The following is a 144,179-nucleotide window of genomic DNA, read 5'->3' as shown; positions in this document are numbered from 1 at the left end:
TTGGCCGTGCACAATGGGTGTTGCCTGCAGGACCTGCGGCCAACCACACTAACCACCCAACCCCATCCCTGCACATGGCCTTTGGCCATGAATAGCAGAAGCTGGCCCCCAGGGCTTGACTCTCTGGGTGTGGGAATAGGTGTGAGAGTATGTCACTGGGTGTGAGAGCAGCTATGAGTGTGTAGTATGTAAGAGTAGGTGTGAGAGCGTCTCTGTGGGTGTGAGAGTGGGTGCGAGAGGGTCTGATTGTGTTCCAGCAGATGAAAGATGCATCAACCACCACAATGGATTTCAGACTGTTTTTTAATATGTAAATGCTGAGGAAGCACACATGCTTTGCCTTCTACCAAGCCCAGGAGTTAGGATCATTTGTCCTTTCTATAAGGGGCACTTCAACTGGGACACCTGCTATGTTTATATTTGTAAGTGCTTCCTGTTGAGGTTTAATTTCTGCGAAATAAGCAGCATGGCCAGAACTGAAGCTCACCTGCTCATTTATCCAACAAGAGGCCACAATTTTGCACAAAATGTCTATCCAACAGGGGCACTTTCTACTGCTTATGTAATAAGTACTACCTCATTGGTTAAATGTCCATTCTGGGGGAGAGGGGCTGGGCGGCCCTCCTCCCCCGGCTGATTTTGGCCTCAGGGACCTGGCCCACCCAGGAGCAGGAGACCGCCCTTTTTTGAAAAAAATGTTGGGAAAATCCACAGATCAGATTCCACAGATTTTGCTTACATTTGAAAACAAATGCTTTTTAACCCTGGCAGGTCAGTAGGGGGCCGGTAGACCAGGTCTAGGGGCTCAGAGTGACCCTACCCTGGCCTTTTTTCTTTTTTTCATTTTTTTTTCTGGGACCCGGCTTCAGTTGAGTCCCAAGACAGCTGCCAACACTTCCTTGTTGAAGTGTTGGTAGCCAATCAGATATCAGCATGGGGGCAGTTGGATCTGCAGTGGATCCATGTCACCAGATATCTATATTTTTGAATCTTTAATATCTCCAAAACTGGTAAATGGATTTACACCAAATTACAAAAAGTACAAGTTGGGCAACAATTTCTACCTTCCTGCCAAGTTTGGTGTAATTCCATTCAACACTTTGGGTTGTAGACATGCCTAAAGATCCCCATGAAAAAGCACTCTTCCTCTGGAAACTAGGCCCTAACTATAACTATCTACTGGCGACAACCAGTATGTAGTTAGGACTATGGGCCTCATTTTAACCCTGGCGGTCACCGACCGCCAAGGTTAAAGTGGCGTTCGTACCGACAAAAGGCTGGCGGTACGAAATGCCACATTTTGACCACGGCAGCCAGGACCGGCGGTATACCGCCATGGCGGTCCCGGCAGTCGCAATCCACCAGGGCAGCACTGCAAGCAGTGCTATTCTGGGGATTTTGACTCCCCTTCCTGCCAGCCTGACCTAGGTGGTAGACACCACCATGGAAAGGCTGGAGGTAAGGGGACTCAGGGGGCCCGAGGCACTCAGGCACAGCCCCATTGCGAAAGCGCGAAGGGTGCTGCTAAAGCCCCCGTACCACCACATTATCGCCGGCTCCATTAGGAGCCGGCGGCAATGTTACAGCCCACATCCCTGCTGGTTGAAATGCGTCCGGTGGGTTAGTGGCCGCATAGGCAGCCGTTTGGTGGTTCAACATTGGCGGGCGGCCTCCGCCACCCACCAAGGTTGAAATGAGGGCCTATGTTTCCAGACAAATACCATTTTTTGATTTGCTAATATCTTTGGCACAATTTGACGAATCTTCACAAATTGTGGTGATTCTAGTTGTGCACGGAAAGTTTGGGAGTGATCTGTCAAGCGGGGGTGAGAAAAAGGCCTGAAACACTGGACGGAATTACACCAAATTTGTCAGAAAGCTAGTTTTTGGCACACAGATTAAGTTTTTGCTTATTTGGTGTAAATAAATCCAGTAGGTTTTGAGAAATTAAAGGGAGAATAAATTTGCATATCTCTGGCTGCGATGACTTGGCAAATAATGATGATGTGGTGCGGGGAGATGCACATCTCTGATAGTCTGCCAACACTTCAAATCAGGAAGTGTTGGCAGCCATCTTGGCTTCAACCAAGTCCCAAAAAAAGGTCAAAAATAAAAAGACAAGGGGCCAGGGTAGAGTTAATTTGACCCCTTAGCTCTGGTGCTGGTGCCCCAGAGGCCAAACCCACCCAAGACTAAAAAAAACATTTTAAAAATGTTTTGCCGCGATTTTGCAACAACGTTGCAAATGCAGGGGAAAAAAAGCAAGCATGGGCTCTGTGCTTGTTTTTTATAAGCCTCCGAGTGGGCCACGTCTTGGGGGAATTCCTATCGTGAAAGCAGGGGGGGGCCGTGTCTGACCCCCCCGTAGCCCTGGGGACTATCACCTCCCAGGGGGCCTTAATCTGAAATAGAGGCAGGGGGCCGGGCGACCCTCCTGCAGCCCTAGGGACCGTGACCTCTTCGGGGCACTTGTTATAATGGATGCAGGGTTTGCCTGGCCTGATCGCAGCCCTGAGGACAGCCACATCCCCGGGGCTCTTTTCAAATTCAGTGTGGGGGGGGCACAGCAGGCTCACAGCCCCGGGGACTGCTACCTCCCTAGAGCACTTTCGAAATGCAGTGTGGGAGTACTAAGTGGACCCCACAGCCCCAGGGACAGCCATCTCCTCTGGACACTTTTCAAATTTAGTGCTGGGGGCCGTGTGCCCCCCCCCAGCCCTGGGGACTGCCGAGGTGGCCGAGATGCTCACCTCCTCTCCAAAAAAAAAATGTTTAGGCCAGACCCCAGGGGATGGAATCCCTAGGGCGAACATCAGTCTGGAGGCGGCCATGTGGCACCCCCTATACAGAAAAAGTTTATATTTATGCTGGGCCCTGGCCAATGGGGTCTCTGGGGATGAGATCAGCCTGTGGAGGTTGTTATAGGGGTTTGTGACAGGTCCTGGCTGCAGGCCAGGCCCTGCGGCCAACCCCTGCTGCATACGGCCAAAGGATGAACCACAGGAGTAACTAAATTATTTTGTGCATTACTCTCTGGTAGTTTGGCACCCAACAATCAGATATGATCTAGGATGAATGTGAAAACTAAGAAAGCAGCACACAAACAATCATAAAGTGGAAAGATAACACAAGTAAAATTCTGAATCAAAAAAAAAAGTTGGGTCATTTCTAATAAATAAAATGACATCAAAACAGCTATCTAGTCAATTTAGACTGAGCAAAAGTCACACATTCAGGCCGATGGTGATGAAGCGTGAGTCAGATACAGGGACCAGGTTAGTTCCCCTGAGGTGTTGCCTTCCCAAGTCCAGCAAAGGGTTCTGTTCATGATGGTGGAGGCAGAGAGAGGAGGCTTTCAGCGTGGAGAGCAGGTAGAGCATCACAGATGGTATTGTGGTAGCTCAAAGAGCCATTCACTGTTGGAACTTTGGGTTGGTTGATAATCATGTTTGGTCACTTTTGGTCACTTTTGGGGTGCAGGTCTTGCATTGCAGGTCATCGTGAATGGTCTCTGTTGGCACGAACAGCAGGTCCCGCTGGTGCATTGCATTTGTCGTCATTGCAGGCGGTCGATTTGTGGTGAGAAGAGGTCACTTCATGGTCCAGAGGAGCTGAAAACATCTGGAACTACACCTTTTCTTCAGGAGGAGTTCTCATTGAAGCTAGCCAAGGGTCCTGGATCTGTGGGGCACCTCTTGGAGATCAGGAACCAGTCTAACAGAGGCCAGCAGCAGGTCTCAGGCAGTTTCGGGCAGGTCCAGTTGGTGCTGGTCAGCTTGGATTTTGCAGAGAGGTATCTGGAAACTGATGGTTTCCCTGTAGCTCACAGAGGTCAGACAACTAACCCTTGGAGTCGCTCTGGGTCTCCTGGGTTCAGGGCAAGGAGGTTCAGTCCTCTTTCTGTCAGCAGGGCAGTCCATCTTCCTCAGACTGCAAGGCAGTCTCTCTTCTGAACCATCCAAAGGTCCAGCAGTGTTCTCATGAGAGGTTATGTAGGTACTATCGTCATGCATGGTGTCAGCCATGTGTGGGAATCTCCTAATTTACCTCAAAAACTGCTTCTGTTCAACTCTTCCTCTTGAACTGACTCCAGACTTTCTAGGGTGACAAAGGTAAGGGCTGGAATGGTGTCAGGTTCCTCTTTGTGTGCTGCAGGAGGTGCCTTTTGAGGTTTAATCATGGCAAAACTATAGATCCACCCCAGCCATCCTGCCAGGAATACCCTTTCCCCTCATATCCATGCTTCCTTCACCTCACTGTTTGGAAGCAATATGCTGTCAGGAATCCCCAAGGTGCCTCCTGCATTATCGGTCAGCATCCCCAGGGATTAGGGTTAAATCATATCTCTGTTCTTGGTTAAACCTTCATGTTTCTTAGTAAACATAATGTGCTATGTTACACAATTGGTTTTATCAATGCTTGTTTCACCTATGCTTGTTTGCTAATGTGAGCAGGTATAGACATGTGCTTCTAATTGAGTGTGGTGTAGACATGTGCACCTAATTGGGTGTGGTGACTCATCCGCATGTGGAAACTCAACTGCTTTCCTGATTGGCTATAAATAGCAGAGTAAAGCATGCCTCCCTGCTTGGCTTTGTTTTGCTTCCTGATCTCAGCATCTGATTTGGCAGTCCAGCCCCTGCTGTCATCCTCGTATTCAGGACTTTTGAGGCAATTATTTTCTTTGTTCCTGTACTAGATGACACCACGCATTCCTCCAGCACTCCGGAAAAGATTGCAGCTAAGTGACTAGTATTCTTCAGGGAGTTTGTTCTTTGAGAACCGCACTTTCCTAGAACAGCTGGTGTATTTCAGACCTCGTATTTTGTCAGAGTGCTTATCTTGAAGAGACAAATGCATTTCTGAACATTCTACATTATTATTGTAGTTACTTGCCTAAATGTGCTTCAGGAAATCTGCTTGAGCTCAAGTACTACAAAAAGTGAGAGTGCAATTTTAAAAGAGCATTTATGTGACTTTTCTTTCTCTAATAGCATAACTCTTGGATTTAAATTGTGTCATTCATACCTGTGTTTCAGGTTTGAGGAATTTGTTTTTGAAGGGTTTTTCACATACACAGTGAAACCAAACCAAACTGTGCCACCCTAACTGTTTAAACCCAGAGTGAACATTTGTATTTCTTGGATTGTTTTTGTTCCTTTTACTTTAATCCTATGCATGCAGGAAAGTTATACATGATAAAATGAATGCCGTTGTTTGGCTTTCTTGTGCATGATAAGTGCAACCACAGTTCTAATTGTAGTGTGCAACAGTGAATCCCTGTGAAGCCAGCCTTTGTGTCGCAGTACTTATTGTTATGGTACTAGTTTGGGGTTTTGGTAATGCAGTGTTCGTAATTGTGCCAACAGTTATTATTATCCAAGAAAAGTGCTGGAGCATTCCGGTGTTCTTCTACCACTCCCGTGCCCATATCAGAAAGAGAGATTCATTTTCAAGGAAGTTGAGTGCACTAACTCTACTATCACTCTGTCAACAATGTCCTGCCCCCCAAAGATACAGGGTGACTGGCTGGACCGGCAAGATGTGGCAGTGTTTTGTCTCTTTCTCTTCCACTCCCCCTTTCCTTTTGGGACACCTGCTGGGGTTTCTGTGTCCACCACAAAGTGCCGAGAGGTGTTCCAGGAGGTCGGGGGCATACTTTTGCCCTTGCAGACATCCTGCTTTTCAGGTGAGTGGCCCCGCCTTGAATATACAGCCTTCAACAACAGAGCAATTCACATTCATCAGACCCAGGACACTAGCTGAATGGCAGGTTTGTTTGGGCAGCAAAATGGCAACTTTCTAATAGTGAAATTTTGAACAATGTAAATTTAAATTCTCCATTATCATTAAAAAGGATTTCAAATCACAATCTATTTGAGTGTAAAAGTAATTCTTCTATCTGTTCCAAATCTGAGGTTGGCACTTATTAAGTGTAATAAGGCAACCTGGTGTTAATCTATGGCGGAGATAGTCTGTTCAACAGTGAAAAATGACTTAAGGAGTTTTTCACCCCAGGACATGTTGAATGAGCCTTTAGGGCCTTCTTTAGGGGTGGCTAATAAGAATTAAAACATGAGAAAAGATTCTTGTGCAAAGTTAAAATGGCAGTCTAAAATGGCACTACAGTTTACAGTGGCAGGCCAAAGACATGTTTAAAAGTCTACTTTAGTGGGTGGCACAATAAGTGCTTCCCACTATTGGCATTTAATTTATAGTCCCTGGGTACAAGGGTTGTACCCTTTACTAAGGACTTTACCTCTAGTATGGGGAACACCATGCCAAGAATGTCAAGTTTCACATATATGTATATTTGTTTTTTATTTTTCTGCTACTGTTTTATATTTTCCACTCATGACTCCTATGCTTCTCCATCTCTAAACCTTAAAATCCTCACTACCACATTTCCTTACCAATCTCCTAACCCCCAAAAAAACATTGTGTACCTTTACGAATCTCTAAACACATACAACTAAATTCTACACATGAATTTACAAATATATACATAAGTTAAAAGGCAGATTGAAAATACCTTAGATTACATTGTAACTCATATTTGTCCCCTAAATGATCAAAGCGTATCATGGGGAGTGAGTGGGGTGCTTTATGTCCATTCCTATGCTCGGGGTCCAGGGATTGGGTTCCCGGTGCACCTTTCGGTTTACTTTGCATCTGCCCCTAGGGCATTTAGGGCCACCAGGGGCAAGGTGTGAAATGGGGAGAGCCCCCACGTATTACCGCTCATTCCATGTAAATAATTAATTAAATCTTGTCATGACCCCTGTGACATTTTCAGACTCAGGGATCATTTTTGTAAAATCAGGGCCCAGTGTGTTGGTTTCAAGGTTCTTTGGCTCATTTGACTCTATTGGCAACCTCTTGCCACCAGGAGAAGTTTTTGTAGACCTTCTCTCCTCCAAGGTGGGGTACCTTGCACCTCGAACATAAACATGAATCAGCCTGAGGTCCAGAGGATATAAAGTTTCAATATATGCACCATTTAAAACATTCTTGCATCATCATGGATATCCTGGAGCCAAACAAAGGGATCCACTGCAATTTTCTCGCTCAGAAAATGCTAGCAGCCCTACAACTCTTTGCAAGTGTTTCCTGGAACCAAATAATGAACAGTAGGATTGGTAAATGGCATTTTCCAGCCATCTTTCAGCAAGATAATCAAACAAATTATTAACACTTAATTTATGGTGAGGATTTACTTATTTCCTAGGGTAAATTCACTGCACTCATGTACACCGAATGGCCTCACGTTACAAGGAAGAAGTGTGCTGCAACCGTGAAATTAAATAAATCACTATGGTTAAATGATGTGTGATGTGTGCCTGTATATACTGATTTGTTATGCTAGGTATCCTTGAACAAACCACAATGCCATGATCCTGCAGAGGAACAACAATGGTCATAATATGGTGACACATCTCCCTCAATGTTCTTGGTTTCCTGGTGAGAAGCAGTCATATAATTTCTTCATCATCAGGTTTACAATGTATTAAATTGTTGTAGTACAATCGCAGTAGATCTGTACCATAGGAGTTGTTATCCTTTATGGCACCAAATACATGGATCAATGTAGATGTGTGTAACCAAATTAAATTGGTCAATTATGATGCTTTTCAGGCAATTCAAATTTTATCAATCACATGTACTTCCATTTCAACTCTCATGTCCCTTTCCTTTGACTTCTCTGATATCAACACCTTTATTAATGTCTTCCACTCCTACAAGCTGAGGATGGTCATAATGTTTTATTCACAACTGAGGTAGAGCTGGGGTGTAGAACCACCACCAGCTGACATTCTTGTGTGCATGCACTTAGTGTTTTCTTTATTTATCTAGCTTTTCATGGTTTGTGGCCTATTTATGACATTCTCAACTTCATGTCAATATGTGGACAAGGCATTGATTTTGCCCAACAACCCTTCCACAGGCACGTTCCAGTTTTGATGGAATCTTCAGCATGAGATAGCACATTAGACAGTCAAGATTAATTGCCACCTCCTAGGCCATGACCTCCAGATCAGGATCCATAAATGTGTACTTGATAGAAGAGTTTGCCAGGTTTCTGTTTGTAATTACTAAGTGATGTCAGAGGATGGCAAGGAACTCTGTTGGTCTTGTGTTAAAGTTATTTGGCCCACAATATGACTGTCTGTTGCTCTCATAGAAGAAAACACAGTGGCGTGCTTGGTTTAGCCTGAAGTTTTATGTGCTTTTTTGGCCTTTTCTGATCTCAAGGAATCATTTTCTCACTCCAGAAATTTCAACTGTGTGAAAATGGGCACCTCCTGATGTTTTTGAATGCATTATTTATTGGATAAATATATCAGATGTGGCATTTTCCACATGTGATAAATAATGATTCCACACAACAGAGTAAAATATCAGAATTAGTAGTTTTTAGCTCACATGTTATTTACAAAATGTACGAGGCATTTTGTATGTATGCGTGACAAGATCTGTTGGTATCACAAGTATTAAGGAAAAGTAGCTTGTTAGTGACAGATGCATTAATGACTGCTGTTGAAGTGAAGAAATATAAAAACAGCTAAAATAGAGATTTTGCAACTAGAGATATAGAACTATAGATCAGTAACAGTGTATTATAGGGATGTTTTTTTCTGAGGGTTCCTAAATGAAACTAAACAGACAACAGTGAAGCTCGAGTTGTGAATGTGACTTAGCACCCCAAGGCGAAAAGATACATGTAATTAGTTTTAGCATTATCATTAATTATTTTATTTGATTTGTTGCTAGTTAATTTAATCCTCAGTAGATATTTCCTTTGTTCAGGGGACATGTGTCACTGTTGAAGTTTTTTTTATTGTTAAGAAATGGATGGTGAGTTCTGTCCCAGCAGTGAGTTTTAGAGAATATATTTCTCTGTGAACCTCTATGAAAAAGATGTCAAGACATTCTAAACAATCAGAGGTGCTGGCAGGAATTCTTCTTCTTTTGGCCTGGCTCTTATTGGAAGCAATAAGAGAAGGCCAACCTCCTTTGCGCATGACATTTGGCCATGCACAGCAGGTTTGGCCAGAGGGCCTTGCTGAAGGAGGTTGGATGCAGGTCCGTAGCTGAACTGACATTGCTGTGGCAAAGCTCAGCAGGAACTGCATGGCCTTGCCTTCAGCCAGATTCTAAATCCTACAATTTTGACTCCCCCTTATGGCTCTAAGGGTCATACTGTGCTTCCCCTGCCCCTCATACATGATCTCTTTTGTCAGGAAACAGAAACTACACCACATGTTCCATAATTGGGGCCTCAAAATACATTGTCCTATCTGTCGGTGAGCTTGCATTCCAGAAACCTCAATGAATATAGCTTCCTCCTCCAGTGAGATTCCTTTAGGGGCATATTTAAGAGACACTTATTGCCACCGGAGCATCACTTTTAGTGACGCTCCAGTGGCGCTATGCCCTGCGCCGTATTTACAAGGTGGAGTTAAGCCACTGTTCGTGGCTTAACGTCACCTGGTAAATATGGCCCCTTCACACACAGCACTTTGCTTGGAAGGGACATGCAATGGGTGTTGCTGTGAGCATGCCACAGCAACACCCATTGCATTTTGATGCTGACTCAGACTTATGAGATTTTGTTAACTTGAGGCAGTGCCAAAATCTAATGCCACCCCAGGCCCAGAGTGGCACAACGTGTTGAAATTCAGCACACACAGAAAGCACAAATCACTATTTAAGATTGGTTTTGCCCAGCACAAAAACATTCTCCCCCTCAACGCAGCCATCCTTGCACCATGGCGCAAGAATGGCTGCGTTGGAGCTTGGCAGCAAACTTAGCGGTGGCACAGTGGAAAACACAGGGATGCACTTGAATTTTGAAAAGGTGCGCAACGCTGCCAGATTTGGGGCAGCCCCATGCTCCATCATTTTCTGTAAAATATGGCACTCAGTTTTTCAAAATTTGGATTTGCAACAGTCTACATACTTGGGTTTGTGAACTGTCCATTAAATTATGGTCAAGATACTAGACTCCACTTTGTAACACTTATTTATCAAAAACCTACTAAATGCATTTACACCAAACCAAGGAAAGGCATACCTTTAGGTGGATTTCTCTATGCCAGACAGATGTACCCAAAAATAAAATTATATCTGAGAATTTCTAGGGCCCATCACAAGTTCCAGCTTGTTTTCCAAGCCTTTTTTAAGTAAAATAAGGTCAAATTGGGTAGATCATGACTGGGGTAAAAATGTACTTTCATTACTAGGGCATGCAGTAGGCAGCAAAAATCCATATGTTCTGCCCCATTGAAATGCTTAAATACTATGCCCCATAAATCCTTCACCCCAGTGCATTTGTACTTATTGAGTCAGATAAATATTTCATGCCCCTTCACCCCACTTCTGATCAGGACCTAGATTTTAAGCTTCAACAATGGAAAGGAGCATGGCAGCAACTGTCACTGCAATTCTTTGGAAAGTTTAGCATTGAGACATCATACTCTAGTCATTTTCCATCTGTTATTTCTGACCTTTAGGAAAACCCTCATTGACACTCACCTGGCAATTTTTTCTTTTATATGTTACTGCATAGATTGTTACTTGCTGGCACTGTATCGTGAGATCCTCTTAGAATTAGAGCTGACACCTGGAGCCCGATTAAGAGTTTGGAGGTCAAAAGACTGACAGACTCGCAGGGGAGGTCAGACCTCCCTGGATGTGGTGGTCTGACCGCCATGTTGCAAGATTTGAGTTTGGTGCCACCAAAAGACTGCAGTCTCTGATGCCGACCGTATGACAGCGGTCTAGGTTGTAATCAGCCCTGATGGCACTGAAGTCAGCGCCACCATGCTGGTTACAGCATGTTCTCTGCCAGCCTTTTAATGGTACCTCAACTACCATGAAAAGGCTGGCTTAGGACAAGTGCAGGATTTCAATTCTTGTCTGTTGACATTTAGAATCAGTACACGTGACTCATGCACCCAACTGAGTCATGTTGCTAGGCAACCTACAAGGATCTAATCACTAGGCCAAGTGCGTGACTGCTGGCAGGCTGCTCCTATAAATAGTCACGCCCATCCCTTTCTGGTGCTTGGCTTTGTCTCTGGTTCCTAAACAGCCTCTCTCCTCTGTTCACCAATTTTGTGGAATGTGGTGACTCATCGGATTTTAGATGGCTTCGGGACTCGGATGTCTCTTGGAAGACAGTGCCCAGATCAAGATTAAAAATGGGTTTCCAACCCCTTTCCAGGGAGCAGCTATGTTGTTGCACTTGCTGAGAATCTCTAAGAAACTTGAACTAGAGTACGCTGTGCCCTAGTTCATTTTGTGGATTTGGCGCATGCTACTACCTGACATTAACTATTCTTTTGAACTGAATGCAGTGTCTATCACCATGTCAATCTTTTATTAGATTCCCTGGTACTGTTGAACATGAGTACAAAGCTTTTGGAGGTGCCTTCTTCGTGCCACGACCCTTGTGTCCTGTGAAACCTTCTGTGCTCAAACTTTCACCAATAATCCTTCTTGTGTTATGTTTTAGGCACACTGTGCTTCCATTTCATGTACCATTGTCTAATATTCATTTTCTCTGTGTGTAATGTATGTACTAGTGCTGTTCACTGGTCAGTGTAATACAGCTGATCACCCCTTTATTCACCATTGTGTGTATTAGTGATCAAAATCACTTTGGATGACATATTAGAGAGCATAGGATGAAGTGACTTCTCATCGCTTATCCTTCATGTGTATATTCTATGGATATTGACCCCTGGTCCTGTGTGTCAGTCATCCTTATTTACAGATGTAACTGAGAACTGCCACAAGAGGAGTAGATTCTGTGGTGTCCTGTCAGAGTCAAGATGATTTAACTCCTAGTTTACATACTTTTGTTTTAGCCTTCTCTTAGCGCTAGGGTTTTCCCAGTACGAGCAATACTAATTGTGTCTCTCTTCTCTTCTCCAAGACACCATCCCTAATGGAACATTGACCATACCCGTATGCCCCCAAGAAAGAGTGCCCCGCTGGACCAGGCAGTGAAAACATACCAGTGTTGTTTTTTTCTCCTCTCTTACCAATTCCCTTTCCATTTCAGGACAGCTGCTGAGAGACCTGTGATTCTCTAGTAGTGTCTAGAGGTGTTCTGGGAAGTCAGAGGAGCATTCATCACCCCTGCAGATGTCCTGCCCTTCAGGTAAGTGCCCCAGACAAGATGTGAGGTAAAGTTATTAAAACGCTGTAGCCCAGAAAAAAGAGTATGCTGGCCATAGCGGAGGAACATACATTGTTGTGATGCATTGTGTGCTCCTTGTAGATGCCATTCCTTAGCAGACTCATTAGGATTACTCAGGATGTGATCCTCTTAGCCTAGTCAATGGTTTGTGGGAGCAGGTTTCTACATAAAGTCATTTAGTGGGTCTCCTTTGTCTCCACTAGGATTCTTCTCTCAATTTCTGTCTCCATTTTGTCCTCCAGGCTTTCACCTGGATTTCACTGAAAGAGGAGTAAGACTGCATTTCCCTGGAGGTCATTCAATGGGGAGATAGCACTTTTTCAGCTATTCTCTTGGCTTGTCCTGTAGCCCACTAAATGAAATGTCTTTGGAGTGTGTCACAATGAGATATAGTTTTGCACCATCTGCACTTGTTCACAAGGTTTTGATACTAGCTACTGTTTTTCTATCATTACTATAGGTTTTTTATGATTATGCTCACCCCTGGCACACTGTTTGCATATGCATCTATGGTAGTAGACAGAGGACCTATTTTTAAACAATTCTGTTGAAGGCATCATTACTGCTATTGTGATGTACAATGTGAATATGTGGGTTTCCCTTTGCAGTTGAATGAGGCTACATAGTTCCTACATGTTACAATTTTGTATTCCTATTCATCTGGCCTGTTCATGTGAGATTTCTCATGTGAATGACCATGTTCAGAATATGCTTTCCTACATACCTTTCCCTCTGGATACCCACAAATTATAAAGCATTTGGCACTGCTATTCATAGTTAGGATTCAGTTGGGTGAACTGCCTCTTGCATAGTGTCTGAACAATTGCTTAATCTTGTCCCAACTAACTGTCAAAATAATCTGTCTACCTAAGCTCTTCAAAAATGCAGCCAAAATTTCAAGCATGGAAGTTTGTGAGGGTTTCCTGACACATTGACTGTCAACCAATATTTTAGCTAGAGGAATGGTACTGGGAATCTTCCTTTGACCAACAATCTGAAAGATGTTTAGATAAATCTATTATGACTGGCCTTTCTCAAGGATATTCTGTTCAGTTTAGTGCAAGGATACTCCCTTTTGCGGTATTAGCATTATAAAAGTGCCTTCAGAACACATGCCATTACCATGCATGCATGTATCACACATTTGATTTTTTTTAAAAAGCACTATTTACATATACACTGAAAATTAAGGACCCACTTTGAATATCATTGTGAAAATAGCGAGAAATTGCAATTTTAAAAAGTGATTTTTCAATGTTACTAAATGTGTCACCACTAGGATGGCAGCCATTACATCCAGATAAGCTTACATTTTTTTCTCAAACACTGACTTGTCTCTAAAGGTATTTGTTCTGTCATGTTTTTAAAGAACAAAATAAAACAATTCCGAAACACATTTTGGAATAAATTGCAGTTATACCTCAAAAGTAGTATATATGTTGCCACCCATTTTTTTGCAATCACTGGGACACTGCTATCTGCAGTGACCAGATGTATTGGCAAGAAGACTGTCACAGTGAGTTACCCTTCTAAACACTGCCGCCTACTTTTACAAGTGAGTAATGCTAGCATAAATATGATATATTGCCAGTGGTAGGTGGGATTAATTACTTTTAAATAATTTCTTTTAATTTTAATTTCATTTCACAAAATTTCCCAGATTTTATTATGAAAATTGAGAAGTCAAAAAAGTTCCTCTAGTAAAAGCAATTCAGAATTTAGTACTGGTTACACATTGTTATAAATACTAGTAGTTAAAAAAAAAATATATACTTCTTTTTATTAAAAAAATGATTTAGGGCCTGATTTAGATCTGGGTGGATAGAATACTCCATCACAAATGTGACAGATATCACATCTGCTGTATTATGAGCTTCGTAGGATAATATGATATCATAATACAGCAAGCAAGCTATCCATCACGATTGTGACGGAGTATTCCCACCCATCAAGATCTAAATCAGGCCCTTAGTTGCAAACAAAAACAGAACAGATTTCCCACTGTTTTTTTACTTAAACTCTGCTGGACTCTGAGGGCAGAGTGGATATAGTAATCTGACTCCAATCAGGCCTTACCACAAAGGAACAATGGGAGAGGTTGATTTCTTTATCCAGTTCCAGTCAGCATTTAGCTCAGGGAAGGTGCTGGACATTGAGAGGGGCACATTTACTATGATAACTCCTATCAAGGGTTACTTCAGATGCCAGGATGGGGCAGATTTAGACCCTGATTCTGAAATTTGTCACCCAACGCAGCACTGCAGCCAAAATTTACATAGAAATGTTACTCTTCCTCCTCTCCCTAGCGCTGTTGCTGATTTCAGCTTCTGTGCAGCATGCGCACACCTTAGCGCCATAGTGTTGTGAAGTGTGCTTGAGTCTGGCATAGGTTTTGTGCAGGAAGGTATCCTTCCTGTACAAAATACTCTGCCTAAACCAGTGAAAACGCTTTTCCTACTTTGTATGTGTGGTGTACAGTGCAGCCGAAATGCAAATTAGGAAAAGCACAGAGAAATTAAAACTTTTCTCCGTTTAATATCTCCTTTTCAGCAGCATACATTTTTGGCACTAAACCCTTTCTGTTGATGTTTGAGAATAGGGTTTAGTGTCAAAAAGCATGGGTGGTAGCACAGGTACGTGCATATACCACCTATGTAATACCCCCTTGACACAAAGTAACGCAAAACAGAAATTTGCGCTTCTTTGCCTTATGTTTCCATACAAACCAATGCAAATACCAATATGCGTTGGCTTGTGAATCCCAAAAAAGTTTAGCGTCAGTTTAGCATTCCTAAAGGAATGCTAACCTGACGCTAAACCGTTTAGAATCCGGACCTTAGGCCCTCATCACAACCCTGGTGGTAAATGCCGCCTGCCGCAGTGCCGACGGCCGCCAAGATACTGTGACCACGGCGGTAATCTGCCACGGGTATTATGACCCACACAGAGAATCCCGCCACAATACAGACACCAACACAAGTCCGCCACACCAAAGGTCAGTGATAAACTGGTGACAGCAAAACCCACACCGTTGTGCCAACAGGAATATACCCACAGTATCAGAACCCACGAATCAACACGGCGGTCACTCAACCGTGGTAATCCATTGGCGGTACACACTGACGCGCTCAAAATACACACACAATTACAAAACCACACCACGTTGGACAATTCAAAATACACACACCTAACACACATACACACACCACACCCTCACACCCATACCACTATTAAACACATACCCACATTAGCCACAACCCCTTACAATGAAAAAAAGAGACCAAGCACCGAGAGACAAGCAAAGAGCACCCACTCAATCAGAGGCACAGGACACCATGAGCCATACACCATCCACGCACATCACAGTATACACCCCAACAGATCACCCCTCACATCAGCTCACACATCCTCACACATATCACTCACACCACATCTATGGCACCCCAAAGACACCCCAGGTTTTCAGAGGAGGAGCTAAAGGTCATGGTAGAGGAAATCATCTGGATAGAGCCACAGCTATTTGGATCGCAGGTGCAGCAGACCTCCATTGCAAGGAAGATGGAGTTATGGCTGAGAATCGTGGACAGGGTCAACGCCGTGGGACAACACCCAAGAACAAGGGATGACATCAGGAAGAGGTGGAACAACCTACTAGGGAAGGTACGTTGCGTGGTTTCAAGACACAAGATTGCTGTACAGAGGACGGGCGGTGGACCCCCACCTCCTCCCCACAACTAACAACATGGGAGGAGCAAGTATTGGCAATAATGCAGCTTGAGGGCCTTGCAGGAGTAGCAGGAGGACTGGACTCTGGTAGGTCAAATCTTTATTACTTTATCCCCCACCCTACCTGCATGCTATCTCAAACTCCTACTCCTTACCTTCACACCCATTGTTCCATCACCTCAAATATACCCCACTATCACAACTCACCCATCCCAATACCAAGCCCTGCACGCCACACCAATCCATGGACCCCCATCACAGACCTGCATGGACACCCATCACCCCAGCATGCCAAATAGAGAGACTCACCCATCCCACAAAATCACCACTCAGACAAGGCCAAGCCGACAGGGGAAGCACAATCATGGCACACACAGATACATGAACAACTCATTTGCATCCCAACAGGACCCTTACCTAACATCACCAGAGAGGAGGTGCCAGCTACTTCCAGCCCCCCTCCCACAGAAGAGGCCCACAGTGATGACAGCAGCTCTGCATGCCTGGATCTGGATGACCAACCTGGCACTTCAGGGACCTCTGGACAGTCGGTTACCCTGCCACACTCCCAGACAGCCAGAGAGCCTCGCCCCCCCAGGAAACACCAGCACAGCACCCACCCAGCAGGCCCATTCCTCTGTTCCCAGAACACGTCAATCAGCAGTGTGTCCACCACTACAGGGACCCCAGGCAACCCCACAAACACAGGCGATCAGGGACCTGGGGTCAGTGGCAGGGCTCAACTATTAGCCACACCAGGTGCCTCTGGAGTTGCCCCATCATATAAGGGATGCTGCTATTCCTCAAGATATAGGCATCATGCACTGAGCCAGGATATTTGGCATTCACATGGGAGATGTACTGGTCCGCCAAGCACACCATTTGCACATTGCACAGTGATAGCTTTTTCTATTCCTGTAGACCTGTTCATTTCTGCGTGGGGGGACAAATGCCACATGTGTACCATCAATGGCACCTATGATGTTGGGGATATGTGGCAGGGCATAGAAGTCAGCTTTCACTGTGGCCAAATCCTCCACCTGGGGGAAAACGATGTCGCTACATATGTGCTTCAGTAGGGCAGACAACACTCTGGTCAACACGTTGGAGAACGTTGGCTGAGACATCCCTGATGCCACGGCCACTGTAGTTTGAAAGGAACCACTTGCCAGAAAATGGAGCACTGACAGAACCTGCACTAGAGGGGTTACTCCTGTGGGCTGACGGATAGCTGACATCAGGTCAGCCTCCAATTGTGCACACAGTTCTTGGATCTCCATTGTCGACAGGTCCACCAGGGATCTGTACACTGGAGGATGCTGCCATCTCATCATCTGCCTCAGCGGTTGTAGCCTATGGAGGAGAACGGTGAGCAGAAGGTCATTTTCCACATAGATGGCACAACTGTTTTTGAATTAATGTCACAGAAGCAGTGTGTGAATTCGAGAGTCAGTAGATGTACCAATATGTGCTGTGACGCAGCTAGGTGCCATGCCATGTGCCCCCCTGAAATGGCGACTACCTGACCTGTGAGGAGGGACAAGGGGAAATGAGGTAACTGCACTGGCGTTGTGCTGCCGCGCAACTCAGCCTTGGTTATCATTGGGCCCTATGGGTCCCAGGAGCCAATGGCGATGTATGCCGGCGGTGACGGTTCTTCACTGCCGTGGACGTCACCACGCCGTGGACGTCACCACCATTTTCTAGCTATTCACTCACTTGCTACCTGACCATCAACAGGAGAGGTTTTACATTGCAAGTGATGCTGTGACCTGAGTCTGGAAGCGACAATGGCTAGAGTGTCTGGGGAAAGGGCCCCTGCCTTCACTGTGGAGGAGTTGGAGAAACTGGTGGATGAGGTCCTCCCCTAGTACACATTACTCTATGGTCCTCCAGACAAACAAGTGAGTACACCGTGAGCATGATGCGTGGGCTATGCCTGTTTGGAGTGGTGTGGATGTAAGCCACATGTTGGGGGGGTGCTAAGGCATCCTGGCCTGAGTGCTGCATGAAAGTTGGTCAGTGTATGTGTGTCAGGGCATGGGTGGAAACTGGTGTCCAATGAGTATGACGGTCTGGACGGGTGAGTAATTACATTTTGCGCTGTCTTTTCCCTCTAGGTCAGCGCCCAGCAGAAAAAGGGTATTTGGCGTGCCATTGCCAAGGAGGTGCGGACCCTGGGGGTCTATCATAGGCGGAACACCCACTGCCGCAAGAGATGGGAGGACCTGCGCCGCTGTACGAAGAAGACGACGGATCCCCAGCTGGGGCTGGCCTCCCAACGTGGAAGGGGTGCCCGTCGCACCATGACCCCCCTGATCTTCTGCATCCTGGTGGTGGCCTATCTGGAGTTGGATCTTGAGGGCATCACAACAGCCACAAGGGGGTGAGTACAGATTTAGAACGCTGACTTTACGTGCTTTAGGAGCTAGCAGGGTGGGGAATGGTGGCAGTGTCTTCCCCTAGGCCAGGGCGATCATGGCGGGATAGGTCCCTTATGTGCAGGCTCTGAATCACTCCTACCCCAATGGTACAAGCGGCCAACTACTACTGGGCAGGGTCCTGTGGGTGTCAGGTGTGCAGATGCTGGCATTAGGTATTGTACCCCATGGGCTGGTGACTTCCTTAGTGACTGGTTGGGCATGGCCTAGTGCATAGGGCGGCTCCCTGTGTGTTGTGTCCGCCAACGGTAGTGGTGTTGCTGGCATTGACCAAGAATGGTTGACTGCTCAACGGTGAGGGATCTCAGGAGGTCAATAACCTCCTCACTGAGGGCAGCAGGGCTGATTGGGGCAGGGTCTGAGGTGCCTGGGGCAAAGGAGATGCCCACCCTTCTGTGTGAGGGGGCACGGGAAACACGCTAAGGGACTGCTGGGAGGGCGGTGCTGGCAGGGGGGGTGGTGGCTGTACCTGTTGTTGGGGTGTGCACAGAGGTGTCCGCCACCGCCAGGGAGCTTCCATCGGAGGAGGAGTGGCTGTCTGTAGTGTCCCCTCCTGTCTCTGTCATGGTGCTCCCCTCACCCTCCGTCCCTCTGGTACCCTCACCCTCAGTGGATTCGGTCTTCAGGCCCATGTGGGATGCAGCTCCCTCTGTCGCCGGTGCCTCTGCTCCTCCGCCAGATGATGCTAATGCACACAAAGACAGAGTGACAAAACAAAAAGGGAGGGAGACACAGAGGAAACACTTGGTCAATGCCAGCAACAAGACTACCGTTGGCGTACACAACACACAGGGAGCAACACTATGCACTAGGCCATGCACTACCAGTTCCAAAGATAGTCACCAGCCCATGGGGTACCTAGCACAACGCCATCAACTGCACACCTGAAACAAACAGGGCCCTGACCAGTAGTAGATGCCCACTAACACCATTGGGGTTGGACTGCTTCAGAGCCTGCCCAACAAGGGACCTACCCTGCCATGTTCGCCCTGGTCTATGGGCACCCACAGTCCACATCCCCACCCAGGTAAAACCTCAAGGAGTGCAAAGTCATGAATATGAATTTGTACTCGCCTCCTTGTGGCTGCTGTGATGCCCTCAAGCGCCCATCCAACTCCGGATATGCCACCGCCAGGATGAGGGACATCAGGGGAGTCAGGGTACAAGGGGCACCCGTTCCACGTTGGGAGGCCAGCCCCAGCTGGGCCTCCGCCATCTTCCTTGCCCAGCGGCGCAGGCCCTCCCAATGTTTGCGGCTGTGGGTGCTCTGCCTTTCAAAGACCCCAGGGTCCGCACCTCCTTGGCGATGGCACGCCAAATACCCTTTTTCTGATGGGCACTGACCTGCAGGAAAAATACAGCAGAAAGGGACTTGTCATACCGTCCGGACCATCATACTCATGGCCCACCATATCCCTCCCATCCCCTAACACACATACATTCACAACCATACTTGCAACACTCTGACCAGGACACCTCAGCCCCCCCATATGTGGCTTACACACACACCACTCCATACATTCATGGCCCATGCATCAAGCTCACAGTGTACTCACCTGTTTGTCTGGAGGACCATAGATTAAAGTGTACTTGGGTAGGACCCCATCCACCAGTCTCTCCAACTCCTGTGAAGTTAAGGCAGGGGCCCTTTCCCCGAACACTCGAGCCTTTGTCGCTTCCAGACACAGGTCACAGCAGCACTTGCATTGTGGGTCCTCTCCTGTTGAAGGTCAGGTAGCAAGTGAGTGAATAGATAGAAAATGGCAGTCACATCTGCGGCGGTGCTTCCCATCACGCAGTCGTACATCGCCATTGGCTCCTGGAGCCCATAGGGCCCAATGATAACCAATGCGAAGTTGTGCAGCGGTCGTCGACTGCCTACCGCAAATGCACACAACATCAGTGGAATTAACTCATTTCTACTTGCCCCTCCTCACAGGTAAGGCAGCCGCCATTTCAGGGGCGCTCAGGCCATGGCACCTAACTGCGTCACAGCGAACATTGGCACATCAACTGACTCTCGAATTCACATACTGGTTCTGTAAATGAAGAGATGCATCATTGTTTCAATAGATGTGTGATTATCACTCTCTGCTCACTGTTTTCCTCCCTAGGTTTCAACCGGTGAGGATGAATATGAGATGGAGACATCGTCCAGTGTACAGACCCCTGTTGGACCTTGCGACAATGGAGGACAGACACATTATCCTATCCTACAGACTTGATCGGGCCACAATCTAAGAAATGTATGCCCATTTGGAGCCAGACCTGATTTCAGCTATCCGCCAGCCCACAGGTATCCCACCTCTAGTGCAGGTCCTGTCAGTGCTTCATTTCCTGGCAAGTGGTTCCTTTCAAACAACATAGGCCATGGCATCAGGGATGTCTCAGCCAATGTTCTCCAACATGTTAACCAGAGTGTTGTCTGCCCTGCTGAAACACATGTGCAGCTACATCGTATTCCCACAGTGAAAGTTGACTGTTATGCCCTGGGACATATCCCCAACATCATTGGTGCCATTGATGGTACACATGTAGCATTTGTCCCCCTCCCCCAGAGAAATGAACAAGTGTTCAGGAATAGGAAAAGCTATCACTCACTGAATGTGCAGATAGTGTGTTTGGCGGACCCATGTCAATGCCAACTATCCTGGCTCTGTGTATGATGCCTTTATCTTGAGGAATAGCAGCATTCCATATGTGATGTCTCAACTCCAGAGGCACAGGGTGTGGCAAATAGGTGAGCCCAAGGTCCCCAACCAGTATATGATGGTGTATGGTTAAGGGGTTGGCCCTAAGGGTGAGGATCTGGCTAACAGGTATCCCTCGATATTTGCAGGTGACTCTGGTTACCCCAACCTCTCATGGCTACTGACCCCAGTGAGGAATGCCAGGACAAGGGCAGAGGATTGTTACAATGAGGAACATGTGCAAACAAGGAGGATAATTGAGAGAACCTTCGGCCTCCTGAAGGCCAGGTTCAGGTGCCTCCATCTGACAGGTGGATCACTGTACTACTCACCCAAGAAGGTGTGCCAGATCATTGTTGCATGTTGCATGTTGCACAATCTGTCCTTAAGACACCAGGTGCCTTTTCTGCAGGAGGATGAGCGTGGAGATGGTCGTGTGGCATCGGTGGATCCTGTGGACAGTGAGGAAGAGGAGACAGAGGATGACGATATGGACAACAGACTTTCTCTCATACAGCAGTACTTCCAGTGAGACACAGGTAAGACACTGTAACTTCACTTTACATTTCAGTTTTCTGTTGGACATTGGAAATGGTAGCATGTCATTCCCTATTTCTATGGCCACTTACTGTTCCCTTTGGCATCTCTATTTTCAGATCTCTGTGCCCCACTCTGGCTCCTGGTGTGTTTACTGCTGCCAACTACAGATCATACCAATGTATATATAACTGTACATATGAATTGCAATGTTTACAGATTATTGAACTAATACATATTTTAATCAAATGACAAACTCCAGAGTTGTGTTTGTTCCAAGGGTGTTTTTTTAAGTGCTAAAAGGTTGAGGGTGATGTGCAATGGGCTGGGGTGATGGTGGAGGAATGTCCATTTAGAGTAACGTCTCTTAGTATCACAGGTGCATTGTCCAATAGGGCAATGGCAGTTCAAGGTGGACAGGGTAACAGAGTAGGACAGAAAGGTGACAATCAGGAGAGTCTTCTTTCCTGGCGGGGGTCTTGGCAAAGTTCTCTGGCCTGGATAACAGGGACTGTTTGCGGGGAGGTTCTCCTTCTGCAGGGGGTGGGGTGCTGGTGGCCTGTTGTTGCAGTGACGGTGTCTCCTGTCCACTAGTGCCGGCGGAAGTGGAGGGCTGTTCTTTGGTGTGGCTTGTGTCAGGGGCCTGTTGGTGTGCCACTGCCTCCCTCATGGTGTTGGCCATGTCAGGCAGCACCCCTGCAATGGTGACCAGGATGGTGTGAATGTGTTTGAGGTCCTCCCTGATCCCCAGGTACTGTCCCTCCTGCAGCCACTGGGTCTCCTGTAACTTGGCCAGTATCTGGCCCAAGGTCTCCTGGGAATGGTGGTATGCTCTCAGGATGTTGGTGAGTGCCTTGTGGAGAGTGGGTTCCCTGGGCCTGTCCTTCCCCTGTCACACAGTAGTCCTCCCAGCTTCCCTGTTGTCCTGTGCCTCTGTCCCCCTGAACCTTGTGGCCACCTGTGATCCGAATAGCTGTGGCTCTACCTGGATGATTTCCTCCACCAGGACCCTTAGCTCCTCCTCTGAAGACCTGGGGTGTCTTTGGGGTGCCATGGATGAGGGGTGAGTGGGATGTGTGAGGGTTTGTGGGGTGATGTGTTGTGATGTGTGCTGTGAGGTGCATGGATGGTGTATGGGTGATGGTGTTTTTTGGCTCAGATTGAGTGGGTGCTCCTGGCTTGTCACTCTCTCTCTGTTAGCAATCCTTTTTTTTTGTAGAAATGGTTGTGGGTAATGTGGGTGTGTGTTTTATAGTGGTGTGGATGTGGTGTGGGTATGTGTGCCAGGTGTGTCTAGTTTGAATTGTCCAATGTGGTGTAGTTTTGTAAGTGTGTGTGTATTTTGAGCGCAGCTGTTGAAACACTGCTGTGGTGATTCGTGGGTCCTGATACTGTGGGCGTATTTCTGTTGGCGTAACGATGTGGATTTTGGTACCGCCAGTTTATCACTGACCTTTGGTCTGGTGGACTTGTGTGGGTGTCTGTATAGTGGCGGTTTCTCTGTGTGGGTCATGATACCCGTAGCGGTGTACCACCGCAGTCACTGTATGTTGGCAGCCGTCAGCACGGCGGTAGGCGCCATTTACCTCCAAGGTTGTAATGAGGTCCACAGTAATTACAATTACTTTACATTAAAAAACCATAGCAATTCACTGAAAAACACAAAGGTTACAGGGTGGTTATTACTCATACAAAACCATAGAAATTCAGCAGTAATAGTTAGAGTACTTTTATGTAACTACATCTTGCGCCCTAAGGTAACTATAACTTGTGCCTTCGCCATGCACTGCTAATTACTCCATATATTGTATCATTGATGAGATCTTGTATGGCATCTTTGTTATTATCACTGAAACACTATAAAATTATTGATAAGAAAACTGACGGCAGGCAAGGGCGCGAGATATAGTTAACTTAGGGCATGAGTTACAGTTACTTGAAATAGGCCTAACTATAACTGCTGAAGTCACATATGACATCATCCATTGAGTGTGCATGTTTGTTTCACAGTTTACATACTGGCAAGTAAATACAATATTCCTTATCTCCTTAAAAGTGTTCCCAAAATGCGTGTGATCCTAATGCACCGTAACTATGTAGAGGTCATAGTTACTTGAAAGAAAACACTTGAAAAGTGATTTTGTACAGGTAAATTCAGAACCTAACTATAACCTCCTTGTAACCGTTGGCGTTTTCAGTGAATATATATATATACATATATATATTAATTAATATATATAATTTAACACCTCCAAGTGTAAACCAGTGTTTATAAGTGAATGGTTGTATTTTGTGAATGTGCATGTGCATTGTTGCTCCCGTCACACGGCCGCAACACCGCCGGCTCCATTAGGAGCCAGCTCCCATGTTGCGGCCGACATCACCGCTGGGCCGGCGGGGATGTCAAAATGGGGCTGGCGGGAGTGCGGCTGCATTGGCGGCCGCTCAGCGGTACAACCTTGGTGTCTACCAGAAGCATAATACTTTGGTAGCTGCTTTTTGGTGTTCTTCTGCTATTCCTCAAAACACTGATTCCTCATGTCAAATAATGGCAAAAGCAGGAGAGAGTAGTGCTGTTTTGAGGCTGCTAGGGAGGAGGAAGAGGAAGCCACTGCCCAGAAGGATGAAGAGCTGGAGGGAAGAAAGCACCTAAAGGAATCGGCGGAGTGGCAGTGGCAGTTTTTTGTTGGGAAGAAAGTGAATATACAACATGTGACATGCACCTTATGTCATAAGGTGATTTTCTGGGGAATGTCCAGAGGCCAATGCTGTGCATTGTTTACACAGGGTTGACTAGCGGAAACATTATATTACAATGTTTCTGCATGTCAGCTCAGTGGAAGCATCGTAATACGACTGGGGGGAGTCTGCCGGCTCTTGTATTGAAATCATCAAACAAGTTAGGCCACATAATGATATATCTACTGTGAGAGGATGGTTTTGAGCATCTGGTATGCCCTGATTTTTTTCACTTTTTGAACATCTGGTTTTGACTTTTTACTGTGAGGGAGCCTCCTTATCAGGAACTCCCCCACAGTAAGCTCATGGTAATATGGACTACACATGTGGCCCTCAGTGCTGCCTTGCTAAAGAAAGGCTGCTGTGGTACAGCAAGAGTAGGAGGCCCCGTGCTGGGTACACAGGATCATGTGTGCACACGCGTGTGCACCCATGTAAGGGCTTCGCGGGGAAGGATCCTGGCATGCGCAGCCCAAGAACAGTGCTTGTGGAGCCTGGTGCAGAAGGAACTATGTAGAGTGGGTGGTGACCTGGAGTAGGCCTCATGAGATGGGTGTACCCAGAGGAGGTATAGTCAGTGTGCTTACTGTATTTTTACCATAGGGACACTCCAGTACACGTCAACATCAGTGTGCTTACTGTCTTTTCACTGTAGAGACATCCCATTCAATTTCAATAGGAAAGAGTGGCCTAGGGCGTAACTCAGGTGCCCTAGCGCCCACAGAGAACAGAGTAGCACCAATGTACACTGTAACCTGTGCGAAAAGATTGATGCAGTAGGTCACAAAAGCATACTTGTACAATTTGTGGGTCATCCAGGAATGTTATCTTTCTCTGACTCAGCTCAGGATTAGTGTCAATTACTGTTCTAATAAGCTGTCGGAGCAGGGCCTTGCATCAATCAGCCAGCTGTCAACCCCTGCCAGGAAATGGACAGAGAAGCACTGAAAGGAATGCTAGGAAGGAGCTGCTGAGGTCAGAGCACATGTGGCCCAAGCTTCTGGACGACGCCATTTTGGAACTATCCAGAAGACTGTGCACAAAGGAGGGGACAGGGGCAAGGAAGTGATGTGACACATCTGGATTTGCCAGATGTGCAGGTCTGCTGGACACTTCTGCCCCCACTTAAAAGGGCCTGCTCAGGGGAGAGCTCTCTCTCTTGGCTGTGCTTCACTGCTGGACACTCAGCCTGCAGACAGGCGTCATGGGCAAATGGAAGGACTTCGGGCCCAGTGAGGCGCAGGCCAGGGCCAGGTAAGCTGGTCCCCTCACTCCCCCTGAGGACTAGTTGGGGGAAAGATTGGGCTGGGGCAAGGAGAGCATGCTGCGCAGAAGGAAAGGAGGTCACCTAGGGGAACATCTGGTGCAGGGAGCCAGTGGGACTGCCCCCCTATACACTGGGACCCTTCCAGGTCATGAGATATAAAAGTAGTGCTCCTGGTGGCAAGGGCTCATCACCAGGAGCGAAATGACACCACAACCATCCAAATCGGCCCATGGGGGCCTGAGATATCCAAAGGAGAAGGTCTATGACCTATTCCTGAGTGAGCGGTGAAGCATGTAAGGCTCTGCTGCTGCTCCAGTCGATGCCTCTGGGGTGCGACAGGGCCCGAGGGCAGCCCCCAAAACAGAAGCCAGGCCAGGGGCTGCCGTCATGACCCCCGTGGAGACAAAGAAAGGGCCCCAGACCCCATCCTGGGACCCCACAGCCCCAAAGAAGAGGAAGACATTCCCCGTGAATATGGTGGAAAGGGGCTCTGGACCTCATCCCAGGGCCCCGCCAGGAAGAAAAGTTGGGGAACATAGTCATGTCTCCAGCAGAGATGGCCATCGGCAGAGGGAGTGCCGGCGGCCGAAGACTAAGCCGGGGAGCACTGTCGCGCTCCCGCAAACATTGTCCTGGGGTCCTGGACCCCATCACGGGGACCCAAAGACCAAGTCAGGGGGTGCTGCCATGCCCCCATTGAATACTGTCAGAGGGGCCCCAGACCCCATCCAGGGGCCCGATGCAGCAGGAGAAGAGGGGGGAGTGCCATCGCTCTCCCCGGGTGGCCCATTTGGCTGCACAGCAACGCGCATCTTCCCCCAGGAGCGGGCTGACAACAAAGATCAGACCGGCTCCTACGGCCACACCGGGAGGTGCGGGCCATGCAGGGAACTGGCAGGAGTGGCCAAGGGTAGGCTCCCTGAGCCGCTCCCCCAACATCACTCACCTGATAGGGGTGTCAGGGTGGGACCGGACACCCCCAACAATCAGGGCAGCTGGGGGTGGGCTCCCTGCGCTGCCCTCCAAAGAGAAGGCAGCATGACAGGGGTGTCTGGGTGGGACCGGACTCCCTGTGCTGCCCTTGCCCAGGAAACGCGGCTCAAGGCTGCAAAACGGAAATGACGAAAAGGAAATGCGAAGCGACTCTACCCAGCACAGCGGGAGAGCTGCTCATTAAATATGCATATGGCTGGTAAGACTTTGCGGGCCTAGGTCCCCCAGGACAAATTGTTGAGCTCGTGGTGGCCCCAGGAAGATGGGGCCACCACCAACCAAGTGCCCCTTGTCAGGGGGAGCTGAAGGAACCACACAGCACTCCTCGCAATGCCAAGTTTATGTCCCCCACCCTAGGTTATGTGGGACAAAGGACATATAACCCCCCAAGGGTTAAAAGCTAATGTAAATTACCAGCATGTTAGAACGTTTGCTTTTAGCTTGTGTGATTGCATTCTCTAGTAGTGCAAGTTGGTATTATACCAAAATATTCAAATGTATGAGATTACACCAACATAACCTAAAAGTAATCCATAAGTAGTTGTTTTTATTGTTTAAAGTGTTTAATCATGTTTCTAGGTGTTTCTGATAATGCTGAGTTGCGTAATAAGACTGATACCCACTCTCCTGTACAGTAATTATGCTCATTGTCTGGCTTTGGTGCGTTCATTCTATGTTACAGACAAATGTTGCATTGGGATATTAGGGACTGGTTTACCATGTGGGTGGTTGGATTATATTTCTCCTAGGGGGAGGCATGAGAGATTACACAATGTCATCCAAGGGTAATTCCATCCATTTGAGAATTGTTGCATAGTACTGAGTAGTGTGTGTGTGTGTGTGTGTGTAATAAATGTACTTTTACTTTATCAAAAGAAAAAGCACAGACTGGACAATCATTTATTGAGTGCCATGCTTGCGTGCCCACGAATGGGGATTACTAGCCCCATTGTTCCTTAAATATATTGTATAATGTACTTAAATATTTTGTCTCAAGGATGGAAAATAATGCCAGTACAAATAAAAGCGTGTCCAGAAATGAAACTTTGGCTAACAATGAAATCAGTAATTAAAGTATTAATTTTTATGTTATGTGGAGCAATTCTTTGTACCATTACACATAAATATTAATTTACCATAGTTAACCAAAGTGTTGAAACAACATTCGATGCACAGTCTGAACAAAAGTTAAAGTGCACAGCTTGATATATTACCTGTTTAGGTGCTATTGATTTCCGATCAGGAATTGGAGGGTTTACAAAACATTCAGATTCTGTGACTGTTAAGAAAGCATTCAAGCATTGGAAACATTCATGTTCCTAACAATACTTTACACCAAAAGATCTGTATGCGGCAACGTTTCCTTAGCTATAATTTCAAGCATTTCCATAAAGTATTCTTGTACATCTTGTTGCTGATTTACATAGAAACAAACTGTTACTGTACAAACATCAACAATATCTTACAGATTACTTACATCCTTACAGAACTGGCTATGTGTATTTTGTAAAAGTAATTCTTATACTACAGGTAAATCTAGAATCAGATTAACAATAGTGTTAGTTTAGCAGCTTAAATTACTTATCTGAAAGCGTAACATTTCAAGGTGGTATTCTTTTTCTTTTTACTTATATGGTTGCATTTTTGCTAAAGGCTCAGTGGCTGTGAACCTTTTTTCCTTTTCATATATATATTAGGTTTAGATAAAACCAGATATTCTCCAAGAGAAGGAGTATATATTCCTCACAAACTGTTATATTCACATACACGGGAAGTGTCAGCATGAATTTTTCTGTCATCAAGATCTATACTATATAGACATTTTATTGTCTTAACATAAGATAAAGCAACAAATGCCATGCCCTCTTTGAAAACACTAACCAATGTTAATTCATGTTAATTAATGCATAATCCAAGCTTAAACCTTGAGATTTATGTATTGTTATGGCTAAATATACAAGACATTGTTCTCTCCGGATAAATAAGGCCCTCATTACAACCCTGGCGGTCGGTGATAAAGCGGCGGTAATACCAGCAACAGGCCGGTGCCCAAAAAGTGGAATCATGACCACGGCGGAAACCGCAGATACAGCCACTTTAACTCACCGACCGCCATGATGGTAGCAACAAACACTGTGGCAGTAACCGCCAACAGCCAGACGAAAGACAATGTAGCCCACTGCATTAGAACCCGCCCATCTGTCACCTTTTCTGGGGCGGTACCAACGCCATCAAAAGCATAGCCGAAACAGAACACCGAAGGGAAACTACTCACCTCTCGACACTCCATGGAGCACGAGCTGCAGGTGTTCCCCATGCTGGTGTATCTTCTCATACACCAGGAACATGAACACCGGTGACGATGACCACGGTGAGTATGCACCTAGCACACGGGGGGGAGAGAGTGACACACACACGCAACACCGCAACACCCCCACCCTCACCTCCAGCACTATACACACAAACACATGCAACAACATTACATATATACCCCGTAACCCTCTGGAATAACGCAAGGACAAAAGGAATGGAGTAAAATGAGTGTAATATTAGTTATTTCAAGAAATACGTTCATGAAGAAAAAACAGTATGTAAATCATATACAACATATACAAAAGGACTGGGCCAAAACACATATGCCAAGGCCACACTTGACTCCGGCCTCAATACGGAGAGGACACTGCAGGGGCATCAGGTCAAAAACACACAGGCACCTCCGGGGGATGGGGAATGGGGCGGAACCTCAGCTGGAAGATGGTACAATGCCACTGCTCCTGGAGGGGGCTCCATTCCTACTGCTTGGTCCTAGGGAGTGCAAAGCCACATTCCCTCAAGTGGGTGGTTTGCCCACTGCTTGGTCCTGGGGAGTGGAAATCCACAGTCTCGCAAGTGGGTGGTTTGCCCACTGATTGGTCCTAGGGAGTGCAAAGCCACAGTCTCTCAAGTAGCTGGTTTGCACACTGCTGGGTCCTGGGGAGGGCAAAGCCACAGTTTCTCAAGTGGATGGCTTCTTCCACTGGTTCTGGAGGGGGCCTTGTGCCCAGTCTGCTTCATCCTCACAAGGAGGGGCTGAGTGGATGCCTTCTTTCATTGTTTCTGGAAGGGGCCTTGTGCCCCGTCTGCTTCATCCTGGCAAGGAAGGGCTGAGTGGATACCTTCTTCCACTGGTTCTGAAGGGGGGCCTTGTGCCCAATCTTCTTCATCCTGGTGAGGAGAGGCTGAGTGGATGCCTTCTTCCACTGGTTCTGGAGGGAACATTGTGCCCAATCTGCTTCATCCTGGCAAGGAGGGGCTGAGTGGATGCCTTCTTCCACTGATTCTGGAGGGGGCCTTGTGCCCAGTCTGCTTCATCCTGGCAAGGAGGGGCTGAGTGGATGCCTTCTTCCACTGGTTCTGGAGGGGGACTTGCGCCCTGTGATGCATATGTTTTGGAGTACAAGGTCATAGTCTCTCACCTGGGTGTCACAATGACAGCTTCTGCAGGGGCCATGGACGCACTGCAGCCCATGTAGTCACCACTACACACTGCTCTCTGGCGATGACTTTTGCTCAGTGTATGCCAGTTGTGCTGCAGGTGGCGGTTCAGGCAGTGGTGGTGGTATCCTCCAGGCCTTCACCTGCAGCCTCGGACGGCTGCCCACTGGGGCTGCTGGCAGTACTGCTGCTGGTGGCGGTGCAGGTGGCGGTGCTGGCCATGGTGCAGGTGGCAGTCCTGGCCACAGAGCAGGTGGTGGTGCTGCCAGTGGTGATGGTAGCCTCCAGGCCTTCACCTGCAGCCTCGGATTGCTGAAGTGCCATGGCTGGTGTTCTGTGCCCCTTCCTGCCCTTGGCAGATGGTGGTGCCTCCCTGCTTCTGCCAGCTGGAGTCTTTGACTTGGTCTTGCTGGCTGGTTGTTCCTCCTTCCCCTTGGTGGCTGTTGTCCCCTTCTTGCCCTTGCCAGGTGGCGGACCCATCTTGGCCTTGGCAGGCATTGGTGGCACACTGGCTGGGCTGCTGGGTGCCTCCTTGGAGCCTCTCACAGCTGCAGAAACCACAGTGGCCATGGAATGGATGGCTGAGGTGCTGGGCTGGCTTCTGGCCACCCTGGCCCAAGGTGAAGGACGAGGGAGGAGGGGTAGGGAATAGGTCAATGGTGGCGAGGAAAAGCTTCTTAGGGACACTAGGGCGGGAAGAGGGTGAAGGTTTGGGAGTGGAGGAAGAGGGAGTGGTTGTAGAAGGTGTCAGTCTGCTGTGTTTGGGTGCAGGTGCATGGGCTGGATGCTGCTGTGAGGTGAAGCCTGTTGGGTGTGTGTGTGCTTGCGTTTGTGTACTTTGGGAGGAGGGGTCACAGACACAGTAGGAGAGGACATAGGGGACGTATGCATGGATGTGGGGGTGGTGACTGCCAGTGAGGGGCGTGTAGTGATAGGCGTCCAGGTGATAGAGGTAGTGGATGAGGATGTAGTGTATGCAGGTGTGAGTGGAGATGCTACTCGGAGGGGGGTGAACAACGAGGAGGAGGGGGACACAGTGGAGGCATTGGATGTTGGTGTGTCTGCATGGGGATGGTGCTTGTGTGAGTGCCTGTGAGATGAAGGGGGATGCTTGTGTTTGCCTGAGCCACTTATGTGTGTTGATTTGGGTGATCGCTGGTCTGAAGGTGTGCTTGAGATAGGCTGGGGTTAAGGGGATTGGAACTGGGTAGAGGAAATTGGAGGGGAGGCTGGAGACAGGGACAATGGCTGCCATCATTGCAGAGGCCAGAGCCTGGAATGCTATCTGTTGGGCCGCCACGCCAGAGTGAATGCCCTCCAGGTATGCATTTGTTTGTTGTAAATGCCCTGCTACACCCTGGATGGCATTCAGTATGGTTGAATGCCCAACAGAGAGGGATCTCAGGAGGTCAATAGCCTCCTCACTGAAGTCAGCAGGGCTGACTGGGGCAGGACCTGAGGTGCCTGGGGCAAAGCAGACGCCCACCCTCCTGGGTGAGCGGGCACAGGAAACATGCTGAGGGGCTGCTGGGAGGGTGGTGCTGGTACTGGAGGTGGCGCCTGTACCTGTTGTTGGGGTGGGCACAGAGGTGTCCACCACCGCCAGGGAGCTTCCATCGGAGGAGGAGTTGCTGTCGGTAGTGTTCCCTCCTGTCTCCGTTGTGGTGCTCCCCTCGCCCTCCATCCCACTGGTGCCCTCACCGTCGGTGGATTCAGCCTCCAGGCCCATGTGGGATGCAGCTCCCTCCTTCGCCGGTGCCTCTACTCCTCCGCCAGATTATGCTAATGCACACAAGGACAGGGTGACAAAACAAGAAGGGGGGGAGACACAGAAGATGCACTTGGTCAATGCCAGCATCACCACTTCCGTTGGTGTACACAACACACAGAGATCAGCCCTTTGCACTTGGCCATGCACTACCAGTTACAATGCTAGTCACCAGCCCAGGGGGTACAATGCCCAACGCCATTAGCTGCACACCTGAAACCCACAGGACCCTGCCCAGTAGTAGATGCCCACTACCACTTGTGGGGTTGGAGTGCATCTGATCTTGCCCATTATTGAACATAGCCTGCCATGTTCGCCCTGGCTTAGGGGCACCCACAGCCCACATTCCCCACCTAGTTAAAACCTTCATGCATGCAAAGTCATGCTTCTGATTCTGTACTCACCCCCTTGTGGCTGTTATGATGCCTTCAAGCGCCCATCCAACTCCGGATAGGCCACCGCCAATATGCGGAACACAAGGGGGGTCAGGCTACGATGGGCACCCGTTCCTCGTTGGGAGGCCAGCCCCAGCTGGGCCTCGGCCATCTTCCTTACCCAGTGGTGCAGGTCCTCCCACCGTTTGTGGCAGTGGTGCTCCGCCTGTCAGAGACCCCCAGGGTCCGCACCTCTTTGCCGATGGCACGCCAAATACGCTTTTTCTGATGGGCGCTGACCTGCAGAAAAGATACAGCAGAATAGGGATTAGTCATACCTTCCGGACTTTCTTACTCATGGCCCACCATATCCCTCCAATCCCCTTATGCACATTCATTCCCCACCATACATGCAGCACTCTGGCCAGGACCCCTCAGAACCCCCCCTCCCTACACAGGTCTTACACACACACCAATCCATACATTCATGGCCCACGCATCATGCTCACAATGTACTCCTGTTTGTCTGGAGGACCATAGAAAAAAGTGTACTGGGGTAGGACCCCATCTGCTAGTCTCTCCAACTCCTCCGAAGTGAAGGTGGGGGCCCTTTCCCCAGACACTCGAGCCATTGTCGCTTCCAGACACAGGTCACAGCAGCACTTGCAGTGTAGGTCCTCTCCTGTTGAGGACCACAGGTAGCAAGTGAGTGAACAGGAAGAAAATGGCGGTCACGTCCGTGGCGGTGCGTACCATCACCACAGGCGTACATCGCCATTGGCTCCTGGAACCCATAGGGCCCAATGATAACCAATGCGAAGTTGTGCTGCGGTCGTCAACCGCCTACCGCAATGGTGCACAACGTCAGTGGAATTACCTCATTTCCGCTTGTGCCTCCTCAAAGTTCAGGCAGCCGCCATTTTAGGCGGGCACAGGCTATGGCACCTAACTGCGTCACAGCATACATTGGCACACCAACTAACTCTTGAGTTCACATACTCTTTCTGTAAATGAAGAAATGCATACTAATATTTACATATGTGTGAATATGACCCTGTGCTCACCGTTTATCACCCTAGATTTCAACCACTGAGGATGAATAGGGGAAGGAGACATCCCCCCGTGTACAGACCTCTGGTGGACCTGGCGACAATTCGAGGAGAGGCACATTATCCTAACCTATAGACTTGCTAGGGCCACAATCCAAGAGCTGTGTGCCCAATTGGAGCCAGACATGATTTCAGCTATCTGCCAGCCCACAGGTAATCCCCCCTCTAGTGAAGGTCCTGTCAGTGCTCCATTTCCTGGCAAGTGGTTCCTTCCAAGTGACAGTGGCCATGGCATCAGGGATGTCTCAGCCAGTGTTCTCAAACGTACAGACCAGAGTGTTGTCTGCCCTGCTGAAACACATGCGCAGCTACATCGTATTACCCCAGGTGGAGGATTTGGCCACAGTAAAGGCTGACTTTTATGCACTGGGACATATCCCCAACATCATTGGTGCCATTGATGGTACACATATTGCATTTGTCCCCCCCCCGGAGAAATGAACAAGTGTTCAGGAATAGTCTCAACTCCAGAGGCACAGGGTGTGGCTAATAGGTGAGCCCATGGTCCCCACCCAGTTCATGTAGGTATATGGGTGTGGTTTTGGCCCTAAGGGTGAGTGTGTGGCTAACAGGTATCCCTCAAATATTTGCAGGTGACTCTGGTTACCCCAACCTCTCATGGCTTCTGACCCCTGTGAGGAATGCCAGGACAAGGGCAGAGGAAGTTACAATGAGGCACATTGGCGAACAAGGAGGATCATTGAGAGAACCTTTGGCCTCCTGAAGGCCAGATTCCGCTGTCTCCATCTGACAGGTGGATCCCTGTACTACTCACCCAATAAGGTGTGCCAGATCATCATTGCATGTTGCTCAACCTGGCCTTCAGATGCCAGGTGCCTTATCTGCAGGAGGATGAGCCTGGGGATGGTCGTGTGGCAGCGGTGGAGCCTGTGGACAGTGACGAAGAGGAGGCAGAGGAAGAAGATGTGGACAACAGAAGAACACTCATTCAACAGTACTTCCAGTAACACACAGGTAAGACACTGTAACTTCACCTTCCATTACAGTTTTGTGTTTGACATTGAACATGGCAGCCTGATTTCCCTATTTCTATGGCAACTTACTGTACCCTTTGGCATCTCTATTTTCAGATCTCTGTGCCCAACTCTGGCTCCTGGTGTATTTAATGCTGCCCACTGCAGGTCATACTAATGTAAATATTACAGTACATGTAATTTGCAATGTTTACAGTTTGTGAAGGTAGTAGATTTGTCATAGAATTAAATTCTTGAATTTGTTCCAAAGGTGTTTATTTATGTGCTAATAAGTGTGGGGGTATTGAAATGGGCTGGTTTGCTGATGGAGGAAAGTCCAGGGTATAGTCCATTCTATTTGTCTCCCAGGTGCATTGTCCAAGGGGGCTTAGGAAGTGGAGCAATGGCAGTTCAAGGTGGACAGGGTGACAGAGTGGGAGAGGGTGACAATCAGGAGAGTCTTATTTCCTGGCGGGGTCTTGGCAATGTTCTCTGGTTTCAGCCTGGATCGCAGGGATTGTTTGCACGGTGGTTCTCCTTCTGCAGGGGGTGGGGTGCTGGTGGCCTGTTGTTCCTGTGGTGGGGCCTCCTGTCCTCTAGCGCCGGTGGAGATGGAGGGCTGTTCTTTGGTTTGGCTAGTGTCAGGGGCCCGTTGGTGTTCCACTGCCTCCCTCATGGTGTTGGCCATGTCTGCCAGCACCCCTACAATGGTGACCAGGGTGGTGTGGATGTCCCTCAGGTCCTCCCTGATCCCCAAGTACTGTCCCCCCTGCAGCCACTGGGTCTACTGCAGGTTGGCCAGTATCTGGCCCATGGTCTCCTGGGAATGGTGGTATGCTCCCAGGATGTTGGTGAGTGCCTCATGGAGAGTCAGTTCCCTAGGCCTGTCCCCCCCCCCCGTCGCACAGAAGTCCTCCCAGCTTCCCTGTTGCCTTGTGCCTCTGTCCCCTGAACCGTGTGCCCGCCGCCACTGACCCCAGGTCCCTGATCGTCTTGTGTTTGTGGTGTTGGGTGGGTGCAGTGCTGGTGTTTCCTGAGGGGGAGGCTCTGTTGTGGGTTGGGACTGTGGCTGGGTAACCGACTGTCCATAGGTCCCTGATGGCCCAGGTTGGTCATCGCTATCCAGGTGTGCAGAGCTGCTGTCATCACTGTGGGCCTTTTGGGGGGGGACTAGACGTTGCTGGCACCTCCTCTTCGGTAACGTTGAGTGGGGGTCCTGTTGGGATGTAAATACAGTGTTGTTGTATCTGCATGTGCTATCTTGTGCATGGATATGTTTCCCTCTGTGGTTGTTATTAGCAAGGCAGCTTTGGCTTGTGTGAGTTGTGCTTGGCTTGACTAAGTGATTGTCACTAGTGTGCATGCTTTGATGATGGGTTTCCATCCAGGTCTCTGATGGGGGTCCATGCATTAGTGTTGCATTCAGGGCTTGGGATTGGGATGGGTTGGTTGTGATGGTGTGGTATATGTGAGGTGATGGATTGATGGGAGTGAGGATAAGGGTGGGGGTATGTGATGCATGCAGGTAAGGTGGGGGATAAAGTATTAAAGATTTCAGTCCTCCTGCAACTTCTGCGATGCCCTCAGGATGCATGACCGCCAAGACTTGCTTCTCCCATGTTGTTAATTGTGGGGGAAGAGGTGGGGGTCCACCGCCAGTTATCTGTACAGCTACCTGGTGTCTTGCTACCACAGATCGCACCTTCCCACGTAGGCCATTCCACCTCTTCCTGATGACATCCCTTGTTCTGGGGTGGTGTCCCACAGCATTGACCCTGTCCACGACTCTCCACCATAGCTCCATCTTCCTAGCAATGGAGGTCTGCTGCACCTGTGATCCAAATAGCTGTGGCTCTACCCGGATGATTTCCTCCACCATGACCCTTAGCTGCTCCTTTGAGAACCTGGGGTGTCTTTGTGGTGCCATGGGTGTAGTGTGAGTAGTATGTGTGAGGGTGTGTGGGGTGATGTGTTGGGGTGTGTGCTGTGAGGTGCGTGGATGGTATGTGAGTGATGGTGTTTTGTGGCTCTGATTTAGTGGGTGCTCCTGGCTAGTCTCTCTCTCACTTGCCAAAATGTTTGGGTTGTAAAGGGTTGTGGGTAATGTGGGTGTGTGGTTTATATTGGTGTGGGTGTGTCAGGTGTATGTGTGTCAGGTGTGTGTATTTTGAATTGTCCAATGTGGTGTTGTTTTGTATGTGTGTGTGTATTTTGAGCACAGTGGTGTGTACCGCCAATGGTTTACTGCGGTCGAATGACTGCTGCAGTGATTCATGGGTCATGATGCTCTGGGCTCATTTCTGTTGGTGTAACGGTGTGGGTTTTGGTGTTGCCAGTTTATCACTGACCTTTGGTCTGGTGGACTTGTGTGGGTGTCTGTATAGTGGCGGATTTCTCTGTGTGGGTCATAATACCCGTAGCGGTATACCACCGCAGTCACGGTATGTTGGAGGCTGTCAGCATGGCGGTAGGCGGCACTTACCGCCAGAGTTGTAATGAGGGCCTGAGTCTTTCCTCAGTAAAAATCTTACTCTTGTTCTTAAAATTTGTTTTGGCTCTTTTATATTGTCAAATTTAACAATAAGAAATTCAAAATCATCATTACTTTTATATTTAGCAAAATGTAGTATATGTCCCTTTGTTCCATTTACAAGCCCCTGTTCAACATCCAATTTTTTACGTAAACTACACATTTTTTATAAAGAAATAGGTCCTTTTCTAGTCTTGTAGTTTGTGACAATTATTTTTCCATGCTTAATAATTTTGTTGACTAGCATTTAATTATAGAAATATTTACTCCATGAGTTTCAAAATTATCTTTACAAAATAAATATATAATATTTAAATTTACAGTGATAACATTTGCATAATTAAATCACAACACTCTTTTAGTGTTGGCATCAAACAAACAATGGGTTGAGTCTCTAAAAGCAGATAATATATAACTTCTGCTGCAGTTTGCAAATGTGGGAATAAGTTAGTTATAATTCTTGTTGGAAATGGCCTTTCTGCGGGGTCACCCCCAAACGTTTTGCCTTCCTCCTTCTTTTTTTCTGACCTCATTTTTGCTGGCTTTAGGACACTGCACACTTTACCACTGCTAATCAGTGCTAAAGTGCATATGCTCTCTCCTTGAAACATGATGACTTTGGCTCATACCCAATTGGCTTATTTAATTTACTTGTAAGTCCCTACTCAAGTGCACTACATGTGCCCAGGGCCTGTAAATGAAATGCTACTAGTGGGCTGCAGCACTGGTTGTGCCACCCACATAAGTAGCCCCCTAACCATGTCTCAGGCCTGCCACTGCAGTGCCTGTGTGTGCAGCTTCACTGCCACTTTGACTTGCCATTTAAAAGTACTTGCCAAGCCTTAAACTCCCCTTTTTCTACATATAAGTCACCCATAAGGTAGGCACTAGGTAGCCCATAGGGCACGGTGTTATGTAGGTAAAAGGCAGGACATGAACATGTGTGTTGTACATATCCTGGTATTGTAAAACTCCTACATTTGTTTTTACACTACTGTGAGGCCTGCTACTTTCATAGGATAGCATTAGGGCTACCCTCATATACTGTTTGAGTGGTAGATCCTGATCTGAAAGGAGTAGCCAGGTCATATTTAGTATGGCCAGAATGGTGATATAAAACCCTGCTTAATGGTGAAGTTGGATTTTATATTACTATTTTAGAAACGCTACTTTTAGAAGGTGAGCATTTCTCTACACTCAAATCCTTCTGTGCCTTCCAATCCACGTCTGGCTAGGTTTAGTTGACAGCTCCCTTGTGCATTCATTCAGACAACACCAAATACAGGATGCTCAGTCACACTTGCACACATCTGAATATTGAGTGGGTCTTCCTGGGCTGGGAGGGTGGAGGGCCTGACACTCACATGTCAAAGGACAGTAGCCTGCCCTCACACAAAGGACTGCCACACCCCCTACTGGGACCCTGGCAGACAGGATGGAACTGAAAGGGGACCTTGTGTACTTCTAAGCCACTCTTTAAAATCTCCCTCACTTCGAAGGCACATTTGGGTATTTGAGCAGGGTCTCTGACCCTACCAACTCAGGCACTTCTTAACAAGACACTTCTGAGGTAGACACTCTACTTCATCAAGACACTTCCTGGAGAAGAGCCTGAACCAGAACCGGCAACCTGCCAAGTAGAACTGCCTGGCTGCCCAAAGAACTCACCTGTATGCTTTCTGAGAAGGACTGCCGCCTTGCTGTTGCACTGCTGCCTTGCTGCTCTCTGGCTGTGCTGAAGAAGTGCTCTCCAAAGGCTTGGATAGAGCTTGCTTCCTGTTCCCTGAAGTCTCAGGACCAAAACGACTACATTCCTGAAAGAAGAACTCCCTGTGTGACGAAAATCGATGCACAGCCTGCAGAAAACAACGCACAGCCTGCATCACAGTGAAAAATCCACCGCACGTTGAACCGGAACAATGCAGCTCGACTTCTCAAAGAGATGATCGATTCAGCACCTGCGTAGCGACCGGAAATTTGACGCATGGCCCACCGGACCGACACAAAGCTGAGCTGGAACGATGCAGCCCGACTTCCTGAGAGGAATCGACGCAGCACCTGCCATGCGGTAGAAAGTTCCACTCAACTCCCACAGATCGGTGCAGCCCCTGTGAGTTCGTCCTGCAAGTGCCAGATTTCAACGCACGGTCCCCGGGGCGTCCAAAAACGCCACAACAAGAAGAGGATTCAAGTCTGCACGCAGAAATCGACACAAAGCCTCCCCTGCATGGAAAATAAACAACGCATTGCCAAGTGCAGCCTGAGAAATCGACGCACAGCTCCTTGTTTTCCACGCATCTCCTCCTCCTCGGTTCCTTGGGGAGATTTTGTACGCAAACCAGGTACTTTGTGCTTCACAAGAGACATTTGTTGCTTTTAGCACACCAAAGACACTTCATATCATTTTCACAGTGATATTTGAAAATATACTTATTGCATATTAATCGTTTTGACCTGCATCTTACCAGATAAATATTATATATTTTTCTAAACACTGTGCGGTGTATTTCTGTGGTGTTCTACTGTGTCATTGCATGACTTATTGCACAAATACTTTACACATTGCCTTCTAAGTTAAGCCTGACTGCTCAGTGCCAAGCTACCAGAAGGTGGGCACAGGAGAATTTGGATTGTATGTGACTTTCCCTGACTAGAGTGAGGGGCCTTGCCTGGACATGGGGTAACCTGACTGCCAACCAAACACCCCATTTCTAACAATTCTTACTTGAGGCATATTTTTTGCCTGTTTGGTTGTAATTCCTAGCCTAATGTCTTCTAATATTTTGTCATATTCCTTATCATCGATTGTCTCATATTTTGTTTAAGTTCAGTATATCAAAAAGGTCATCAAATGTTAACATTACCCATACTTCCTAAGGAGTTTCTAATTTCTTTTATTGTCACTGGAGTTTCTGGTTTATTTTGTTGTCACTGTTTTAAAAATTGTCTCCCCTTTTACAGGAATAAGTTGAAGTAGAATGCCACATGTTTCCCTCCAAACAGTTTATCAAAAGATGTCCTCAGTATTTCTGTCATAGTTAAGTGAACAAAAGCCATCATAAATTCAGAAAACACACTAACCTGGTCTATAATCAAAAATTGTGATTTTTTAAAGGACTCGACAAAGTTCCCTCAGAGGTATCACAATTTAATTGTAAATATTCTAGTTTATTATCATGTTCCACTGTTCGTATTAATAGTCAGGGTAATGTAATCCCTTTAATATTATGTGCTGCTGTCCAGTTGGAGCAGTAACAAAACATGATAAAACATGATAAGTTGTTATTAGGCAATGTTTGAAGGTAAACAGTTATACTTTTATGAGGAAACGTTTACCCATACCAGCTTGGCCTGATATATATTTTAATATAGGTAGAAAATGTGAACATAAACATTAACTATGTTCTTGTTAAGTCCATGATCGACAGTTCTTTCAATTGGTTGAAATATTTCAAGTTGTTCAGTATTTAAATTTGATACAGTGTAATCAACATTCTCACCATGCTTACGCATTTCACTCATCACCCAAAGTTTAACCTCTCACATAGTGACAGTAGATTCATTGGCAATATTTGGTTGTCCAAGCAGATCTGCATGAGTAATATTTGAAGGGTTATCTGTACTTGAGGTACTGCATAATATTTCAGATTGTATTTGTTTTGCTCTAAAATTTCTTAGTCCAACATTTCTACATACATCTGAAACTCTGGTAGAGTAACAGTTTCTGAAGGCATAAAAAGGTTCCTCATGTTATTGCGATGTTCCAAACAGTTCTTCCTCTTTTTGCCGTGCTTTATAAAGCTGCTAAACTGCTAAAAAATAACATTTTTATTAGCACTACTGTCATATGTAGGTTTGCGGTGATTAATTTGTGTAGTTTTGGAATGATGTATTAAGCATCCACCTGTCCCATCAACATTAAATATTCAAGTGTTAATGTCCTCAACCACAATATTTCAATAAGTATAAAATTGAACTGCTTCATATTGTGATAACTGTTTCAATAAAGGACTCCTGTTAGCGTAGAAAGTGTCAGAAAAAATTGTTTTTATAATGTTTTCATTCTCTGGTTCAAAGTGGGTAAGATGTTCAATTTCTGGTAAAGTTTTGGAAACTCTTTTTCAAAAGGACACTAATCCTACATTAAGCCACATTATGGCTCAAGATTTAGCATATAAACTTGAAGAGTTAAAACTGTCACATGCCTAATAACTGCTCACCTCTCTGTTAGATACCATTTGATGGTTAAATCAATATAGCCTTTTAGTTAAATATTGCTCAACATATGTCTCTGCCCATACTTCCTTCATATCTGATTTTTTAGATTTAGTAATGTTTGTAGTCACATAATGGGCTACAGTAGTAGAATTATCTGCAGCAAATTGTATATCAATATTAGCATTCCACATATTAGCATTAAAAGGTTGTTGTCATTGAACCACTGTAAGGCGCTGTATTTTTAGGAGACTTTCCTTTACTGACAGAAGGCATGAGACTGTTGACTTTTCCTTTATATAGAATTGGTCTAGAGAATCCAAAGCAACTATTTGTGTACCAGGAGTGACTCCTCCATTAGGACGGGGGAGCATCGCCCCTCTGCCTAAAAGGCCCCCAGGGCTAAAAAATAAAATGGTATTAAAGCTAATTTATTACCATTTAATTTTACATCCCCCCATCCTGAATCGAGTTTCAGGACAGGGCAGGGCCCCTGCTGCTGAGTGGCAACAGTGAGCTGTCCATCGTTTAAAGCACACGTCTTTTTGGCCGTTATCTTGCGACAGCCAGCCAGACAGGAGCATTTCAAATGTTTCTAACCTAGGTGTCTTAAGGCAGCTGGGTTAGAGAAAGCACAGACCTCTTGTGCTCGTGGGAGCACTGAGAGAGGCCAATCCCTCTGATAGTGGCACTTCTCTCATGCTGGTTACCAGCATGAGAGCAGTGCCAGGATTGCTTAAGGGAATTTGCTGGAACCTGAGGAGACCAGAGCAATAAGGATGTTGGATGTCGTGCAGCAAGCAAGGTAAGTATTTTTTCTTTTTATTTACACACACCTTGCATACATGCATGCACCAACACCACATTTGACTGTCCCCCTCTCTACCTACATGCCTGCCACAGCTGTTGTGTACTGTTTAAATTTGTTTTTAAATTTCCATAAACAGTATTTACTGCATTTATGATTTTGAAATTGTATTACTTGTTCAAACAGTTTATCTTGCTCAATAAAGTTAAGAACAGATTCACCTGAGTCATAGCCATATTTTGGAGATATTTTTATCCATTTCACACATGAATATGAGGTGCACCTCTTGCTCGGTCATCTTTTTCCTAAATGAAATCAACAGCCTGTAATAGGGGATTTTTATTTGTTGAGAACTTAAGCATAGTTTAGAATTAAGGAATAAAAGACCTTCAAATCTATAGAATATAATTCACCAGGTGTCCACAATGCAACATCTGCTAGATTACTGTTAGCTTCAAGTAGGATACTGTATAATTCATCCTATAGGCATTCTGCACAACTCAAAGTGAGAAACCAAGCAGGTGGTCCCAGATTCCAAAACATACATCTTAGGTCTCCATTTCTTCAGAACCAATGCTGATTTGTACCTAGCTGACATGACATAATTTTTATTAAGTTATAGGCAATGTTTAAGTCACAGCTTCCCAACTTGTATAATAAATCTTCAGCTGTAAAGGTATTAAATCATGTTCCAGTTTGCCTCAAGCTCAAGTGCAACAGCATAAGAGGTCACCGCTAGTTCACTTTCATATAATAAGGTGAAAAGATAACGGAAGTTTGTCTAAAATGTGTGTAAATTTACACCCCTCAAAAATTGAACCCCGGGAGGGAAGGAATAAAACAAGAAAAGATGATTTTGCATTGTCATATTTGGACTCTTGTTCTAGACAAGGCTGCTGGTCTAGGGATGACAGTAATTTCATTTGTAGGACACTAGACCAATCCTACAAGTCACAACTGATGGCCCAACTCTCCCGTCTCACTAGTAGTACCTCACCAAAAACCCAAACAGTGAAAGGTGATTTGTGGCAGCCTTTACGCATGAACTCAAGCATGCTACATCTCAGGGGAGTCGTGGTTAAACAGAGATGACACTTTTCTCCCATGAGCCATAAGTCTCAGTCACACACAGGCAATGAAGGAGATGCAGTAAAGCTTTCAATAGACTTTATTAACAAGACTGCAATCTAGTGCAAAATGTATGAGCTTCAATGATTAGGATAATGAACAATGCAAGAAACAGAAATGTAAAAATGAGAGTCGTGAATATAAAGACCCCACCCATCTTGCAATAACATAAGATGTGGAATAGGCCCTAATACCCTAGCATGATGAACCTAATCTCCAACCTAAAAAGAGCTAAGTAAGGGAAATCTAACCTGCCAGCACCATGTCGATGAGAAGCGCCCCCAACCCCTGCTACCTGGGAATGAGGTCTCTAAATCAGACTTCGTGTGACACGAAGGCTGGGTCTGCATCAATGCGACGTGTAACATAGATAGCGTTGATGGCGTCTGGTTGGAATCCCTACAATAACCTTGTCTGTGTAAGATGTATCTATATATATCTTGTAGGACCCCTGATGCAGAAATGTTCCCAAACAATAGATAAGAAAGCATGCTTGGGTCGGCAATGACATAAACAATTCCCTCCAAAAGTACATTATCTTCCTGTCACAAGTAAGTGGGAGAGGGGCATGATGGGAAGACCTACCTATATCACTTGTCTTTGACGCTGATAGTGATGCCTTCACAGAGTGGCACTGATAATGTGAAATCAAAACATCTTCCTAACTATAAACACAGCAGTCATCTTGGAGGAAATAATAAATAAATGTGCTAAAACAGAACAGTATAAGTAGGTTAAAAGTCAACAGGTGACGGGGGAACAGGCCAACAAGCCAGAAGGCTAATCCAAACTCCTGATTCCAATTAAAACTAAATAGGATCCACTACAGCATCACTAAGGAAACTGCTCAGCTGTCTTGTGCACTGCTTAGTAGGATCAGGACTCCCTGGACCTTGTATCCTCAATGCAGGTGTGATACACTAAAACAACCCACCAGTTCCCAATTCATAATGATCTATCAATTATGTACAATATCTGTACACTTACAGACTTCATCATAAATATTGCATGAGAGAGAGCTCAAATGATTTTCAAGAACAGACTGGGGATTTCCCACTTTCACTAGACCTCAACGGGATGAATACTCAAATAATGTTTAACATCTGAAAACTCACAACTTCAAAGGTATCAGTCTTTGGAATATCTACTAGAGTGCACACTAACCTGAAGGGAAGGCACTTAGCCACAACAATACTTAAACTGGAATCTGGAGACAACAGGAGACTAGGTGCAGGAAGCTCAAGAGGACAACACTGGAAGCATTGCATATGCCAGCATCAGAGAATCACCATGAAGTCTTGGAAGACTAGAGTGCAGGAAGTTCCAGGCGACTCAGGAGATGAGTGCGGGGAGGTTTCTTGCACAGGACTGGAACAAGGCCAAGCTCCGATGCAGGTTCAGAGGCGGTATTTATACAGGAAGCAAAGAATATTCCAGAAGAGCATGTGTCCTATGTTGAAGTCTGAAATATTCCAATGAGCCTGGGAGACGATCATGTGTTACTTACAACAGATATGTAGCCTTGCAGGTGGCAGTTGCAAATAGTAATAAGCAACAATAAAAAAGTACAATGGAACCCCAAGTGCATGATTATACAATTCTATGGTTCACAGTGGAAATGCAACAATCCTTAATAGACGCAGAATATCTTCAGGTGCACACTAGACCAAACATGCATAGCAACAAAACAGAAGGGTCAATGGTTCAGGCTTCTTGGGAGGGGAATCGTGGAGTGCTCTAGACTAGAAGGTGCCAAAAGGGAAGCATGACTTAGGCCCTCATTATAACCCTGGCGGTCAGTGTTAAAGCGGCGGTAAGACCGCCAACAGGCCGGCGGTAAAAAAAATGGAATCACGACCATGGTGGAAACCGCAAACATAGACAGCCACTTTAACACTCCGACCGCCATGGCTGTACAAACAAACAGCATGGCGGTCACCCCCAACAGACAGGCGAAAGACAAAGTACCACCCACACTATAATGAGAGGCCAATCCGCCACCTTTTCCGGGGCGGATTCAACGCGAACAAAAACACGGCGGAAACAGGACTTGGAAGGGGAAACACTCACCTCTACACAACCCACGAGGAACCAGGATGCCATGGAGCCAGAACTCCAAATCCTCCCTGCGATTGTTTTCCTGCTCCTCTACCAGGAGCACAAACGATGGTGGCGACGACCACGTGAGTACTGCACCTACAGCACAGGGGAGGGGGGAGGGAAAAGAGAGTGACACACACATGCAACACGCAACACCCCCATCCCCACCCTCACCCACTACAACACACACACCAATACATGCTGCAACAATAGATTTACACCCCCAACCCCCCCTGGAAGAATGCAATGACAAAAGGAAATTATTGTAACAATTGTAATCATGAAAAATCCATTAGTCAAAACTTTAAATACAGTATAAACAATTATGTACACCAACTATACAAGTCCAGATAGTGCACCATTCAAAGTCCTTGGACCTCTGGGCCCAAAATGCATGGGCGAGGCCCACACTCGATACCAGACTGCAAACGGAGAGAACACTGCTGCGGCATCAGATCGAAATGAAACAGGCACCTTCAGGGGGAAGGGAAGGGGGGCACCTCAGCCGGATGAGTGAACAATGCCAGCTCCACGAGGGGGCTCCATGCCCATTGATGTATCCTGAGGAGTGCAAAGCCACAGTCTCTCAAGTCTCTCCAGTGGGTGGGTTGCCCACTGCTTTATCCTGAGGAGTGCAAAGCCACAGTCTCCCAAGTCTCTCCAGTGGTTGGGTTGCCCACTGCTTTATCCTGGGGAGTGCAAAGCCACAGTCGCTCAAGTGGATGCCTTTCCCCACTGGTTCTGGAGGGGGCTTTGTGCCCAGAGTGCTTCATCCTGCCAAGGACTGAGGTAGTGGATGTGATACTCCACTGGTTCTGGAGGGGGCTTTGTGCCCAGAGTGCTTCATCCTGCCAAGGACTGAGGTAGTGGATGCCTTTCTCCACTGGTTCTGGAGGGGGCTTTGTGCCCAGAGTGCTTCATCCTGCCAACGACCGAGGTAGTGGATGTGACACTCCACTGACGGTGGTGCAACATGCAAGCTGTCCAGGCTCCTGGAACTGACCACCAGCCTCGTACGACTGGGGATGGCAGCCATGTCTGCGGTGGTGCCACTGGCTCAGGATGTTGCGGGGCCGCTGGCGGTGCTGGGGGTGGTGTCAGTAGCGGCGGTGCTGGCGGCGGGGTCAGTAGCGGTGGTGCTTGCGGCGGACTCTGTGGCATCGGTGCTGGCGGCGGCCTCTGTGGCATCGGTGCTGGCAGCGGGCTCTGTGGCATCGGTGCAGGCGGCGGGATCTGTGGAAACGGTGCTGGCGGCGGTCTTTGTGGTGGCGGGCTCACTGACTGCGGTGCCGGCGGCGGTGTCAGTAGCTTAGGTGCTGGTGGCGGGCTCACTGACTGTGGTGCTGGCGGCGGTGTCAGTAGCGGCGGTGCTGGTGGCGTGCTCACTAACTGCGGTGCTGGTGAAGGGCTCAGTGTCTGCAGTCCTGGTGAAGGGCACAGTGTCTGCAGTGCTGGCGGCAGTGTCTGTGGAGGCGGTGCAGGTGGCGGTGCCGTGGCGGTCTTGTCCGCCGTGAAGGTGGGCGTGGACGTGGACCTGCCTTTGATTTTTTGGCCCTTCCCCGTCTTGGATGGTGGCGCAGCTGTCTTCCCACTTTCCACTTTTGTTTTTGCCTGAGCCCTTGGTGGCAGGTGTTTTCGACTTCTCCTTCCGGGATGTGGGCAAATGTTTCTGTTTTGGAGGTGGGGGAATGTCCTTGCCCTCGCTTCTTGGGACACAGGCAGCCCTGTTGCATGGCGCACTCCAAAATCCCGCTATTGCTGGCACCACTGTGCCCGGTGATGTGGTGGCTGAGGTGCTGGGTTGGGACCTGGAAAGGTGGGCCCAAGAGGACGGACGGAGGGGGAGGTGTACGGAAGAGGTCAACATTTGATAGGAAAAGCTTTTTAGACACCCTGGGATGGGTAGATGGAGGGGGTTTGGGAGTGGAGGAAGAGGTAGTGGATGTAGGAGGTGTACGTTTGCTGACTTTGGATGAAGGTGCATGGGCTGGAGGCTGTTGTGAGGTGGATGGCTGTTGGGCGGGTGTGTGACTGCGTTTGTGTACTTTGGGAAGAGGGCTCACAGACACACTGGTAGAGGACACAGGGGATATGTGAATGGTAGTGGGGGTGGTGAGTGCACGTGAGTGGTGTGTGGTGATGGGCCTGCTGGTGATGGAAGTAGTGGCTGAAGATGTAGTGCATGCAGGTGTGAGTGGAGACGAGACAGGGAGGGAAGAGGGAGACGTGGAGGAGCGGGACACAGTGGAGGCAGTGGATGTTGGTATGTATGCATGGGTATGATGCTTGTGTGAGTGCCTGTGGGATGTGTGGTGGTTATGTTTGCCTGAGCCACCCTTGTGTGTTGAGGTGTATGCATGTTGGTCTGATGGTGTGCCTGGGATAGGCTGAGGTACAGGGGATTGGGTCTGGGTGGAGGAGGTTGGAGGGGGGACGCTGGACACAGGGACAATGGCTGCCATCAGTGCAGAGGCCAGAGCCTGAAATGCTCGCAGTTGGGCTGCCTGGCCAGAATGAATGTCCTCCAGGTATGCATTTGCTTGTTGCAACTGCCTCTCTACACCCTGGATGGCATTCAGAATGGTAGACTGCCCAACAGTGAGGGATCTCAGGAGGTCAATAGCCTCCTCACTGAGGGCTGCAGGGCCGACTGAGGCAGGGACTGAGGTGCTTGAGGTGCCTGGGGCGAAGAAGATGCCCACCCTCCTGGGTGAGCGGCCACAGGACACACGCTGAGGGGCTGCTGGGAGGGCGGTGCTGGTAGGGGGGGTGGCAGCTGTACCTGTTGATGCGGTGGGCACAGAGGGGCCGGCCACCGCAAGGGATCTCCCATCAGAGGAGGAGTCGGTATCGCTGGCCTCTGCTCCTGTCCCCGCCGTGTAGCTCCCCTCGCCCTCCGTCCCACTGGTGACTTCAGACTCCATTGTCTCGCCCTCCAGGGCCATATGTAATGCAGCTCCCTCCTGCTCCGGTGGCACTGCTCCTCCGCCTGATGATGCTAATACACACAAGAACAGGGAGACCACAAAAAGGGGGGGGGAAAGAAGAAATACATGTTCAGTGCATGCAATACCGCTACCGTTGGCGGACACTACAGACACAGCATCCCTCTCCACTACACCATGCACTTAGAGTTCCCTAATTAATCACAGGGACATGGAGTACAAGGCCAATGCCCGATTGCTGCACACATGGAAGTCACAGGAGCCTGACTAGGTGTAGATGGCTCTTACCACTGGTGGGGTTGGGGTGCCACATAGCCTGCCTCACAAAGCGGCTTTGCCTACAAAGCTCGCCCTGGCCTAGGGGAACCCACTGTCAACCTCCCCCACCCAGACACCTCCTAATGCGCGCAGAGTCAGATGGATGTGACGGTACTCACACCCCCTGTGGCTGCTGTGATGCCCTCAAGCGCCCATCCAACTCCGGATACGCCACCACCAGGATCCGGAACATCAGGGAGTTCATGGTGTGACGGGCACCCCTCCCACGTTGGGAGGCCATCCCCAGCTGGACCTCCGCCGTTTTCTTGCTCCAGTGGCGAATGTCCTCCCATCTTTTACAGCAGTGGGTGCTCCGTCTGTGGTTGACCCCCAGGGTCCGGACGTCCTTAGCGATGGCACGCCAAATATCCTTCTTCTGGTGGGTGCTGACCTAGAGGAATAGTACAGGGGAAAAAGATGATTTTTAACCGTCCGTCACAGTCATTGGCCCACGTTCCCACCCTTGCCCTGACGCACATTCACTCACTGTCTGCTCATGCAGGCCTCAGTCCCTCCCACCATGTATCTTCAATCCACACCACTCCAAACATGCATTGCCCGTACAGCATGCTCCCAGTGTACTCACCTGTTTGTCTGGAGGACCGTAGAGTAGCGTGTATTGGGGGAGGACCCCATCCACTAACTTCTCCAACTCCTCCGAAGTGAAGGCAGGGGCCCTTTCCCCAGACACATGAGCCATCGTCGCTTCCAGACTGAGGTCACAGCAGCACTTGCAGTGTAGGTCCTCTCCTGTCGAAGGTCAGGTATCAAGTGAGTGAACAGACAGAAAATGGCGGTCACGTCCGCGGTGGTGCGCACCGTCACCGCCAGCGTACATCGTCATTGGCTCCTGGGACCCATAGGGCCCAATGTTAACCAATGCAGGATTGCACTGCGGTCTTCGACCGCCTACCGCGACGGTGTACAACGCCAGCGCAGTTACCTCATATACCCTTGTCCCACATTACAGGTCAGGTCGCCGCCATTTCAGGCACATTGCGGATTGACAACTGTGTGCAATAAAACAATTTTTGGATACCTCAGTGTTGGCTGACTCTGTGCTCGCTGTTCTCGTTCATAGGGCACGTCCGCTGGGGCAGGTGAGGAGATGGCGTCATCCTCCGATGTACAGACCGCTGGTGGACCTGTCGACAATGGAAGACAGACACATCAATATCACCTACCGACTTGATTGTGCCACAATCCTGGAACTGTGTGCCCAGTTGGAGCCAGACCTGATGTCAGCTATCCGTCATCCCACAGGAATCCCCCCTCTAGTGCAGGTGCTGTCAGTACTCCATTTCCTGGCAAGTGGGTCTTTTCAGACGACAGTGGCCATAGCATCAGGGATGTCCCAGCCTATGTTCTCCAACGTGTTGTCCATAGTGTTGTCTGCCCTGCTGAAACACATGCGCAGCTGCATCGTTTTCCCTCAGGTGGAGGATTTGCCCACAGTGAAAGGTTACTTCTATGGCCTGGGACATATCCCCAACATCATAGGTGCCATTGATGGGACACATGTGGCATTGGTACCCCCCTGCAGGAGTGAACAGGTGTACAGAAACAGGAAGAGCTACCATTCTATGAATGTACAGATGGTGTGTTTGGCCGACCAGTACATCTCCCATGTGAACGACAAGTTTCCAGGGTCAGTGCATGATGCTTACATTTTGAGGAATAGCAGCATCCCTTATGTGATGGGGCAACTCCAGAGGCACCGTGTGTGGCTAATAGGTGAGGACAAGGACCCTGTACCATGTGAATGATTGTCTGGGTCTTGGGTTGTCCCTAAGGGTTAGTGTGTGCCTAACAGTTGTCCCTCCACATTTGCAGGTGGCTCTGGGTACCCCAACCTGTCATGGCTACTGATCCCAGTGAGAAATCCCAGGACAAGGGCAAAGGAACGCTACAATGTGGCACATGGGTGAACTAGGAGAGTGACCGAAAGGACCTTCGGCATCCTGAAGGCCAGGTTCCGGTGCCTCCATATGACAGGTGGTTCTCTCTGCTACTCACCAAAGAAGGTGTGCCAGATCATCGTGGCCTTCTCTATGCTGTACAATCTGGCTTTGCGACAACAGGTGCCTTTTCTGCAGGAGGATGGTCCAGAAGGGGGTCTTGTGGCAGCTGTGGAGCCTGTGGACAGTAAAGAAGAGGAGGCAGAAGAAGAGGATGTCGACAACAGCAACACAGTTATCCAGCAATACTTCCAGTGAGACACAGGTAAGAAAACATCACTGCCTCCTACATCTCATACAATTGTTAGACCTATCATAGGTCTGTCACTTTCACCCAGTGTATGAACCCTGACTTGTCACTTTGCCTTTCCATTTCACAGATGGGGGTCCGACTGTGTGACCTCTGCTATATTACCTCATGGACTAGAGCTGTGTGACATAGGTATGTTGATAATACAATAGACAATGCTATTTTCCTCAGTTATAGAAAAAACACATTTGTGAGAGCACAGACTGACTCCAGATTGTTTTGTGATTCAAGAGTGTTTATTTAAGTGCAAAATACTGGAGGGTGTTGGAAAATGGTCAGGGGTGATGGTGGAGGAATGTCCATGACAGAGTCCAGTTATTTTTCTCACAGGTGCACTGTCCAAAGGGGCATAGGAAGTGTAGCTAGGGCAGTTTAAGGATGGACAGGGTGACGAAGTAGGACAGAAGGTTGACATTCAGGGTGGTCTAATTTCTTGCCAGGGGTCTTGGCATTGTTCTCTGTCTTTGTCCTGGATCTCTGGGACCGTTTGCGTGGTGGTTCTCCATATGCAGATGGTGGGGTGCTGGTGTCATGGTCCTGTGGTGGGGCCTCCTGTCCACTGGCGCTGTGCAGAGGTGGTGGGCTGTTCATCATCGAGGCTAGTGTCAGGGGCCCCTTGTTGTGCCACAGTGTCCCTGCTGGTGTTCACAAGGTCCTTCAGAACCCCTACAATGGTGATCAGGGTGATGTTGATGGACTTGAGTTCCTCCCTGATCCCCAAATACTGTTCCTCCTGCAGCCGCTGGGTCTCCTGAAACTTGTTCAGTAACGTTGCCATCATCTCCTGGAAATGATGGCACGCTCCCATGATGTTGGAGAGGGCCTCGTGGAGAGTGGGTTCCCTGGGCCTGTCCTCCCCCTGTCGCACAGCAGGCGTCCCAGTTTCCCTGTTTCCCTGTTCCTCTGTCCCCTGAACTGGGGGCCCACTGCCACTGTCCCCAGGTCCCTGATGTTTGTGGGGTTGCCTGGGTTCCCTGTAGTGGTGGACACACTGCTGCTTGACGTGTCCTGGGGACAGAGGGATGGGCCCGCTGGGTGGGTGCTGTGCTGGTGTTTCCTGTGGGGAGGCTCTGTGGTGGCATGTGCCAGTGTGTGGGGAACCGACTGACCCAAGGTCCCAGATGGGCTGGGCATTCATCTAGATCCAGTTAGAAAGAGCTGATGTCATCACTGTGGGCCTCTTCTGTGGGTGGAGTGGGCATGGCTGGAACCTCCTGTCCGGTGACGTTGGGTAGGGGTCCTGCAGGGGTGTAAAGGCATCATTATTGCATCTGTGTGTGCCATTGTATGCAATGGGTGGGTGACCCTGTACCCCAGTGATTACATTCTTGTGTAGGACCTTGTGTGATATTTGGTTTGGGGTCTGTGTGGGTATCTGTAGTGGACATGCTTTGGTGATGGTTGTCCATGCTTTGGTGTTGCATGCAGGGCTTGGTGTTGGGATGGGTGGGTTGTGATAGTGGGGCATATGTGAGGAGTTGGAGTGATGGGGGTGAAGGTGAGGGTGGGGTATGTGATAGCATGCAGGTAGGGTGGGGGATGTAATAGTTAAAATTTGACTTACCAGAGTCCATTCCTCCTGCTACTCCTGCGAGGCCCTCTGGATGCAGTATAGCCAAGACCCGCTCCTCCCTTGTTGTTAGTTGTGGGGAGGAGGTGGGGGTCCGCCGACAGTCCTCGGCAGGGCAATCTGGTGTCTTGAGACCAAGGAACGCACCTTCCCCCGTAGGTCGTTTCACCTCTTCCTGATATCATCCCTAGTTCTTGGATGCTGTCCCACTGCGTTGACCCTGTCTACGATTCTGCGCCATAGCTTCATCTTCCTAGCAATGGAGGTGTGCTGCACCTGTGATCCGAATAGCTGTGGCTCTACCCGGACAATTTCCTCTACCATGACCCTGAGCTCCTCCTCAGAGAACCTGGGGTGTCTTTGCGGTGCCATGGTGTGGTGTGGGTGATGTGTGAGGTGGTGTGTGTTGTGATGTGTGAGGGGATGTGTTTGTGTGTGTTGTGTGAGGTGTGTAGATGTTGTGTGAGTGATGGTGTTGTGTGCCTGTGGATGCTAGTGTTGTTTCTGGTGGTGTCACTCTCTGGCCTTCAATCGCAATTCTGGTCGTAAGGGTTTGTGGGTGATGTGGGTGTGTGTTTTATGTTGTATTGAGTGTGTGGGTGTGGTGTGTGTATGTGTATCAGGTGTGTGTATATTTCGATTTGTCCAATGTGGTTGTGTTTTGTGTATGTGTGTGTATTTTGAGCACAGCGGTGTGTACCGCCAATGCAATACCGCGGTTGAAAGACCGCCACGTGGATTCGTGGGTCGTGATAGTGTGGTCGTATTCCTGTTGGCCTGAGGGTGTCGGTTTTGTTATTGCCAGTTTATCACTGACCTTTGGTGTGGCGGACTTGTTTGGGTGTCTAGATTTTGGCGGATTCTGGCCTGTGGATCGTAATAGCTGTAACGGATTTCCGCGGCTGCAGCGGTGTGTTGGTGGTCTTCTGCACGGCGGTAAGCAGCATTTACTGCCAATGTTGTAATGATGGCCTTAGAGTGCTCGGTACAGAGAGGCACCACAAGGGAATGGTGACATAAGCCCAGCAAGTAAAGCCCACATCATATAGGGCACAAGATGAAGTTGTGACACTCTTAATATAGTTTAATTGAACAATATTCCACTGTAGAAATCTGAATAGGACAATCATCTTATCACCCACATTTTCCTGTTGGAAATAAAATTGGATAACATCTAGCCTCTAAAGGTTTTTTTTACAGATACTGACTGGATCTCCTGTAGCCTCTCTTGTTTGACACAGTTCTAAGGCATCACCCATTATATCTTTAGCCTGCAGTGGGTGTATACTGTAGTGATCATGTATTTGTTTGGAGTGTTCTTTATTAATTTTTTCAAACTGGCCAATGTCTAATTGAACTGTAAATAGCAGTTCAGTGATATCTATGAAATAATAAAGTTCCAGAGTTTTGTAGTGTATGTTATTTGTAAGAGGTGTGAAATAGCATTAGAAATGCTCATTAATTCTGGCCATTTTTTGTTTTTGTTTACACTTCATTAACTAATACAACTAAGGTTTGTTCTAATTTGCACTGTATTCCCATCATTTCCATTTTTTAAATAAAATCTAATGACAGAAAAACAACCTTGCCTTTTAGCACATGGACTAATTTTTGTGGTTGAAATATGCCAGATTTAGTGTACATTCTAATGATAGTTTGAAATGGATGTAGAGTGTGAATTAATATACTTTCATATAAATATACATTTTGTAATTCTTATGTTAGGGGGAAATCTCTAAATCTCTAAAATTAGTTTCCAAAGCAATAATTACATATGATTTAAGCAGCACAAACATCATATCTGTGTTCAACAACCAGATGAATCACAAGTGTCTGCTCTGCTACTCTGCCTTCTTCTTCTGTTTTTTCGTTGTTGTTGTTGTAGTAAATCAATATATTTAGTTTGTTTGGCATAATGTTTCCATCTACTGCAAATGCATAGTTTGTTTGGAATTTCAGAAGTAGTTTAGGTAGCGTAGCAAAATATCCAATTCATACTGTTTATAGTCCATAATTGGACTGTCCTTGGTAGCTTGTGAGTATATAATATTTGGACACCCTGAAATTTCTGAATCCCCCAAAAAGTATTGTGATTGAATATATTTTGTGTTGGACCTGGCCCTCTCTCCAGGGTAAACCCTAATTATTTTGCCTTTTACCCTTTACTTTTTACTGAATTAATTTTTGTTCGCCTTAGGACTCTGCACTTCATCACTGCTAACCAATGCTGAAGTGCTTGTGCTCTCTCCCTAAAACATGGTCAAAATGATTTCTACCCAATTAGCGTAGTTAATTTACATGTAATCCTGTGTAGAGGGATATACCATATACCCAGGGCGTGTGAAATGAATGCTACCAGTGGGCCTGCAGCACTGATTGTGCCACCCACTTAAGACTTAAGTAATACCTTAAAACATGTCCCAGGCCTGCCATTGTAGCCTGAATGCAGTGTCACATTGCCATATCGACTTGCCATTTAAACCCCCTTGTTAAGCCTTAAACTCCCCTTTTATTACATATAAGTCACACTAAGGTAGTCCTCAGGTAGCACATAGGCCAGGGTGCTGTGTAATTAAAATGTTGGACATGCCCTTTTACGTTTTACATGTCCTGGTAGCGAAAAACTCAAAAATGGGATTTTTACTATTGTGAGGCCTTCCCTCCCGTAAGAAAACATTGGAGATGTCTAATTACATTTGATAAGCTATAATTTCTAAATGAGAGGAGGTAGATATACCATGTTTAGTACTTATGGGATTGTTATGATAAATCCTCTTTAATGGTGACATCAAATTTATCATTACAATTTTGAAAATACAACTTTCAGAAAATCTAAATTTTCCTGCTCTTAGGCCTTTGTGTCCGTAGACTGTCTTGAGTCATATGACTCGGTATAGCTGACAATTAGACTTTGTGAATTCTTTTCAGACGGTCAGACAGTACTGGGATTAGGTTAGGGGTGGGTGATAAACTTTGCTCCACCAGCAGAATTTGCAGAGTTTTGGACATTCTGCGTTTCATATGTAGTGCAGAGTTCCGACCAAATTTTACCAACAGCCCCATGAGGAGTTTTTTCTCAAATGTGGCTTGCCAATGGTAAGTTGGCCAGTGAGAATTGGCATCCCTAAAGTGATTTCCGGGTGCTAGGAGGGCACCCTACATGATTTTCCCAATGCGGACGGTCACATCCATTCCATTCCATTGGAAATTCAGCTGTTGAAGTGGAAAATCTACTCGAGTAGAAGTAAAACCAATTCAAGCAGCAGCCCCCTCTTGCATGTGTGTGGTTCCATTTGCACTGATTTATCAGTGCAAAACAGGCTCCTGATGCTAAAAATCAGCATGATGTACCAAATTCTGCCCTCTCGCAGAACTCTGCAGAATGTTGTGAAGTTATTATATAGATCTGCAGGACCCCGCTGAGTGAAACTCCGTGACTTCCACCCACCCCTAGATAAGGTGTGACTCCAGGGGCCATTAAGTGGAAGGTTGGGGGCAGACCTGAGCACAGCCCCACTTACACCTGAATAGGCTGTGTCCTGTCTCCTAACAATAAACTCATTGGCCCTGTTTTGCCACTGCATCCATCCTGGATCCAGGGCAGGGCGGGAGGGAGAACGATGCATTTCAATTAAACATTTCCAGAAACTTCACCCACCTTCTAGGAGCAGGGCACCAGGGTATAACAATAGGACTTTTAAACCTGCTCTTCAGTTCATTACTGGACCTGTGGAAGGACTCTCAGAGGACTGCCTGCTGTTGTGACCTTCCGCACTGCTGCTGCACCTGGAACAACAGCTTTACTGCCTGAAACCTGCCTCAAACCCTCAGAAGCCAACCTTGCTGTTAAGCCCTGCATCTACACTTGCACTCAGGACTACCAGAAGTGACTTCAAGGGCTAGTTTTCTGTCTTTCTGTTCAGAGCCTCAGACACATAGCAGGCTCCCACCATCTTGAACTGCACCTGTACCCAGCTTGAGTGAGTCCTGAACCCCCAATAGGGTCTCCATCCAGTCCTCATCCCTTGGTTGTGATACCAAAGGTGTGCATATGGCAATTTTTCAAAAGTGAGGGTGTAAACAAATTTTGGGCAAAAAGTGCTCTCAGAACCAGGAGGAGAGCGGTACTAACCTGCTCATCAGGTGTACTGACTTTGCAGCTTTTCCCACTATGTGTAGGCAGCAAATCCGATTCAGCAGTCCTTCACCAAAGGAGTTTCTGACCTCATGGAACTGCCTTCGACTTCATGCTATACCTGTCTGCTTCATCTTGCTGGAAATTTTTTATTTCCATTTTGGTGACTAAGTCTGAATTTAAAAAATATTCACTGCTGCTTTGCTTCACTACCAACCAATGATGATTTTCCATCCTCAGGAACTCCTGAAACCTTGTCTGTTGAACAGCTACCTCCTCAGACATTTTTCTCTCAAAATTGTTCTAAGTCCGAAGGTAAGCACTGACACTTCTTATATCCAAACTGCACTTCATCACGGTAGGCCTTAACTTTTAGACTTTGATGGGGACTCGCACAACCAAATGTCTGCTGTTGGCTCTTTTATCTTTTAGGCACTTTTTGAAACTTTAAATTTACAAATTTATAACTCCTGTTCTACTGATTGGATTTTTGTTGTTTGGGTGACAAATAATTTATTAAAATTGACTTTATTTTTCTAAATAGGTTTGGGAATTTTTATGTGTGTTTTCACTTCATTAATGTTTGTGTGCTGAATAAATACTTTACACATTTCCTCTAGGTTAAGCCTGACCGCTTTTGGTGTCAAGCAACTCAGGGTCAAGCACAGGCAATTTAGTCACATTTTGTGGTTCACCCTGCAATGGAATTGGCTATTGCTTTAGCAGCGCTCACATTCCAGTTAACCATCAGCCCAAGTTCTCACAATTTGTAATTGATAGGACCTTTTTTGGATTAAGGTGTCTTAGAACACAACTAATTTGCTTCAGTTATGTTGCTTGTCCTTTACCAAAGTATAAAGTTCAAACAAGTTGTTTTATACTTGACTGATGACTCAAATCATTTTAATGCGATGGAAAGTTCAATTAAGTATTTGGGCCCTGATTTATACTTTTTGATGCTAAACTGCAAAAATGCAGTTTAGCATCAAAAAGTATACCGCCGGCTAGCGCCATCCCAAGACACCAGCAGGTGTCATATTTCTGGGATGACGGTAGCTGGCAGTGTGGCCTGGCTAGCGTCATAAAAATGGATGCTATCTGGGTGGGGGAGGCATAGGGGGAACAGGGGGTTTAGTGTCAAAGGATGACGCTAGTATAGGCAGAGGCATAAATAATGCCTCTAACCAGACTAGCATCATTTTCTGATGTTAAAACTCCATGGACATGACTCCTGTCCAAGTTAAGACAGGAGTCATGCCCACCACCCCAATGGCCTGAGTTAGGCCCTCCTGTGGAACTATAGAATTTTTTTTTTTACTTACCTCTACTTCCCTATACTTAGCTGGGATTGGGTCCGCCATCCTCCGCTGTCCCTCAGGTGTGGGTGTCCCTGGGGGTAGGAAAGGGCACCTGTGGGCTCTTTCCATGGCTCTGACCATGGAAAAAGGCCCACAGGTCCCCAACGCCGGTCCTGACCCAGGCGTTAAATAATGGCGCTAAGCAAGCTTAGCCCCATTATTTAAGCCCGCCTCCCCCCCGTGTACCACTTTGGCACGGGAGGATAAATAAGTCACCTGGGCCTTAGAGTTTTTTCCCCGGGAATGCCTACCTTGCATCTCACTGATACAAGGTAGTTTTGCGTAGGCAAAAAATTACTTTAACTCCAATATTTTGACGCTGGACTGGTTTAGAGTCAAAATATAAATATGGAGTTAAGTTTGTGCTTAGATGACACTATTTCAGCGCAAATATAGTATAAATATGCCCCTTTATTTTTAAGGCAGCCTAAAAAATGGTCTTGTAGCTAGGTAATATTTCTATATGGGCATTTGTCAAATGTTTGCACAATCATTTTTTTGCCTTGCAAATGTTTTTTTCTTAAAACTAGTGGTGAATTGTTGTCATTTTTCCATGGATTTCATCTTGCTATTTTATATAGAAGTACAACTCTATTGGTAAACAGGATGTTTAGTAGCTTTCTTCTCAAAATTCTGTCTGTAGTGGTGAGATACATTTTGTACTTTTCTATCACACAACCATGCATATCTTCAGAGCAACATTGATCGTTATTTACAGATGGTACCCAATTTGTGTTTGTATCATAAACTGCTTCATGAAAGTCTGGTTCAGTACTGGAAGTGTGTCTCCAACAGCTTTCAAATATGTTTGAAAAGTTTAATACATTTATTTTTTCTCTAAATTGCATAATTTATCTATTAAAATGAAATGTATCAGTTTTTTCATGTGATTTATTGTTAAAGTAAATATTTTTTGCTTTATAGCAAATGCTTTTTCTTCAATATGTTGTCCATATTGTTCATGTTTCTGTCTAGCATTAGTATTTTGTGAACTGGGATCATTTTAGAGCACATTCGCAAGTACTCTATTGTTAAACTGTTTACATTTAATATTTCCAATGCTGTCTCTTCTTGAACAACTGCACAACCCAAAATAATTATCTTGTTTGTGTTTGTATGTGTTTTCCAGACATCTTAGCTCTGGAAGGCAGTATTTTAACATACATAACCATGGGCCAGATGTATGAAAGCATTTTGCATTCCCAAACGGTGCAAATGCCCGTTTGCGAATGCAAAATGCCATTTCAGAATGTATGAAATCCATTATGAATGCAATTTTAAGGAATCGCTAAAATAGCAATTCCTTAAAATTGCGACCCTGTTTAGAGAGTCGCAAATTGCGACTCTCTAAATTAGAATTCACAAACAAGGATTTCTTATTTGCGATTCCTTAGCTCATGTATGAAGCAATTCCTAAATGCGATTTTGGCATTTAGGAATCGCTAATTACCAACAAGTTGAACTTGGTGGTAACCATGTGCAAAATTAAAAAATTCATTTAAAATGCATTTTTAAATTGTACATGTAAAGCACACATGTCCTTTTGTCATGTGTGCACCTTACATATCCCCCCAAAAAATGTTGGGGTGCAGCAGAGGGGGCCTTAGGCCCCAGCACCCTGGGGTTTTGCCTTTCCAAAATTGCGATTTCTGGTTCAGAAATCGTAATTTTGGAAATGCAAAAAAATTGCAGATATGGGCCAACAGGCCCTTAGGTGCGAATGGGGCCGGTATCGCAATTTGCGAATCGGTAATAGCATTTGCGATTTTTAAGAAATCGCTATTACCGATTAGCAGATGTGATACATGGCACTTTGCGAGTCGGAAATAGCGATTTCCTAAAAATCGTTATTTCCGAATCGCAAATGGCCTTGTTGATACATCTGACCCCATATTATCAGCAGAAATTATTTTCTCTGTCTGCAAACTTGTACTAATAACCTTACTAATGTTCTTTCTGCAAAGCCCACTTTCTCCTTTCTCCTTTTGTATGCATGATACATTTTTTCTCATCTATTTGGAGAACATTTTTATTTTTATTATTTTCTGGGACTATTTGGAACATATGGTGCTCACTGCACCCATACCTGTATAAGCACATACAATAAAACAACAGTACTATTAGTGATAGTTAAAATAAAGTATAAATCAGAGATTAGTTGTAAATATAACAAATGCATTATTTAATATAAGGCAACGTTACCTTAAATAGTAGTGATGGCTCTGACTTTGTTGTTAATAATATCAAATTTGTTAATAAATAGCTCTATCTCCAAGCTTTAGTTCAGCTTCAGTGATACTACATCAGTTCACCTACTCTGAATGCTTTTTGCATAAGCCCAGTGGTACTGGACTAGGTTTGTAGCCTAATAAAAAAAAGGATCCAATAACAGTCTTAATTAGAGCTCAATTATGCTTATCATGTATCATAGAATTAGTTTTCATTAATGAGTGAATAAAGTTAGCCTCTCTTTCACATGTGTTTTTAGCAAATCACTAAATCAATACCATGTAAATGGTGGATTTCCCTTCTATTCTCCTATTCTATTGATTTACATGGTCATTTGACCTAAAATCTCTCTCACATAGCTGTAGGTACAGTATTATTTTATGAAGGTATGCAATCTAATATATTTGTTATTCAATGTGCTTCTTTAGCACTATTTGGGCTTTGTTAGTACCCAAATATTACATATAACCAATCAAAGTGTTTGTTTTAAAAGGTTCATCTCTTAAATGTGATGTAATTGTAATTGGGCAATGTTGTAGCCCACCACATACATGTAGTACTGTCACTGAGTCATTCAGTGTGTGATCTACCATTTTGGTAGACTTCAAAGAAGGTGGTTTGTGTTTGAATAATTGGACACAGTATATTTTTTGGGCTAGGTAGAATGCCAAAAAGCATGGCAATGACTATCATTTTGGTTTGCTGAAATTTGATATACCATGGGTGGCTGAAAGAGGTTTAAGGTGGAATAATATCCTACCACTCTTTTAATTTCTTACTGGTCATGAGCATCTCAGTTTGCAATGGTTTATTGTGGTGGCAATAATATATGTTACCTCATTGGTGTTCAAATCAAAATTGAGATAAAAGCTACCTTTCAGTCTTTCTTGATTCTATTTCCTAACACCCATTTTGTGTTTCAAATATTCGCCAAAGGATGAAATGGAGGTACTCATTTGAACAAGCTGGAAGGTATGCGTTAACCTGCAAATAAGTTATCAAAATGTTGTCTGTATTCCTAAGAGATCACAGCATGTCTTCCATATATCATTTAAAGATTATTTTTTCCAAACCTTATCTATAGCATAGAGATAGTATACATTTAACGACAGATAGCAATAATCTGTTTCTCGATAACATCAGACAATTGCTGCAAATCATACATAAATCCAATGTAACCTCTTGTAATCAAAGGCTCTTTTAAGAGCCAACCTTACCCTCCAAATAGTGCATCTGAAAATATCTATCTTCTTTTTAAAAAATACTTTTTGGTACTGCAGTAATCTGTATACACAATCAAGGTGTTACCATGTTTAAAGTATATAACAACTTTTCAATATGCTTCCCTCCCTATTACCAATATATTAAACTGTTAATAATTAAAAATAAAACACAAAACGTATTCATCAAGGTATTCTTAAGGTGTAACACAAAACACAGGTAAAGAGGTGTAAAAAAACAATGTGGCTGCCTTAATGTTTTCGGAAAGAACATATTACCCAATTAGATGATCCCTTGTCATTGTTATGTACCTCAGTAGTACAGCTGTACAATACTTTTTGGTACTGCAGTAATCTGTATACACAATCAAGGTGTTACCATGTTTAAAGTATATAACAACTTTTCAATATGCTTCCCTCCCTATTACCAATATATTAAACTGTTAATAATTAAAAATAAAACACAAAACGTATTCATCAAGGTATTCTTAAGGTGTAACACAAAACACAGGTAAAGAGGTGTAAAAAAACAATGTGGCTGCCTTAATGTTTTCGGAAAGAACATATTACCCAATTAGATGATCCCTTGTCATTGTTATGTACCTCAGTAGTACAGCTTTACTACTGCGGCCACAGATTTCACTACTTAAAATACCTTATTCCTTTCAAATAAAAATCCAACTGATAAATTATGTGCTACACAAAATAGAAAAGTCTATGGAAAATGCATCGGATTTCAAGTCCATTTTGGGATCCCCCTTTTTTGTTTGCACCTCTTTGGCCAAACACTGTGACACTTTTTGTCCTCCGAGGATGAAAGGGGTGCATCAGGTGTGCAAACGTTCACTGGCATTCATCAAACAGGTTGAAAGTCATTAAGAGACAAAAAATAATTACAAAATGTATATATGGTACTACAATCACACACACAAGCACACATACACACATATATATATATTCACTTAAAAAACAAAGGTTACAGGTATGTTATAATTAAACTCACATTGTAAACATACAAAACCATAGAAATTCACTGGTTATAGTTATAATATCTATAACTTGTGCACTAAGGTAACTATAATTCCTTCCCATGCCATGCACAGTTTGTTTGTGAAAAATGTTACTGAAAATATTACATTGATGTTATCAATGATGTTATCAAAGATGTCATGAGTGTTGTCATTTGTGGGGTATTTAGCAATGCATGGGGAGGGTGCCAGTTATAGTTACCTTAGGGCATTTGATAGAGGCCCACATCTCACAGCCCACCACACTACTCAACATCCTCTCACCAACACACATCACACAACACCCATGTCCCCAGTAAGGCACCCCCGTTTCACTGATGAGGAGTTGCGGGTCATGGTGGAGGAAATAGTCAGGGTAGAGCCACAGCTGTTTGGAGCACAGGTACAGCAAATGTCCATTGCCAGGAAAATGGAGCTATGGCATGGAATCGTAGACAGGGTGAATACCGTGGGACAGCATCCAAGAACAAGGGACGACATCAGGAAGAGGTGGAACGACCTACGGGGGAAGGTTCATTCTATGGCAGCAAGGCGCCAGTTTGCCATACAGAGGACTGGCGGTGGAACTCCACCTCCTCCCCCCACAGCTCACAGCATGGGAGGAGCAAGTCTTGGCAATACTGCATCCTGAGGGACTCACTGGAGTTGCCAGAGGAATGAACAGTAATGAGTCAAGATTTACTTCTAATCACCCCCAAACCTGCATGCCATCACACCCCCTCACTCTCACTCCCATCACTCCACTCCATCCCACACACTGCACCTACACATATGATTAACCCCAATGCCTAGCTCTGCATGCTATACCAATGCATGGACAGCCCTCCCAGCCCTGCATAGACACCCATCACAAAAGCTTGCACAGCATGGAGAACTAACAATCCTACAATACATCACCATACACAAACAAAGGTGGCAGGCCAACAGCAACGATAGAGGGGAAGCCAGGTATGTGCCCCTTCCAATGTCAGCGGAGAGGAGGTGCCAGGTCTAACTAGTCCACCAACAGAAGATGCCCCCAGTGATGAAAGTAACTCTGGACTTCTGGATCTAGATGAACTACCTGGCCCATCAGAGACCACTAGTCAGTCGCTCACCCCAGCCCACTCCCAGTCCACCACAGAGCCTCCCCCATCAGTATCCAGCACCACAGCGCCCACCCAACATCCACTCACCTCTGTAGCCAGGACACGTCAATCAGCAGTGTGCCCACCTGTACAGGGACCCCAGTCCACACCTCACACCCAAGACAATCAGGGTCCTGGGGTCAGTGCCAGTAGGCACACCGTTCAAGGCACAGAGACACAGGGGAACAGGGACATTGGGAGGACTGCTGTGCACTAGGGGGAGGACAGGCCCAGGAAACTGACTCTCTAGGCACTCACTAATGTCCTGGGGGCATAACAACAATCCCAGAACAAAATGTACCAGATCCTTACCAACAGACAGGAGAACAAGCGGCTGAAGGAGGAACACCATCAGGAGATCAGGGAGGATTTGCAGGCCCTCAACATCACCATGAGCTTCAAAACAGGGGTGCTGGCAGACATGGCCAACATCAGGAGGAAATGAACAGCACACCAGTGGGCACCTACCACTAGCCAACCTACTGACTAGCCCTTCACTTCCACTGCAGCTAGTGGGCAGGAGGCCCTGTCACAGGACCCACAGGCCACCAGCATCCCTCCCCCTGCAGAAGGTGAATCACCCTGAGACCTGGACAGAAGCCAGAGACACTTGCCAAGACCAAGACCAAGACCAAGACCACCACCAGGAAATAAGACCCTCCTGAATGTCCCCCTTGTGTCCCACCCTGTCACCTTGTCTACTTTGAACTGCCTTTGCTCCCCTTCCTATGGCCCCTTGGACACAGGACCTGTGGTACAAACAGAATGGTACCATATTCCATTTCACTTTCCCATCAATGATTTGCACTCTTGAACACAACTTGACTGACAGTGTTTTATGTGATGAAAATGTGAATTTATGGAAACAGTCACATCATGTGCAATTGATCTGAAAACTGTGATAGCATACAATTAATTACCTATAGCTGTCTGTAGTCATCACATCAGTACACTGTTGTAACATCACCAACATCTGCAAAATGCGAAGCCATAGGTGACAGTAAGTTGAGCTGCAAAGGAAGTGAATGCCATCCTGCTACAGCCACACAGATAAAACAATAGTCAGAGGAATGGTCAGTTACACTGTCTTACCTGTGTGTCATTGGAGGTATTGAAGTATATCTGATGTTCTGTTGTCCACATCTACATCCTCACACTCTGCCTGATTATCCTCACAGTCCTCATGGTCCACTCCTGCCACAGCACCATTTCCAGTCTCCTCCTCCTGCAGATAAGGCACATGTCGTCTGAGGGCCAGGTTGTGCATCTTGCGGAGTGTCACTAGTATCTGGCAGACCTTCTCGCGTGAGTAGCACAGGGATCCACCTTTCAGATGTAGGCATGTGAACATGGCCTTCAGGAGCCCGAAGGTTCTTTCGATAATTCTCTTGGTTCACCCATGTGCATCATTGTAATTATTCTCAGCCCCTGTCCTGGCATTCCTCACAGGTGTCCGGAGCCACAATAGGTTTGGGCAGCTTGAGTCACCTGCATGTATTGAGGGACAAACATTAGCCTTACACCAGAAGGCATACACTGACATATATTGGATGGGCACTCAGGCTCACCTATTATCCATACTCTGTGCCTCTGTAGTTGTGCCATCACATTTGGGATGCTGCTATTCCTCAGAATAAAGGAATCATGCACCGATCGAGGACACTTGGCAGTGACATGGGAGATGTACTGGTCCACTAGACACACCATTGCACATTGTGTGAGTGGAAACTCTTCTGATTCCTGAGCACCTGTTCATTCTGGTGGGGGAGGACAAACGCAATATGTGTTCTGTCAATCGCCGCAATAATATTGGGTATACGTCCCATTTAATAAAATCTTGCCTTCATAGTGGCCAAAACATCCACCTGGGGGAAATCAATGTAGCTGCACATGTGTTTGACAAAGGCAGACACAACCCTTGCCAGAACGATTGAGAACATTGGCTTTGACATTCCTGCTGCCAAGTCCACTGTCACTTGGAAAGAACCAGTTGCCAGGAAATGGAGCACTCATAGGACTTGCACAAGAGGGGGACCCCAGTGGGATGGCGGATAGCTGATATCAGATCAGGGTCCAATTGGGCACATAGCTTTGTGATTGTGACCCTGTCCAATCTATAGGTGAGTACTATGTGCCTGTCCTCCAGTATAGCCAAGTCCACAAGGGGTCTGTACACGGGGGCTTGTCTCTTCCTCCTATTCATCCGCAGTGGTCGGTATCTAAGGGACACAAGAGTGAGTAGGCTGTCACGATGTGAACTATGGGACCACCACCTCAGTGTACATAGAGCATTAATGTGATGGGACTGTGGGAATGGCAATGTACGTGCAATCATCAGCAATAATGCAGTTATGGATTATCTGAATGTTGTCCACCACTATTAAATATCGACGCCTGCCCTGTATCTAAGGACAAGTGGAAGTGAGGTAACTCCGCCGACGTTGGGTGTTGTGGCGGAAGGCAGTCTCGCCCTGCCATGCAATTCCTCATTGGCTAATACGGGGGTCTATGAAGTACAGTGGCCACTGGGGATCAGCAGCGGCGTTGACGGTGTACATCGCCACTGACGTGACAATCATTTTCTATCTAAATTCTCACTTGATTCCTGACTTCCCAGTGGACAACACCTAGACTGCGTGTGCTGTTGTGACCTGTGTGTGGAACCTACCATGGCCCATGTGACCAGGTAAAGGGCCCCTGCCTTCACTTAGGAGGACTTGGAGCGTTTGGTGGAATGGGTCCTACCCCAGCATGGGCTGCTGTATGGGCCTCCAGACCAACAGGTGAGTACACCTTGGGCATGATGCATGTGGCAAGGCTGCATGGAGATATGTGTGCAAGCATCGTGTCATTTGGGGGGTGGTATGTCTGTTGATAGTGTACATCTTGGGCGCCGGGTGAGGTGTGTGCCAATGGAGATGGAAATGGGATTTCTTTGGCCATATGTGTGAAGGTCTGGATTGTATGTGTAATGGTGTCATCCCGTCTGTATTACCTCTGCAGGACAGTGCCCATCAGAAGAAGCGATTATGGCGTGGTGACCCCTGGGGGTCTAAAGCAGGCGGAGCACCCACTGAAGGAAAAAGTGGAAGGACCTGAGACGCTGGATATGGAAGACCGCAGAGGTCCAGCTGGTGATAGCCTCTCAACAAGGAAGGGGTGCCCATCGGAACCTGACCCCCCCTGATGGCCTGCATGCTGGCGGTGGCTTGCGCAGAGCTGGATGGGCGCATGAGGGCATTACAGCAGCCACAAGGGGGTGACTAAAGTGGGCGAAGCTACAATCATTGGTAGGTGGCATGGGATCCAGGTGGTAAGTTTGAGTCAGTGGGTGCCCCTTAATACCAGGTCGGACATTGCAGGGTGACCCAGCTCAAGGGTAATAGCTGCATAGCAAATTCAGGTAACCTAGCTAGTTTGTAGTCCATGTCAGACAGGGCTTAGTGGGTCCCAGGACGGCTGCAGTTGGTGGTGTTTGACCCTCATCTTGCTGTGCAACATAGCCAATTGATTGTCACAGTGGTGCATAGTGATCAATCCTGAACCCTGTGTGTGATGGTAATGTGAATGCCAACTGTGGCATTGGTGCTGTAATTGACACAGTGTTCCCGTTCATTCACCCCCCTTTTTATTCTGTCATCCTGCTCATGTGTGCATTAGCATAATCTGGTGGAGGAGCATGTGCACCAGCGACTGAGGGAACTGCATCCCACAGGATCCAGGAGGCAGAGTTCACCGACGCCGAGGGAACCAGTAGAACGGAGGACGAGGGGAGCGCCACGGCAGAGACAGGAGGTGACAACACTGACTCTGATTCCTCCTCCGATGGGAGCTCCCTGGTGGTGGTGGACACCTCTGGGACCACCCTAGCTCCAGGTACAGCCGCCATCCCCTACACCAGCACCACCCACCCAGGAGCCCCTCACTGAGTTGCCAGTTCCTGCTCATCCAGGAGGGTGTGCATCTCCTTCGCCCCAGGCACCTGAGGCCCTGCCACAGTCAGCCCTGCTGCCTTGAGTGAGGAGGTTATTGACATCCTGAGAACCATCCCTGTAGGGCAGTCAACCATACTGAATGCCATCCAGGGGCAGGCATCCCAGATGCAGTAATGCAATGAATTCCTGGAGGGCATCCACAGTGTATTGGCGGCCCAACAGAGATCATTCCAGGCTGTGGCCTCCTCTCTGTCAGCCATTGTCCCTGTTCTTACCCCCCCTCTCCAACTACCACTTCCCAGTCCCAGTCTCCTCAACCCCAACCCAGCCCATTCACACATACAGACAAGCATGCACACAAAACATCAGACAAGAGTAGCACAGTCAAACACAGGCAGCACACTTCAGACCACAAGCACTCACACAAACAACAGACAGTTGCACACATAACTACATTCACTGCCTCCACTGTCTCCCCCTACTCCCTCACAGTCACATTCGCACTCACACCTGCATGCACTGCTTCAACAGCCAGCACCACCATCACCATACCAAGCAGCACACACACCTCACTAGCAGACACGTCTACAACATCCATCCATGCGTGCCTGTGTCCTCTCCCACCCTGTCAGTCCCCCCTCCTAAGGGACACAAACACAGGCACTCAGACACCCAACAGCCATCCACCTCATATCAGAACACTGCCCATGCACCTGCACCCAAGTCCAGCAGACGTACTCCTCCAACAACCACTCCCTCAACCTCCACTCCCATCCATCCTCCCTCATCCCGCCCCACTGTCCCTAAGAAACTTTTCCTCCCCCAACTTGACCTCTTCCCTCCCCCTACACCCCCTGTCCTGCCAGTAAGAGCAGGGTCCCAACAACCGAGCCCAGCATCTCAGCCAAACAGTCTACGGGGACAGTCAAGGCACCTCCTAGTCGTGGAGGCAAGAAAGTGAAGGATCCCACTCCACCAGCCAGGAAAGTGAAGGATCCCGCTCCACCAGCCAGGAAAGTGAAGGATACCACTCCACCACCCAGGAAAGGGAAGGATCCCACTCCACCAGCCAGAAAAGGGAAGGATCCCACTCCACCAGCCAGGAAGAGAAAGGTTCCCACTCAGCCACCAATGGCTGGAGCAGTTCCCACTCATCCACCAATGACAGCAGCAGTTCCCACTCAACCACCAATGACAGGAATGGTTCCCACTCAACCATCAATGAAAGGCAAGAAGCCCTCACCTCCAGCTGAGACACACCAGCCTTCACATCCAGCTGAGACACAGCAGCCCTCACCTTCAGCAAAGACTGCCCAGGGGACACCTCCCCCAGCTGAGACAATGCAGCCCTCAACACCAGCAGAGGCTGCCCAGGGGACACCTCCCCAAACAAAGACAATGCATCCCTCACCTACAGCAGAGGCTGCCCAGGAGACATCTCCCCCAGCAGAGACAATGCAGCCCTCACCTCCAGCAGAGGGCATGTAGGCTACCCTCCAGGGACTGTTGTACAAGTAGCCCCCTCCAGAAGCAGTGGGCAAGTTCCTGACCTTAGAGACTGTGACCTTGAAGTCTCCAGCATTGGTAAATGGGCATGGAACTCCTCTCCAGAAGCAGTAGGTGAGTTCCCCACCTCAGAGACTGTGAGCTTGCACTCACCAGCATTGGGAAATGGGCATGCAGCCCCCTCCAGAACCAGTGGGCAAGATCCCCACTTCAGCTGAGGTGCCCCCCCACCCCCTTCCCCCTGAGGTGCTTGCCCACTTCCAAAATGTTGCCCCTGCACAGTTTGGTGCGGAGAACGTCAGGATCACGTTGGAGCTTGGACGGTGCCCTGTGGCCATGTGGGCTGTTTGAGATTTGGACTGGGCATTGGCCCTTTCTGGATAATTGTTCAAGCATATTATTTGTCACTTCGGTACTTATGGTGGTTGTTGGCATGTGAATACATTTTCAATTCTGCCTTACTGTTGTCCTTGCATTATTATGAGGTGTGTCTATAAAATTGTTTTTTGTCTGCAGCTGATTTTGTGTATGGTGTGTGTGTAAATGGTGTGTGTTGTGTGTACGTGTATCACTCTCCTTTTCTTCCCTCCCTTGGATGCTAGGCGGCTGTACTCACCGTCGTCATCTTCGTCGGCGTTGATGTTCCAGGTGGAACATTGTGTAGAAAAGCATTGGGAAGACTTGCAGTTCCAGTTCCATGGGGGCGTTGATCTTCTCTGGTCTTCTGCGTTGTGTTTCTGCCAGGCTTTTGATGGCATTGGCACCGGCCCGGAAATTGTGGCGGTGTACTGTGTCATAATATGGTGGGCGGTACCTTGCCTTCCGCCTGGCTGTTGATGGCTGCTGCCGTGGTGAGTGGTGTTCATGCCCTGGCGGATGGTGTGGTACATTGGCTGTCTACGAGAGTTATCGCCACCATGGTCTTAATTTGGCGGTTATTACCCTGAGCCTGTTGGCGGTATTACCACCACTTTAACAGTCACCGCCAATGTCATAATGACCATCACAGTTACTTGAGACAACTCTAACAGGTGCATTTCTATGGTTTTGTACATTTGAAATGTGAGCCTAACTATAATGTGTCTCTAACCTATTTGTAAGGGAATTTTAATGTTTATTTTATATTCTATTTCTGGTAACATTTGTTTATTAAGTGAATTTCTATGACTTTTTTAATGTAAAGTAATTTCAATTTCTATACATTAATTCAACCATTGTTGCACGCAACCTTTGGCCATGCACAGCAGGAGTTGGCTGCAGGCCTGACCTTTGGTCAGGACCAGCGGCCAACCCCCTATCACCATCCAATCCTACGCCACACATGGCCTTTGGTGCGGGACCTCAGGGGGGAGTGTGAAAACTGCAGAGCAGATGAAAGATTGCGCCTACATGCAGAGAGCTGCATGTTTAGCAGCTCCCTGCATGTGGAATCAATGTCAGCTCTGAAAAGAGGCAGGGAGCCAGCTGGGACCGCGGGGGCCTTGAGACTCCTCCTGGGGTCCCCATCATTGTAAACAGGATGCGCTGGGTGGGGCAAGGGTACCCTGGTGCAAGTTGTTGGGTCCTGGGTGATGGGTGATGGGGGATGGCTAAAGGCCTTGCGTGGCGCAGGGTAGGGTACTTACAGAGGGTTGGCCGCAGGCCCACGGCTTGGTGCTTATAGTGGGTAGGCTGCAGGCCTGATGAGTTATAGTTACTTGAGCTAACCATAACGATAACTACTGAATTTCTATGGTTTTGTGCAAGTAAAATCTGAACTATAAAGTCTCACTAATAATTCTTTTTTTTTAAGTGAAAAGTACTGTTATAGTTAGGTTTCATAAAAACATTTGTTTTCATTTTAAAAAACTAAAGAAATTTACCGTAAAAGCCAAAGGTTAAAGTAACGTTAAAGTTGGGGGAATTTCTCATTGACAATGTTAACATTTTGCATTAAAAAACACAGATATTCAGCATTATAATTAGCAGCACTAATTATAACTTGCGCCCCCGCAATGCACTGCTTATCATTTCACATATCTCATCACTCACGACATGTTATATGTTTTGCCAATAACTTTGGCTCCACTTGTCAACACTTCACAAGATTTTCCAAACTTATACTTTGGTCAGGTTAGCTACGGTCTAGAAATTTTCAAGGGCGATCTGTCGAGTGGGTGCTGAGAAAAAGGGGTGGTCCCAAAACACGTTTTTCCCATGCATTTTCCAATAAGGATTTTGAATATGACTACAGCCCAAACCGCTGGACGGAATTACACCCAATTTGGCAGAAAGCTAACTCTTGGTCCAGAAAGCACACTTTTTGTGATTTGGTGTAAATCCGTTCAGTGGTTTTACAGACATTAAAGGGGAAAAAATATAGATATCTAGGGATGCGGATACAACTGTCCCCATGCTGATATCTGATTGGCCAACCTTACAACAAGAAAGTGTTGGCAGCCATCTTGGGACTCAGCTTCATCCAAGCCCCAGAACAAAAGTGAAACAAAAAGAAGAGGGGCCAGGGTTGGGTCTCCCTGAGCCCCTAACCTTGGTCTAGGGGTCCCTTACAGACCCCGCCAGGGTTCAAAGGCATCTAAAAAAGAAAAAAAGTCTGGAAAATCTGCGGATCTGAATCCACAGATTTTCCTGACATTTTGTTTTAAAAAGGTAGGCCTCCACCCTTTTTTTCATTTTGCCCCTGTGTGGGCCAGGTCCTGGGAGCATTAGGTGCTTTAAAAAGGAGGGGAGCACATGGACCCCCACTCCCAAGGCTTGTATTAGCCTTGGGGACCACCACCTCCCCAGGGAGATCATAGACAAATATGCAGGGTGGCTGCATGCCAACCGGGGACTGCCACCTCTCTAGGCAGAAGAATAATTTCATTGCTAATGTTTCTTTGACATTTTTTAATTGGCATTATAAAAGTTGGCATGAGTGCGGTAACATCTGGGGTAATTAGCAGTGTATGGTGAGGGTGTGAGTTATAGTTACCTTAGGGCACAAGTTATAGTTACTTGAAATAAGTCTAACTATAACTACTGAGTTTCTATGGTTTTACATGAGCAAATTCAATACCTAACTATAATCTCCCTGTAACCTTTGTTTTGTTTTCAGTGAATTTCTATGTTTTTTTGTAACTTAATGTAATTTTAAATACTACGTTAATCCAACCACCGCTGCACACTGACTTGCGGCCAACCCCAATAACCACTCAACCCTGCACTGTGCATAGCCTAAGTGTCTGTCTCTCTGGATGTGAGAATATGTGTGAGAGGTTGTCTCTGGGTGTGAGAGTGTCTGGGTGTGAGAGTGTCTGTGTGAGGGTCTGAGTGGTTCTGTGAGTGAATGTGTGATGTCTCAGTGGGTCTGTGAGTGGGTATGTCAGTATATGAGTGGGTCTGTGAGTGGGTGCATGACTATCTCAGTGGGTCTGTTAGTGGGTCCATCAGTGTCTGAAAGGGTCTGCGAGTTGCTGCGTGAGGGTCTGAGTGGGACTGTGAGTGGATACATCAGTGTCTGAGAGGGTCTGGGAACAGGAGCATCAGTCTCTAAGTGGGTCTGTGAGTGGGTGTGTCAGTGTCTGAGTAGGTCTGTGACTGAGTGCATGAGTGAGTGGATCTGTGAGTGGGTGCATCAGAGTTTGAGTGGATGCGTCAGTGTTGTTCTCTGAGTAGGTGTGTCAGTGTTGTGAGTGGGTCTGTGAGTGGGTCTCAGAGGGTCTCAATGGGTATGTGAGTGTCTGAGTGGGTCTGTGAGTGACTGCATGAGTGAGTGCTACTATGAGTGAATGAATTAGTGTATGAACAAGTCTGTGAACATTTTTTGTATTTTAACTTTTTCACCGATATTCATGGATTTGTCTCCATGTTACAAGTGAGGGCCATGCTGATCACTGCAATGTATTTGAGAATATCACATGCGGTGAAACAAAATCATTTAAAACCTCATTAGACCATCACACACCCCAACATCAGATTCCCGGGATCAGGGTTCCTCCACTCTGAACCCTTATACCACTTGTTAATTTATTTTTGAGCATCAGGGACCATGTCCCGTAACCTAAGATGGCAGCTGCAACTTTCTGGTCTGGTTTCGGCCAGCCAATCATGGAATTACTAGTGTTGCACACATTTACGAATACAGCAAAACTCTGCAAAAAACATTACAACAGATCTGGGGCCCTAAGTATAAAAATGTATACCCCCTTTAATATGGCAAAAACTATTGAGTGATTTACATCAAATAACAAAAAAGCACAATCTGTGGAACAAAACCTACTTTTCTTCTACATTTTTTGTAATTCCGTCAAGTGGTTTGAACTGTAGTCGTGTTCAAAAATCCTATTGGAATTAATACAGGAAATGCCCTGTTTTTGACCCCCCCACCCACCTTTTTGTTGCCCCTGCTTGATGGATCACTGTGAAACTTGCCATGTACAAGATTGTAGGGAACACTTTTTTGGAGGGAAATTTACAGAAGATTCGTCAAACGGCACCAAAGAAACAGGCAAGTCAAAACACTATTTTTCTATGGAAACATGGTCCTTCAAGAAAGTCTCATGGGTGAAATTTTAATTATGCTGGAGTAATCAAAGTAATTTCAGTAAATATGCATTACTCTTCTATTGCAAAATTAAGCAGTTAAGCCAGCTTGAGTAATTAAGAGTAATTGGGGCAAAAATCCTACCCCAGGAGCATAGGCATAATGAACTAAGGGGCATATTTATACTTTGTGGTGCAAAACTGTACTAACGCAGTTTTGCACCAAAATGTTTAGGACAAGCTTGCGCCATTCCTGAGCACCAGCCAGGAGCTATATTTAAGGAATGGAGCAAGCCGGTGTAAAGAGTGGGCTAGCATTAAAAATATGACATTAGCCGGGTAGGGATGGCAGTATGTGAGAAGGGGGTTTTGCACCAAAACATGATGTTAGGCTGGTTAGAGTAAAAAAAGACGACTCTAACAAGCCTAGCATCATTTTCTGAAGTAAAACCATCCATATCACATGACTCCTGTGTTAGAAAAGACAGGAGTCATGCCCATCACCTCAATGGCCAGTATCGGGGACGACTGTCCGCTAGGCATGGGCATTGCACCCTGTGCCATGCAGGGGGCCCCAAGTTGGACCCCTGATGGCACTTTAAGTTTTTTTAAAAATACTTACTAATCTTACCCTACTTACCTGGGATGGGGTCCCCCATCCTCCGGTGTCCTTCTGGTGCGGGTGGGGGTGTTCCTGGGGCTTGCGGAGGGCACCTGTGGACCCATTCCATGGTGTTTACCCATGGAAATGGGTCCACAGGTCCCTTAATGCATGGTCTGATCCAGGCATTAAAAAATTATTTAGCCCCTCCTCCCACCCGTGCATCATTTTAGCATGGGATGATAAATATGGGGTTAGAACCATTTTGTAGATGGGAATGTCTAACTTGCGTCTCATTGACACAAGGTAGGTTCACGCATCTAAAAAATGGTGCAAACTCCAATATTTTTACTTTAGACTGGTTTAACGTCAAAATATAAATATGGAGTTAGTTTTGCGCCGAATTTTCGTAATACAAATGACGCAAGTTCAGCGCAAATGGGGCATAAATATGCCCCTAACAGAGTGTGAGTAGCTGCAGTGAGCAGCTTCTGGCTTCTGTTGTTCATATTATGTTGCATGTAGTGATACTTTAGTAGCACAAAATACATCCTCTGGCTCATTTAAAAATAGCTTGTAATGCTAGATTTCACTTTTCATGTAGTTATGCATAATTATGAGTAACATTGCAGTAATTAATAGTAATTGCGCTAGAAACAATTGTGCCAAATATGACCTCCCCTAGAAAACAGGAATTCAAGTACTAAAAATATTGAACAATATAATCTTGCAACAAGCCTCACAACTTCCTTGGTTCCAATGAGAACATGGCATGACTGATGCAACTAATAAATGTAATGATTGCACATCTTAGATCGTCGATGAACATGCTTCAATCAGAAAGAAAATAGTGAACATAGGATAGCTTTATTTTTGTGCACCAAAGAACTCAATGAAGGAAAAAAATTGGAGCAAATTTACACAAAATGCATCTTGCACTCACAAAATTACCCAAATGGACTGCTCGAGCAAAGAATCTACCCGAAATGTTTGTTGACAGTCCACCTTAAAGAAACAGCTGCTCACCTTCACATGGCCTTTCACATTCAAATTTGTAATTTTGCACTAAAAAATTACTTAATCTGATACATTTAGGTACACAAAACCTACCTGAAATGCTGCTCACGTTCAAAAATTACCCAAACTGTACATCTCAAATTAAAAAAATCACCCAAATTCACGTGAAGTTGTGTAATGGCATAATTTCAATAAGTTTGCATACTTTTTCTTAAGCAAAAATTAAGCCAAGTAGTTTGGCAGAATTGTAGAAAACTCCACCACCGGGGCAGAGAGATTCTTTAAGGGAAAGTATAGGGAAATTTCAAATAACTTTAACTTAATGTAAAACAAGACATTTAAATAATTGTAAATAATATAAATCAAGAACTGGTTAATGAAAATTAAAAAACACAGTAACCCCATAATTAACCTGGTCATAATTTATAAATTAAACTAAAGATCTTTTTATATATTAATGTCTGAATAATACTTTAAAATTAAAACCATCTACCTTCACTGGAATGCTTATTTATGTGTAGCACCTATAGTTAAATGTAATGATTTTAATGAATTTTAGACTTTTAAACTCAGTTAAAACTATAATTCAATACTTTTTACCTTTCCGTGTGTTATTAAAAAACAAATAATACAATTTTGCATTATTTATACTTACTGTTTTAACTATATATAGAAGTCATTTAATTTAATTTACATGATGTCTTATGAGGTGTTAATGTTCTAGCCTGTCTCTATTTTTCTGTGGTAGTATATTGGCATAATAGTAATCCCATTTTGTCACTATTGGAGCTGTGGTAGAGTTAGAAGTGCAATTTGTGAGTTACAATTGTCTTAATTGTATGTGGTTGTGTATTTTTTTTGCATGTCCCTCCCTAACCCCTCCTTAAAATTCTCTTACTCCCCCCTCATCTTTTAGTACTAATTATTTGGCAGTCCCTACTCCCCATGTGTGTCTTGAACATTTCCTATTGCCTCTTATACTTGTGTGTGCAGATATCTCCATACAGAAAAAAGGGAGTTGGAGAACTCTAGTTTGTGAATTACATTTTCTAGTACATTAAATAGTGCTACCACAATACTATTTGACTCAAAAATGTCTTTGATAACCAAACCCTTTATCTTCAGAATATATCAACACCATTCCCAGGTGTGCAAAGCATCAGTTGAGAGGAACCCATAGTTTTAATCAATTCCTCTACAAACATGGTTGTAAGGAAATCATGACAGGGTTGAGTAACTTCTGTAATAAACCATGGCAATGCCATTCTTGCTGGTATCCCTAATTGAATATCTGGAATGCTATATAATCTGCCAATCCAAATATTATCATTCTATCTGCTGTCAAACAAAAATTAAAAGCTTTCTTTTAGATCAATTGTTTCTTCAATCCCTGGTCGAATTATCCTGATGTTGAAATACTTCAATGTAGCCACTGGTGTGCTACTGACTAGTGGCATTGATGTGATGGTTGGGCTGTTTCTGTAAAACATGTTTGCAAATGCCTAGTATTTATTATAAATGTTTGCTTTTTTAATAAGTGTGTGTTAACTAGTCCTGGATCTCCTCCACCGTACACTTCATCTTAAACTTTTTTTATCTTGCCCATTGTACTTCTGAATCCCTGTCTAGTTTATGGTTTCTTTCTCTCCCTAGCCCAATATATGTACAATTACTGCTAGAAAACACTTTACTGCTAATCTGCCTTGTGCGCATTAGGTAAAAAAAAATTTTTTTTATAAATCAATGAGTTAATTTCCTAAGGACTGAGATGGCAACCTTAAAAATGCTATAAGTGATTTCCCATTTACCCTAGAATAGTTGTAATATGTGAAACAAAACTCGGTGATTGGTGATTCATAGTGAAAATTTGTCAAACCAAACAACATGAAGAGGAAGTCAAAGTCAGGTACAAATGGGCAGTACAATTTAGAGATTAGGAAAGGGGTCAGTTAGGAAAGAAAATAAACATATGGTAAAGTCAAAGGGGAAAATTAATGTTAATTCAAAGGAGAGCTTCTTAGAGATGCTTCTAGCAAAACTGACATAAATGAAACCTTTCCAAATGTGTTTACTATTTTGGTGTTCTTAGTTGATGGCTTGACCTGTTAACCATGGTGCTAATAATCCAATCTCTCACACAATTTGTTAACATATTTCCCTAAATCATTTCTACTATAGCCCTTAATGAGTCATGGAATAACCCCTTTAGAAAGATACCAGCTATGAAGAGACACAAACAAGTTCCATCTACTCTTAACATCAGCTTTTACCATCCACAGTAAAATTTGGCTATAAAATGTGGTTAACCACTTAATAGATGGGGAGACAATGATTGCAACAAGTTGAACCACTGGCAGTCACTCAGGTTAGCACTCCAACCAATTGTTTGTTCATGCACTGTGCTGATTCAGATTAGACCTAGCCATATGCAAATCAGTCTCAACCCTGCTCCAGTTGAAGCACCTAGTCCAAATTGCCAAACAAGGTCCTCTTTGAACCAGAACACAAGTAACCGAATACCAGTTTTTCCCTGATTTTTGGGTTTTTCAGTTGGGTGTAGCTTGGTTCCAGTGGCACAATGAGCAATGGACCTACATCTGGGCATACCCTTGGCCACTAAGGGAGGTACATCAAACACAACAGTAGATGGAAGGATGCTTGCAATAAATCTAACCACTGGCAATCGCTCAGGGTAGCATCCAACCCATCATTCATTTGCCTTCTGTGCCACCTCTGATTAGACCCAGCCGTATGCAAATCAGTCTTGACCCTGCTCTAATAGGAGAAGTCCAGCCCAAACCACCAAGCCAAGTCCTCTCTGAACCAGAACACAAGTAATCCAAGGCCAGTTTTGCCATGATTAGGGCTCTTCAGTCAGATGTGGTTTGGTCCATGTGGCACAGCGAGCAAGGGACGCAAGTCGCTTGCTTACTGTGCTCTAGTAGCTGAGGTGACATGGTGTGTGAAATAACAATTGACTAGAATGTAGCCTTGAGTAATTAGCAGTGGCTGAATTCATTCACACATTCAATCCATCACCTTTTGGTATACTTTTGTAAGATGTTGTCAGTGGCACCAACTCATGTAATATTATAATATATACAATAATATATTATTGCACTATTAGTCCTCAAACATTATCAGTGCATTCTGCTGATGAGAAGACCTTTTATCAAAATTTCATAAACTGCCTCTATAAATACTATGTCAGGATATGTCCCATTACCAAAAGGTATGCATTGTTCTCTGCAGTGTTTTGATGAGTCCATAAATCTTAAGTGTCACCATCCATGAAATGTCCCATCTGTTTCTAGTGCTACATTGCCTCAATAGAATTAGGCAACAAATAGACCTCAGCATTCAGATCTAGAAGGCTTTCTGTGTTTTGACTTCTTGTGATTTGCAAGGTGACGTCTTGCGACAAGGTGGAGGCAGCTTGAAAGGTACTCCACTCCACCTTCTGGAAGGAGTATTACTGTGAGAAATTGGGTTGTAGGTTGAGGGGTGGGTGAAACCCTTCTCAAGCAACAGCTCAATTGCTTGTCAGGATGAACCAAAAACAATGTTCTGAATGAACCTGTGCTTAACCCTCTGGTAGCTCTGCGCAAAAGCAGTCAGACTTAACTGAGAGGCAATTTGTAAGGCACTCAAACAGTTATAAAGTTAAAACACAGCAGGAGAAAACTCCCACACCAATGTAGAAAAATAGAGAAATCTTCAATAAATAGAATGATACTAGAACAAAATCCATCCAGACAGTATAACTGCAGATATGAAATATCAAAGTCATAGATAAAAGTAGAGACAACAAGTGGAAATCGTCAACTGTGGTTATCTAGTTGCAGCAGACCGAGACAAAGTCATAAGTTCAAGCCAACCTGGATAGAAAGTGGACCAGTGACTGCAAGGTGCTGTGATGTGAGGTCCTGCATTGAGATGCATCCTGCTGCGTTGGTTCTAAGAAAACCCACAGTTGGGCCAGGAACAGAACACTCTGATGCCAACCAAGGATCTACGACCAGGGAACACTTCTTGGGGATCAGGATTCACTCCAGCAGAGGCCAGCAGCAGGGCACAGACAGGTTCAGTTGGGTCTAATCAGCTAGACAGACACAGTTCAGGTCTCTAGAGCTTGTTCTGTCCCTGTAGCTCAGAACAGGAGGTCAGTCAGGATTACAAGAATGGCAGAATCTTTACCTTTTCCCAGAAATATGATCACCTAATTAGGAAGGGTGACAGTTCACAAATACAGATTTTAGGTTCCCAATCCTCATTGAATATCCCATCAATCAGTAGTAGCGAATCAGAAATCAGTGATAACGCTTCACGACATCAGGAGATAGGTTAAAATGGGACCCCATCTTTTTTAAGGGAAGTCCAAAGAATCAGACAGGGTCAATGGGAGATGAATCCGAGGAAAGAAGGCCTCGTAAAACATGGAGGGGTAAGAGAGGAAGGAGATGCAGAAGAAAGAAGGGGAATGAGAACCAGGTCCTGGACCAGGGGGAAACAATAAATACCATTGAAGGGACCATTTCCATTAAGAATTTGTCAAATAAGTTACTATCAGAGAATGATCTATCTCTACTAAACAAGGGCCTGGGATTTTGTCCTAGTGATTTTGGTGACTTTTACAAAGTTAAGATAGATTTTTTCAAGTTCATCAGACGTTTGAAACTTAAGAAACACTTCATCACTCATGCAGACAACAGGGTTGGAAATGTCTTACATGATTTCAGTAGAGATTTTAGTCCAGTAACAATTCAGGATATTCATGATACGGTTACATTGCTGTCCATTACCGATTATGAACAAGATCCAATTACTGTTCCACAGATACTTGCTGATCTAGATATCTCGTCTGACACTCTGACTAGTGGTCTTACAACAAAATCTAGATGGACTCCTAACTTATCTAGTGGGAACAGTATAGACACTTTTTACAAATTGGTTTGGAAGGACATAGACAGACTCGAACGAAAAATTTAAATACGTCATAGATGCCACCACAGGAATCTTAATAACGAAGAATACTCAGGTTTAAAATCCCTAAAACAACTTAATGATATTACTATCAAGGAGGCTGATAAGGGTGGCAACATCGTAATTATGAATACTCATGACTATGAACAAGAGATTTACTCTCAATTGGCAGATCAAGTTTGCTATGAAAGGATCATATCAGATCCGATACCTACATTGGCAAACAATATTAATAGTTTTTTAAGACAATGTTTTGAAAAACACCTATTGGATGAGGATGAATACTTGTATCTTTGGGTTTTCAGACCTAGAAATCCGTGTTTGTACACCTTACCTAAGGTACACAAAAACCTGCAATTTCCACCAGACAGGCCTATCGTTTCAGGCATAGGTGGCCCCACAGGGAGGCTTTCAGAGCTTGAGGACATTTTTCTGCAACCATTTGTTCTCAATCTCCAATCATTCATTAAAGACACAAAGCATATTTTGAGTATTTTGGCTGATATTACCTGGGAACCAGGTATGATCTTGGTCACCTTGGATGTGACCTCACTTTATACTAGTATTGAACATGATTTGGGAATCTCGGCGCTTAAGTATTTTTTGAATAACAGATCAGCCAGTCTATATGAACATACTCTTATGTTGTTAAAAATGACTGAGTTAATATTGTGCAATAATTTTTTTCTATTCAAAACTGATTGGTACCAACAGAAACAGGGGGTTGCAATGGGATCCAGGTGATCCCCGGCGTATGCAAACTTGTTTATGGGGTATTTTGAACAAAACATAATTTGGAGCATGGAGGGGCAACCTTGGAACTCCAATATTCTCTATTGGGGCAGATATATTGATGATTGCCCAATGATTTGGACTGGTGACATAGTGGAACTGAATGGCTTTTGTGAATATCTGAATTTTAACAACTTAAATATTCAAGTTACGTGGCAATATAGTACCTCCAATATTTCATTGTAACTCCATTCTACATGCTACTAGTGCACATCCGCGACATCAGATAGAATCCATTCCGTATGGAGAAATGATGCGTGCTAGATGAAACTGCAGCAATGATATTGATTTTTTTAAATGTATTGATGATATGGAAAAACGGTTGAGACGACGTGGCTATCAGCTGCACATTTTGAAACAAGCTCGTAACAGGATTATGAAAATACCGCTGAAGATCAGAATAAGTGAACACACTTTAGGGCCATGAGACAGGATGATGTTCGCTATCCTATTGTAGTACACATGAGACAGTGTCCCAAACAAGGCTTGGTGAAGATTTTTGACTTTTTTGGATTTGAACATGTACAGAAAGATCCTCATGGTGGAAACTGAGAACTATTCCTTAGAAAGCGAGATTCAATGTGGATCTTGAAACTTAGAGAAGTGGAAAAGGGTCTAAACATAGATCATGAAATGGAATACTTCTTGGGGGAATAATTTTGTTTGTCTGAAATAAACAACTGTTATTTATGCAGTAATTGACATTTTGGACTTGTGACTGTTCACACAAATTCTTGGGGTGAATCCAAAAATTGTAGAATTGTGTAACAGTTCATCAATGTTAGACATAATGATTTCCATTTGATACACACATTATATCAATGATAGCGTTTCATGTTTGACAATGATGGTTCATGGAAAAGGTAGAATATACTTGGACAACACAGGATACTACCTATTATCACATTAAGATGATGACGGTTTATACACTTGTTTTTTACTGAGTTTTCTCACATGCCGCCAGCTAATGATTTCATACCACCATGGAACCTCTAAATGTATGGCCAGTTGCAAGTGGGGCTGATTAACTAACGTTCTCTGCTTAGATATGTCACCTCAGTTTTGGGTTCAACACGTTATATTCTCACTAATACGATAATTATGATGTTTTGGCTCCAGGGATATTTTGTAATTACATATGCTGGTAATTGAGCTGCTATAAACTACTAAGCAAAGGGTTTTTGACATTATGGCTCTTTACGTACTCAAGGTAACCATGATGAATTTTTGGACACAAATGTATTGGTATGTTGCTATTGGGCAATGCAATTTTCCTAACTAATAACCTTAACATGGCGCCTTAACATCAGGACCGTTGGTTTGTTTCCATTCCCTTTGGTTGTTATTATTCTAATGCGGGTTACACACTTCGTTAAGTCCAGCTACCATTTAATACTAATTAACAGGCCTTGGTTACTATGTTTAGATATTTAAAACATATGAGATTATCAAGACGAATGTTTGATTTTTAGTGTATTGGTTCGCTGATATTAGACAAACACAACGTTGATAAGGAATACTTCCAACATGGCACCCGTACCCAGGGATTGTTAGTCCTCTATCTATTTCCTTAGTTTCTGTTTCTTAACGTGAGTCTCGCCGTCGGCTCGGATTAACCAGCCCTCTCGTACACGCGTTGAAGGAGTGAAAGGAAAACTCAGTTTCGGATATACTTTTTCTCTACGCTTTGCCTCTACTTTAAGGTGGGTGATATTTAGCATGTAGCATTTTAGATTCATACGAGTCATGCATCAATATTAAAGGTGTGGGTGAAACTAATGCAATATAAAACCTCTGTAGATTTTCATCATTGGATGATATGCCGCAATTGGACTAAAGTTCATTCTATTTGCTTGGAGTACTAGAACTTGGAACTTGTCTTTAAAAGTATGCACTTTGAAAATCCGAATTCGGGCACATCAGAGACACAATCTCTTTGGTTTTTCTGGTGACAATTGGGGTCCACATTATTGCTAGCTTTCCTACTGTTTTTTCTTTTTTTACAATTGTTTACTTACCTCACGAGTGCGTGGTGGCGAAATGCTCCCTAGGCTCTTCTTTTTTTTTCTAGTCAGAATTCATTATTATGGAAGTCACATCAACTGTATCATATAAATACAATGTAAAGATGTTTTTTTCTGAGACAAAGTCACTCTTAAAATTGTGATACTTTCTTAATGCTAAGGTTTGAGTCCACGCATGGGACACTCTGTCACATCACTTTTTGATGTGGGTGATGGTTGAAAAAATAAACAAATTACAATCAACTTGTTAAATGATGGATCTGATTTTCTTCTAAACATATAAATATAAAAATTGCATTTACAGCCTTGAGGAAGTCATTGCGACAATTTTTCGCACAACGGAACACGTGTTGGTCGTTGACTCTTGGCTATTGTTGGTTGATGCATCTCTAAATAAACAATAAGAAGATTGGATCCAAGCTGTTGGCTGTTGACTGTTGTGTATTGGGACATTCTTATGACAAGAAGAAGACTGGATCTACTAGAATAAAAACAAACATTAACATATTGATTTACATGATTGCCTCGGATACTTTGAACATTTGCACAGGAACTGGCCTTTCAGGTATCTCTGGGACAAACAACACAAAACCAAAATGACCTGCCTATCTGCACAATGTGGAAGGGCAAGTCGACAAAGTACATACAACTCCAACTGCATAACTCTACATGAAGTAGCTGCAAGGTACACAAAGCTAAATGGGCAAATGCACACTCAAATGCGAACCAAGGTTAGCACAATTGAACACGCTCCATATCTGCACAAACAAAACTCAAGTTCCCACATATTAGGTGAATACATAATCCATATCAGGGGGACAAGTCTAACACAATACTTGCTCACATTGGATACCCCAAGATGAACTACTTACCCTAACAAACAGAACACACTGCAAAGACACCAAGTTGCATTTACACCCACATATCCATACAGCCAACATATACCCCTGTCTTGGCGGACACCAGCACTGCCCACAAAGTGAGACATGGCAAACAACAGCAAATGGATCAGAAAGCAGGTTCAGACACACATAACTGTAGGTACGCAACACAAGTCACTCAGGAACAACTAAAGGTAGAAAAGGAATTGCAGGACAAATGTATACCCAAAAAAAACAACTGTTTGGGTTTATTTTTAACCAACTTCCAATAGTCCAAGGCCATTGGCCAGTCCACATCAAGGTGCTGTCACTTGACTCCTAACTGCCAGGGAACCTCCACAGGAAGCAGCATCAAGTGGGCAGGCAGGCACTTCAGGGATCATATTTGGGGGGGTCGGATTTGGGAGGGGGTTTGGTCCAGGATTTGGGAGGGATGAACTGCTATTTGGAAGGGGTTGGCTTCTTCTTGGAGGGAGGGGTATGTGTGCTTGCTGGGGGCAGGTGACGACTGGCAGGTGGAAGGGAGGTGTTGGGAGGTGTGTGGTGACCTCTTGGTTTTGGGACATGGTGGAGGAAACAGGGGGAAGGGGAAGTTCAAACAAGAACTTTCTTAGGTACACGGGGACAGTAAGCAAAAGGGGGTGGGGATTTGGAGGTCAATGGAGTGGTTGTCTACTGTGTCGGTGTGGATGTTGTGGGTACGTGCTTCTGGGAGGTCTGCTTGTTTTTGGGTGGTGTTTGTTGCATGGGTGAGTGAGTGTGTTTAGGTGTCTTGAGGGTCTGGGAGGAGGTGGATATGTGTGTGTCTGTTGGTGTGGTGTCTGTTGGTATGCTTGTAGTGGTGGATGTCTGGGTGTCTGTTGGTGTGGTGTCTGCACTTAGTTCACTTTCTCAATATCTTTTTTTGACTGTAAGCCATAAAGAATACTTCAATACAGTAACAATAATAAAACATATACATAAATGTCAATAAAAGCCTCCTAGAAACAATAATATGATAAAATCATGTGACAATCAATTGATCAAATTGTATGTTAAACAAACATAATCCATTTGATTTCCATTCAATTCAACCTAATTCAGTAGTATCTTAGATCTAGATCCAGTATGCTAAATTCATTACATATACTACATATAATGGTACTTTAGATCCAGGAATTGGGAGTACAAATAGCATACTAAATAGGATCTAAAGTGTGTGATGTTTGGCGTGACAATAGCAGCCTTCAATAAATTTCATTCTAAAGTGCAAAATGCTAGCTCTGGATCAAGAGTTCAGATATTCCCTGCCCATGTTAACAACCACAATAGTTTGTTGATTTTTTAAAATCTGGTGTCAACATAAGTACTTTTACACACTTTTACTGCGTTACCGCAGTTTTACATGTAAAAGTATACCGCCGGCTAGCACCATTCCTGGACGCCGGCCGAGCGCCATATTAATGGAATGGTGATAGCCGGCAGTAATGCCCGGTTAGCGTAATTGGAAATGATGCTAACCGGGTGGGGGAGGCGTAGGGGGAACCAGAGTGTTTTTGCCAAATTATGGCTCTAAACTGTTTAGAGGTTAAAAAATGCCTCTAAGCAGGTTAACGCCATTTCCTGGCGCACAACCCCCATGGACATGGCTCCTGTCTTAGGAAAGACGGGAGTCATGCCCACCACCACAATGGCCATGCACAGGGGTCAAATGTCCACTGGCCATGGCCATTGGGACCAGTGCCATGCAGGGGTCCCAAGTTAGGGCCCCCGAGAGGGAATAAAATACTTACCGGGACTTCCCTGGGATGGGTCCCCCGTCCTGTGGTGTCCCTCTGGTGTGGGTGGGGGTGTACCTGGGACCAGAGAATGAACCTGTGAGCTCTTTCCATGGATTCTGACCATGAAAACGTGCCCACAGGTCCCTTAATGCCTGTCCATACCCAGGCGTTTAGTAATGCAAGCTTAGTGCCATTATTTAAGGCCCCCATCCCCCAGTGCTTGATTTTAACACAGGAGATAGATATGGCACAAAGGCCATGTTGTAATTTTCTGCACAGAACGCCTACCTTGCATCTCATTGATGCAAGGTAGGTTTCCACATCCAAAAAATGATGTTAATGTCATGACTTTGGTGCTAGAAGGGTCTGGAGTTAAGTTTGCGCTGAATTAGCGTCATTTATTTTGAAATCTGCCTCTTTGTATCTCTTGTCCATCTCTGGATCTAAAGAAATACAATATTAACAATGTCCTTTGAATTATATTTGATCAATTTATCAATTGAACAGCAATGAGGCCTAACTCACGATACAAAGAGACCAAATTGAATTCTAAAATGCAAGGTGCTAAAACCAAATCCAGTTAATTCAAATCTAAACTCAATAATCTCAGCTCTTATTGTGTGAAGTTCTATGTCTTCAGTACATTTTATAGCAAGAAAAGACTAGTCAGAACTTTATGTTACAGTTAACGTTTCGTAACCTACAGTACTCTAAACATTTAAGGCCTCTTTATCTCTAATGTATGCAGCTGCTAGAAAAAAGTGGCTTAATCCAAATATTATATAGGAGGTAGTATTGGATCTTAGGATTCTTATCACTTTCATAAAATTCATTGTTCCTAGATTGATGCAGATAGGACGGATCCATTTCCTTCTAAACGCCTCATAGGCTTTACAGAACAATAGCACATGCTCAATAGTGTCAATACTCCTCATATTATAAAAGCTGCAGCTTGAATCATCTCTATTGTACCTTAGCTGATCCCATTTTACAGTAAATGCCTTAGTTTTCAGGATGTCATACCGGAATTTCATGTAGAGTATTTTTGCACGTCTTGAGTGAATTACATCTAGCCACTCTTCAAAACTAGGATTTGGTTTGATGTTTAAAAAGTGAGTGGTTAATCCTCCCAAACCAAAATTTCGATGGAGGTTGCAAAAAAGGTACTCCCAATACACTTGTTTCAGGAAAACCTTTGAGTGTGCAGTAAGGGTATGAGGTTCCTCCCAGAACCTCCCAGGATTTCAGCCCAAGTTTAAAGAGCCAAGACCTCACGTGACAAAGCCAGGAGAAGGATACAGATCTATGTAGGTCGACTAGCTCATTTAGTGCTTCTCTCTAATAAACCAGATGTGGTGTTGTCCAGCGCCTGCACCAATAAAGCAAAGGTCTTAAAATTGCCAAGTGGTCAATTCGTTTTATGTTCAGATCTGAAAACATTGGGATCAGGGGTGTTGAGGCAGGTAACCCTAATATACTTCTCATAAAGTTGTTTTCTTGCAAAGTTAGTTGTCTCAAATTTGCTGATCCACATAGCTCTGCCCCGTATAAAGCAGCAGCTTGTACTTTACATCTATAGACCTCGAGCACAGGGGATACTACTTCTACCCTCGACTTTCGGTATTTGTTACTGATCGCTGTATAATTATGCACAAGGGATGCTTTAGCTTTGTCCACATTGGGAGCCCACGATAACTTGGAATCCAGCATTATCCCTAGGTAGCTAAATGTATTACAAGTTCTAATGTTTGCCCATCGATCAAAATGTTCCTCTTAAGCAGTCTATGGGTCTAACAATTAGGTATTTTGTTTTATTTACATTAATTTCTAGTCCCTTTTGCCATGTAGTACTCAATGAATTTCTCTAACAGGGACTGTAGCCCCATAGGCGTTTGGGACATTAAAATAGTATCATCTGCAAAGAGAAGTGCAAGGACAAAATCCCCGCTTAATCTCGGGGCATCATGGACACATTGTTTAAGATAATTAACTACATCATTAATGCAGAGAGAGAATAATGTAGGTACGAGCATACACCCCTGTCTCACTCCCTTATTAATGGAGATAGATCTGTTAGTTCCCCATTCGGACCCCACATAACCTTTGCATAGTTGTTTTCATGTAGCCTAATTATCTGGGTTAAAAGATGGTCTGGGATACCTTGTTTCCTTAACGAGGCCCATAGGTTGTCTCTTGGAACCAGATCAAATGCAGCGCGTAGGTCAACAAATGGCAGCGCGTAGGCCTACAAATCATGTCTGCATCGTTGCTGGAAGTGGTGGGTGTATGACTGTTGTGGTGGTGCCTGTGGGTATGCTTGATGTTGCATGTGTTACGATGGGGGTTGTGAGGGTGCCTGGTGAAGTGGTGACTGTTGTGTCATTGGATGTCTCTTGTTTGCTTGTGTGCTGGTGTTTTGTGTTTCTCGTGTCTGTGTGTGCTGCTCTTTAATATTGAGGTGGATGCATGCAGAGTGGTCCGTGCGCTTTGGGCAGATAGGGGAAAGGGGATTTGGATTGGGAAGAAGGAGGTAGAGTGGGGATGGAAGGTGAGGGTTGACTGGCTCCCACCAATGTGGAAGCCAGAGCCTGAAAAAATCTCTGTAGCCCAAACATGACACGATGAATGCTTTCCAGTAATGCATTTGTTTGCTGGAGTTGGGTTGCCAATCTCTGGATGACAATCACAATGGCTGTCTGACTCACAGAGATAGTTCTCAAGAGGTCAAGAACCTTCTCACTGAGGACAGCATGGGTAACAGGCGCTGTGGCAGAGGTGCCTGCGGCAAAGGAGATGCCCATCCTCTTAGGTGAGTGGGCACAGCCAAATGGCTGCGGATCAACAGGAAGGGTGGTATGGAACAGGGGTGGTGGACAAAGATGGTAAAGGAGGATGCCCCAATCGGTTTACCATCACTAGGGAGTGGTCACTGGAGGATGAATCCAATGATAAAGAGGATGTTCCAGGCTCCTTCTTGGCACTCCATGTCCGGAATCATGTTGTCTTACATTTACAACAATAATGAGGAAAGAGATGTCAGTGGATGACAGCAATGTCTCCTCACCTAGTTATGTGTATCCAACATAAGGGGGATCTGGGACCCCAAAAACATCACACAACATAATGTGACTGAACTTAACATATGGCACTGGCCACCAGTCCCTGCACATTGTCCCTTCCATTGATGCCACACAGACTGCAACAATAGGCACATGAGTAGTCAAACTGGCACACATGGGAATATTCTAGACTGTGAGGAGGGAAAGGATGGTGAAGTACAGAGACAATTGTGCACACTATTCAAACACCATTGTAGTATGTTGCAGGGCACAGATGGCATTTAACAGTGGGGCACAGTGCACCACCACCGACGGTCATTTTTATGGTAGGAATCCAGTCTCATTTTCAGTGGCAATTGTGTTGCATACCTTTGAGTTTGAGCCATATCCAAGTTGTGACCACGTGTGTGGAAAACCAGACTAGACACTTGTAACCCTTGTGTTATTTGCAGCATTGATGTGTACTGGTTGCCATGTATATCCATTCTGAAATACATTGTCACATGATATCATTGACATACATCATACATGTTGAGTTGCTGTGGACACACTGACTAATGTTAGAAATCATGTCTTACATACCTAGGTACCCAGTGAGAGGGAAGATACAACAACCTCCTGTCTACCGTCCACTGCCAGACCTTCAGACCATGGAAGAACAGCACAAAAGCCTGCTCTACTGTCTGAATAGGCAAACAATAGTGGACTGATGTCATCAGATGGAGCCAGATCTGATGCCAGCTAATAGGTATCCAACCACCATACCACCCATTGTACAACTTATGTCAGTATTGCGCTTCTTAGCCACAGGGTAGTTCCAACATACAGTGGCCCTATCAGCTGGCATGCCCCACCCTTTGTTCAGTCTGGTGTTTGAGGATGGCCTCTCAACAATGTGGCAACATGTGGGTCGATTAGCCATGTCTCGAGCTCCCCTCATGCACCACGGCTGAGGAGAACGAACGCATGGTGGAGGAAGCAGCGGTTCTACCGAGTCGGATGCGCTCTCACAGACAGACGGGCTACTTCAACATGATTTTTGGACAGCGCAACAGCCCTTAAGAATTTGGATTTGTGCCTCAGAACAAACACGCAAAAGCTAGCAAAAAGGTACAAGTGAGAGGTGGGGGGGCTCCTGAAGAAAGAGACTAACACTAAGATATTTTCCTCCGCCTCCCACATATGAAATTGAGACAGTGGCATTGCAAAATCCACTTGAGACACTGGAAGCAGCGTGAAGTCCAGGGGAGGCCTACAGTGGAGGTACACCCCCTTTGGGGACCAATGGGGACCACTAGGGGCTCCTTGTAGTAAACAGGTTTCTCTGCATTTCCCCCCCTTCAATCTTACTTAATACTGAGCCTCAAGTTTGATGTTTCTGATCCAAACAGATTCACTTCTCCCAGCGGGAAACAACATTAGGTCTTGCCGCTGGGCTGTTAGTGCACATTGAGAAGTCACAGAGGTGGCGTGTGTAATCACAGGTGCAGCTTGTGGCCCTCTAATGTCTCTGGCTACCCAGAAAGAGGTATCACAGTACAATACCAATATATCTCTGTATCACCCCCTGTCAGTGATGAGACGCTTTCCCCGAGACCTGCAGAACAAGGGCTGCCCCTCATCTAAATCTTTAAAAACAGTGCTCAGTATCTTAAATAATGACCCTTTACTCCCAGGGAAGATGGCCAATAGCGAGCCTACTACAAGTAAAATGGGACCTCAGTCCACAGCTAAAACTGATCTGCAATCCGCTATGGCCTTTAACTCAACAGACATACACCAGCTAAACCCCGGCGATTATGGTGCGCTATCAAAAACTAATAAGGTAGACCCTGAACCAGACAATCAGATAACATTTTCTTCAACTCCAACTTCACTAGAAGAGAGGGAAACCCGGAGGGGGGCGCTAGTACTCTGAGGCAACTATACCCATTATTTGCTGGAAGTGGCACGAGTGCTAAGGAGACCTGTTTTGGCCCACAATCCTTCAGTCCCACTCCAACACTACTGGAAGATACTCTTTCTCCTTCAGTTCTAAATGGCTCAGATACAAATGAAACCAACTCTTTCAGGAATCCTAAAACTCAAATGGTATGTCTGCTAGTCCAGCAGAGCCAACAGGGGGAGAGGCAGATACTGTTACCCACAGGATTTCAGGAGAAGCTACAGTCAAATGCACAACCTCAAGATTCCCTGCTTCTCCAAATACTAAATGAATTGAAGTCTTTGAAACTTTCACAAATGGAGGTGAATCATAAAATTGAGAAACAGTTAAACTCAATAAATACTAGAATTCAGCAACTTAACTCCTGTATAGTGAAGGTAGAACAGCGAGTCTCAGATTTGGAGGATGCTAGTGCCCAGTTAGCGCCTTCGGTTTACAAATGTCAAGCCAATCTCTTGGAATTACAGATTTGCCTAGATGATGATGAAACTCACTCACGTAGAACAAACTTAAGATTTACGGGGGTGCCAGAAGGGCGCAAGAATGGGCAGACTACAATAGAATTGATCATAAACCTTATTAAACAACATGTACTTCCGGACTTAGCCGATGATCAACAGAATCTTTCCATTATGCACATCCACCACGGCCCAGCTACACAATCACTCAATGCCAAATATCCTCACACAATCTTGGAGAACTTTAGTGATTATCATATTAAAGAATTAATTTTATCTCAGGCAATTAAGTGCAGAGTACATCAGATGCCCGGCGATTATTCCTTCAAAATTTTCTCCAATATGTCTCCGCTGCTGTTCGAAGGAGAATAGAATTAAGAGAAATTATTCCGGCATTTCAAAAATCTGGGGCACAGCCTGGTCTGTTCCAGCAATCAAAGCTCAAAGTTCTTTTCAAGGGATGCTCAAATTTAATTCATACTGTGATGGGGACGAAAACTTTGCTTCACGCAATAAGCAGTGGAAACGACTGACGGAACTGGATATTAAAAGGAGAGATCTAATCGAAGATTTTATAGGAATGATAGGGCATTCTATCATTATGTTATGTATTTACAGCCTCCACTGCCTTCGTTGACTCAGTGCCAATATGGGACAGTAAGGGGGGAGAAAAGGGGTGGCCGTGGTTCCCCTGGATGGGAGGGCTCCAGATATAGGCCACCTTGCGAGGGGTTTGGCTTTCACGCAGGAAGCGGAGTAAGTTGAGTTACAGGGAAAGGGATGCATCCCCCTAAATTGAGCAAAATTCAGGTTCTATCAAAAAGTAGCATATATCGGCTTAGGCTGGAGAAGAATGATTAACGAACTAACTAAGATAAATGGAGAAGCTTAAAGTTATTTCCTGCAATACAAATGGCATCTTAAATAGGAAGAAATATAAGGCAATGTTGAAATGGTTGAGATCATTTAATTCTGATGTTCTGTTCTTTCAAGAAACTCATTTAAAAAGTAATAATCCCAATATATATATCCCTAAACAGTTCTCTCTAGCTTTATTTGTGTCATCTGGATTGACAGTTGAAGGGGTAGCGATATATCTCAGTAGCAGACTAGACTGGGAAATAAAATACGTCATTAGAGACCCCCTATGGAGGTGGATCTGGCTCAGAGATTTACAGTCAGGAGCCCAAGTTAACTTGATTAATTACTATGGTCCAGTTACGCATGAAGTAGAGCCATTAACATAATTGTATAACATAGAAATGAGTGCCACGGGTCCCTTTATTATGGGAGGCGATTTTGATTATATCCAAGATATAACGCTAGACCCCTCCAACCAGATGAAAAGGCAATTAAAAGCTAAAACTAAAACACTTCTGAATGTAATGAAAAGTGATTTCCAGATGATAGACCCTTGGCGAGAAAGAAACCCTGCTGTCACTCAATATACTTGTTTTTCACACCGCTATAAGACTGACTCCTGGATAAATTTATTTTTAGTATCCTACTCAATAAAAAAACTAGATTCAGATATATGGGTGAATGCGTTTTCTGATCATTCTGTGGTTACGGTGACGGTAGAATTGGATTTGCCTAACAAAGAGAGACCTAGATGGCAGTTCGATAGATCTTTGCTAACTAATCAGCAATGGGTCTCAGACATGAGAACATTTATACAAGTCGTATCACAACTCGGCATCCCTCTTTAATGTATGGGAAGCATTTAAAGCAACAGCTAGGGGCAAATGATTTCTTTTAAAGTAGCACAATCATGACAAAGAGAATTACCTATAAAAAAAAAACGACAGTTTGCAATAGACAAGGTGTCAGATGAATGTATCAGAACAGGAGGGTAGGACGAAGCAAGGCGCAATCTTAACCAAAAGAGGGCCCAGCTTAAAGAATTTTTTATTTTAGAAGAATTAGCTGGCTCAAGGGCCTATCAGCAACAGTTCTATGTAGAAAGTCAACAGGTAGGCAAATACTTAGCTTGGACCACCCGTATAAAACACAAAAAACACATAATACACCAAACCCAGGACTAACATAATTGTTAGTGAAGACAATGATCTAGCTCGAGTGTTTATGCCACACTACTCAAGAATTTATGAGAAAGACTATATAGGTGCACTTTCACAGCCATCTCAATATTACAGCCTTATTACGCTACATAAAACTATGTTTGAGACTAGTAACAAGGTAGTACAGAAGATTTCGCCGTTAGAACTTAAGGGAGCTATTCAGAGAATACCAAATGCTAAAGCTTGCGGTGGTGATGGCTTTCCAATAGAATTTTATAAAACTTTCAGCGACCGTTCTTGACAGAATTATGTAATGCAATACTGGAGGGAGTAGAAATACCTTTAAAGTTCAAAGAGGCAATAATAGTTAGCGTTTTAAAGAAAGATAAAAATCCATTGAAACCCGATGCATATTGCCCAATTAATCTGCTGAACGCGGATTATAAAATGTTACCAAATGTATGAGCTATCAGGACCTCACCAGTTGCTGTGCAATGAATAAACAAGGGTCGGAATGGTTTTGTAGCCGGTCGCTCGATGACATCCAATGCAAACATTTTGCTACAGGCAATTGATTATTTTTCGGTCAATATAACCCCAGCAGTAATGATTATGTTAGATGCAGAGAAAGCTTTTGACTTAGTAAATTGGGAAGCCTTGGTGTATAGTTTAACTAAATTTGGCTTCCCTCCACAATTTACTTCTATGATAAGGCGGCTATGTCAGGGTGCTTAGGCTAGAATTGTGATCAGTTCAAAGTTAGAGGAACAATTCAGATTAAAAGAGGTACTAGACAGGGATGTCCCCTCTCCCCTATACATTTTGCCTTCTTTATTGAGCCTCTCGCTCAGATAATACGCAGTTCAAAGGGAATTATCGCACCAATCCCGGACATGCCTAAAATCAAACTCTTTGCAGACAATATAATTTTATATCTAAAACCAGAGATTGATAATGTACAAAGAGTTCTATATGAGATTAATGAGTTCACAGCAATAGGAGGATGTAAGATCAATTAAAACAAAACTGAGGTTCTCCTATTCATTACAGGACTAGAGAATCTCCCTTATGTTTTGCAACAGAAAGGCAATTCAACTACACCTGTTAGGTACTTGGGGATCTGCATGACAAAGTATTATGGAGGCTTGTTTAATCTTGATTATGTTAAGATGCTTACAAAGGTACAAGCCCTCCTCGATAGATGGATAGTTTTATCATTGACTCTGATTGGGAGAATCTCTTTAATTAAAATGTCAATTCTCCCACTTTTCCTTTTTTAATTTAATAATGTATCAATAAGAATAAACAGCTCTTATTTTCACGAGTTAGACACCATGGTAAGATGTTTTATATGGATGAAAAAAGCCCAAGGATGAAACTCTCAGTTATTCAGCTGAATATATACCAAGGGGGTTTGGCACTTCATAATTTTCAAGTCTACTATCAAGCCGCATTGCAGGATATATTGACACAACAGTTAACTACCGAAACAGCCATGGATGATTTCCTTTTCAATAGAATGATTGTAGAATCAGCAATAAGTCTCCCAGCTTTTATGTAAACGATGAAACTCCCCCAAAACATTCAATATAAATATATATATGACTTTAGTAAAAGATTAGAGCTTCTATGCAAAGCATATCAAATACCACCAGGCTAAAGCTATCTACAAATACAGGATTGTGAATACTTTGGCTTACATCTTCCGGAAGCAGTGATTGCCCAATGACATAGCAAAGGGATTAGAAAGATAGTAGATTTTATAGAAAGAAATAGATACATCACTTGGGAAGAGGTTGTAATCAGACTTGGGGATATGGCAACTATAATCTTTCTGAGTTTTTATCAGATTTCCCATTTTTTCAATACTATGTCACTCCAGGCAAGTACTGTAGAACATCCAATTTGGAGGGCTCTAATTAGAAGTAAAGTACTGGGTAAAGGAAATTGGTACAGGGTGCTAGTGGAGAGCCCCACTTCGGCAGTAACTAGAATTTAGAGATAACATTCTTCGTACAACACAATGTTTAATATCAGACGAAGAGTGGAGAAATATTTCTGAAACAGGCTACAAATCTTTGAGGGCAGGTAACTATAAAATAATGTATTTTCTTTCTAGATGGATGGCCTATTACACTCCTGAAAAGATACATAAAATGTTTCTGTCAATTCCTGATCAATGCTTTCACTGTCACCAGGATGCCAGAGAGAATTGGCTCCATGTTTTTTTTTACTGCCCCAAATTAACAACTTACTGGTTGGGAATAGAGGAGGTAATATATCATACCTTCACTTTCACCTCTAGGATTGAGCTTGATTCAAATACAATATTGTTTGGAGTCTCTGAGCAAACACGTAAGCTAATAAAATACCAACAATATTTTGTAGCAATCATCTTTATAACAGCTCATTAATACTTCAGTTATGGTGTATCCAGACTATCCCCACTATGTAAAATTGGTGGGCAAAGAAAAATGATAGCAACTAAGAATTATGAGGAGGCATATTTTAAACGTGTTGAGAGTATAAAAAAGGTTCACAGTAATATTGCAATATTTAGAGGAGCCATAAGTTACGAATAGGGGAGGCGGGTAGACGCAGGCAACTAATGTTCGTCAATATAGTATATGCAATATATTTAATGACAGAAATTTTGAAGTGATTATAATAGAAAAAAAGGTAATTAAATATGGATTACTATTTTCATTTAATGCTGATTGATAGCAAGGATGTCTGGATCTTACCAGCCAAAATCAAATAGCTTGTTAAGGATGGATGCTACTGAAGAATAATGTATGCTTTATTTCTCTCCATATGTATACCTGAACAAGAAAAAAAAAAAAAAAAACAATGTTGCATCACTTGGACAGCTTTATCCAGTTTCCCCGACGTGAGGACTTTGCCCAAATGAAGGCTAACATTTTTGGTTTTGCACTCATCCCACAAGTGGTAGGGACCAATGATGGCACACATGTTGTCTTGATCCCACTCCACGCCAATGAACAAGTATACCACAAAAGAAAGAACTACCATTCCATCAAAGTGCAAGTTGTCTGTTTGGTAGATCTATATATTTCACTGGTCTGTGCCCGTTATCCAGGTCCAGCCCATGATTCCTTCATAATGCAGAACAGCACCATACCCCGGCTGATATCACAACAGAACCTAAAGAGGACCTGGCCAGCTGGTAAGTCACATCTGTCCTGATTGTGAGTGCAAGGTCTGGTGCTGCAATCATGAAGTGAGTGACTCATTGTTGCATATATGTCCCATATGTTAACAGGAGACTCTGCATTGTGGTACTGAAAATTCTGGACCCGTGTTATAAGCGTTGTCGTATCACAACGATTTTGGTATCAGCAGACTGTGAATGATTAGAATAATATGCACAAGCATTGTATTCATATTCGGGTAACGAAATCACTCGAATATCAGAGTTTCCGTCCTGAACCCTCGTGTTCCATTTAAACGACAGCCATTTTGTGATGGTCCTCACATAGGCCAATGTCTAATGCTGAAAACGAGTCTGAAGGACACGTACACCTTTGCTGACTCCTCTGTGACCTGGGCAAGCTGACTCCACTGCCTGAAGCCAAACCTGTTCGGCCAGTTTCTTTCCCAGTGGCCGAATGAGATTAGTATCAAGGCACAACACATCATAAACCTTTCATCACACACAAACCATGCCTAATCTTACACACACCTGTCTCTGTTTCTTTCTTTATGACTTGCTTTACAAGGAGGAGGTGCCCGTTTATATTGGGGGTCCGTCGATATCTGATGAAAGTACTAAGCCTTGCCGGGTAATTGATTGAGGGCTGGACAAACTGAAATATGGGCTTGTCATCATAAACCTGCTATTTCTTTGTAGTGAAAATATGTGAATGGTCAACTGTAAAATAAGGAATGTTTGCCTAAAGCATAATATTTTGTATAAAAGAGAAGGTTAGCTTTGCAAAGAGAGCAGTCTCCTGAGAATATACACCGTGTTGTACTTCTAGGATACCTGTTGCTGGCTGCAGCCAATAAACAAGATCTTTGACTTCACCAAGAAGACTCTGTGTTTCTGTAGTCTGAAACAGGAAGGACTCGAAGTCTTAGGGTGTGTTCCCTGGCACCGCTGGGTTCTGAAAAACACAGTACTTCAGTTGGCGCCCAACGTGGGGCGATTTCAGCGGTACCGGTCCAAGCCAGAGGTTCGTGAGGAGCTTCGTGTGAAAATTCTGGAGGAAGTCCGCCACTTCATTGACCCCTGTATGTCGACGTTGTCCGAAAGTCTTTGCTGCGAGGTTCCCCGCTTTCCGACGGCTACGAAGGACTGCTGCCTTGACTATCGCCCTGTTTTGGACCCTTGATGATTTGGTAGAGCGAAACGATAAACGAGTCTTCTGGTGACGTCTTCGATACCTCAGTTAAGTATAAGTGGAGCGCCTCCAAGTCCTTAGTTTGGTTCTTAGTTTGGTATCCCCTTGGGATCTTTGATTTGGAACTTGCAAGTACCAAAGCCGAGGGATTCGTATATTCACGAGACTATCGTTTTCGATAATCCTTTGAAGTTTGAAGCTAGACTAGAGAGCGAAGATGCCTGGTCTTAGCAGATATGGAAATTTGTTTTGTCTTGGTTATAATAGGGATTCCCGATTGGAGGACTCGTGTCCGGTTCCTCCGATTGGAACTCCAACCTATGAACTATATGTGAAACATGGCATAGGCCCCCTCACATATAATGAAGTATGGATCCGATACACCAGGAAAGATGGAGTTTTAAAAGGGCCCCAATATGGTAGTTTTGACACAGAGATTCTGAATAATCTGGAGGTTAAACTTTTTAAGAAGAAAGCCCGGCCGGCGATGTTTGACTCTTTCCGCCTATGGCGTAAGGAAGCCAAACAGAAGGAAATTAAATTAGCAAAGAGAAATAAGAGGGAAGAGGGTATCTCGATAATGCAAGCTGCCATGCAGTTTAAAGATGATGAAGAAGAACAGATGAATGAGCAGTTGCACAGGCAACGTAAATTGGTGACCGATAAATGTTATCCAGTTCTTCCGCTTCTTCAGCAAGATGCAGCAAAAGAACTTGAGAAAGATCCTTTAATGTCACACTTGTTGAGGTCGCCACCCCCTTATGCGCAGAATGCTACAGCACCTCCGCAACCTTTAGCTGTTCAACCTCTGGTTATTGTGCCTCAGGTTCTTCCACAGCCGCCAGCTCCTTTTCAGTTGGCTCCTACTACTATGGCGCAGCCCCTTCAATGGCCGCCGACTTCGCTACCTACTCCATCTGTACCTCCTACAACTTTATGTACTACATCGACTGCCTCTTCTGGTGTTCTTCCTGATACTGCCTCTGCGTCTGCTTCTGCGTCTGCCTTGCCTCCCTCTGTTTTTCCTCCTGTTCTTTCATCAACTTCTCCTTCTGTCCGACAGAGAATGACAGATACTGTTGCCAGCCTTATATTTCCTCTCTTTGGGTCGTCTGGTGTGACCCCAGATTCGGAGCGTAAGCAGTCACGTAGTCAACTGCCTAATTCTCAAGAGAGAGAAATGTTGGATCGTATGGCGCGTAAATGGGTTGTTTACCCTTTAAGATACGATGTAGAGTCTGTTATGGATGTCTTCCGTCAAAGGGGAGCACCAAAACAAAGATATGTTTTTGAGAAAATGTGTGCTTTCCTTTGTGAGGAATTGGAAGATAATGATTTGGAAACAAATCCGCCTGATTTGTGCTGTGTATGGTTTGAGTTTGCAAAGGGCACGATTGTGGGTCCCGATGTTGAGACAGCAGTTGCGACGTTGTTGTCCTTTAGGAATAAGGATCCTTCTCAGTCATTGTTCCAACATGACTCTTCTGTTAAAAAAAAGGTGCGACAGTACCCAATGAGAGAAGTCCCTCCGGTATGGAAGGACGCTGTTGAGGCTGATGATGCTAATCACATTGATGCTGTCCCAGCTCATTTTCAGCGTGTTTGGGTACATGTTCCGTGGAAGCGAGCTGAAGTTTTAGCCCTTAAGCAGACTTTGCCTGATCCCCGTAAAAACCCTGCTGGGTATTATAAGGAATTATCACAGACTGCAGACTCATGCATTATGAATTTGGCCGACATAGACATGTTATTTGGGAATGTTGTTCCACAGCCTTTGTGGGGATTGATTCGCCATACAGATCATGCACAAGAGTTAGGTGACTCATGGGCTAATATTAGTGCTGCAAATGATAGACAAGTTGGTGGTGCCAAGCCTGAGCCTTTGGTAGCAGAACTGCCTGCTAGGATCATTACTTACATGAAGACTTTAATGCCTGCGATGCGTGTGAATTGGGATAAATTGTCTGCGTGTAAGCAGAAGAAAGATGAAACAGTGTCTGATTTCTTCACCAGGTTTGAGGAAACGTTTATCGACCACAGTGGTCAAGATATGAGTACAGAAGGTGGTCAACGGTTGTTCGTTGACAAGTTTGTGCACAATTTGCTTGCAGAGCTGTGTAAGAAATTGAAGGATTCAGAGAGTTCTTGGGCCGTTTCTTCTTCAGCAGAAATATTGGCTACTGCACAGTACTACGAAAATAGGGACAAAGATGAGAAGGATAGAGCAGACAAGAAAACTAAAGAATTAAAGACGAAGGTTCTTTTACAACAGGCGTATCCGCCACGTGGTGGTCAGAGTAACTATCAGCAACCTCAACAGTTCCAGAGAAACTCGCAAAGGTTTGAGTTTTCTCAACCACGTGTTCCTGTAGGTCCCAATCAGTGTTCATATTGTAAAGAAGAGGGTCATTTCAAGTATAGTTGTCCTATTTTGTTGCAGCGTACGAATGGTGCTTCTGGGGCAAGAGGTCGAGGTGTTCAACAAGCTCCTAGAGGTAGAGGACGTGGAAGTTTCCCCCAGAACACGCGTTCCTTTCCGTCTCAAAACTCAATGAATAGTTTTGACCAGCGACATAACGCGTCTGGTAGGACGGCTCAGTACTATGCTGACGACTACTATGCAGAAGATGAGAATCTGGAAGGTAATAATTGCTAGGACAGCCATAGATGAAGGGAGGGAGTTTTTTTAGTTCCAGTGGATCAGAATGGACCTTATGTGAAGGTGATTACATCAGGTGTGTCGGAGCCTTTTCTGTTGGATACTGGTGCTACAAAGAGTTCTATTATGCACTCAAAACTCCCTGGCGCACCTTTGTCTGGCGAGATGAATGTTTCAGTAGGTTTTTCTGGCGCCCCGGTTAGAAACCCTTTTTCTAGTCCTATGTCCCTTTCTGTTGGACCTTGTGAATTGGAAGCACCCCTTATTCTGACGACAGGTTGTGGTGAAAACTTGTTAGGATTGGATTTGTTGAAAAGATTGTATGCAACATTATATTGTTCTCCTTCAGGAGTACAACTTACACTGGGTAGGAAAATGGTCTCTCCAATGTATTTGTCGAAGGATAAACTTCCGACCGAATTGTCGTTTCTTCCTGATACCATTTGGGCTACTGGTCCTAATGACGTGGGTCTTTTGGAAATACCGCCTTATGTTGTGACATTGAAAGTCAATGTTAAATTACCACGCATTCAACAATACAAGATCTCTAGTGAAGGTGAAAAGGCGTTTGCTAGCGATCATTTATGATTTAATTGAAAAAGATGTAATTGAAGAGACAAGAGGCAACGTTTGTAATAGTCCTGTTCTGCCTGTTTTGAAACGTACTGACCCCTCTAAGCCGCCTGTTTACAGGCTCGTGATTGATCTTAGAGAGGTAAATAAAATAGTTGTGCCACAGTTTCCAGTTGTTCCTGATATCACTGCCATATTAACTATGATTCCAGCTTCCGCCACTTGGTTCTCGGTGATTGACTTAAAGAATGCTTTCTTCAGCATCCCGATTGCAGAGGAGAGCAGGGATATTTTTGGATTCAGTTTAGGAGGCCGAAGTTTCCGCTTCAAACGCGCTCCTCAAGGCTACTGTGAAAGTCCATGAATATATAGTCAGGCTTTAAAAACACAGCTTGATGCAATTGTTTTACCTGACGGCGCTACCCTTATTCAGTACATTGATGATTTGCTAATCGCTACAGATACTGAAGAGATTTGTAAAGAAGCCACCTTGTTGTTGTTGCGTCATTTGTCTGATTCACATCACAAAGTGTCCCTTTCAAAACTGCAATATTGTCGACAAGAAGTGACCTACTTAGGTCATCTCTTATCGAAGGAGGGAAGGAAACTGACCTCAGAAAGAATTCAGGCAATTGCAAAATTGAGTGCGCCAAGGACACAGAGAGAAGTACGTGCTTTCTTGGGCATTACATCATACTGCAGACAATGGATACCAAATTTTTCTTTGCTGGCCAAACCTTTGGTAGCATTGACCTATAAAGATACACCAAACCCCGTTCCGTGGTCTGAAGATTGTCAGAAAAGTTTTTCCGAATTGCGTAATGCATTGTGTTCGGCTCCTGTGTTGGGTACCCCCGACTACAGTAAGCCCTTTACACTGTATGTCCATGAGAAAGAGGGTTGTGCATTGTCAGTGCTGACACAGTCTTTTGGAGACAAGCAGCGCCCATGGGCATATTTTTCGTCAACTTTGGATCCGGTAGCTAAAGCATTGCCGAGTTGCCTGAGAGCCACAGAGGCAGCAGCTGTTTCTATTCGACAGTCTGCTGGGTTAGTGATGAATAATATGTTGATTGTGATGGTTCCACATGCAGTGGACACGTTGTTAAACAGGACCAAGACACAGCATTTAACTAGTGCTCGATTGTCAGGTTACGAGTTGACACTGTTAGCGAGTCATGTGCACATAAAGAGGTGCAATACGTTGAATCCAGCCACGTTATTGCCAATTTCAGTAGAAACAGATGATGTTGAACAACATGATTGTTTTCTTAGGACAGAAGAAGAAACGAAAGGGAGAGTAGATCTTAAAGATACTCCTCTTGTAGAGTGTGATGGTACCTTATGGGTGGATGGTTCATGCTTCAAGCTTCCGAATGGTGATACGACTGCAGCATATGCTGTCACAACTTTGCATACGATTGTTGAAGCTGCACGTATACCACATAATTCAGCTCAAGCAGCAGAGCTGATTGCACTTACGAGAGCGTGTGCGTTATCGAAAGGAATGAAAGTGACCATATATACCGACAGCCAGTATGCGTTTGGTGTGGCCCATAGTTTTGGACGATTGTGGAAAGAACGTGGGTTCCTGACTTCGCATGGAGCTAAAATTCAGAATGGTCAGTTGGTGAATGAGCTTCTTGAGTCACTGACCTTGCCATTACAAGTTCCGATTGTGAAATGCAGGGCACACAAGAAGGTTACTGATGATGTCGGTCGTGGCAATGCATTTGCTGACGAAATCGCAAAAGAAACAGCAAAAGATGTGATGAGTCGAATGTATGTTGCAGGCCCCGCAAGATGGGTTGGTGACGTTGGAATATGTGAAGATACGATAGAGGGTGTGAAGTCTATTCAAGCTGAAGCTTCAGAGAAAGAATTGAGCGTGTGGAAAGAGAGTACGGGTAAATTGGATGAAAATGGTTGTTGGGTTGACTTGTCAGAACATCAGCAATGGTTGTTACCCGATGCGTATGTGCTTGCAGTGGTGACAATGGCTCATGGAATGGCCCATATCAGTGTTAAAGGGATTTGTAAGTTGTTGGCTCCAGTATGGCAAAATGCTGGAATTCCTAAATGTGCAGAGAATGTGGTCAAGAATTGCATGGTGTGTCTGAAATACAATCCTGGTAGGGGAACCCCAACTCCAGCTGGTCATTTTGCGCCTCCAACGTATCCGTTCGAGGTTTTGCAGCTAGATTTCATCCACATGGAAAGGTGCAACAATCTGAAATACGTACTCGTTGTTGTTTGTGCTTTTTCAAGATGGGTAGAAGCATAACCCTTAAAAGACAACACTGCCTTATCCACAGCTAAAGCCCTTGTCAAAGAATTCTTCCCTAGGTTTGGAATGCCGCGAATGGTCTGGAGTGATAATGGGAGTGAATTTGTGGGTAGAGTGATGAAAAGAGTATGTGAAGGGCTAGGTATCCAGCAAAAATTCCACGCTGCAAATCACCCCCAATCAGCTGGACTAGTAGAGTGCTATAATGGCACGCTAAAACTGAAGTTGGCAAAGATACAAGCGAGCTCTGGTCTTAAATGGCATGACGCTCTGCCTCTAGCACTCCTATCAACAAGAATGACTGTGCATTCGCGAGTGGGACTTAGTCCCTATGAAATCGTGTTTGGCCGCCTGGCCAACATATGGGGAGTGCCAAGACCAACAAAATTCAGTGAGATCGAACACCCTGTACTGCTTGATTATTTGTATGAATTGACGGCTAAATTGCGTGTTCTACACCAACAGGTTCACGATACTCTGCCTCAGGTCTCCGAAGCTCCAGGACATCTTATCGATCCTGGATCATGGGTACTGGTCAAGAACTTCCAGCGGACAAAGAATGACCAGCCCCGTTGGACCGGCCCCTACCTCGTCCTTCTCTCAACAAGATCAGCTGTTCGAGTGGAAGGGAAAAAGAACTGGATCCACGGAGTACACTGCAAGAGAGTCCCTTTTCCTCTACCGTACGACCGGTGGGTCCAGGAGGGGATCGCTGACTCTGAGACTGAGACTGTGCCTCGTTTTTTGCCATTTAGCGATGCACGTGTAAAAGGAACAATTTCTGAACGAGAAAGTGACAATAATTTGCAAGAAGCTGTGCCACCGTCAATTCGATTGAACACTACAGAGCCTGAACTCTTGTTCCACAACCAGACAGTTCCTGGAAAAAGCCGTTATAATTTGAGACCAAGAACTAAGGACAAATAATTTTTCCCGTTCCTTTGCTATTTTTTTTTAAAGTGCAGCTCTCTCATCTGAGAAACGTTCTTATTTTTGTTTTTTTCTTTTCGAACCGCCATCCGGGTTCAGCTGTAGGGTCGTGGTTGCCCAAGTCTTTGGAGTGCAGCTGAAGACGTTAGGTCGACAGTTCTGGTCGGTCTAAGGGAGTTGCCCTGGACTGACAGAAGCATTCCCTAGCATAGAACACACTACCAGCACGAGCAGCATTTAGAGAGGATGGAGTTTTTCAAGAATGAGAGACCTGCCAGACAGTTGGACTTTAAAGCCAAAATGGGTATAATAATGACAAAGAAACTATTTTTGATATTATGTAGTTTCATGTTGCTTAGTGTAATGACGTTTTTAATAGGATATGTTTTATTCTCTTTTCAAGTGACATTTGCACCCATTACTCAGCCCATACCTCCTTCTACTGTTTCCTCGCATTCTTTTCACCCCCTGCCTGAACATGAGTCTGCCAGAAGATTAGAATTTGTCAACAATTCATTCATTCAGCTTCTACAACAGCACCAATTAGTAGTGAACACAACTAACTGTTGGGTGTGTGGTCTTATGCCCATACTACTGATAAAGGTATCCCTTATCTGGTCCTGCCTTTCAGCCATAATGGTTCTGTATGGGCATATAGAACGGTGTTCATATACGCGTATGAAGCCAACCCCCTACGTTCTGTGAAAGATAATCCTAAGAATAGTGCTCTAGCTAAGGGTATAGTAGATATGATTAGGGAAGATATTTCCTATGAGACTATCCTGAGAGATGAGACACTAGCATATATTGGATGGAACATAACAGGATATGGAGTTACTCTGAGTGGGAACCAGAGAGCAAAGATATCCTCCCCCATTTGGATTGTACCCCATCAGGGTCACCTATGTCTGCAAGGTGATGGCAAGAATCCCAGAGCTCAGTTAGGGAAAAGTATCTGCACTGAAACATATGTTTTTGCGTCTCAGACTTCTCCTTCGTTCTTAGCAGCTAAGGGTACCTATTTCATCTGCCATAATAGAGCCTATACATGGTTGCATCCCGACTTCTCAGGCACATGTTTTGTTTCGTTCCTGTTACCTCCCACCTACACGGCCGCAGCAGATTACCATAAAACAAGGATGGTTCGAGGTGTCATAAGTAAAGAAGACACTACAGGACAAGAATTTGGAGATTTCGTAAAGGGTTTTCTGCCGTTTTGGGGCCCTATGGTTAACAGCAGGAACATAAGGCAATTGACAAGGGTGGTTGAATCCACGGTAGTTGAAACCGCCGGTGCCCTTAGTAATTTGACTGCTGAGCTCCAGTCGGATCGCTTTATGACTCTTCAGAACAGGGTCGCATTAGATGTCATACTTGCAGACCGAGGTGGGGTATGTAAAGTGATCCAATCAAGTTGCTGTGTTTTCATCCCAGATAACGCTCCGACAGTCTACCAGGCCATTTCCAAACTGCATAAGATCTCCGAGTCTATTCACGTGGATAAAGGAGATTGGTCATTGATGAGATGGTTCTGGGAGCTGATATCCGCCTGGGGATGGAAGACTCTGGTAGTCATTGGGATGATCTTAGCCATTCTTTTCCTGTCCTGTCTGTGTGTACAGTGTGCTCCTGCAATATGTGGCCTCTGTGCTACATCATATGTAAGGAAACCTGTATCAAGGGACGAGCTAAGTAATAGGATGATGCTACAGCAAAATCTCAACGACTTTATGAATATAGACCTGGACTCAGATTAGCGTGAGTATAGGTTATTGCCTATGTAAGGGCAAAAGGAGGGTCTGTGGTACTGAAAATTCTGGACCCGTGTTATAAGCGTCGTCGTATCACAACGATTTTGGTATCAGCAGACCGGGAATGATTAGAATAGTATGCACAAGCATTGTATTCATATTCGGGTAACAAAATCACCCGAATATCAGAGTTTCTGTCCTGAACCCTCGTGTTCCATTTAAACGACAGCCATTTTGTGATTGCCCTTACATAGGCCAATGTCTAATGCTGAAAACGAGTCTGAAGGACACGTACACCTTTGCTGACTCCTCTGTGACCTGGGCAAGCTGACTCCACTGCCTGAAGCCAAACCTGTTCGGTCAGTTTCTTTCCCAGTGGCCGAATGAGATTAGTATCAAGGCACAACACATCATAAACCTTTCATCACACACAAACCATGCCTAATCTTACACACACCTGTCTCTGTTTATTTCTTTATGACTTGCTTTACAAGGAGGAGGTGCCCATTTATATTGGGGGTCCGTCGATATCTGATGAAAGTACTAAGCCTTGCCGGGTAATTGATTGAGGGCTGGACAAACTGAAATATGGGCTTGTCATCATAAACCTGCTATTTCTTTGTAGTGAAAATATGAGAATGGTCAACTGTAAAATAAGGAATGTTTGCCCAAAGCATAATATTTTGTATAAAAGAGAAGGTTAGCTTTGCAAAGAGAGCAGTCTCCTGAGAATATACACTGTGTTGTACTTCTAGGATACCTGTTGCTGGCTGCAGCCAATAAACAAGATCTTTGACTTCACCAAGAAGACTCTGGCCCTCATTCTGACCTTGGCGGTCGGCGGAGAGGCGGCGGTCGGACCGCGAACAGACCGGCGGTCAAAAAAATGGCATTCTGACCGCGGCGGTCACCGCCGCGATCGACCGCCACTTCCCCACTCCGACCGCCACGGCGGTCATGACCGACGGGCTGGAGTCTGCGCACTCCGGCCCGGCGGTCGACCCAAGACCGCCAACGGTATCATGACCCTCCTTACCGCCGCGGTTTCTGGCGGTCGGGAACCGCCATGCGAACCATGGCGGTAGGCACTATCGGGGCCAGGGAATTCCTTCCCTGGCACTGATAGGGGTCTCCCCCACCCCCCACTGCCCCCCCGAGTCCTCCCCCCACACCCTCCACCCCCCTGCCACCCCCCAGAGGTGGTACGAACCTCCTCCCCACCCCCACCCCGACATGCACATACACGCATCCCGACATGCACACACCCCCAACATGCACATATACACACCCCCTACACATACACATACACAACGGGGACACATACCCGCACACATACATGCCGACATGCGCACCCGCCGAACTACACACATTGCCCATAGGCACAGCAGCACCCCCGCCCGCATGCACGCACTCACACACCCCCTCTACACACTCACACGCACACCCCCATGCACGCACACATCACACAACACCCCCCCACCCCCTCCCCTCACGGACGATCAACTTACCTTGTGCGTTGGTCCTCCGGGAGGCGACAGGAGCCATGGGGAGGTGACCGCCAACAGAAGACCGCCAACAGAAGACCGCCACACAGAAATGTGGGTCGTAATTCTGTGGGCGGTGTTCTGCTGGCGTGGCGGTGGAGGTTGACCAGTCTCCACTTTCCCGCCGACCGCCAGTGTGGCTGCTGGCGGTTTTCCGGCGGAACGCTCCCAGCGGTCGGAATGCGCACAGCGGCATACCGCCGCGGTCGGCGGTCTTCACCGCGGCGGTAACTCGGCGGTCTTGCGAAAAGACCGCCAAGGTCAGAATGAGGGCCTCTGTGTTTCTGTAGTCTGAAACAGGAAGGACTAGAAGTCTTAGGGTGTGTTCCCTGGCACCGCTGGGTTCTGAAAAACCCAGTACTTCAGCATACTCACACTGTCCTTGGCTGTTGACGCCAATAAGGAATCCAACTACACCAGAGAAAGTCTGCTTCAATGAGGCCCATAGAAGAAGAGCGGGCTTTTGGGTTCCTGAAGACCAGATTTTTTTGTCTGGACCAAACTAGTGGAGCCCTCCTCTAATCACCCAGAAAAGTGTGTCAGATCACTGTGGGGTGCTGCATGCGCCACAACCTTGTCCTGACGAGGAATAACCCATGCATCCCAGAGGAAGAGGGAGCCTGCAGTGCCTCTGGGTGAGACTTCATAAATGCCAGCTGAGGATGAAGAAGAGGAAAGAGCTGACTTGCAGGAAGATCTCATCAACAGCTACTTTCATGAGTGTAAATATGTCATGTGATGTAATGACTGTGACTATACAATGTACTATAGGTCTGAAAATGTGTGGGGTTGAGTGTTTGGCAACAACTAGGGAACCAATACTCTGCAATATTCAGCTAAAGGCTGCTTGAAGAGTTAGCCTTTGACATATCCCCACCTTGATGATGCTGCTTTGTTTGTGTCAGTCTCATTGCAATGTAATTTTCTTTCCAGATACTTGCTATATGATTTGCATAAAAGGTATGTTATCAAGCTTAAACTCCTTGGTTTGTCTTTGTACAGGTACCTTCACCATGACATCCCCATGTGGGCATTTGAGAGTTGTGATATTGGCAGGTATCTGATGCTGTTCTGACGTAAAGAGTGGACATGGGTTGTTCCGAGTAATGTAGGTCACAGATTTGGGGTGTATGAGACCTGTGCCAAGGCAGATGCACAGTGTTTGTGTGGATGCTTTGAAGTGCAGGTTGGACTTGTTTTGTGTGCTGTGTTGGGCCAATTGCATCATGTGTGTCATCATGTGTACATTAAATATGTAGTCATAAATTGCGAGCAAGGCATTCACCCTTCACATTGGCTAAACATTCTTCTTGTATGTTCTGTATGTAGCTGTAGATGTGTTTCATCATTGCAGGCCACGTTGCCTGTGCCACAACACTGACATATATTTGTGTCATACCACCAGATCCATGGTCATTGGATAATGATGGGCCTGTGATCAGGGACTGTTGTACTGCCCTCTGCCTTTACCTTGGTTTATGTGATGCCGGATTACTCTGGTATGTGATCATGCTCAAGCTGGTGACAGCATCCACTTTTCTGTTTGCCTATTCTACAGTACGAGGTCTGGCAAGGTCCTTCCTTCCGTGGTCTGTGGGGATGTAGCTTGGTATGTGTACCTTGAATCAATATGAGTCAGTCATTCTTGGCTATGACATTCCAACAGCCTATGTGCTATACAGTGCAATAACATGTTTGGTGTGAGAAGATACTTGTAGCAATGTGCTTGTGTGTGTTGGTAGCAATCCTTAGCAGGACACAGTACCGGTAACATATCCCTCCTTGCATTAATATCTTATGTCTTCCTAATTTGCTTCCCATGGTCTTTCAGCTCTACAAGACAAAAGGTGGAAGAGAGGCAAGCAGGCAATTACTTTGTGAGAGGTGGAGTTTTGGAAAATTTGAGCTGAAATCAAATTTGGGGCATGATGGAACAGAAATGTGAAGGGTTCAGTCATGGTGGAGGAAATCACTGGAGTAGATGCCACACCATTGGAAGTCCAAAGTCCAGTGTACTCCTCCCATCGGAAATGCAAGGTGGTTGAATGACAGTCAACAGACTGAATATGCGGCACACAAAGGAGGTCATTTTGGAAAAAGTCACTTTCATGGCCGTGGTGGATGTCTTGCCATCCACACCTCCTGGATTCCTCGCTGGACGGCCCCACTTGCATGGGGGGATCTGCTGCTACAGAGGCAGGGGTGTCTGGGGCGGGTTCTTCCCCTGACAGGGCCTCCCTTTTAGTGTCTGGCACTGATGAAGGGCCTGGTATAGGTGTGCTAAAGTAAGGGATAGAGGGTTGTTGTTGATCACTGCTCAGAGTCATGTTAATGTCCCTCAGTCTCTTGGTATTGTGAGCCTACTGCTGTTCACGCATTTCTTAGTAGAGGTTCCTCTGCAACTGTTTCATTTCCGAAGGCTCTGAAAGTACCAGGTCCATCACGCCTTGAGACTCCTGATAGACCTACAAGATGTGGCTGATGGCATCTTGGCCATGATCAACCACTGTGGCCTCACCCTGCTGGCCCATAGCTTCCCTCCCATGCACCTTACCTCCACAGATGTGTTCCCTTGCCAGAGGGTGCCCTCTCCCACTGGCTCCTGGACCATCATTGTCAGCGGTGTTGTGCTGTGACTCAGGATCCTCAACTAGGGCACACACAATGGTTGACACAGAGCTAGGGACACAGGTTAGGGGGTGCGTGGTTACCCGTGATGTGGAGGCAACCAGGCTAGGTGGTGATTTAGTGGCCACAGTGAGACTCACAGTTGGTGTCCGACCAGGTTGCCCAGATGGGACAGAACCATCCTCCACGTCCGGATGTCCAGGGGTATCTTCATCACTGAGAGCTTTATCCACAGGGTGGTGGCAGTCTCTTCGGTGGCCTCTACGTAGCCAGTGACAGCTCGACCTGTTGATTTGAAAGATACATTGGTACTGGTTGTATTGTGACATCTACCTCCAAAAGATTTGAATGTCATTTTGCAAATAACTTGTACATAGTTGTTTTGCAGGTAATCCTATTGTGACATGTACAGGTGGTATTGGTTGTACTGACATGAGATTTCTGGAGTATTCCAGATTTCCTAGCCTGAAACAGCTGCTGCGATGTGCAAGACATTGTCCGTTGGGGGGTTGTCCTGAGAATGTCATCAGTGCCACCAGTGCAGACTAAACAGTGGCTAGGGAAGTTAGGTTTTTGGCCCATTTTGGGGCCTAGTTGAATGTGATGCAGGCAGATCCTGGAGTTTATTGCATATGTGACAGGATTCGTCATGTGGTCAGCGCATTGTGAATGTGTCTGCTGCCAATACCATTCTGATGAAGCATCTTGAGGCTCTTGGGGTCATTGTTTTGCACACTGGGTAAACTGCCCTGCCTGTCCTCAATTGTTTCATCTTGGGTTAGCAGGTCAAGATGGAGTTAGGTAGCCAGTCACACCTCAGAGTTGGGCATGATCCTTATCTTGGTCACTCCCAGGTGAGAAAACCTCAATTCTGACTTAGCAGGCAAGGGTAGTGAAGTGACCACTGGTGTGGTATTTTGAGCTGTAGAAACAGTGCCTCCAGGAGTTACAGCCATTACTGTCTCTACTGCACACACTTAACAAATGTCATCCTCCCATGTGTGTTGAGTTAATTTGGGGTTTCTCTACTAGATGGATCTGGGCAAGTGACACTGGTTTTGTTGTTGGAGTTAGGGAAACAGGGCCATTTGGGATTTGCATTATGGTCACTCTCTCTACTTCCAACAATTTTTCATATGATATCCTCCCAAGTGAGTGAACATAAATTGGGATTTCACAGACATGGCTATTTTGGCACATGGACCACGGGGTTGTGTCTGTATTGAGAGATACAGAGCTGCCCATGTTTTATCCCCCAGGTCAGTACAATTCATTTGTGAGTTGACAATCAAGGGCATTTGCAGACTGAAACACTGGTCTGATGGTTTGAGTAAAAGGGCCCCCTGGGAGTTGTAGCCATTTCACTCCTACTCCTTCACAACAGTAAGCCCAGGTGATTACTCTACATTTGGGAGTTCACAAAGGAATTTGGAGAAGGAAATGCTGGGCTGGGATTTGGTCTTCAAGTAACAGTGCCTATTGAACTTTACAGTCGGGTCGTTCCCTCTACTACCCAACATTTGATAAATGTTATTCTCCTAGGTGACTGAAATACATTAGAAAGATGACAAACAGGGGTATGTGGGCAAGTATACACTAGGCTGGTGTTTGGTTTTGGAGAAACATGCCCTATTGGGCTTTGCAATCATGTCACTCCCTCTACTTCCCAACTGTTACCCCATGGTATCCTCCCACATGAGTACACTTCATTTGTGAGTTAACAAACAAGGGAATTTGGATAAGGAAGCAATGGGCTGGTGGTTTGAGTAACAGCAACAGTGCCCCCTGGGAGTTGTAGTCATGTCACTCCCTGTACTACACACAATTGACAAATGCTCTCCCCTAGGTGTGAACCCTTCAGTTGGGAGTTCACAAACAGGGGTCTTTGGACAAGTGAACCCTGGGGGCCCAATTCACAAAGGTAAATTAACATTTTTGGTCTATGTTTAGATCAAAAGTGTAAGTATACAACTATTAGCTATTCCCACTTGGGTTGGATCATCCACACTGGGGGCGGATCATCCACACTCAGGCCGGATCATCTGCCCTTGGGCTGGATCATCTGCACTTGTTCAGATGAGGCAAAAATGCATGATGACACACCTGTGTAAGTGCTTACCAACCCCACCAAGCTCCAGCTGAAAATCCTCAGCCCACACCCAATTCCAGCCTTGCTGCGTACATAAAAGCAAAGCTGACACAAACAAACCCTTTCAGACCTTGCAGTATGTCACTGAATATGTTCGTCGGTTTGCCCCTTGCTATGCAACAGGATTATTTGAGAAGGAGGAGGAGGAGGAGAGTAGAGAGGGTTTTCAGATAAAAGATAAACCTCTGTGGTATATCCAGCAAAGATATCATGGCCAGATAGCATTTTCCCTCTGATATCATCTTGGGGATGGTTTGTGAGTAGGAGCAGTGTCTTGACTTTGTGATCTGACACTCCCACGCCATCCCAGCCTATGTCAAGATCCTGGCAGCTTTCCATTTCTTTGCTACGGGTTCATTTCAGAGGGTCACAGGTGACTGTGTGGGCATCTCCAAGGCAACCCAGTCTTGATGCCTGGATCAGGTACTGGGCTGCATCAATAGGAGATCCCCTTGCCACAAACAATTGCCCCATACATTGTCCAGAAGGCAAAGGGTACCTAGGGATTTTACCTCATTTCCCACTTCCCACATGTGCTGGGTGCAATTGATTGCACTCGTGTGATTCTCCAGCCAACTTGCCAAAATGCACACATCTTCTGCAACAGACACCATTGGCACTCCATCAATTTGCATGGTGTCTATGATGCCAGTGGTAGCCTCACTGATGTGCATGCAGTGTTCCCAGGCAGTACCCATGACAGCTATGCATTCTGCAGGTCACCTCTTGCCCGGCGGATAGCAATTGGAGAATTTGGCAACATGTGGGTGCTGGGTAAGCACCAAGCACCACACAAGATTGAGATTTATAATTGTGTCTGTACATGTGCAAAAACATTAGACAAAGCTGATCCTCATGCCACATTCATGCCCCCAACAGACACAGTATGTATCTCTTCATACAGCATGTACTATACAGATTATCAAATATCATCTAATTTTCTTCCTCGGGTGATGCTGCACATGCGCTCTCATCTCATGTTCTCACACCATATAGACATGCAAATACTGTACCTCAGGAGAGGTACAATAGGACACACAGATATACATGAGCAAACATTGAACTCAGTTTTGGGCTCCTGAAGTCAAGATTCAGATGTCCTGACCATACATGGGGTGCTGCTGTACTCCCCTCAAGTTGTGTGCAGGATTATAGTAGCCTGTTGTGTTTTGTACAACATAGCATTAAATCATGGCTTACACATATCTGGACTCTCAGCTAGGTCTGAATCAGGGCAACCAGGCCATTGCACAAAACAGACTGTAGGGTATGCAGGTGTATGACCAGTTGGTTGACACTTTTATCACCTGAGCAACATGTTGTGTTATGGCCTTCATGCAGTTTGTAGTTTGTTGTCAATGATGATTGGTCAACATTTAACAAGCTCTCTGCATTTGCCATCCTGAGACTACTTTGCGAGACATACATGATGTCTGTAAACAACAGCTGTCCGCAAGAGTCAAAAGAGTGACTGTGCATGTTGTCATGTGCACATGTCATGGACTAGAGTGTCACACATATCTTAAAGCTTCATTGATTCTGGGGATCAAAGCTCAGCATGGGTGAGGTCTCCCTGGAATGTGTCACAAGAGGCCTCTGCTTCACAAAGGGCCTTGCCCCCTGGGGTGAAGGTCTCACATCAGAGGGTGAGTACCTGTAACCAAAGTGGATTTTCTGCTATGAGATATCACAGTGTAGTGATTGTAACCCATGTGCAATGATTGAGGGACCACTGCCACAAGTGCGTAGGTCGTGGGCATATCCTGGCCTGCCAGTGGGGTATTGGGCTTTTGTCAGGGACGCTGGAGAGAGGGAGAAGGTCTCATTATGGTGTTTTGGTTCAGAACTGGCATGGCAATATGTGCAACCAGTTTCAAATCTGCAGTCCTATGTGGTCCACACACCTGCATTCACTGTTTCTGTGTTGGGGCTGGTGTGACAAACTAGTCAGTGCTGCAATGGCTTCTTAGTCTTACTCTGTACCTCTGGCCCTTGGTGTACTTGGCACTATGGCCCTCATTATGACATTGGCGGTAAGTCCTGCTTACCGCCATGCTGACTGCTGCCAACATACAGCCGGCGCGGCAGATTACCGCTACCCATATTATGACACACACATAGCAATCCGTCACTATACAGCCACACACACAAGTCCGCCAGCCCAAAGGTCAGTGATAAACTGGCGGTACCAAAACCCACACCGTTTCGCCAACAGAACTACGGCCACACCACTGTGACCCACGAATCACCACAGAGGACATTCAACCGTGCTCAAAATACGCATACTCAAACAAAACAACTCTACATTGGACAATTCAAACTACACATACCTGACACACATACACACACCACACCCATACATGCATACCACCATAAAACACACACCTACACTACCCACAACCCTTTACGACAAAAAATAATTGACAACTGAGAGAGAGAGACACCAAGAGCTCCCAGAGAACCAGACCCACGTAACATCATCACCCATACACCATCCACGCACGGCTCACACTACATCCATGGCACCACAAAGACATCCAAGGTTTTCAGAGGAGAAACTAAGGGTCATGGTGGAGGAAATCATCAGGGTAGAGCCACAGGTATTCGGATCACAGGTGTAGCAGAAATCCATTGATAGGAAGATGGAGCTATGGCGGAGAATCGTGGAGAGGGTCAATGCTGTGGGACAGCACCCGAGAACAAAGGATGACATCAGGAAGAGGTGGAACAACCTACGGGGAAGGTGCGTTCTGTGGTAGCAAGACACCAGATAGCAGTACAGAGGACTGGCAGTGGACCCCCACCTCTTCCCCACAACAAACAACATGGGAGGAGCAAGTCTTGGCAATCATGCATCCTGAGGGCCTGGCAGAAGTAGCAGGAGGACTGGAATCTGGTACGTCAACACTTTACTACTTTCATCCCCCCTACCTGCATGCCATCACATACCCCCACCCTCACCCTATCACTCCACCACCTCACATACACCCCACCATCACACCCCACCCATCCCAATACCAAGCCCTGCATGTAACACCAATGCATGGATCACCATCACAGACATGCATGGATACCCATCACTAAAGCATGCACATAATAGAGAATCACCTAGCCCACAAAATCACTACTCACACAAGGCAAAGCTGACCGGGAAATAACAACCACTGGGGGCAACACACCCATGCACCAGATGTCACACGCAGAAACAATAATACTGCATTTACATCCCCACAAGTCCCACACCCAACGTCACCGGAGAGGAGGTGCCAGCAAAATACAGTCCCCCCACAGAAGAGGCCCACAGTGATGACAGCAGCTCTGGACACCTGGATCTGGATGACCAACCTGGCCCATCAGGGATCTGCGGACAGTCGGTTCCCCAGGCAGAGCCTCCTCCGTCAGGAAACACCAGCACAGCACCCACACAGCGGGCCCATACCTCTGTCCCCAAGGCACGTCAATCAGCAGTGTGTCCACCACCAAAGGGACCCCAGGACACCCCACAAACACAGGATAATCAGGGACCTGGGGTCAGTGGCAGTGGGCGCACGGTTCAGGGTACAGAGGCACAGGACAACAGGGAAGCATGCTGTGACTGTAACAGTATATTGTTGTATGGGCCCAAATGGTGCCTATGTGTACTGTGACGCAGTTAGGTGCCATGACCTGCCCCCCTCGAAATGGCGTCCACCTGTCCTGTGTCTATGGACATGTGGAAATGAGGTAATTCCACTGATGTTGTGCTCAGTTGTGGGAGAGGGTTGAGTACTGCCGTGCAACTCCTCATTGGTTGTCATTGGGCCCTATGGGTTACAGTGGCCAATGATGATGTACACCTGGGGTGACTGTACGCACCACGTGGATGTGTCCGCCATTTTCTATCTGTTCACTCACTTGCTACCTGACCTTCAACAGGAGAGGACCTACACTGAAAGTACTGCTGTGACCTGTGTCTGGAACCGACCATGGCTCATGTCACTGGGGAAAGGGCCCCTGCCTTCACCACTGTGGAGTTGGAGAGAATGGTGGATGGGGTCCTACCACAGTACCGAATGCTGTATGGGCCTCCAGACAAACAGGTGAGTACACTGTGAGCACAATGCATGGGGCATAAATGCATGGAGTGCTGAGTGTGAGGGCCTCGTTTAGGCGGGGTTGGTGGAAGGGTCCTGGGCAGCATGCTGCATGTACGGTGGGCAATGTCTGTGCATAAGGGGATGTGAGGGCTATGGTGGGACATGAGTGTAACAGGCCGTACGGTCTGACTGATTCCTTTTTCTATGTGTATTTTTCTGCAGGTCAGCACCCATCAGAAAAAGGGTAAATGGCGTGCCATCGCCAAGGATGTGTTGACACTGGGGGTCTACGGCAGGTGGAGCACCCACTGCGCAAATGGTCGAAGCACCTGAGATGCTGGGTAAGGAAGATGGCGGAGGCCCAGCTGGGGATTGCCTCCCAACAAGGAAGGGGTGCCCGTCGAACCCTGAACCCCCTGATGGCCCGCATACTGACTGTGGCCTATATGGAGCTGGATGGGCGCTTGAGGGCATCATAGCAGCCACAAGGGGGTGAGTACAGTTTCCCAATATACTACTTGCGCGTGGTGGGATGGTTTCCAGGTAGGGGATGTGGGCTTGTGGGTGCTCCTAGGCCAGGCCAGACATTGCAGGGTAGGTCCCATGTTGGACAGGGTCTGATGTACACCACCTTCTACCAAGCTAGTAGGCATCCACTACTGGGCAGGGGTCTGTGGGTCTCAGCTATGCTGCTATTGGCATTATGTATTCCTTTACATGGCCTGATGACTATCATTGTGACTAGTTGTGCATTGCATAGGGCTGTTCCCTGTGTGTGTTGTGTACAACAACGGTGGTGCTGGAGCAGCCATTGAGCAAGTGTATCCTTTGTCTCCCCCCCTTTTTGTTTTGTCACCCTGTCCTTTTGTGCATTAGCATCATCTCGCGGAGGAGCTGAGATACTGTCGGCGGAGGGAGCTGCATCCCACAGGGCCCATGAGGCCGAATCCACTGACGGTAAGGGCACCATTGGGATGGAGGGCGAGGGGAACACCACGTCGGAGGCAGGAGGGGACAGTCCGGACTTTGATACCTTCTCCGATGGTAGCTTCCTGGTAGTGGCGGATGCCTCTGTGCCCACCCCAACTACAGGTACAGTCACCACCCCCTGTATCAGCACCGCCCTCCCAGCAGCCCCTCAGCATGCTTCCCATGCCCGCTCACCCAGGAGGGTTGGCATCTCCTTCGCCCCAGGCACCTCAGGCCCTGCCTCAGTTAGCCCTGCTGCCCTGAGTGAGGAGGCTATTGACCTCCTGCAATCCATCTCTATTGGGCAGTCAACCATAGTGAATGTCATCCAGGGGCTGGCAGCCTATTTGCAACAAACAAATGCGTTCCTGGAGGGCCTTTACTCTGGCATGGCGGCCCAACAGAGATCGATCCAGGCTCTGGCCTCCTCTCTGATGGCAGCCATTGTCCCTGTTTCTAGCCTCCTCCTCCAACTTCCTCTACCCAGTCCCATTCCTCTCAACCCCAACCTATCCCAAGCACACAGGCAGACCAGCATGCACACAAGGCAAACACAAGCACCACACATCATCCCACAGGCACTCATACAAACACCATCCAGATGCAGCCATACCAACATCCACTGCCTCCACTGTGGCACCCCTCCTCGTCCTCCACCTCCCTCCGAGTAGCATCTTCACTCACACTTGCATGCACTACATCCTCATCCACTACCTCCATCACCATCACGACTATCACTACACACCCCTCACTGGCAGTCACCACCCCTATATCCATGCACACGTCACCTGTGTCCTCTCCCACTGTGTCTGTGCCCCCTCCTCCCAAAGTACACAAACGCAAGCACTCAGACTCCCAACTGCCATCCATCTCACAACAGCATCCAGCCCATGCACCTGCACCCAAACTGAGCAGATAGACACCTCCTACAACCACTCTCTCTTTCTTCACTCCCAAACCTTCACCCTCTCCCTGCCCCAATGTCCCTAAGAAGCTTTTCCTCTCCACCGTGCCCTACCCCTCCCCCCCTTCCTCCACATTGGGCCAGGGTAGTCAGACCCCAGGGGAGCATCTCAGCCACCCAGTCCACGGCCACAGTAGTGTTGACAGATACTGCAGGTGGGAGAGGCTCCAGGGAACCAGGCAGCGGCACTGAAAATGTGCCTGCACCAGGTGCATCAAGGAAGGGCAAGGAGGCACCAGCAGCTGCCAAAGGGAAGGGCAAGGAGGCACCAGCAGCTGCCAAAGGGAAGGGCAAGGAGGCACCACCCGCTGCCAAAGGAAAGGACAAGGAGGCACCAACAGCTGCTAAAGGGAAGGGCAATAAGGCACCACCAGCTGCCAAAGGAAAGGGTAAGGGGCTTGCACCAGCAGGCAGGAAAGACAGGAGGCCAGGTGCTGGGACTGATTCGGAGCCCCCACCACCAACCACGGCTGTTCAGCCGTCCGAGACTGCAGGGGATGAACTGGAACCTCCCCCACCACTGCCAGCACCGACACCAGCACCGCCACTAGCACCACTGCCAGCATCAGCAGCCCCAGTGGGCAGCCATCCGAGGCTGCAGGGGATGGGTTGGAGCCTCCCCCCACCACTGCCAGCATCGCCACTAGCACCACTGCCAGCATTGGCAGCCCAGTGGGCATCCGTCCGAGGCTGCAGGGGTTGGGCTGGAGCTTCCCCCACCACTGTCAGCTCCGACAACAGCACTGCCACTGCCACAACTGAGCAGCCATCACCGCCGGCGGGCAGTGTGTAGCCCTGCCTCCATGGGCTGTAGCGCGTCCTGGACCCTGCAACTCCTGTAGGTGTGACACCCAGGTGAGAGACTGAGGCCCTCATTCTGATTCTGGCGGGCGGCGGAGGCCGCCCGCCAGAATTCAGCCCTCCATAATACCGCTCCGCGGTCAAAAGACCGCGGAGGGTATTATGAGTTTTTCCCTGGGCTGGCGGGCGGTCTCCAAAAGACCGCCCGCCAGCCCAGGGAAAAACTCCCTTCCCACGAGGATGCCGGCTCGTAATCGAGCCGGCGGAGTGGGAAGGTGCGACGGGTGCTACTGCACCCGTCGCGTATTTCACTGTCTGCTACGCAGACAGTGAAATACTAGCGGGGCCCTCTTACGGGGGCCCCTGCAGTGCCCATGCCATTGGCATGGGCACTGCAGGGGCCCCCAGGGGCCCCACGACAATCCTTACCGCCATCCTGTTCCTGGTGGGCGAGCCGCCAGGAACAGGATGGCGGTAAGGATTGTCAGAATCCCCTCGGCGGCGCAGCGAGCTGCGCCGCCTTGGAGGATTCTTAGGGGCAGTGGAAAACCGGCGGGAGACCGCCGGTTTTCCCTTTCTGACCGCGGCCAAAGGCCGCGGTCAGAATGCCCAAGGGAGCACCGCCGGCCTGTCGGCGGTGCTCCCGCCCCGTTGGCCCTGGCGGTTCTCTACCGCCAGGGTCATAATGAGGCCCTGTAACCTTGCACTCCCCAAGATCTGCATCACAGGACACAAGTCTCCCTCCAGAACCGGGGGAGAAGCCATCCACTCACCCCATCCTTGCCAGGATGAAGCACACTGGGCTCAATGCCCCCTCCAGAACCAGTGGAAGAAGCCACCCACTCACCCCAACGTTGCCAGGATGAAGCACACTGGGCACAAGGCCCCCTCCAGAACCAGTGGAGAAGCCATCCACTCACCCCATCCTTGCCAGGATGAACCACACTGGGCACAAGGCACCCTCCAGAACCAGTGGAGAAGCCATCCACTAGAGAGACTGTGCCCTTGCACTCCCCAGGACCAAGCAGTGGGCAAACCACATACTAGAGAGACTGTGGCTGTGCACTCCCTAGGACCAAGCAGTGGACAAACCACCCACTAGAGAGACTTTGACTTTGCACTGCCCAGGACCAAGCAGTGGGCAAACCACCCACTAGAGAGACTGTGGCCTTGCACTCCCCAGGACATCACACAGGGCATGTAGCCACCTCCAGGACCAGTGGCGTTGTATCATCTTCTGAGTGAGGTCCCCCCCATTCCCCGTCCCCCTGAGGTGCCTATGTTTTTTTGACCTGATGCCCCTGCTGTGTTCTCTCTGTGTTGTTGCAGGAGTGAAGTGGGGCTTTGGCCTATGTGTTGTGGCCCTGTGGCCCACCGACACTGAGGACTGGGCAGTGCGCCTCCATTTGTGAATATGTATATACTTTTTGAATTTGAAGCACATATTTATACTATTTTGTCTTATTACACTCACTTTAATCAATTCCTTTAGTCCTTGCATTATTCCTGAGGGGTACGGGGTGTATATGTAATGTTAGTGCATCTGGTTGTGTGTGTGGGGTGGGGGTGTTGAGTATTGCGTGTGTGTGTGTCACTCTCTTTTTCCTCCCCACCTCCCTTGTGTGCTAGGTGGCAGTACTCACCGTGATACTCTTCGCCGGCATTGATGTTCGTAATACAGGAAAAGGTATACAAGCATGGTGAAGATGTGCAACTCGGGCTCCATGGCGTCGTGGTTGTTCCCTGAGTCTCTAGATGTGAGTCCTTTGACCTCTGTGTTCTGTTTCCGATGTGCGTTTGATGTTGTTGGTACCGCCCCAGAAAAAGTGGCGGGTAGGCCTATGTTAATACAGCACATTGTCTTCCGCCTGGCTGTTGGCAGTTACCACTGTGGTGCTTGTTGCTACCGCTGTGGCGGTCAGTGTGTTAAAGTGGCTGTCTGTCTGAGCGGTTTCAGCCATGGTCATAATTCCATTTCTGTTACCGCCGACCTGATGGAGGTATTACCGCCAGTTTATCACCTACCGCCAGAGTTGTAATGAGGGCCTATGTGTCCCTCATTACAACCTGCGCCTGAATTGGTGATGCAGCACAGTTTTGCTAGATGTGAGTAAGATATGTTTACCACATGTGGCAAAATGTAATGCAAAGGGCCAGACTGTGCTGGGAAGTCCTGTAGTGTAGAGTGTAACCACAAAACATTCCATTCCACCCTCAGTATTCCTGCCTTTCCTACACGTTTGCAGATGTCACGTTTGATATTCTCCTTTTACTTTTATTTTATTCTTCTTTAATTTCCATTTTGATTACATGGGGCGTAGAATCTGGCAGGGGCTGGAACCTAATGATAATTAACTGGAAGTGACACAGAGGAAATGCAAGTCAGGAAGTCCGTGACAGGAAGTTGCAGGCAGCCATTTGCTCGTTATTCTGAGTCATTCTCTGCTACAGACAGGTTCCTCTGCCACCCTTCTTCTCTGTCTACCGTTACTGCCCCCAAATATGCCTGAGGGAATTGAGGAGATGGCACCCCCTTCAGTGAGAGGCAATTAGATTTCTTAGCTGGGGGTGGTGCTGGACAACTACCCTCAGCTTTATGGGGGCCCAGAGGAGCAGCTGAGCAACGCAGCTCATGCCCGGATCTGTGAGCAGATATCGTAGCGCTGCAGTGCAGTGGGCACATACCACTAGCAGGCCAGTACAAGCCACAAGCACTGGGAGAACCTGAAACGAATGGCCTGAGTGAGGGTCCAAGAACTGTTGGGACTGTCTTCCCAGCCCCACATGCACTGGTCTTACCTCACACCACTGTACAGGAGGGTCCTGAGTACAGCCTGGCTGACCCTCCATGCCCAGCTGAAGGATTTGGAGCAGCAGAGATCTGGTGAGTGCATTGCTTCCATACTGTGTCTGGTAAGCATGGTATGAGTGGTAACAGAGCTGTACAAACATGTATCACGTCTTCATGTACACAATCTGGGCATTTGCTGCAGCAGTCATACGGCCAATGCCCCATGGGATCACATTGGATGCACTGACCAAAGTGCATTCTGTGACTTGTAGTGTGCTGGACACTACAAGGGAAATAGCCATCACTCATGCATTTGTGTGAGGAAATGCACTACCTACACAATGACTGGTGAAGCAAGGGCCTCATCACTGTTGGGTGCAAAGCCAAATGGATGGTCCAGACACTGTACAGTGTGAGGACCAGTGGCTACATTTTCTTGTGTCAGATGCTGTGACATGCATGCCTTTGTTGTGTGTTTCATCATTGTAAAGTATCATTTCTTTCATCTTGGAGTAATGACTGACATTGGAATACTTGTCTCACACAAAATGGTTCCTGAATTTCCAAGGTTGAACTAATGTACATGTCTTTACAACAGCGGCTCGTATGCATCATGTAACAGCTAGCTAGCTGAGCCAACTTTGTAAACATGCCAACTGGTGTGCAGCATCAACAGACAGTCTTGAAATGACAAATGTGGCACATGACATGTAGATTGACAGATAGTTTCAGGTAACCTCCAATGCATGTACTCACAACTTAGGTCCGAATGAAAGGCTGGGTTAAACCCATTCAAGCATTTATGTTGAATCAGACCATGCTACACAGCAGATGATATGCAATAGTTTGAGACTACCAAGTCTTCACTTGACAGAGTGATCATAGACACACGGCTTTGGGATGGCCAGCTCCATCCAGACCAAGCTCTGTCCCCACTTGTAGACTGACTTGTGAAGATGGCTAGGTAGTGAGGACAGGAAACCCTTGGCTCAATTTACTTAGGGTAACTTGAACTTCTGTCCAATCATTCACACATACAGCTTTTATGGCACTTGAGAATACAGCCATACTTTTGAGATTTTGCTTAAGGTTAGGCTTTGTCACTACAGTAGGGTATACCACCCATAATTGTAAGAGATGTCAATGTGTGAGTTATGTCGGGAAATATCAGTGATAATACACATTCTACTGAGAATCTAAGTCATCTGGAATTGGTCAATAAGATCAATGGAGAACAAAGTTAGCATTTGCTTCTTGTACTCATGAACCTTGCCATGATTTGGACACCAGCTACATAATGTTCTCACTTCCATTTCAGTGGACCCGGTCAGCCAAGAAGACCTGGGATGCAGACAGTGAAAAGCTGGCCGGGGCCCTGTATGGGGGCCCCAGGACACCCCTTACCGCCAGCCTCTTCCTGGCGGTGAAACCGCCAGAAACAGGCTGGCGGTAGGGGTGTCATAATCCCCAGGGCAGTGCTGGTTGCAGTACTGCCCTGGCGGATTATCACCGCCGGGGCTAAAACGGCAGAAAACCGCCGGCCCTGGCGGTGCGACCACAGCGCTACCGCCGCAGTCATAATATGCCAGGAAGCACCGCCATCCTGTTGGCGGTGCTTCCGTCGAAACAGCCCTGGTGGTCTGGGACCACCAGGGTTGTAATGACCCCCATAGTGATGTGTTTTATATGTCCTGACAGTGAAATATTGCTACATTTGTTTTTCACTGTTGCAAGGTCTGTGCCACTCATAGGTTAATATGGGGCTACCTTTAAATCTGATTAAAGTGTAGATTCCCTTTGAGAGTGGATGGACATGTGGAGTTTGGGGTCTCTGAGCTCACAGTTTAAAAATACATCTTTTAGTAAAGTTGATTTTAAGATTGTGTGTTTGAAAATGCCACTTTTAGAAAGTGAGCATTTTCTTGCTTCTATCGTTTCTGTGACTCTGCCTGTTTGTGGATTCCCTGTCTGGGTCAGTTTGACAGTTGGGCTTGTTGCACCTCACACTAGACTGTGACACAAGGGGAGCTGGGGTGTAGTCTGCATTTCTTGATGAGCCATCTGTGCTAGGAGGGAGGGGAGGAGTGGTCATTTACACCTGAAAAGGCTGTGCCTATCCTGACACAATGCAGTCTCGGACCCCCTGGGCCTGGCCTGGGCAAGGCAGGATTTCACATTCAAAAGAGACTTTACTTTGAAGTAGGCCTACTTCAAAGGAGAATTTGGGTATCAGAAGGGCACCCAAAACCACAGACTTTAGATTCCGTCTGGACATCAAGAGGAACCTCTGCCTGGAGAAGTGCTGCCCTGCCTGTGACTGTGCTTTGTGGAGCTATCCTACAGTTGCTGCTTCTGACTGTGCAAGGGGACAAAGACTGGACTTTGTAGTATATTCCTGCTTGAGAAGGACTCTCCAAGGGCTTGGACTGAGCTTTTCCCCTGTTCTAAAGTCTCAGGGCCATCAAAGACTTCCCTTACCAGCATCTGGACTCTCTACTGAGACTCCTGCCCTGACAAGTGGTGCCCTATCCAGTCCCTGCGGCCTTGAAAGGAAAAGCTGGTGAAAACGTAAGGAAATCAACTTTGGGCGACTCTGAACTGAGGCCGCTGCTGAATCCGGTGACACCGTCTGCAACCGACTCTGTGATCTTTGCTGGAATGTGACAACCTTCGCAGGCCTGACACCGCTACAGTCCCGCCTAGGTCTGCGACTCCGTGGAAGTCGCCGCACCACTTCGTGACCGACACCGCTCGAAGTGAGCTGATTCAACGTTTTGCACAGACGCCACGATCCCCGACTTCGTGCATCGGCTTGTTTTCATTCTTCACCAAGGTACTGTACCTGGGGGTCTGCGTGATTCCGCGGCCGGCACCGCTGGTGTCAGATTGTGGGAACTACTCCATCACAATGCCGTGTTAACGCCTCATCGAACCATTTTGTGTTTCTAAGCGCTATTTTTGAATTTAATCTTTAAGAATTCATAACTGGACTTGTGTATTGTTGATTTTTGTCATTTTGGGGTCCTGTTTTGTTTAGATAAATATTTCCTATTTTTCTAAGCTGGTGTTGTGCCATTTTGTAGTGTTTTCATTAAGTTACTGTGTGTGTTGGTACAAATACTTTACACATAGTACTCTGAAGTTAAGCCTACTGCTCTGCCAAGCTACCAAGGGGGTAAGCATGGGTTAGCTGAGGGTGATTCTCTTTTACCCTGACTAGGAGGGGGTCCTTGCTTGAACAGGGGGTAACCCGACTGTCAACCAAAGACCCCAATTTCTAACAAAGGTCATCAGACATGGTCGAGATATTTGATTATGTGTGACCGGTGACATGACTACAAATTTGCATCTACATGCCAACAGAGGTGGTAAATGTATGAGGGACATTTTCCTATGCCATACACCAGTGTGAATTGGATGAGGCAGAATTGATGGCTCACTCTCTGGGGCTGAGCAATTGCCAATTTCATTTGTCATCACAAAGGATTCTGGTACTTGTAGAGTAATGGAGTAGCCTGGGTCAACAAGCAGTTTGCACTTATTTAGGACACCATTCATGGTCTCATTTAATGAGTATCACATACATTACTCATTTGGTGTCATTGTCAGTATCATTCCAGATGACCTGGCACCACATTGCTGTCATCAGCCGCAGCAGCCCATGGAGCAACTGGGGGTCTATGGTGGGACATCCCTCTCAAGTAGGGTGGGTCAGAGGCGGGCTCCAGTTTGCACACCTGGGTGAGCCCTGGTCACCTCTATCGTGGTGTTCTTCTCCTTTACCCTCCTTTTCAAATCCTGCCACTTCTTCTTGATGTATCTCATGGTCTGGATGTCCTCCCCAATAGCACTGACTGCTGTGGCGAACATCTGCCATAAAGCTGCCTTCTGTGAGGAACAGCTCCTGTAGGGTTGGAGACCACACAGTCTCTTGTAGTTCCTCACAATAAAGTTCAGGGTCATGATGGTCTCCTCCTCTGTGTAGTTTTTTTCCCTCCTAATGGGCATCATAGCTTCAGGATATGCAGCACAGGCAGGCACAGTATGGTTCTTGGGAAACCAAACCGCCTTGCTTGTGTGCTGTTTTTATCTGTTTTTTTTTGGATCTGGGTTGCAAGTGGGTCTGATAATGTGAAGGTGCATGTAATTACACTGATTACGGTTGTGATCCGGATGATCCAGCAAAAGTGTTGATGATCCGGCCCGTGGGTGGATGATCCGCCTGAGTGCTGACGTAAAGATACTACTCATAACTTACCTTTGTGAATACCTAATAGTCATAAACACACACTTGTGGTTTAAACTTAGACCAAAAGTGTAAGTTAAACTTTGTTAATCTGGCCCTGGGCTGGTAAATGGAGTGACAGTACATATGACAAAAGGTCAACTATGGGCATGCATGACATAGCATTTTTGTGACATTTTTAGTGTGGTAACTTACCAGACTCCACTCCCCAGGTATTTCTGTCAATCCCTTAATAAGAAGGATGGCCAAGACCTTGTACTCTCATGGAAAGAGATGTTATGGGGCACAAGCAGAGCCACTACCAGTCTTTTTGTTCTGCAGCTGGTACCTGGAGACCAAGGAATGGATCTTGCCTCTGAGGTCCTTCTACCTCTTCCTAATGTCCTCCCTTATGCACAGGGTGGTGCCTACAGCATACACTCTATCATTTATCCTGTCCCACATATCCATGTTCCTACTGAGAGGAGTGTTCTGGACTTGTGCTCCAAACAATTGTGGCTCTACTCTTATTATTTCATCCACCATGCCAACTCATCTTATGAAAAAGAACATTTTTTTTTTACATGACATGGTGGGAAGAAAATGGGTGAAAGTGACTTACTAAACAGGGGTAGTGCAACAGGGTGTAAATGGAGTAGAGTGTATGCAAGGTGTTGTAGGGGATATTGTAAAAAAGGTGTCTAATTTATGGTGTGTAGACTGGTAAATTCACTCGGTCTCGCTGGGTCTTGCTGTGAAAATGCAAAGGATTGTGGTGTGTGCAGGGGTGTGTTTTATAGTGTTCTTTGCAGGTGTGTTCAGTGTGGCAATGTGTGTCAGCTGTGTTGTTCATCCACTGTGTTGTTGTGTATTACTTTGCTGACTGTGGACCACCGTGGTTAGGAACGCAATTGGCTGACAACCATGGGTGTCCGGCACGGCAACTTTGTGCTTATAATATTGTTAGTGGTTGGACGTTGTGCTGTCGGCACTGGGGGTCAGACTGCATATTTTCAGGCCTCTACGCCACTGGCGGTCTGGCATTTTTTTGGGTGGTCAGCGGTCCTGCCTGTGCAACTCGTAATAGGGTGGTCTGTAAGACCACCAACATGGTGGTCTTTTTACGATGGCCAACATGGCGGATTGGCGGTCCGAATGCCAAACTTGTAATGAGGCCCTAAACGTGCTAAGGTAACCCAATGTTATCATATGGGAGAGATAAACTTTGCAATAGTGAAAAACAACTTTAGGAGTTTTTCACTATCAGTGCATATAAAACTTAAATCTACATGTCCTACCTTTTAAATACAGTACCCACTTCCATAGGAACATTTAGGGTATAAATTAGGGATGGCTTATGTGCACTAAAAAGGAAGGCTTGGGCCAGGCAAATATTTTATTGTGTCAGCTTGAAATGGTAGCTTAAACCTGCGCTATAGATTGCACTGGGAGACCTGAGACAGGTTTTAAAGGGCTACTGTAATGGTTGGCACAATAATTGCAACAGGCATAGTTGTGCCATTTAATTTATTGACCCTGGGGACATGCAGTACCACTTTACTATGTAAATACAAGTAAATTAAATACGGCAATCATATGTAAGCCAAGTGTACCATGTTTTAGGTAGAGAACGCAAACACGTTATCAATGGTTAGCACTGGTAAAACTACACACAGCCCTAAAAGGGGTGAAGGTAAAGGTTTCGAGGTTTTACAAAAAGGAAGCAATTTGCAAAGGAAAATGCAGGGATAAATCTCTGCTGTCCATTAAGTGGGATTTGCAAGCAAGATCCTGCCTCATTGGTCTCCCACCAATAGCCCTTTCTTCCTAGTAGCTGTAGGGAGGTCAGCAGAAGGGTTTGGATTGGAAACTACAGAACTCAAACAGCCCTTTAATGTCCTTGTTCACTTTCTGCTCCTGCCGCTGGCTAAGTGACTTCAGAGGTCAGATATAGCATGAAGGATAGCAGATGCTAATCCAGTCTTCCCTAATGAAACCACTAGCTCAATTGTATCAGCTCTTATAAATTAACAGTGCTGTTGTACAACATTATGGCCCTCATTACGACCCTGGCGGTATAGAACCGCCAGGGCCGCGGCACGCGGGAGCACCGCCGACAGGCCGGCGGTGCCCCGCGGGGCATTCTGACCGCGGCGTCTTAGCCGCGGTCAGAGAAGGGAAACCGGCGGTCTGATGCGCCGGCTTGGGGATTCCGACTCCCCCTCCCGCCATCCAGTTCCTGGCGGTTCTCCCGCCGGGAACTGGATGGCGGGAGGGGGAGTCGCGGGCCCCCGTAAGAGGGCCCCAAAATGTATTTCACTGTCTGCATACCAGACAGTGAAATACGCGACGGGTGCAGTAGCACCCGTCGCACCTTCCCACTCCGCCGGCTCGATTACGAGCCGGCTTCATGGTGGGAAGGTCGTTTTCCCCTGGGCTGGCGGGCGGCCTTTCGGCGGCCGCCCGCCAGCCCAGGGGAAAACTCTGAATACCCGCCGCGGTCTTCCGACCGCGGTGCGGTATTCCGACCGCGGTGCGGTATTCACGACGCGCAACTTTGGCGGGCGGCCTCCGCCGCCCGCCAAAGTTGTAATGAGGGCCTATGTGTATAATTCTCCACTGTGGCGACCCTTATTAATATTTCATTATAGTCCAAATCCCCTAACAATCAGCTTGATTGTGGCACTGCAGAGCATTGCTAAACCTCAGTAATGCAGTTCAATCACGCCCCAATTGGAGTATTCAGGTCTAAGTTGTCGACCCACACCCCTTCTCCATGCCTTGAAAATGAAACACCAAGTGAGATTCTTCTATGTTCAGTTTCATCAAATCAGTGAGGGGTCTACCTAAATGGGGCATTATCATGTATTTGCTGCAATTTACCATTACCATTTTAGTTACACACTACAGCAAAATTGGCCCATTGACCTGATGTACGTTCCACACATTTACAAGCAACCGAAATAAGATGCAAGGCTCAAATTTAAGAATGGCTACTGTGGCATTAGATTGCCAAAAACGCTGCACCATATCTACAAAGTGGCGCAGTGCATGCATTGTGCCACTTTGCACCACAATATGCATGCATCTTGCATCATGTATGCAAAGGGGCCATTCTGGCTCAAGGAGACCCGCAAAATATGGAGCAATGAAATCTACAAGATTTCATTGAGCCATTTTTGGCATTATTTTTAATACCTGCTAAAAGCAGGCGTTAAAAAGACGCACATATTGGAATCAGTGGGCCTCCTTTCACTTTGCTCCAGTAGCGTCAGAACTTTTGACACTAGTTAGGCAAAGCGCCACATTAGCATCAAAAGGTTTGACGCTATTGTCCCTAACACCACCATGGTGCGCCATATCTTAAATACGGCGCACACATGGTGGCGTTAGGGAGGCTTGGGGGGGCACGAGAAAAGTGGTGCTTTCACGATGTGAAGCGCCACTTTGGCTAAATCTGGCCTAAAGTCCCTTGTATGATGATGATGTCAGTATTGGACACGCAGGGCCATATTTATACTTTTTGACGGAAAACTGCGCTAACGCAGTTTTGCGGCAAAAAAATTTGCGCCGGCTAACGCCATTCTGAAGCGCCATGCGGGCGTCGTATTTATTGAATGGCGTTAGCCGGCGTTAGCTGACCGGCGCTGCCTGGTGAGCGTGAAAAAAAACCACGTACACCAGGCAGCGCCGGCGTAGGGAAAAATGGTGTTTGGGCGTCCAAAAATGGGGCAAGTCAAGCTGAGGCAAAAAAATCGTCTTAACCCGAATTGCGCCATTTTTATTTGGCGCCCAGACGCCATTAACATGACTCCTGTCTTAGCAAAGACAGGAGTCATGCCCCCTTGCCCAATGGCCATGCCCAGGGGACTTCTGTCCCCTGGGCATGGTCATTGGGCATAGTGGCATGTAGGGGGGCACAAATCAGGCCCCCCTATGCCACAAAAAAAAATTAAAAAAAATATTTACCACAACTTACCTTTTCTTCCCTGGGATGGGTCCCTCCATCCTTGGGTGTCCTCCTGGGGTGAGCAAGGGTGGCAGGGGGTGTCCCTGGGGGCAGGGGAGGGCACCTCTGGGCTCATTCTGAGCCCACAGGTCCCTTAACGCCTGCCCTGACCCAGGCGTTAAAAAGAGGCGCAAATGCGGGGTTTTTTGCCCCGCCCACTCCCGGGCGTGATTTTTGCCCGGGAGTATAAATACCACGCACATGCCTGGGAGTCATTTTTTAAGACGGGAACGCCTACCTTGCATCTCATTACCGCAAGGAAGGTGTTCACGCAAAAAAATGACGCTAACTCCATGAACTTTGGCGCTAGACGCGTCTAAAGCCAAAGTATAAATATGGAGTTACTTTTGCGTCGAATTTGCGTCGAAAAAAACGACGCAAATTCGGCGCAAACGGAGTATAAATATGCCCCGCAGTTTTCAGTGCAGAAATTGTGGGGAAATGCGATTTTCAGATCTCGATATTAGGTGATAACTTACAAATGTCAGTCATTAAAATGTAAGCAATACATTATGGTATGTTAGATTTGAACAACAGTGGTGGTCCTGTGAACTTATTTTCGAAATATTATACAGATCTGCGGATGCAAATGCTATTTATTGAAACATCAAATAACCCCATCAATACAAAATGTATACATCAATGAAAATTCAACTAAAAGCTGAAAAACAGCCAAACGAATTTGCACTGAATACAATGTTTTAGAATATATGTATATAAATCCAGGGCTTAGGCAGTGATCACACAGATGGTGGTCTTCATTTTTTTCTCTCTGATGATGACCTGAAATAACTTTGACATCTAAACGCCATGACTACCAACATCACTTAGACCCACTTGACCTTGCTTCTGTAAATAACCATCTGTCACAATTTCAGTCACTCTGCACTGGGGGATAACTAACCTCTTTTTTTCCGCACAGAAACAGATGAACCTTCCTTCCTTCTTTTCACTTTCTGGAAAAATACTGAACAGTTTAATTTTATTGCGTACATGGGCAGTAAGCCAAGGCAATGACAACCTAATTTCCAAATGTGTCCCACACTAATTAAACCATTAATTCTTTTTCATATACATTCGGTGAACATAAAGAACATATCTCTTTATCTTCACACCAATAAAACAGTCCAAAACAAGTTAAGAAGTAATAACTCACACAGTCGAAACACAATATACAAATATGTAATAACTTGTGTATTGTTTATACATGCATGTTACTTTATATTTTAGAAAGTCCAAACATGGAAAATATGCCCAGAGGAAACTACCTACTATCGAAAAAGGGCAACCAACTGCTGAACCCAGGGTTAAGTGGAGGTGGGTCAACTATTGTTTTACCTGCCACAGGTGCTCCTTAGGGAACTTTGATGGCAGAATCTCAGAGCATAACTGCTCTGCCTCTGCAATGGATGTAGCAGTCAAAGAAAGTGTTTAACAAATAAAAGCACTTGCAGGCACCGAAAATATGCCCTCCTTAGCAATGCTAAGCAAGGTATCCCATAATTGTTAATTATCCCTATGCATGTAGCCAGGGTCGGCTTGTTGGTGGCACCCCCTGCAACAATCTTTTTTGACACCCTCCCAGGACCCCATGACCTCCTTCTCAGATTCCCTCACTACTACCAGACCAAAGTGCCCATTATCTCTCCATAGCCCCTATCTCACTTACATTTTGTTTGTTTTAACACACTAGTAAGGGCTGGCTTTACTAATGCATTCAGCTATCCACCTCAAACCCAGTTCTGCTCTTTGCAGTAGACAAATTAACCCTCTACGCTACTTTATATCGAGTCAAAACTGCCAATAGACAAAACTTCGATCTCCCCCACTAGCAAGAACATTAATCACCGGAGTTATCTTGGCATTTTAATTGCTTGCTGAAGGCTGGACTCAAAACGACCTTTTCAGTGGGTGCTTTTAAATTACAAGTTGTGTAAGTTATTGCTCAACAAAGCGCTCCCCTGAGGTCAGTGCCTCCCCCCTCTCCACCGCTCTGATCGCACCGCCCTAAAGCCGACCCTGCACATAACTGAAGAGATGCCTGCCATCACACATTTGAAATAAAGTATTAGCAACAACAGACAGGCAAATAATGTTCCAACTTTCCAGCCCTAAAACTTTAGCAAAATAGATATATCTGAAAAAAAAATAACAAAAACCTTTAATCCTGAACATTTTTGTCTTTACTTTAACCACAAACCCCAAAAAGAAATACACATTTTTGGGGACTTTCCATTGTACCGTCCTACCTAAAAATAGTGAAGTTTGGATGCTGGGTGGGATGTTTAAAAAACATTGCATCCATTCATCCTAACTTATACTATGCATTCTGAAATTTATTACCCAACCATATTTATATGGCTTACTGCCTGCTAAGCAGTTCTCATACATTGGGGCTCAATTCAGAAAGGGGCTCTGCACTTGTGGCAGAGGCCCTGCAGGCTTGGCGGGGGGGTTACACTTGTTGCAGGGGCATCGCACTAATGGCAGGAACCTGTACAGAAGTTACCTATTGTGGAGGTCCCCCCATGAATGCGGGACATCCGCCAACAGTGTAGGCCCGCACAGTAGTAAAAAAAAAAATCCAGTAACAATAGGAAAAATAATAATTGACTTCGAACTAGCAATGATTTCAGTTATCAGAAAAACCTATCAATAGACCAAATTGGTTTGTGTTTTTTCACTTTACTCAAGTAATTTGGCAAAAAATACTAAAACACACTACTAGTAGGAAATTACCTGACTTGCAGGAAACTCCAGTTTCAAATTAGAAAACTAACTACCATGGCTTTGTTCCTCTTGACCAGATAAATGACTTCTACACAGCTATTATACAATGAGAATATAGGCCCGTATTTATACTTTTTGACGCTAAACTGCGCTAACGCAGTTTAGCGTCAAAAAGTTTTGCGCCGGCTAACGCCATTCTGAAGCGCCATGCGGGCGCCGTATTTATTGAATGGCGTTAGCCGGCGCTAGCAGACCGGCGCTGCCTGGTGTGCGTGGAAAAAAACCACGTACACCAGGCAGCGCCGGCGTTGGGGAAAATGGCGTTAGGGCGTCTTAAAATGGTGCAAGTCAGGTTGACGCCAAAAAATCGCCTCCACCCGATTTGCGCCATTTTTAACGACGCCCAGACGCCATTTACATGACTCCTGTCTTAGTAAAGACAGGAGTCATGCCCCCTTGCCCAATGGCCATGCCCAGGGGACTTATGTCCCCTGGGCATGGTCATTGGGCATTGAGGCATGTAGGGGGGCACAAATCAGGCCCCTCTATGCCAAAAAAAATATAAGAAAAATAAAAAATTATACTTACCTGAACTTACCTGAATGTCCCTGGGATGGGTCCCTCCATCCTTGGGTGTCCTCCTGGGGTGGGCAAGGGTGGCAGGGGGGGTCCCTGGGGGCATGGGAGGGCAGCTGTGGGCTCATTTTGAGCCCACAGGTCCCTTAACGCCTGCCCTGACCCAGGCGCTAAAACCCGGCGCAAATGCGGGTTTTTTTGCCCCGCCCACTCCCGGGTGTGATTTTTGCCCGGGAGTATAAATACGACACATTTGCGTTGCAGTCATTTTTTTAGACGGGAACGCCTACCTTGCATCTCATTAACGCAAGGAAGGCGTTCACGCAAACAAATGATGCTCTTTCCTCATACTTTGGCGCTAGACGCGTCTAACGCCAAAGTATAAATATGGCGTTAGTTTTGAGCCGAATTTGCGTCGAAAAAAACGACGCAAATTCGGCGCAAACGGAGTATAAATATGCCCCATTATTCCCAAAATGCTGAAAAATTGTCTCCTATAATAAATGATTTTCATTAAACATGGACTTACAAAGTAAACAGGTTGAGTCACAGAAAGGTTCCATGTGAATATTTATCTGAGTAAAACAAGACCAAAATGTGAAAAATCCAATCAGTAGCAGTTGAGATATGAATAAAGATTAAATGAAAAATAGCACTTAGAAGTCACCAGCAGTTAAAAAGGACCAGTGCAAAGGCAAAGTTCAAGCCAACCGCAATGGAGGGTAGGTTGGCTACAGGACCCAGACAGGTCCGCTAACAAAGTACCTTGGATGGAGCTTTGGTCAACATTGAGAATCCACTGTGTCGCCGTTGAGCTGTTCAAAGGAGGTCCAGCATTGAGCTCCGTTGAAGTCAATGCAATGCGTTGTCAAGCTGCACAGGTTGTGGATACAATGTCATCGAGTAGCCTCTGTGTTGGTGTAAAAGGGTGATTGTTGGAGGTGGCACGCACTGGTTGGCTGAGGCATGGCCCTAGCCAGGCAGACACTACCACTCCCGTCAGGGGTGGGAGATTACATTCACTGCATAACCTGAGCTTACCCTTGGGTAGCTTGGCACTTATCAGTCAGGCTTATCACAGGGAAAAATGTGTAAAGCACTGGCACAGCACACTTACCAACAAATACACTGGGTGTCACAAAAGAGACTTCAAATGTTGTGTATGTGAGAAAGATTTGTACATTAGGTACATCTGGGCATAACTCTCATTTGTAAATAGTACTAGCAGTAAAAGGCCCAACCGTGTTCAAACAGCATTCGTAATATGTACAAGTTGAAAACATCCTACTCTACCTCCCAGCACCCTCATGCGGTGCAAAACGTTGTCAGCAGGAAACCCACCCAAGCCTTGTGGGCCTAGTGTGCACATGTAAAAACACATGTCAATCTTTTGACAAGGAAACAACAAGTATGCAGTGTGGTGCAGTAGCTTGCATGCAGTAACTCCCACACACTCACTCCAACCCCCTACGTGGTGCCACAGATAGCAGGCTGGCTCATATAGCACAGTCTCACATACACGCGCTCTAGGCACCTTAATGCAGTGCACTGATTTCTGACAGGTCAGTTGTTACTGTACTTGCAGGCCCCATTGGCCCAAACCCTCCTCCACCCTTCAACAAACCCCTACTAACCCAGCCTCATGGGCTGGAGGTGACAGAAAACTTTCCATGGGTACTAGGCTGATCAGGGCCGGAGTTGCACTTATTTGGGGTCCCAGGGGAAAGGTGTGGGTTGGAACAGATAACAGGCTTCTCAGGCAGCAGTTGACAAATAGAGGCTTGGCCCCCGCTCAGGATGTTCACTCAAAGGTCTCTGCACTGTGCCTTCTGGCACAGGCCCTGTTCTGCAAAGAACAGGGAAAGTGTCACCCTATGACACACATTGTTCACAATTCTGCCCAGCCAGGCCTTGCACTCCAGTACACAAATCTGCTCCTCCGTTTTTCCATGGGAATGGGGCACAACTTCTGGTGCACATAGGCTTGAGTTGCACTAGACAATTACAATCACATGCGAAGAGTTGCCAATTCCTTGCCTCCCTGGAATGAGTCACACGTCTTGTGCATGATGACTTGAGGCACATCAGACAAATCGGATCACACACAATGAGTTACCAATTCCCTACCTCCCTGGAACAAGGCACAACATCTGGTGCACAATGACATGAGTCACACTAGACAATTCTGATCACACACAAAATGGTACCAATTCCATACCTTTCTGGAATGAGGCACAACGTCCTGTGCACAATGACTAGAGTTGCACCAGACAACTTCGATCACACATGAAGAGTTACCAATTCCTTACCTCACTGGAATGAGGCAAAATTTCTTGTGCATGGGGCCTTGAGTTGCACCAGACGATTCCAATCACTCGCAAAGAGTTGCCAATTCCTTGATTCCCTGGAATGAGACACAAAGTCTGGTAAGCAATGACTTGAGTCACACCAGACAATTCCGATTACACACAAAGAGTTACCAATTCTGTACCTCCCTGGAATGAGGCACACGTTCTGGTGCATGATGGCCTGAGTTGCTTCCGACAATTCCAATCACACACGAAGAGTTACCAATTCCGTACCTCCAAGGAATGAGGCACAACATCTGGGACTCAATGACTTGAGTCACACCAGAGAACTCCGATCACACACAAAGAGTTACCAATTCTGTATCTCCCTGGAATGAGGCACAAAGTCTGGTGCGCGATGACTTCAGCCGCACAAGACAATTCCGATCACACACAAAGAGTTACCAATTCGCCACCTCCCTGTAATGAGGCACAACATCTGGTGTGCAATAACTTGAGTCGCACTAGACAAATCCGGTCACACACAAAGGTGCAAGTTCAGCGGTGACACATGTAGTAGAATGTGGCATTAGTATGAGTATCTCCCTATCTCCGAGGTTTGGAGCCTGTGAATCAGCCACTGCATGCAATGAGCATGCAGTCAGCGCATTGCACAAGAGAAATACTGCATGATCGACAAAGTGAGCCATGAAGTGTCCGCAACCTGTGAATCCGCTCACCACCAACAACCATTTAAGCATGTCGTGTCCCCAACATGATGAAGGGCTGCACTCCTTGACTGCGGCAGTTCTTTGCAGGAGGTCTTGGATGTCCCTGAGACCTTCACCACAGAAAAGAGGGCTAGCCAACAAGCCCTTGGAGAGCATACTTCGCGGTGTCACACAGCAGCAAGCAATTTGGCCCAGGGCAACCATAACTTAGGGAAGGCGAGCGGTCCCTTCCAAGGGCAGTAATTACTCCTTGTGCACAACAGATTCCTCTGGCAGTGTGCACCACGCAGTGCAGTATTTCGATCCTGCGTACCCACAAGTGTATCTCTGACCCACTGCAGTGTGGCACCACTATTTATACTTTAGTGTTCCTTTGAAGTTTGGGGACTTTCAGAGGGCCCCCCTTTGAACCACCAATGTCTCCCCTAAATTTCAGTCCTGTCTGCCGTGGTGCTGTGGAATGTAGATCTTCAGGGGGGCCATGTTCTGACCTGAGACGCCAAGTGTCAAAACCTCTCCCTCCAATCTATCCAGCCAGACCCTCAAATATCAGAAGTCAGTCATTCCAGTTGTGTTCCCAAGGTTCATAGCTGTCACTGGGGAACTCACGTATGTGTTCCATCAGCCCCCAATGTGGACTGAAGTGAAATTTAAAAGGCACACAAAGGGGGTCATTCTGACTCCCGCCGGCCGCGGTATCCGCAGGGCTGGCGGGAGCCGCCAGAATACCGCTGCGCGGTCACAAGACCACCGCGGGTATTCTGGGTTTCCCGCTGGGCTGGCGGGCGACCGCCAGAAGGCCGCCCCCCAGCCCAGCGGGAAACACCCTTCCACAAGGATGCCGGCTCCGAATGGAGCCGGCGGAGTGGAAGGGGTGCGACGGGTGCAGTTGCACCCGTCGCGATTTTCAGTGTCTGCATGGCAGACACTGAAAATCATGGTGGGGCCCTGTTACGGGGGCCCCACGACACCCCATACCGCCATCCTGTTCCTGGCGGCCAAAACCGCCAGGAACAGGATGGCGGTATGGGATTCAGAATCCCCATGGCAGCGGAAAACCGGCGGTACACCGCTGGTTTTCCGTTTCTGACCGCGGCTGTACCGCTGCGGTCAGAATGCCCTTGGGAGCACCGCCAGCCTGTTGGCGGTGCTCCCGCGGTCCCCGGCCCTGGCGGTCCATGACCGCCAGGGTCGGAATGACCCCCAAAGTGTTTTAGAGCATAGAAATATCCACTCTCTAGAAGTGGCATTTGTAAGTTAGTATCGACAAAACCACCTTTACGTTGGGAAGGAGTTTGCCAGGACAAAATGACAGGAAACATTATGAGGCTGCTCCACTGCAACCCATAACTGTAGCTAGGACTAATTGTAAACTTCCCTCATGTTGACCTATGGGCAGGGCAGCTTTCATATATAGTGAAAACACACATGGGTATTCTTCACTCCCTGGGCATACGTTCACTTGTACCCATACAAGCCTTCATGGGCAGGTGCAAGTGAGCACACACAGGCCTGCTAAGACAGGCAGGATACATGATTAAAAACACCAATGGGCACGTGTGCACACACTAGTCAGAGCCACTTCCTAACTAATGTATGTGTGTACACTTTCACACTATACTTACAGTGGGACAGTGACTTGGGCCTCAGGCCACTAAGGTAGAATAAGCCAAATCTACTGGAAAACACAAAACATATTTGGGGAAATACTACCTCAGCATGCCAGTTCTAGCAAAGATCCTGACAGCCAAGAGTTGGGGGTTCCACTCATCTTCTGGGTGGTCCTCCTCACTAAGGCAGAAAAACTTAGACAGACTTTCCGCGTTAGAGTGGTTTACTCCTGGGCAGCACCCCACCCTAAATTCTATCCCCTGTAGGGAAATGTACCACCTCAACAGCTTTAGATTCTTGCCCCTCATCTTTATCATCAACCTGAGGGTTTCTGTGGTCCGTTTGAGTCAAGAAGTGAGTGCCAAATTAATACAGCTTCAACTTTTTCAGGGCCCAGACCACCTCGAAAGCTTCTCTTTTGATAGGAGTAACCTCCGGGAGATGAAGGCTACGGCTGTTCTAGACCCTTCTTGTCCGCTAAGATAGCCTCTGATACCACGTTCGAAGACATTTGTATGAACAATTAATTTTCGTGAGTAGTCAGGCTCCTGGAGCACAGGAGCTGTGCACGTGGCCTGCTTGAGTGAGTTAAACACAGTTTGGCAGGCCTTGGTCCATATTAAATTTTAGGGCTGCTTCTTTGAGGTCAGCTCTGTCAAGGGAGCCACAATAGTGCTAGATCCCTTGATAAATCTTTGGTAGCGCCTGGTAAGGCCCAAGAAGGCTCCGCAGCCCATTTTTGTCATGGGAGCTCCCAGGGGAGGATGAACTCAATCTTCGCGTGGAGGGGTTGCACCTTACCCCAGCCTACCCAGTGCTCCACAAAGCCCATGGATCCTTGTCCTATCTGGCATTTACTGGTTTTAATAGTGAGACCTGCTTGCTGCAAAGCCTGAAGTACTTCCTGTAGGTGGAAGGGATGGTTCTCCCAACTGTTACTGAAGACTGCAATGTCATAAGCAGCTGAGAAGGCCTCCACCCCTGCAAGGACGTGATTCACCAGCCTCTGGAAGGTGGCGGGGCATTCTTGACCCTGAATGGCATGGCCCTGCATTGGTAATGCCCGTCCAGAGTGGAGAAGGCAGTTTTCTCCTTAGCGCTCTCGGTGAGGGTGATCTGCCAGTACCCAGAGGGTTGAAGGTACTTAAATACTTGGACGCGCCCAAGCTGTCAATCAACATGTCTCCCCGGGGAATAGGATGGACATTCATCCAGGTCACCAAGTTCAGTTCCTTAAAGTCCACACAGAATCTTAGTACAGGTGTGGTGCCCACCTGGACTGGACCAGGGGCTGCTAGAGGGTTCTATGACCCGAGCTCTAACATTTTAGACACTTCCACCTTGATGCTGTCACATGTATCTACCTCATCAGTACACAGATGGGTAGTCCCCGGGATAGGGGAGAGCACCGAGGGAGAATTGCCCCAACACTCGCTGACAGTCCCTCTGTTGGTTGCAAGTCATACTGGGGGACAGGGTGATTGCTACCAAATGGCTTGCATGTATGCCAACATGAAGGTTGTGCCTCTGTCAAACACCACTTCCTTGGGGCCACTCGGGTAAAGATCCACATCAGGGTCTTCACCACTGCTTGTGCAGTCGTGGTCCTCTGAGGGATCACCTCTGGGTACTGAGTGGCATGGTCCACCAGAACCAGGATAAACGTGTGCCCTACCGCCATCTGGGGATCTATAGGCCCTACTATGTTGGTGCCCATCCTTTCATATGAAGTGTCAATGATGGGCAAGGGTTTAAATGGGGGCTTTAAGTTTCAGCCCTACCTTGCCTCTAGCGTGGCAGGTCACACAGGCCCTGCAGAATGCATCCAAGGACACATTGAGTCTGGGCCAATAAAAGTGGGGAGCGAGCCGCACAAAGGTCCAAATGTCCTGCCAGGGGAATGTCATGGGCCAATTCCAGTAAGAGGGCCCAATAACAGTGGGTAACCACCATGGTCCTTTGGGCTCCCTGGCCAAGAGCCTTAGGCTCACTGTACAGAAGATTGTCCTCTCACCTCCCAGTAAAGGTCATGAGTCCTGGATTCATCACCAGCTGCTTTGGCTTCAGCTTGTCGCCTCAGGTCCTCGAGGGCAGGGCTCTCTTTCTGTGATCTACAGAACTCCTCCCTTGTGGGGCTCTTCACACTTGCCACTCGTCAAGCTCAGCCAGGGCACCAGTAGAAGTAATGCCCTCTTCAGTGGACACCGGGGCAGCCTCGACCGGTTCCACGCCCGAGTCACTTGAGGTACATTCTGTGGCGGGTTTCACCTGTCTTCATCCTCTCCCCCTCTTAGCAGAGGGCTGGGCCATTGCTCCAGACTCCAGGTCCTTCTGGCTCCCCTTTCAGGCAGCCATGGACCGTGTGGTTGCACAGATCCATTTGGGTAACCCCGACATCTCTACATGAGCCAGGAGCTCCACTTCTTTCCAGGTAGTGTGCTCCTGGTCATTACCCAACAGACAAGCCACTGGCATGACAGGACTCAAAGCGACCTTCAATAGGCCTGAAAACCCCTTCACTCAAATGGCACCTTGGCCACCGGAAAACAACTCTGTCTATTGTCAGCCACGACCACTTGGTGGGTAGCTTGGGGGATGACCTGCTCTGGGGAGACCAGCTGACTCATTATCATAGTCATGCTGGTCCATGTATCCCACAGAGCCTCTACCCCATGTCCATTGATGGAGATCCCCTGCCTATGTTTTGCTGTGTTAGCAGACACTTGGATACTGTGAACCATCTCGCTTTCACCCAGGGAAACTAGGTTAATACCACTAACTCACTTTGTCATTGCCAAGGACTACCTCCTTCCTCATCACTATACTTGCCACTCCTGAAGCTTCTCCTCCCATGGTTGGGGTCACTTGCTTTGGGCATTTATGATCTCCATTGTAGTGTCCATATCCATAACACTTGTAGCACCTAGCGGGTCCTGAGGATGGACTCTTGTCTGGGGAAGTTTTCTTTGAGAAACCGGGTTGGAGACCCGGGCCAGACCCTTTCGCTGGGGATGCTTTTGGGGCCAGAAGGAGATTCCTTCTTTTTGTCACCCCCTCTTTCTCTTGGGGGAGACCTTGGCCCTCTTTTTGGGAGTCCCCCCCAGTGATCCTTTTGTACTCTCAGGTGCTGGCCTAAATGCTTTATCAGCAAGCTTCCAGCAGTCCATCAGCTTGCTGTCTACCAGGTGTTAGCGCAGGTCAGTAAAGCAAGTCTCAAGGAGGTACTACCTCAAGATTAAACTGTACATTCGCTCATAATCATTTACCTTTTCTCCCAAAACCCATCCCTTCAGTGCCTTGCTTGCGAGGTCTAAGAAGTCAATCCAATTTTGTGTGGTCAGTTTGAGGCTGGCCCTAAACCTCTGGTGGTGTTTTTCAGAGAACAGTCCAAACTTATTAATCACCATGGTCTTCATGGAAGGGTAGTTAGTTTGGTACCCCACGTCTAGGGTAAGAAGACGGTCTCTCCCCACAGGGGGCATGTACCCCCATAAACCATCTCCCAAGCTCTCTTCATGGACCCAGTGTCACCTCAAAGGCCCCTAACTATTTGTCAATGTCATACCCCACCTGTTAGTCCTATACCATATCATTTGGAATTAGACCTCTACTCCTGCGGTAAAACACAACAGGGGCACTGCCATCATAACCGTTGTTGGACCCTATTTGTAGGGCTCTAATGTACAACTGCCTGAGGCTAAGCTCATAGGCCATATTTTTTCTTCCATTGCTAGTATATTCTCAGCCAGAGCTTGCTCTTTGTCCAACCTAGCCAGGACATTCTTTTTTTCTAATTTGGGCAGAGCTAGTGCCTGCTACTTGGCAGTCCTGGCAAGATCTAATTTTAATTTCCTTTCTTCCCTCCTGTCCTCAAGCTCTTGTGGGGACAGGTTCATTAAGGGTGTACTTCTACTGGATCTAGAAGCCCCACCTCCCCCCCAGGTCTGGGAAAAGAAGATTCTATTCCCATATTCTGGGATGTCCACCAGGGCTTCCCTGGCCTGATATGACTCATCCCTATACTCCAACTCTTCACCATTATTCACTTCTCCCTCGGGGTGGGCCTCTGCCCAAGCCCTCAGAGCTTCCGCAACTCTGCCTTCTTGGCAATTCCCATACAAGCCCCCTTTGCCTGGCAGACCTCCTTGAGCTTTGTCAACGTGTAGTTGTCCAGATTAGCCAGCTCATACTCTACCCCATGTAGGACCTCAGACATGTTAGTGAACTAGTGGAAGTAGAAACAGAGATCTATGAGAAAGAGGGAAATAGATCACTCCTCCCCGGCTACCTCATTGTCTCTTTTGGGGACAGCTTAGAAAACAATGGAACACTTTTACCTATGTGAAGTCGTGTGCCCAGTTAGTTATTGCGTAATGCAAATGCAAGTCCTATCCCACCACTTGACTGCCAAATGTTGGAGACACCACACTCTGGTTGGCTGAGATGTGACCCCAGTCAGGCAGAACCTACCACTCTCATCAGGGGTGAGTGATTACACTCATTGTATAATCTGCACTCACCCTTGGATAGCTTGGCACAGAGCAGTCTGGCTTATCACAGGGGTAATGTGTAAAACATTGGCACAGCACACTTATACAACAAATTCACTGTGTGTCACAAAAGAGACTTCACACATTGTGTATGTAAAGAAGATTTGTATTCAACACACACATTAACTAACATGACATGCACATTAGGTACGTCGGCATAAATGACATTTGGAAATAACACTAGCATTACTAGGCCCAACCGTGTTGTTGGTTGGTATTTAGTGAATCCTAAGGGCCTCTGGAGGATCTATGTCAACCGGAGTGAGAATTGCTGGTCAAGCTTCACTCATTGTGTAAATGTGAAAGCTACAGACAGAGAAGTGTGAGCCCATACAACTTTGAAGCGATTAAGCCGCTACCAATAGTGTGCGGACAGGTTGCTGGTTTTTGTTTGCGATATTTTGCATTAGGTGTGAGTGAGCGATTGTGTGAAAGATAATTGCAAAGCAAATGCATTGCTGAATGTAGTGAGTGTGACGTCATATTGTGTTGCACTAGTATAGGTCGGTTGGTGTGAAGCCACGCTAGTATTGATGGACTGTGCCACATTGTTATTGGTTGCAAGCCATGAGAGCAAAGGATTGTGTGATTGAAATTACTTCCTGATTTGATTGCACGTTGTTGTGATTAATTGAATTTGACCAAAAATGACATTTTTCAAAGTCTTAAAGAGTGCGCTAAGGGGAGGTGTATTTATTCCAGATAGAGAAGGCATAGAAACACCACTTGAATGAACTCCAGGTTCTATTGTTTCATCTGCTAAAGGTTTTCATACATGTTTGCCGCTTGAACAATGGTGTGAAATTACCTAGAAAGAAGGTGCTTTAGCTTTTCCCCGAAACAGAACATTAGCGATCTTTAGACAATTTGAGGTGAATAATGTATGAAATGAGACCACTTCCGAGACCCACACTAAATGAAGCCCTCAGTATTTGGGAACTTGTTGCCCATGAAAGAATGTCAGCTTCATATGAGAATAGAATGCGGATGCAAATAAGATACTTTCAGAAGCTAGATGGGATGGAGAACAGAACATGTGGAGAGCAGATATATTAGATGGAGTCATAATGTTTCCAGCCATTTCCGAGGAGGGTGACAGAAGTACAAAACCTAAAACTCAAAAGAAACAGGCAGAGAAAGCAGAACAGACCCCAGAAACCAAGAATAAAAAAAATACCATTCAGTTGAGAAAGGAGTGAGAGGTCATGCAGTACAGAATGTAGTCCCAAATGTGCCAACCACTCCAGCTGCACAGATCCCAAATCAGATTGCTCCACTGTGAATTCAGAGATACAAGTATCTATGTTGTGTCCACAAGCTACAACTGTTAACAAAGTTCAGCCTGTTCAAAGTTGTAAATCAATTTGTCTCAGATCTTGATGTGAATCAGACAGTGCTGACACCTAGAGTGACTATGCCTGTGCTGAATTTTAATCAGAATCAGCCTATGTCTATGTTTACACCTACAGACAATGTCAAATGTTACTCAGAGACAAACAGGACAAACGTTCAGTACTGTCTTAATAGGACAGAGTAAAGGAGTGCTAATTTCTCAGAATCAGACAAATCTCATGGGTCCTTAGGGACTAACAGTTCCCGTGACTATAGGTCCAGTTGTTCCCTTGTATACTTCACGTAGTACTGGAAGTAATGCCCATTCAATAAATGCCCTGACTGTTCCTGAAATATTAGTTACATCTGCTGGGATATAACCAATTGGTATGCAAAGATCAGTATATTCAAACAATTTGAAGATGGAGAGAACAGCTTCTCTTGTTCCACCTCTGAACCCTACATGAATTGCAGAACCTAACCAGATGTTAAATCAGGCAGGGCCAGTTCTCAATGCGAGGTTTCCTTAAGGAACCCCACCTTATCCCATGCTATACCAGATCAGATTACAAATGTAAATTGCAGTACCTCACAACCCCTGAGAAAAAACTATTAGTGTACAAGTTTTCGCAGCAAGCAATTGACAGATTGGTTTAATAATCTGAGTCCATAAGGTACAACAGGATTGACAAACCCAGTGCTAGAACAGAAGAGACACCAGAGGGAGACAGATCACTGAATGTGCCCTGATTGAAATTAGAATGAAATTTATTTATTATGGGAATGTTGGACATAGCTCAATTGTAAACTTACACAGAAGATAAACTGTGATTCATGTGGACAGATATTACTCAAC

Source organism: Pleurodeles waltl, chromosome 4_2, assembly GCF_031143425.1.
Source record: "Pleurodeles waltl isolate 20211129_DDA chromosome 4_2, aPleWal1.hap1.20221129, whole genome shotgun sequence".
NCBI lineage: Eukaryota > Metazoa > Chordata > Amphibia > Caudata > Salamandridae > Pleurodeles > Pleurodeles waltl.
The sequence above is the reverse complement of the archived record's forward strand: the minus strand, read 5'-3'. Positions refer to the sequence as shown.